This window comes from Salminus brasiliensis, chromosome 16, assembly GCF_030463535.1.
Source record: "Salminus brasiliensis chromosome 16, fSalBra1.hap2, whole genome shotgun sequence".
Lineage (NCBI taxonomy): Eukaryota > Metazoa > Chordata > Actinopteri > Characiformes > Bryconidae > Salminus > Salminus brasiliensis.
Window position 1 is genome coordinate 20,580,455 of NC_132893.1, and position 144,070 is coordinate 20,724,524.

The 144,070-nt window shown below is 40.0% G+C and overlaps 6 protein-coding genes across 13 annotated transcripts; all 6 read left to right on the forward strand.

The window, feature by feature from the left end:
* Window positions 1-21,245: 21,245 nt before the first annotated feature.
* On the forward strand, window positions 21,246-35,179 carry LOC140537130 (nectin-1). Of its 3 annotated transcripts, XM_072659336.1 has the most exons (10): window positions 21,246-21,282; window positions 21,522-21,584; window positions 22,080-22,433; window positions 23,636-23,754; window positions 24,122-24,269; window positions 24,353-24,468; window positions 27,057-27,213; window positions 30,986-31,447; window positions 34,369-34,471; window positions 34,568-35,179. In XM_072659336.1, the coding sequence occupies exons 2-10, from the start codon at window positions 21,524-21,526 to the stop codon at window positions 34,662-34,664; spliced, it is 1,617 nt and encodes a 538-aa protein (XP_072515437.1). In that variant the 5' UTR covers window positions 21,246-21,282; window positions 21,522-21,523; the 3' UTR covers window positions 34,665-35,179. The 3 variants fall into 3 exon arrangements, with proteins under 3 accessions (XP_072515437.1, XP_072515436.1, XP_072515438.1); XM_072659335.1 differs by lacking the exon at window positions 21,246-21,282 and having other exon boundaries at window positions 21,508-21,584; XM_072659337.1 differs by lacking the exons at window positions 21,246-21,282; window positions 34,369-34,471; window positions 34,568-35,179 and adding an exon at window positions 33,957-34,045 and having other exon boundaries at window positions 21,508-21,584.
* A 6,145-nt stretch (window positions 35,180-41,324) lies between these two features.
* Window positions 41,325-49,951, forward strand: LOC140536895 (uncharacterized). The gene is made up of 6 exons (XM_072658961.1): window positions 41,325-41,415; window positions 42,337-42,450; window positions 42,768-42,810; window positions 42,967-43,034; window positions 43,243-43,310; window positions 47,558-49,951. Exons 1-6 carry the CDS (start codon window positions 41,406-41,408, stop codon window positions 47,936-47,938), a joined length of 684 nt encoding a protein of 227 aa, XP_072515062.1. The 5' UTR covers window positions 41,325-41,405; the 3' UTR covers window positions 47,939-49,951.
* Window positions 49,952-51,844: 1,893 nt separating this feature from the next.
* Window positions 51,845-55,342, forward strand: timm10b (translocase of inner mitochondrial membrane 10 homolog B (yeast)). Its single transcript, XM_072658885.1, has 3 exons — window positions 51,845-52,018; window positions 52,142-52,237; window positions 54,279-55,342. The coding sequence occupies exons 1-3, from the start codon at window positions 51,992-51,994 to the stop codon at window positions 54,702-54,704; spliced, it is 549 nt and encodes a 182-aa protein (XP_072514986.1). The 5' UTR covers window positions 51,845-51,991; the 3' UTR covers window positions 54,705-55,342.
* Window positions 55,343-56,624: 1,282 nt separating this feature from the next.
* Window positions 56,625-75,910, forward strand: ilk (integrin-linked kinase). Its single transcript, XM_072659039.1, has 13 exons — window positions 56,625-56,724; window positions 58,003-58,229; window positions 68,376-68,541; window positions 69,032-69,127; window positions 69,759-69,855; window positions 69,949-70,032; window positions 70,176-70,261; window positions 70,359-70,468; window positions 71,193-71,320; window positions 71,501-71,622; window positions 73,202-73,301; window positions 73,981-74,111; window positions 74,227-75,910. The coding sequence occupies exons 2-13, from the start codon at window positions 58,141-58,143 to the stop codon at window positions 74,374-74,376; spliced, it is 1,359 nt and encodes a 452-aa protein (XP_072515140.1). The 5' UTR covers window positions 56,625-56,724; window positions 58,003-58,140; the 3' UTR covers window positions 74,377-75,910.
* Window positions 75,911-78,221: 2,311 nt separating this feature from the next.
* Window positions 78,222-83,186, forward strand: LOC140536630 (NHL repeat-containing protein 3-like). The gene is made up of 7 exons (XM_072658549.1): window positions 78,222-78,386; window positions 78,777-78,929; window positions 79,018-79,171; window positions 80,399-80,602; window positions 80,855-80,946; window positions 81,363-81,475; window positions 81,857-83,186. The coding sequence occupies exons 1-7, from the start codon at window positions 78,294-78,296 to the stop codon at window positions 82,095-82,097; spliced, it is 1,050 nt and encodes a 349-aa protein (XP_072514650.1). The 5' UTR covers window positions 78,222-78,293; the 3' UTR covers window positions 82,098-83,186.
* A 1,010-nt stretch (window positions 83,187-84,196) lies between these two features.
* Window positions 84,197-108,828, forward strand: emsy (EMSY transcriptional repressor, BRCA2 interacting). 6 transcript variants are annotated; one of them, XM_072658790.1, is made up of 22 exons: window positions 84,197-84,248; window positions 86,245-86,296; window positions 86,409-86,517; window positions 87,343-87,442; window positions 88,430-88,504; window positions 88,635-88,810; window positions 88,958-89,113; window positions 89,869-90,128; window positions 90,227-90,461; window positions 90,588-90,827; window positions 91,127-91,276; window positions 91,829-92,002; window positions 92,114-92,250; window positions 93,659-93,835; window positions 93,946-94,147; window positions 97,208-97,372; window positions 97,480-97,635; window positions 99,168-99,304; window positions 101,695-102,264; window positions 102,918-102,968; window positions 104,863-105,219; window positions 105,928-108,828. In XM_072658790.1, exons 3-22 carry the CDS (start codon window positions 86,412-86,414, stop codon window positions 106,123-106,125), a joined length of 3,822 nt encoding a protein of 1,273 aa, XP_072514891.1. In that variant the 5' UTR covers window positions 84,197-84,248; window positions 86,245-86,296; window positions 86,409-86,411; the 3' UTR covers window positions 106,126-108,828. The 6 variants fall into 6 exon arrangements, with proteins under 6 accessions (XP_072514891.1, XP_072514893.1, XP_072514894.1 ...); XM_072658792.1 differs by having other exon boundaries at window positions 101,698-102,264; XM_072658793.1 differs by having other exon boundaries at window positions 97,211-97,372.
* Window positions 108,829-144,070: the final 35,242 nt, after the last annotated feature.

Genomic DNA, 144,070 nt, shown 5'->3' on the forward strand with positions numbered 1-144,070 from the left:
TAATTTGTATTAAATGTATTATAATAATATATAATTTAAGCAAGACAATGTCATTCCTGCTTGATAAAGTTTGAAGTTCAGAGTGTGTGTAAAAATACTGGGGTTAAAAACTTCACTTCAAAATTGTTATGCCACCAGTTGCTACACTTCTTAGACTATTTGATAATCTAAATGAAATCTAACTCTAAAATAATTAAGACCCAAGACATAAATGAATGAAGTAGCGCATAATAATCAGAGGGGTTTAATTAGGCTGGAGTGCACAACAGCAGAGCACCGTTGCTGTGTGTAAAAGGCAAACTGAGCTAAGCCCTGCTACTGCAATTCCTGATACAATCTTCATGAAATCCATTGAACTATTCCGTGAGATAAACAGCACTGACTGATAACCTATAAACCAGGGGTCACCAGTCTTATCCACTAAGGGCTAGGGTGTCTGCAGGCTTTTGATTCAATCAAGCTGGAGCACACCAGCATGGACTCCACTGGTTTAAGCAGTCGCTCTAAATCTAGTTATATAGATTCAAAATCTGGTTCAAATAAAAACCTGCAGCCACAGGAGCCCTTTGTGAATAGGATTGGCGACCCCTGCTCATAAATAGTGACTCATTCATGTGCTCCCATCCTCAATCTTGTGTCCCCACAGGCCGCTCAAGTTCATTCATTTTTTTTTTTTCTTTTTTGCGCCACAGGCGGTGCTTCCTCTTCTTCTGGTTGAGTTTTTACAAACTTGCAGGTGAGGGCTAAACACTGTCTGCTGATGTTCTAACTAATTACATCATCTAAATCATCTTTATCGTCTAAATCATTGCAGTCTTTCAGTAGCCCAGATTATAATCTGTCCCAAAGTAAAAGCCCCTTATCCCAGAGGCATGTAGCAGAGTTTGGAAGGTGGAGAGACCTCAGAACATTGAAAGGCATGGAAAAGGGATGAGGATATTGATCTATTCCTGCTGGATAGGTGGGCATTTTTGCAGTTTCACAGAAATAGCTCAGTATTGTTTTGTCCTATTTGCAAATGTTTGTGATAGATAATCACAAGTGGTTTGCTTAGCAGCAGCAATGGGAGCAACAGTTTGCTAACCCACAACTAAGTAGGAGTTCTACTGCTATGATAAGCCATCTCCACTTTGCAAAGCTGATAGATCCCTACATAGTTGAGTCCAAAATGTCCAAAATACTACCACATTTTTAGATGGGAGTATTGTGGATGATCATTTTTAGCCATAGCTTGTTTGCTGGAGAAATCTGTATGTTTTTTTGCAGTGCAGTGCAGCCAACTTTGCAACGTATTTTCGTAATTGATGACATCGGTTATATTGACGAATCACCCCAGCCCTTCTGACTGGACGGCATTGACATTGTTTTTGGATGAATCTTAACCACCAGTCTCTTATAAACAGTCCAGAACTGGATGGCTGACCATTTACCTGCTTTATGTGTAAAATATTATAGTCTGCATTAAAAATATGGCATAAAACCTGACAACACCAGAAGTGTGGATTCAGGTGTAGGCCTTAATTTCTCCACACACGCAGGCCATTGCTTTAAAGATGTCTTTAAAGATGTTTTGGTTCCTGTGTATCTTGTGTGGTATAGGCCATGTGTTGTTGTTGTTGTTTTTGTGCCATGCATTTCTTTCTTTCTCTGTCTGACATGACTGAGATAGCAGCCGCTCTTCTGATTTTTACCTGTTGTTCAAGGTGAGTGAACGTTGAATTGTACTTACTCTTCCCAAGCTTTAATCAATCTGTTCGCGTTTTGCATTTGTGTATTGACTGAGAAATCAATGCCTTGTGTAATTAAAGTGGTGCGAGCTTTACTTACACTAACACTTTTTATCCCCTCAGGAATTTCTATTAATTCTCCATGAATGTATCTCTCCTTACGATCTCATCTATATTCTCTTATGAAGACGTAATGGTTGTTTTCAGGCATTGACAATGAGACTAAATTAGTTTACAATATGCTCAGAAAGCTCTGTGTGTGAAGAGGGTGAACATTATTGTCTGTGGTTTGTTGTGTTAAATTCAGATTCTGCACCTATTTCAGGTCAGATGCAAAAAAAAACAAAAACAAACATTATATATTATCAAACATGCTTTGTTCCAGCACAAGTGTTATACAAAATGTCATTGACATGCTTTTTGATACACTAGGTTTTTTTTTTTTTTTTTTTTTTGTATTGTTAATACAAACCGAGGGTTTTATTATTTATAGATTAGTCTGTGTAAGGAGACCAGGTGAGCCAAATAATTGTATCGCAAATATCTTTCCCACAAAGCAAGAGATGATTGTAAGAAGATCACAATGAGTTTTGAGGCAGCCATTTCTTTAGTTCCTAATGTAAAAAGACCTTCAGTAAGATATAGCAGACTAGTGCAGTGGTGCACTGTTCTACTGTGCGTGTATCAAAGGTGAAGGTACAGGTGCTGTACTATGTACAGTGAAATGTGTCCTCTGCATTTGACCCATCTGTGGTAGCGAACACACACACACACTAGTGAACTAAGGGCAGTACACACACACACACACACACACACACACACACACACACACACACACACAAAGTGGTGGGCAGCCAACTCCAGTGCCCAGGGAGCAGAGAGGGTGAAGGGCAGCTTGCTAAGCCTAGGTATTGAACCCACAACCCTGTCATCAATAGCCCAGAGCTCTAACTGCTGAGCCACCACTGCCCCATCATACCCCATCAAGAAGCTATGGCACAGTTTGTAACACATGGGCCTTAAATTGAGTCATTAAATACGTATTTAGTGCTTTTAGGTTTGTAATTAGTTATGAGTATAATCTCACTTTACAATATGAAATACTTGTTGATTAACTTCTTAACCCTCCGAGGCTTATAACACACTAAGGACTTCTGTACAAACTTTTGGGGCTAATCTTTGGTAATAGAAGTTTGTAAAAAAAAAACACTTTCGGCCCACTGGCGGTCCATAGGCTTTTTAAAGGGGTTAGCTCACTTAAAACAATATACCTGGCACTACCTAGAACCCACATTCTAGAAATCTGGATGACAATTCATGCACAATAATCTGCATAACTGTGTCTGCATATATGTTTATTGAACATTATTACTACAACTAATATATTAATTTGTGTTTCTTAAAATAAAGCATTTATTTATTTCATATAACAGCATTTTTTACCGCTATGAATAAGAACAAAAAAATGACCTCAAAACTATGTTTAAACACTGTCTCAGGCAGCAGACTACAAACTCATAGCCATTTGAACACTGCTGTTCTGTAATGCTGACATTAAACTTCAGGGGTTAATTTCCCGAACCAACTAATTAGGGACGCAAGGAAAGAAGGAGTCAGTTCTACGGGGGGTTTTCCAAAGGACTCTGCAAACCGAAACTGAACGAATGAACTCAAAAGAACATTTGTTGACTCTTCCCCAAAACGCACCGACCAGTCGAACCTTCAGAACATTCAGTCAAATTCACAGTATACCTTTATACCTTTATGTCTGCATAACTGCAAAATCCGATAACTGCAGAACATCAGATTTTGTCAGTAATCCGACCAACATGTTTAGATGCAGTTGAGTAACCTGTTGATGGGAAAAATCCAGGTCTGCATGGGTCAGGCAATCAGGGTAATCAGAGTTCTGCTTTGCAACCAGCCAATAATTTTACAGAATATGTTGTGGTGTAAACGTTATGTAAAACCCAAACGTTTTTAACACATCAGATCACAATATGAACAAATACATCATCTAGAAAATGATCTCAGTATCTCCGTCACCTCGAAAGTGTGTTGTCGCTTATTTCTGGTACCACGGTCTGTTTTTATTCATGCGCAGACAGAGAAATCTAAGAGAGCTCTGATATTAAAACTATACATGAGACATGAGTACATGAACATACATGAGAAATCTGATTACTGAGCTACAATACAACTAATTTCTTAGCATATTTCTTATTCTAGAACTTACTCCGATCTAAATAATCAGAGTATGCTGTTTGAATAATTTGAATAATCAGATAAGCACATGTATACGCACTCGGTGATGAGGCCCAGAACTCCAGCTGACTGCATGGCTCGGAGCATGGGCTGGATCAACGTCTAAAAGTCGTAAAGCTGAAGCGAGATTGCTGCTATTTATTTGAACGTCTGTCAGTCATTTCCCTGTTTCCAAACAAATCCCTATTCAACAAACACAGCTGCCCGGCTGGCTGCTTTGTTCAAGGTCATCAGCACCTGCATTCTCATTCTTACATAGACGTCCTTCATGTCTGGTCTCTAAAGCAACGGCTTTAGAAGAACCCCAGCTCAAATCTTTTTAGATAAGAATCTAGAACTAGGTCAGAGACTCCTGATGTAAGCTAAAGTCGAACTTAAAAAATGGCAGGCTCTTGATCTTCAATGTGAAAAAGCGCTAGATTTAAGCATTTGTTGTTTTATTAGAAATATGTGAACCAGCTTTCTTCCATGTCCATAGATATCCAAAAGTGGTCCTTTCCTGTGGACAAGATTCATCTGTCCCAAGTCCAGGTCATTGTTTAGGTGTTCTCTTGCCCTGCACATCAAGGCTATGCTCCTTGCACACCTCCCATTAAAATGCAAGTTGCAGTCACCTTCTGACGGTAGATGATGTACTTTGCCCATCAACTTTGGTAAGAGCTACCTGTAGGTCCCGTGATGAGATTTTAGGACTCATCCTGTGGCTTTCAGCTAAGTTCCAATTGTTCTGAGATCTTGGCAACCAGCCAATAATTTCACAGAATATGATGTGGTGTAAACATCATGTAAAACCCAAACATCATGCCACTGATTTTTTTTTAAACACATCAAACCACAATATGACCAAATACATCATCTAGAAAATGTAGAAAATTTAAATCCCTCAGTATCTCCATCACCCCGGGATTTTTAAATCCCTTCCCAGACTCGTAAACATCTACAAGATGTCTCCTCAGAGAGCTCTCTGGATCTCGCCATGGTGAGACCACTCGCGGTAACAAGCAAGAGCAAACCAAACTAAATGTCTGAAGTTTAAATAAGACAGGCTCCACTATAATCCTCTGCAGCTGATGTGCTGCACCTGATTCTAGTTTGATGCATTTGCCTTTTACATATTATTAAACATATAGACATTTATTCGGTTTTACTTGGTTAGTTATGTTACCGCCATCTATCAAACATTATATGTCCACATGTTTAAAAATGTTAAAGAGACTCCTGGCATGTATCTGTCTACACATCAAAACCGAGAACACCAGAGCAGTGCCTGTACCAATGAAACATGTCCATAGAAAACAGCCTTTATATTAACACCACTACTCCCTCTGCTGGAAACATCCCCACATTACGAGCAAACATCACCACTCCATGTCAGTCAAGAGCAACTCCACCACAAGCTCTCTGCACGCTTCAGCTGAGGAGAGCACACTGTCTGAGGGCTGCTGTCAGTGGAATGCTATATCCAGCCTCGGGTCCACCAGAGAAGATTTAAGTCATGCTCATCCAAAAGCTAGTACAACCATTTTCACGTCCACTTCTATAAGCAAGTCCATGTTAGGAAAAACATAAATATACACAAAATAAGAAATACCGAGTATATTTGCATTAACTTACACTATACATTCACTATAGATACATTATACATACTCTATACATTCACTATACTTACTCTACACATACACTATACATACACTAAACATTCACTATACTTACTCTATACATTCACTATACATACATTATACATACGCTATACATTCACTATACTTCCTCTATACATTCACTATACATACATTATACATACTCTATACATTCACTATACTTACTCTATACATACACTATACTTACTCTACACATACACCATACATTCACTTTACATACATTATACATACTCTATACATTCACTATACTTACTCTACACATACACTATACATACATTATACACACACACTATACTTACTATACATCCACTATACTTACTCTATACATACACTATACATTCACCATACATACATTATACACACACACTATACTTACTCTACTTACTCTTACTCTACATACACTTTACATACACTATATCCACTCTGTACACACAGTATACATACAATGTTTCAAATGTACAGGATCAATATATAATCTGTAAAATATTTACATTAGTTTTTACATATAAACATTAGATAGATATGAATTCAAGTGTGAGTGGGGAGAAGTGTTTGGTGGGTGCAGTGTGATTGAGCTGTAGGTCACAGTTCCAGTAAGTAAGTAAGTGTAGGGTGCAGAGTGTGCTTGTATGGGGTGGAGGTGTGATAAGATCTTGCGTGATGAGGCCGGTGAGTGACAGACTAGATACACTGTTCATTGGTGTGTCAGGGAGCTAACCTCCTCTTCATAAGCTGCTTTATCGTCCATGGAGATCAAGCCCATGATTGTCATGTCGTCAGTGAATTTAATGATGATGTTGAAGCACACAGCCCTGAGGGGCTTCGGTGTTGAGGATCAGCACGGAGGACGTGATGCTGCCCAGCCTTGCTGTTGGACTTTCAGGAAGTTCAGTGTATGCTACCAGTCGCTGTTATGGTGGAGTTAAGTGGAGTGAACTGCTAAAGAACTAATATTTGAAAGGGTACCAATACATTGTGTGGCATTCCTTAGCATTAGAGTGAGTAGTACTCAGTAATTAACGCTCAAGCTAACTGATCACAGCAGGGCAAATGAAACTGATTGGATTCACAACCAATAAAGTAAGCGTACATACAGTTCAGCTACCTCCCTTCCCACACACATCCCATGCCCATACACCCACTATAACCCCCACACCTTTTGACTTCAGTTGATTTGGAGGTGGGTGGAGAGTGTAAATAAATATACATATATTTATTTATTTATTTATTTATAAATGGCCAATCAGAGGCCCAGAATTACTCAAGGCCCCTGGCCTTAAGCTTTTGCATTTAATCTCTCATGGTGGCACAAAGAAACCATGCTGAGCAGGCCCATCTTTTTGGATGAGTTTGGATCAAGATGGCAAGAGGAAAAGATTTAAGTGACTTTGAAAGAGGGTTAATACTGGGGCACGGACAGCAGGAGCTGTAGTCACAACTGTTCAGTGTTTTAGCGGAGACAGTGACTGAAGTGTAGCAGTCCTCTGCTTTGGCCTATCCAACCACGTGTCTTTATGTAAATTACAAGGCCAAAGACAGCAGGAACAGAGAACAGAGGCTAGGTACATTGCTGGATATCAGGTGAGGATGCTTATTATTTCTAGTAGTGAAACAACAACATATCTTGCTAAAAAAAAATCATGGTCAAAGGTATGCATTACACTCACCAAACACTTCATTAGGGACACCTACTGATTTATGCATTAAACTAATCAACATTGAATGGCAACTGTTGTCACTATGAATTCATGGGTATGTAACTGCATCTCTGCATCTCCGAGTTAAATATCCTTGCTCTAAAGGGACAAATGCATCGAAACCATGCCCACAGCATAAGACCACCCACTAAAGGGGTCAATGATTCAAGCCTGTAGCATTCTCTCGTTGCTACAGGTGTTCTCTTCATTAAAGTCAGTACCCCTTTTTCTCCAGACATATCTTTGCTGGTTGCGGCAGTCTTACTACTATAGTTCTGTTTTCACTTCATCGATCCACAGGACTTCCAAACGTTTCCAAAATGCATCAGGTTTGTCCTGACGTTCCTTTGAAATCTTCTGATGCTAAATCCCATGATGAGGACACAGCAGAGGTTCTCATCTGATGATTCTTTCATGAAGGTTATATTTGTGCAGGTATTGCTTCATTGTAGAATAGTGCACCATCACTCCAGCGTCTGATAATATCTTCTAGAAGGTCCTCTGCAGTCAAACAAGGTCTTTGATTTGCTTTTCTAACAATATTCTCTCAGAAAGTGTTCTTGGTCCTCCAGATCTCAACATTCCTGTTAACTGCTTTTCCTTAATTCCATAATGAACTGAGGAAAGGGATGCCTAAAAACACAAAAAAAACTGCCTTCTTGTACTCTTTGCCTTCTTTGTGGGCATATTTTAATTTTGCTCGGCAGCTGGAACTGGTTCTTTACAAAGTTTAGCTTATAAGCCCTGCTCTAAAGCAACAAAAGCCATTAAAATGGGGTGGGGTGAGCTGTGGTTCGGTATCATTTTTAAAAACAGGCCCTCAAACCGGCCTTTCTGAATCTATGAGGGGTAAATCTTCTGAAAGATGGAAGCCAAAAATTGTTCTGTCTTTCCCGAGACTAGTTTTCCATGGTGAGATACCGAACAAATGATGAAAGGGACCCAGATGAGAGTTGTCGAGTGTCCATGAAAATCCTCGGAGATATGGACACCCAGGAACTTGAGCTGGAGAACATGCTTTACCTTAGACCTGTTGATTTGGACAGGAGAGTGTGTGCAGCTCAGTGTTGAGGGAGAGGCCGTTGGGGCTGCCGGGTGCTGGATCTCCTCCCTGTAGGCTGATTCATCATCTTTGCCTGCTTTGTGGGCATATTTTATTTTTCGAAATTGCTTGGCAGCTGGAACTGGATATGCAAAGTTTAGCTGAATAATCCTGCTGTAAATGCATAAATGCATCTAAATATGCCTGTAAAATTGGGTAGGGAGAGCTGTGGTTCATTTTCATTTAAAGGAATAGGCACTCAAACCAGTCCTTCTGAATAGGGTGCTGAAAAGGGTGCTGTTAGGGCTTAGTTTGTTTTGTTTTGGCCAAAGTATGTCACACACATTTCATTAAGACCCCATGAAATTGTATAATATGGAACAGGGATATAAAGCATAAGAACCCTCCTCTAAATGGGACAAGCGTTTAGGCCTGTAGCATTTTCTAGTTCTACACCACACATGCACTTGCACACTTATGGAAAAAATAAGAATCATCAGATTAAAACACTTTTCTCCACATCTTTCTAAACTCTAACATGTTTTATTAATGTATAAATAGACTATAGATTCAAAAGAACAGCAAAAAGTCAAAGGCAGATAAATGAATTTCAGTGATACTGATACTGAAATTCAATGTTTTTTTGTCTCAGAGCTCTGGATCTTAGCAAAGGTTTTGTCCCCAGGCAAGTTAAAAGATTTCAACCTGCTCCTTCAATCTTTTTCCTCACTACAGAGAAAGTTTGTCACTGGAAGGCCAGAATGGACGCGTGTCACTTGTCACAGCAGTGACCTGATCTGTCAACTCCTCTGGACATCCTTAAACCAACACCTACTCAGAGCAAATGTGCAACTGACCATGGATTGTGAGGGTCACACAGCATCTTACATTAATTTGCTTCACAATCATAGTGAATCAAACTATATGATCAGTAGAAGCTAAAATGTGGTTGGTTTAACCTGGAGAAGAAAAAAAAACACTGAATCGTATTTAAAACATACTGAGATTTGTTTAAGTATGCTGTAAATATACTAGCAAATGTAGGTACTTATTTAAAATATGTTACAAATACATTAATATTATGCCTTTTTATCAAATGCCTGCATGTAACCTTTGATTAAACGTAAAAAATATAGAATATAGTATTTCTTTATAAATTCATTACTATGAAGCATCATTTTAGTTAAAAAAATCATTTATGTTAAAACATCTACTACAGTAAATCACTTACAGGACATATGAAATGTAACATAAAATGATACTGTAAATATACTGTAATCCTAAACATTGTTTCTACCCACAAAAATAAAGTCTGTCGTATGTAACACTGGATCTATCCCACATATTACTCAACTGTTCTGATTTGGGTGAACATTTCTAATCATTTTACAGATCTTTGAGTTTAATCAACTTATAATAATGAGTTAATTCAGTTGTCATTGGTAAACGGAAAGTGATTGGTCCATGCAAGTTTAAAAACAGCATACAATAAACTGCATTTGTGTTGGATTTACTAATTTCTCCCATATTGAGGTTTCTCAACAAGTCCAGTAACTGGGTCAGCTGTGCTGGGACGGTTATGTACGGTGGGTGTGTGTGTGCAATACAACCTATTTGAGTAAAACTCTAATATCTATTTGTATTCATACATTTCTTTCCTTCTCCACTCACCATCAGTGTGAAGTCATTCCACCCAGGATACCCCCCTCCTATGTGTGCACTTATATGATGTAGCTGCCTTGCATTCATGTTGAAGGCTGTAAGGCTGTGAGGCAAGTTACCACTTGCCGCTGGTTGTTCTTAATGTTGTCTGAATGCTACTGTTACCACTAATGCAGAATTATGCCATCAGCATTATGCACCAGTCCAACGGAAGTCTTCAAATCCAGACACTGAATCCATTTTGCAGTCCTGGATTTTGTAATCCTTGGTAGGTGTGACTTTGTGACAAATGGCACGAATCTGATGATAACTTACATTACATCTGGATTAAGATAATATACAATTTAAACTGTGGCCCAGCTTTTTTATGTACATTATCATTATCTGCAGTTATTGTTTACAATATATTCTGCTCCCCCACAGGGAAATGTGTTGCTATCTGACAGCGCCACTTTTAGCCTGTGCTTAGCAAGCCCTGAACACGTTGGAATGTACCTTATTATGATTGTTCATGCAGAAAAAACCTTGTGCTCAACAGGATGCATGCAGGTGAGTGTGCAAAGTGTGGTAAACTGATGGCTGTTTACTGCCAGCTCTAGTTACTTCTGTTCACAATTTCCATCTTTAAAAAAAATCCCCTTTCACTAATCTCAGCTGCTTGACTCTCTACTATGTTCACGGTCATTGCCACCTACACAGAGAGACACATGCTATATGAAGCCTGCACTTCCTGTACTTTCTGCAACTGTAGTAGTGCACTCTTCTCCAGTGGCTTATGCTGTTCCTTACATACTTGCATTGCTATTCGCTAAATATAATGGCGCCCTAAAATGGAACACTGTTTTACTGTGGCATACTTGAATGACAGGTTCAGTACATGGAACTGACAGATTGTTAAACAGTGTTTGCTTTTTGCCGAATACCCCAAGTGTTATGTAACAGTCTGACTTGACTAAACCTCAAGATCTGCTCATTCCTAATATAATGCTCTTTTCTTTTGCCTTTGTTTTATCCAATATCCATCCTTGCAATGAGAATAATTTTAGAGTAGGTACAGTCAAATGATGGACAAGTTTTAGATTCCTCACAGAAGGCATTATGTTTTTCCTAAGATGTCCTAAAACTTCATTGAATCCATCTTGCTTTCCACACACTGCATGTTTCCGGTGCCAGAGGAAGCATAGCAGCCCTAGAGCATCACAGAGCCTCTGCATCCACATGGAAGATGTATAGTTGGGCAGTGGGAATACAACAATCCTCAAAAGACCATGCCTTTCTGAAGTAAGCTGTCCTTACTGGCAGCTCTCACTCAGATACTGAGTGGTAACCTTTGATAAGATCAGTCAATAATAGCTACAATAGCTACATGATTGGCTATAAAACATCTGTAGTAACCACAAAACCCTATAAAGGACTGGATAATCTTAAGGTCTGGAAACTGTTTCCATTAGATTACAGCACAGATCTTTTTCAGGATTCAAGGCTATGCCAGCTTCAGTGAGGCAGTGGTGGAAAAATAAGTTTTACCATCCTAGTAGCCTTGACATAGTGAGCAACTTGACCGTTTGCCCACAGTTGGGCAGAAGCTTTGGCCTCACTTGCTTGATGGGCGTCAGGTTGGCAACAATGAAAAATGCCTGCCAACCAGTGGACTATTCAGCAAGTGACGTCAAAGCCTCCACCCAACTCAGGAAGGGCGAAGCGAATTACAAACTTTATCCCAACTTGTATCACAAAGGATTTGGGCCCATATTTAGCAGAAACGTGTAATATGGTTCTCATATTAGTTGTGTTTCCAAAATAGGTCAGTTTAGTAGGACCTACCTTATTAACAGTGTGCCTCTTGACCAGGTCCCTTTTTTCCTTCCCTTTTCCTACTTCATAGAAATCAGAATACTTCCATAGACATTTTGAAAATCAATTTTGACATTTGGGAATTGATTGGAAATCCTCCACATCTGCATCGAGATCTAAGAATCTATCCACATCTGCATCTAAGAATCGATTTTTTCACCTCAACCCTAATTGTGACGCCAAACTGTTGCTCAGTCGCTCTCAGCCTAGCTGTGTGACAGTGACTAGAAGAGTTACTATCTGTGAGAATGGTGAAATTATCTCTAAGCTTGTATTCACAAGTTTTCTCCATCACAGCCCCATTGACTGGATGAAGCTCAAGCTTCATTGAACTGAAATCATACATATTGCATTCTGTTGGCCTTAATACTAGTAAAGGCAATAGGGCTCACTTTTCCTTCATGCTCTTGGTAGAGCACTGCTCCTAATCCATTATGCTGGCACCCATTTCCAGAATAAAAGGTTTTTGAAAATTGGTATGAGCCAAAACCTGGGCAGAGGTAAGCCATTACTTTAAATATTGAAACCTATGCTCACATACCTCATTCCATGGTACTAACAGGGAAGTCTTTCCCTTTTGACAAGGTCTAGCAAGCTTTCCCACCAGATGATGTAATGGTACTGCAAGCTTAGACAACCCACCCACCACACACCCACCCAAGGTAAAAGGCAAACAGCCCCTCTTAAGTAGCAGAAAACACAATCATTTCTTCATGATCATGAAGGGGGAAATACATGGGTAGTGTTGACACACTGGAGCATCAACCATCAATCATGAGCAGTTAGGGTAGTGCAAACCAAATCTCCTCTTCTGGCAAATATACTCAAAGAGTTTAGTTAATACTTGTTCTTTAGTCAACCCCTCCATGTCAGGAAAAGAAAGACCCTCAGCAACAGTGGTACATGGGGCCACCTGCAGTGTAGACTCATACGATCATTTGTGCGGTACCTACTATTTGACAAGGTGGGAGCCATGCATTAGTATTACTGGCATTAAAACAGGGGCATACAAAAGACCCTTCCAAACAATGACCAGAGTCGGAGACAGCAGCAAACCTTCAGAAAGCTGCAATCCTTTATAGCCCAAAAGCTCCAAAAGAAACTCTGTGGACATATGAACCCTAATATTCCTGGTGTCTTATGACTTTGAAAGATCAGATCAGATTATTTAGGTCTTTAAATATCAATATTCATTCACTTAGAATGCACTGTCCAAGAACCACCGTATCTATTTCCATAGCTTGTATAGGGTATCTAACCTATTCACCACCCTTTACAACCCCATTTATAATCCTTCTTTTGCAAATGAGAAAAATGTTTAAAAAAGAAAACTCACCATTGTACTTGTGACCATGAATCCAGTGTCAAGGGTCTATTGCAGTCCCCATTTCTATGCTAAGCACAGGGCAGCTCCCTACTTACTGACCATAAGAGGAAAAAGAAAAATGGACTGAGCCAAAACCTTGTGTGTGTGGCTCTGCCAATGGGGGAGTTTTCCGGCGGGCTAGTGGAGTTACTACAAGCTGCATGGACATTTGACATTTTGTTAGTGGGGACCATGCTCTGAGATGGAAGGGGAACGGTGGACTCAGAATTGGCTATGTGGGCTGGCCTATCACATCTAAGACAAATGGGTTGCCCATCACTAGTGCGCCTAACCCCTTAAATGACTCATGGCCTTGCGGCAGACCATACATTTTATTACACACTTCTATTACAGAGGAATAGCCCCACCAGTTTGCACAGAAGTCCTGTATGATAGGTCTTAGTGTGTAATAAGTGTTAGGGGTTAAAGTGGCTACTGCTACATGGAGGAGGAGCTTGGACATGACTAGTAAGAGGTTCCAAATGTTCTGAGGTTCCAAATATCCAGCATCTGTGTTTTTACCATCACCCTCCTACTATCACTGCATCATCATATTTTAACATTTCAACACATTAAATGGGATATTTCACAACAAAGTAATTTATCACAAAGTTTGAGCTGAATCTATTGGAATATAAGCAGCTATCTGCGCTCAAAAAGGATGAAGCATGCCAAGTATCTTGAATGTAGTTTCAATGGAAGGTGTAGTAGGCACAGTGGTCCTCATTTTCAGGGAACAATGATAAATAAACTCTCAAAAGCTCTTCTTTTGATGATGTTTTCACTATTTCTTTATTAGCTGATTTTACATCTTTGTTGACCAATGCTTATGGAGCTGTCTGTCCATTAAAATCAAGAAAATCAGAGCAGCACCACATTCAATGGCAACCACACCCCAGATCACGGATGGCCCAACTCTTAACAACAGCAAAGCCTAGCACTACTGTTACGACATCACAGCCAGGCCATATCAGCTGCATGTCTACTGCTCCCTCTAGTGGAAAGGTCATCGCATCACATGCAAAGGTGACCTGAGCACCTGCAGTTGAGAGCACTACACTAAAAGCCATCTTCACATGCACTTCCACAAGCTATTCCTCTTTAGTTTTTAAAGATAAAGTGATCATCATCATTGTTGCTCAACAGATCTATTAATATTTTCCACCCATCATGTTAAAAAACGATGACTGTTGAGATTTACTGAATGTAGCAGTGTGGTCACTGGTAAGATCACTGCAAGAGCATAAGCAGAGGAGATGAGAACAATCCCAAGGGTAAAAAAAAAGACATACAGAAGCAAAAGACCTACAGAAGACTTCAAGACCACCTGGATGTTCCACAATGCTTCTAGAAAAATGTCCTAGGGCCATTTATGGCCATATGACCAAGTAGAGGGGTTTTGGAATTTCATCAATCGCAGTAGCGGCAGGTAGATAGAAGACTGGGCCAAAATGGTTAGATTACTCAGCAAATAGTTCTTGCAGAAAAGTGTCCAGGCTGTGGCTATTTTTTATGTGTATATCCTTGGTTTGTTACACTGTGCTTTGCTACTGTGAAAACAGGCCATGTTAGCATGTATGAGAATTGTTATGAGTCAAAAAGTCATTACGTTGTAAATGTGTAGCTCCTAGCATGTCTGAAGGTTGCTAGTACTGACTAAAATGACTGATAAGCTGAGTGAAAACTGTAAATGCAGGACACAGACAGTGTTCCTGGGAAGCTTCGTTCCTGTACTGAGACAGAGTTGCTTAATTGGACATCTCATCACTCCGTGAGACATTGCCCCTCATCCTCAATTGCTGATCGGACTGTTTTTTCTTCCAGTCACTTGCATCCAGTATCACAAGGCTGTGAGTACTGTATGCTTTTGCTCTTGTTCTGAGTGAAGCAGCTATTAAAGTGTAGAGCCTCACTGCACCCGTGCGTCGAATCAGGCCTGCAACTTTTTATTTATTTTTTCTCAGCGCGGCCTGGTTGTGTGTGCGTGTGCCCTCCGTTAAGCAAGTACAGTGTTAAAGACTAGTATTAGAAAGTGTGTTCAGAACCCTTTGTTGTACAGCTAGTGAAAAGTTTTATTTCTTTTTAAATTATGATCTGGCCCATTTTCTCCCCAATTTGGACTGCCAATTACCCAACGAGTACATACTTTCCCTTCGACACTAGTGAGGGCGGACCAACACACTCCCGCTCTGACGCATGTGCAGTTCAGCCTCTCATTTTCCAAACTGCTGCCAATGCAACATCACGTGCCTGAAGAGAAGCGCCGCATACCCACCTTAGACACACCATCTCAGACACCAACGATGGCCAGCAGCACAGTGAAGCAATGTGGTACAAGAGCACTATCTACCCACCCTGGAGAGGGCAAAGCAAATTGTGCTCTTTCAGGGCCTCTCAAGGCTGCCGATGGCTAGCAGCATGACCAGAATTCGAACCAGCAATCCTCTGATCATTTTTTTATAAGACATTTTGTCTGTGCTTAATGACCATGTGGGTTGTAGGATAAAGTATTAGGAACGCATTGCAGTTTGTTTAAATTTCAGTTTATTAGCACCCAATAAGTCAATATTAATATTTTTCAAAGGACAAATAAAATATTTTTACATGGTCCATATTGTGGGCCCCCAGGTCCCTGCCTTTAATTCCTAGATGTTTAGGCAGGGTGTTGCACATATAAGCTGGAACCATTACTGGCGGAAGGGAACAGGTTAAAATATTTAGGTTGCAGGCAGGAGCGGGACAAGTGATGATGAATTTTTGGAGAGCATGGGGTCAGGTTCTGGACTGCAACTGTTACATTTGCCAGTGATGCTCAATTCAAATAGATCAGGTCTTTTCAAATATGTTGTTTTTTCATATGAGTGGCAGTTCATGCATTATTTGTAATTAGCTGCCATGTTTGAGTACTGAATAAAAATACCATTAAATCCAGGTTTGAATGAATGTTTCTTGCTGGGACCATTAAATCAGTTTTGAGAGTTGTGAAAGGCTCATGCAAATGAGGGAGAACAGTGGTAGAAGTGGTAGTGGTATGCATCATGCAAATGCTAAAATACACATGATACATGTTTTTTGCTTTTATTATCACTTTTTTGGATTCTGGCCCGTTGTGCAGTGCTTAGAGTGTGCAAATTAACAGACTAAATATATCAACCCTACACTGGTGCCGGAGGCAGAATTAACCCTTTGAGATTCCTGCCGAATGCAGCTACACAGCAAATGTGTCAGTGTTAAATCATTCCCCAACTGATTGACCAGCTTGGGGATGCTGCTCATGCTGGTCAACACAATGGTCGCACCTTGATAAATGTTTTACCATCAGTCAAGGTCACTGTCAGTCAGTTAATAAATGCATCTCTGAAATAAAAGTTAACTATTTAAATTCATGTACATCTCTGTCACGCCCGCGCCGCCGCGCCCGCCCCAGAGGCGGTCCCGGGCCGCGGCTCACAGGAAATAATGAACTATTTGTTAATGTACAATGTCATGTTTATTCATGGAAGAACTTTTATGTTGAAATGGACTTTCGGGTTGACACCCCTCGTCGCCATTGGTTTCTGGTTTTGTTTGTCATGTGACTGTTCATTGTCTGGTTAATGTGTTACACCTGTGGGCTGGTGTATTTAAGTAGGCCTAGGGCCAGCTGCTGGTGGCCGAGGATTACCCTTAGTCAAGTCAAGTCAAGTCAAATTTATTTGTATAGCGCTTTTTACAACTGTTGTCGTCACAAAGCAGCTTTACATAATTAGTACTTAATAAAGAACAAAGACAGAGAAGAAAGAAGGAATAACATGAAGCGTCAAAGACCCCCGTGAGCAAGCCAACGGCGACAGTGGCAAGGAAAAACTCCCTCAGAGCTGGAGGAAGAAACCTTGGGAGGAACCAAGGCTCACAAGGGGGACCCATCCTCCTCTGGCCAGACTTAGTGCACCACATGCACCCAGGTTATTCTAGTAAGTTCAATGCGCCTGACTAGCGCTACTCTATATATCCTAGTTCATAGCTTTCCCAGGCTCGGCTTGGAGGTTTATGTTTCTGAGTAACGGTATTGGCTCAGCCCCGGCAGCCAGCACTGCCCTAGTGCCTCACCAGCCCCAGGTGTGTTCCTTTTGTTTGTCCAGTATTGTTTGTCACGGTTTTGTTTAGTTCTTCCGTATCCCTTGTTATTGGTGCTGCATTTCTGTTTTGTTTATGGTTTATTGTTATCAATAAACTCCTGGCTTCGGTCCATCCCCTGCGAGTGTTCTCCCGTCATCGTCAGACCGAGTGGATCATGACAATCTCATGTAACATTACACGTTTGAAAGCAAGACTACTAAACGTGTCATGTAGCAGCACCAGAGGCCTAAATCATTTAGCTAATGAAGCAATTTTACCTTCTGACTTCAGAGCAATCTGTCTAATTCCGTTAGCATCAGCTGTTGATGTTCGTTAGTAAGTCTTTTTGCAGTGGGAGTATGCTGGGAGTATAAGATTGCGTTGAAGTTTGAGGATTAAAAGCTGTGCAAAGTTTGTGTTAATATCTAGAACCTGTTTCACATTACAGTGTAATTACAGTCACTTACATCGTTGTGGTATTTACCATCTTGTTACCCAAAAATAATTACCTAGTACTTTAGCGTGTGTACCTCTCACTTACCTGGTTAATACCTTATGGCATTGTAAAAGATAGGGTTCCCAAAAAATACTATAAAATAATGCAAAAAAGAGAAGGTGACCAAGGTAATGGATATTGTTCTGGGATTTAAAAAAACAGTTCCAACATTAGCCTGATGTATTTAATTACAGATTTACAAAAGAGTAAAAACAAGAGTTTTCTTTTTAATTACGTTGATTAAATTTGGCTCCTCAGGGCCCCCAGAGTAAATGTACAAAGTATGTCTTATGAATATCTTCCCAAAGTCTGATAAATTTCCGCTGTATTTCTCTCTGGGTGGTCTTAAATGGGTCAGGCTTACATCAACATAATCCTGACAAAATACTCACATGTCTGAGCAACCTGGAGAGCTAAAGTTGACTTAGGAAGCTTTAGTATATCTAGTACATCTGAGGTTCATTCACCCAGTTTTGCCAGAATTGCCCTGATGCCCATCCAACAGGAAAAGTAGATAAAGGCCTCACCTAAAGGCCTTCACCTTCCACCACAACAAAGCATTGTTTGAAGGGTGACTGAAGAACTTCTTCTATACAAATTCAAGCTGACAACAGTGTCAGCTTCCACTATCTGTTGCCAATTAATGAAAAAAGGGAAGCTATGGTGCAAGACATAGAACAGAAACACAAAAAAGCCAGAGAAAGCCCTAGTGGGACAGTTTGCCAGCAATGAGTCCGGATCTAAATCCTATAGAACACCAGTAAGAAGATCTGAAACCAGCAGTTGGGAGAAGGCACCCTTCAAATCTGAGACCCTGTTTACACCTGGTCATCAGTATCCTGATAAGAGTTTAGCCACATGCATTTACACTTTGTGCGTCTCTGCTTAGTCAGACTTAAATCTGACAGCTGTTTGGGATGGAACATGCAAAAAGTCAAGTGGCTTTTATTGTCATTTCAGCTCTGTACAAGTACACAGTGAAATTTTTCCAGAAAGGGTGCCACATGGAACAAAACGAGAACAAAAAACAATACAGTACAGACAAGAACAATACAATACAATATAGAGGTAATCAGTGTAAGGTGCATATATATTTAACATGTAGGTAGTGGTAATAAGGTGCATAGAATGTGCATAGACATTTAACAAAGGGGAGAAAGACCCCTATGATCTTTTCAGCTGTCCTCACTATTTGCTGTAGGGTTTTGCGGTCAGGAAATTGCAATTCCGAAACCAGGCAATGATGCAGCTGCTCAGGATGCTCTCCAAAGTCCCTCTGTAGAACATGGTGAGGATTTGAGAAGGAAGATGAGCTTTCCTCAGTCAGGGAGTAGAGGCACTGCTTGGCTTTCTTAGCTATGGAGCTTATGTTGAGGGACCACGTAAGGTTCTCTATGATGTGGACGCCGAGGAACTTTGTGCTCTGGATGATTTCTGCAACAGAGTTTTGGTTGTTGACCGTGTCTTGTAGAGACGGATGTGTTTACACTGCTATAATGTGGCTTAAATGTGTCAGACCACATTTGCACTCTCCACTTTAGCTCAGCCCACAGGTTTTCAATCGGGTTGAGGTCTGGGGACTGAGATGGCCATGGGAAGACCTTGATTTTGTGTCTGGTGAATCATTTTTGTGTAGACTTGGCCACATGTTTAGGGTCATTATCTTGCTGAAAGACCCAGTGATGACCCATCTTAAGCTTTTGGACAGAGGCCAGCAGATTGTGATTTAAAAGGTCCTGGTATTTCAAAGAGTTCATGATGCCATGCACCCTAACAAGGTTCCTGGGGCATCACCGACCCTCCCCTATACTTCACAGTGGGCATGAGTCATCTTTTGTGTTACGGCAGACCCCCTTTGCTCCAGAGAGTTTGTTGCTAAAAAAAACTCTATCTTGACCAAAGCACACAGCCCCAGTCTAAGTCCCAGTACCGCTTAGCGAACTCCAGACGGTTACGTTTATGCTCCTAAGTGAGAAACGGCTTTTTTTTAATGCATGCTTCCCAAACAGCTTGTTGGCATGTAGATAGCACCTGATTGGTTGTTATGGAGACTTTGTGATGGAGAAGTTGTTTTAAGCTTCTGTATAATTCCTCTGACTGCAGATATGGGCAAGTGTAGGCAAGTGGCTATTTGCTTGTAGCCATTATGACTTATGACCTGGATAAGAGAAATAGGTCTCTTCATAAGTTTCACATCATATTTATACCCCAGGGAAACAGGAAGTGATAAATTACTAATTAAAGGTTCCTATATACTCTGATCAACTTTATAAACTACAGTCGAAATGATAGAAATGCTTCACTTACATTTCTTTTCTAGGAATTGTTAGAGGTGTCAATAACTGTGGAACAGACATACCCTTTGTCAGTATAAAAGCAGCTCACATAGCTTAGCTTAACAATGGATCAAGTTTCGGTTTCAGCTGTGAAGAAAAGACTTGGAGCTGCCGCTTAGGTGGAGTGGAGTGCCGGTAAGAAACTATTGCTAAGCTAACAGAACATGAAAGGCAGGCTTGCAATGGACCAACTTTTGACTGGTTTACTTTTACATTTAATCGATTTAGCAGAGGCTTTTATCCGGAGCGACTTTTAAAAGTGCTTCACTGTTTACTCAGAAATAACCTTGGGTAGTTTGTATTGGCTAGGATTCAAAAGCTACCTCTAAGCTTATATGCTTTGAAATTCAGACGTCAGACTACAATACTCTGCACTACACTAGTAGTCCTCTTAAAGGTACAGTAGTTCACTCTTAAAGGATGGTGTGTCAAGCCGAGCTGTACTTGAAGCTTGAAGGGCTCCTGGTACAAGTACAGAGGGGGGACTTGATGACTTTCAGCTTTAGTTTAAAGGGTTTAACAAAAAAATATTTAGGAATTACAGCCATTTTTATATAGTCTGACTCAAAAGTAACTGGACAAAAAAATAAATTCTAAATAAATGATTATTCTTTAAAATCCTATTCGGACGGGATTTACATGGGAAGGTGGAGTAATGTAAGTTTACTACAGGACATAATGTAAAATTGGTGACAGAAAAAGTTTCAGCTTCGCCTGGATGAATGTATAAGTTTTTAAGTGGATAAAACTTCATCACGCCTAAGTCAACAATGGCAGTGGGCTTGGTGGTGATGGTCAAAGTGACAAAGGTATGGAAAAACTGAAGTGGCGTACGCTTTGGTGTGTTAACAGAATCCGTAGATTCAGTAGATCCAGTAGATCCAGATACCCTCCCAATAAAAAAAACACTTGTTAATGGCAAGTGTAAAAAGGCCCTTTGTCAGGGAGCCAAAGTCACTCCTACAACATAATGAGGTCATGATTGAGTGTGGGCTGCAGCTGTGCCTCAGAAAAAGCCTCGCCAGCTAAGCTAACAAAAAGAAGAGATTTAGGACCCAGGACTACTGGACTTTTTAACCTGGTAAATGCAGAACAGATATACATACAGTTGTCTTAGATTCAGTAACTCCTATAACTACTTGAAATTGATATGCATGCCTACATACTGTGATGTTAGTATCTGGTGTAATATCTGGTTGTTTCAGTTTTGCAGGTTTTAGAACTTGCAGACCTGTTCCTGTCTCTCGTGTGGTGTTAGCCACTTCCTGCGCTGCCTGTCATTTTCATTTCTTTCTGCAAAACGAACTATTGCTCTTACAGACATGGCCTCAGGCATGACCGAGATAGCTGCCACTCTTCTGATTTTTGCATGTGTTGTTCAAGGTGAGTGAAATTTGAATTTTACTTATTTAAGCTTCCCGGGCTTCAATCAATCTGTTCTGCACTTCTTTTCTATTGAGTGAGAAATCTATGCCTAGTGTGAATAATGTGACGAGTGGCCTGATTACATTAACTTTTTTTCTCTCAAACTTCGGTTAATTCTCCATGAACATATCTCATCAATATTCTGCTATGAATAGGTAATGATTGTTTGTCAGCCATTAGCTACAAAACTAAATTAGTTTGCAAAGCTAATTAGAACCCCCATGTGCTTCTTAAGTGGATGTTATCTACAAGTTCTGTAATTATCTCAAGTATGTAACTTACTGACGTGGTACAGAATATCAAAAAGGCTTTAACGTGCATGTCACTTACAGGCACCTGTAGCTGTAACTCTTTTCTTTAGCAGTTTTTCTTTTGATGTTCTATCTTTCAAACCTAAAGCACTGCAAGACTGTGCAGCATAAAGTGACTAATGCTCTCCAAACTGATCAACAGGAACCCAAAGTCTCCAAATAGAACACGAAGAATCACTAAATGCAACAGTAGGCCAGAACATCAGACTGCCCTGCATTGTGGCAGAGAAGCACGAAAAAATCATCAACCAGATTGAGTGGCATGCAGAGAGAGAAGGACTCAACAAAAAACTTGTGGTGTTTAATCCTCAGTTTTCCACTCATTATAATGTGCCTGTACAACTGCAGTTGGTGTACAGAACAAGCACAACAAAGATACAAGGCTCCATCTTGCATCTGTACAATGTGACCGAGGAGGACAGTGGAATTTATGTTTGTGAAATCTCCACCTTTCCTGATGGATCCTTCAAAGTCAGCACAAAAGTGCAATTTACGGGTAAATCCACAATAGATTTGGTTATTTTAATGCTCTGCAAAACAAAACATAAACTTAAGCCTCTTAAGCCTGTATGTATGTCCATATTTCAATTCTTCTATATATATATTTACTCTCATACTTAAAATTTATTTATTCACTGCAAACCTTACATTAGTTTCAAATATGTTACTGAAAAATGTATACAGTAGTTAGTACCAGTAGGTAAAAAAAATACATTTGAATGTAATTCAGTAGATATTTAAATCATACTAACACTTTACCGTAGTTGCACTATAAATTCTAGTAGTAAATGTAAATGTCTTAAATGTACATGTCTTACTACTTTCTGAAAATTCATGCTTAACTTCTACAAATTCATTGTGTTTACCAAACAGTTTGTAGTAGTAAGTAATTCATGGCAATGATTAAATAATTCATCATGGTTGATAATTTGTCAAATAATTCAGAATAGTTACTGAATATTTCATAGTTATTACAAAATTTGTTTATATAGTTTATAAATGTTACATTTTTACTGATTATCTAAATAGTTTGCAGTAGTTACTGCATATTAGTTCACAGTTGCTGTATAATCTATAGAAATTAATGAATAAAGCATAATATTTACTGATTAGTTCATGGTAGTTCCTAAATATTTTATTTGAGTTACTGACTACCTCATAGTAGTTACTGAATAATTCATAGTAGTTAATGAATATTTCATAGCATTTACTGATGAACATATGGTATTTACTGAACAGTACATCTGAGTTATTGATTACATCAAAGTAGTTACAGAAAATGTCATAGGTTTTACTGAATATTTAATCATAGTTACTGAATAATCTATAGAAATTAATTTAAAAAATGCATATTTACTGATTCATTTATGATAGTTCCTGAATATTTTATTTGAGTTACTGATTACCTTTTAGCAGTTACTATATAATTCATAGTAGTTCATTCTTAGCAGCTACTGAATATTTCATCATAATTACTGAGTAATCTACAGCAGTTAATAAATCATAGTAGTAAACAATTCATAGTAGTTACTAAATATTTCATAGAATTTACTGATGAACGTATAGAATTAACTGAACAGTACATTTAAGTTATTGATTACATCAAAGTAGTTACTGAATATTTTGTAGTAGTTATCTGCCAATACCAGTAAGCAAAGCAAATATCATATTGTTTTCTTCTTCTTTTTTTTGTCTCAGAGCCCTGGGTCTCAGTGAAGGTTGTATCCCCAGATAAGTCTCTGATAGAGGGGGATGAGGTGAACATCACATGTTTGAGCAATCCTCTAGCTGACAAATACAAGTTATTATCTTTACAGGTGAGCTACAAAGAACATCATTCAACGGGCATCAATTTAAACAAACAATCTTCACATTCACACATCTCATTTACATAAAGCGTTGATTAAAGAATCATCCACTGAAGGGTTATTTGAGGAACCAGTCTGGTTCTTCTATGGCCCAGGATTCCCAGTCCTGGTTCTGGAGTACACCTGTCCTGCATATTTTGGTGTTTACCCTGGCAGGGGTACTCCAGGACCAGTGCTGGGGACCACTGTTGTATAGCATCTCTCCAAAGAACCCTTTTTGGCAGCTTTTATATCTTTTAATAGTATACCACCAGGCATTATGTGTCCTCATGAGATCACATGAGCTCATTCAAACCGTTCTTATTCCTCCCTACAGAGCAATTGGTCACTGGAAAGCCAAAGCGGACAGTTCACAATACAAAATGTCACTCGTCACAGCAGGGACTTGATTTGTCGGCCCCTCTGGACCTCCTCAAACCAGCACTTACACAGCCTCAGAGAAAATGTGCAACTGACCGTGGACTGTGAGTGTCACACAGCCAGTGACTTCAATAACATCAGTCTACTCATGCTTCACAATCACAGCCTCTTCTTGTTTCTCCAACAGTTCTTGACAGCATTGACTGTAACTCCAGCAGCCAGATAGAGGTGGAGACTGGCACGAATCTGACAATAACTTGTGAGGCAAAGTCTTCGAGGTCCTTGCATTACATCTGGATGAAGGTATTACATATCTAAAGTGAAATATTATTATAAAAGCTAAACCATATTGCACATTTAGACAGATGCCTGAAACTGATAGAACATTAGTGATTTAAAACAATCTCACATAAAAAATTGTCCTATTTTATATGAAGTCTCCTTAATAGCTGTGTAGATACACATTAACAATCCTTACAACAGTGGTGATGTATTCACTGTTACAGGTGCATACTCTATATAAACAAAAGTATTGGGACACCTGCTCATTCATTGTTTCTTCTGAAATCCAGGGTATTAAAAAATAAGCTTATTCTACTTTTACCGGAGTAACTGTCTCAACTCAACTCACCCATCAAGTATTGGATGAGGCATCATCATTCCAGATAACAGTTCCACTGCTCCCAAGCTCAATGCTTGAAGGGGGGGTTGTTATACCCCTCTAGCCCATGCTTGACATTAGGGAAGGAGCCAAAAAGGTCATGTTCATTTACTCCAGAGAGTCCACAGGTGTCCACAGAGAGGGACACAGGTTACTTTTAAGATCAAATAGGTAAAACAGGGTCATCAGGGTAAATCTTCAGAGAGATTTTTGTTTAATATATAATACAGTCAAAATGTAAAGACGATGTTTCTGTGCATGTTGTGCTTAAACCTGTTTAACTCTATCAATATCAGTTACATGTTACCCTTAGTTTGTGCCCTCACATAACAAATATGGCTTAACTTGGTATCTTAAGGAATTTTCTTGTGGTTGTGTGTTTAGTCTTTGGTGGACAATGGATGATGGAGAGAGTCTAGATTTCTCTAGGTTTCAAAAATCAGACTGTACAGGGAAGAAGCTATTGTGGAACAGATGCTATAATCAGTGGTGAAACTAGAATATTATGGGCAAAAACAGTCTTATGCAAAAAAAAAACATTAATGTACCCCCCACAAAAAATGCACAATGCTCCAAAATTACTTTAAACTTTTTACATTCTTACATTCATACATTATTTACATTTATGTTGACTTTAATTGAAAGTTAAGAAGGTTGTTTCCTTCTCCTGAAAAGTTTTTCAGATTTTCAGTGCAATTATGCAACAAAAAAAAATGGATGAAGATATAACAAGTGTGGCTGATTACTTATCCCACTCCATTTACATATAAATACAGTTGAGCTGCTCACAGAGGCTGGTTTTGCACGGACTGTTCTCAGCCTCTTTAAACCAGGCATTCATTTCTGCAAGGGTTTCAAAAGACATGTCACTGAGAGACTCCCTTAACAAAGGCAGCAGACACAGCAGCTAGACTGACTGAGCACTGTTTAAACCCTCCAGCAGATGTACCAGTGCAAAAAGATGATGTGCAAAATATGCTGCGTTATTATTTCACAAAGACTCTTAGCCAGAGTGAAATTAAAATTTTGTACAGAATGCTCTGGTGATAAAGAACGGTGTCTCTTCACCTGTGAATTTTCAGTTCCTGTTTTGTCTCTACCTTGTTTATGGCTTTGCTGTTTAACCACATCCTTTAGGTCAAGTTAAGTGGTTTGGCCTTGTTATTCTTCAGTATGACTTGTATCTGTGGAAATGAAATGTTGACTACACAGACAACATTGAGTGTAGACAGATGACACAACCGTCTGTACAGAACAATAAACACTATCCAGGTAAGCAATCAGTAAGCTGATTTGTGGATGGACGATGTTAAAAAATCTGTGAACTGTGAACCTTTGGGCAAACAGCACCCCACAGCAGCATGAATGTTGAGAATTAAAGTGCAGTTGTGCAGTGGTGGTTAAGGGGTAATCAGGCTGGATAAACTATACAATAGGATAGGTGGACAATGGATGTTGGAGAGAGTCTAGATTTCTCTATGTGAATGTTGGAGGCAACAGTGTTCAAGAATCTGACTACTACAGGGAAGAAGCTGTTGCGGAACCTTGTGGCGGTGGAACAGATGATATAGTCAGTGGCGTAACTACGATCTCATGGGCCACAGTGTGAAAACATCACTAGGGCCAAGCAAGCACAGAGTATGACACAGTCAAGTACCTGTTGCTAAAATATAGCTTTTTGTTGTTGCAGGTCAAGGTTAGGACTAGGGCCAGGATGAGGGTTAGGACTAAGTTGTGGGTTGAGGTTAGGGTTAACATTACAGCCAGGTTAATAGTTAAAATTAGGTTTTGTGTTGAGGTTAGGGTTAAGATTAGGGCAAGATTAAGGTTAGGTTTTGGGTAAGGCTGGGTTAGGTTTTGCTTAATGAAAGCAAAATATCAACAGTAATTCTACTTAATGTAGATTAACGTAATTAAAGTAATTCATCAACAGAAGAGTGTATTCAGATGCTTCACTGATATGTTGCTGATGTGTTACTGATACACTGTTAATTCACTGGAACTACAAAGGACCACTCCAAATAGTGTTACCAGGCATACATATTTAAAAATGGCACAGTAGATGAATAAATAATTACCACATGATATTGGAAGTTGTGGAAGATCCGTTTAAAAAAACATAGATCCGGCCCCATGTATTGCCAGTCTCCTGGGTACCTGAGATGGTCAGTCAGTAGATCCTCTGCAATTTCTCAAATTGTTTAAACACTTCAATGTTTTGTTTCCACAGGGGAATGTTACTGTTGCGCAAAACGCCACTATCAGCTTGTGGTCAGTGAATCCTGACCACTCTGGGATGTACTCTGTGATCGTCTATGCAAGAAACCATAGCCGTCTCCAGAGGCAGAGGGATTTTCAAGTGACTGTGCTCAACAGGACGGATGCAGGTGAGTGTGAAAAGCTAAGTGCACTGGCAGAGTGAATCTCTGATAAGGCTATATCCGCTCTCCTATCAGTTCTTCCCTTTCGTTTCCAAAAAACAAAAATCCCCTTTATCAAACTTAACTGCTTGTCTGTCTGCTGCATCCTAGGTCAGCAGTGTCTGCAAGCTTGTCTGACCTCACTGTGGTCTGTTCTAAACTTGAAGCAGAGATGTACACTTCCTGCACACCCCGCCTCTGACGCTGAGGCAAGAGACCAAAAAACCTCAGCTCAGCTCAAATCTTTTAGAAGCCTCTTAAGTGAAGGGACAAACGGCTATACCGTGACACTCAATTTCTCAGGCTGACAACAGCTTTACCAAAGTAAACAGTTGTTTTAACATCTTGCCATGCCTGTGCTTACACTACATGGACAAAAGTATTGGGACTTCTGCTCCTTCATTGTTTCTTCAAGGGTATTAAATCAAGGGTATTAAAAAAAGAGCTTTTGTTGTCTCTACTGTCCAGGAAAGACTTTCTACTAGATTCTGAAGCACTACTGTGAGGATCTGATTGTATTCAGTGACAAGGGCCTTAGTGAGGTCAGGATGTTGAACGATCGCCACCCTACCTCATCCCCAACTCCCCAACTCATGTCAAAAGTATAGGATGGAACACAGTTCTACTGTTTCACAGCTCAGTGCTGGGGGGCTTTATACCTCTCTAGTCCACTTCAGGTGTGCCATTAGGCATGGTGTCAATAGGTTCATGTTTATCTGCTCCAGAGAGTCCCATTCTATTGGCAGTACTTCTCTACAGGCACTAGACAAGCTGTGCGTATGTGTGCATGTTCACATCTGTGTCAGCTATGGGTGCAAGTAGCTGAATGCATTCATTTGAAGGGGTGTCCATTAACATTTGGACATACAATAGTCACAAAAGACATATTTCAGAGCAGGTGTGCACTAATATCATGCATCTAGAGGGGCCAAAAGGTAGAAAGGTAGAAGGGAAGTAACAAAAGTACCTTAAGGGGGAGTTCCAGCACTTTTCTCTGTAACATAGTGGTTAAGTGGTTATTAAACCAAGTCATGGGGGAAGTGAATAAGGTGTGCATTTAAAAGTCATGTAAGGTCCATAATCAGACTTTAACCCTTTAAAACCTGAATCCTCAAATATTTGATAGACATTTCTGTCACGATTTTTTGGCGAGCCGTCAACCATGCATCGTGCAGCTTAATTTAGGGCGTGCCAGTGGGTCTTTGCTATCGTATCGACAGGAAAAGTACACCTTACACAGAGTGGTCCTTCTTGGATTTTACACACATCAGTGTGACTGCTGGGTTGAGCGCATGTCCTATACTTTTTAGTATTTTCTGCTCTAACACGCCCACTTCAACTCAGGAAAGTGTTGCTCATGTGCTAATTCGTGTTGGGAGCAGCGAAAACACTACAGGGCTATAGGTTAACACACTCTCAAATGCTCAGGGTTATTTATTATTCATGTGCTGTAAATGTCAATTACAATATGACATCAAAACAGGGGCATCACGCACGCCAAATTTTAGGTAGGGCACAATTAAAGCGGTGGGTCATGGGGGGGGGGTGTTCACTAGAAAATAAAATAAAATAATGACGCAGTTTTCTGCAATTTGACATTTGATGTCTGCTAACCAGAAATATTCAGCCCCTTTCACCTGAAAAGGCGTTAGGATTATATGCTTACAACAGGTGTTGTACAGTTTTGTGCTTTTCCTGCTCAAGTACTCCTGACCTGGTAATTGCCAGGTTTTATAGGGCTGTTAGAGCAGGAAAATCAGCAAACTGTGCTGGACTCCGGCCCTCGCTACCCACCCCTTTCATAGAAGTGAATAAAATATTTTCTAACATTAAGTCTTAATAAACAAAGAAAGACTAGTTATTAGTTTTATTTTGTTTGCAAATGCCCATGTGCTTTATTATTTAATCCGCAATCTCACAACGCACTTGTTGGAGCATCCTTTTGCCTCAGGAACCTCGTATAAGCAATTTCAGTAAGTGCTGACAAGCTTCTCACACCTCTCTCATGGAATATTTGGCCATTCTTTTCATGCAAAAGCTTTCAGCTTATGGTTTGGTGGCTTTCGTGCTACAACTGCTTTCCCACTGCAAATCCCACCAAAGACTTTCAATGGGTTCTAAATCCAGAAACTGGGAAGGCCACACAAGATTTACTCAATAAAAAAAAAAAATTACTAAGGTTCAAGTTGGCCACAGAATGGATAACATTCTTCCTTAAAATGGCTTGGTGCACTATATGGACAAAGGTATGATAAAGTACAATGATTCCTTTCAATTATCAATAGATTGTTCGACCACCAGAAAATAGTCGTTGGCAGTTGCAGCCTTACCCCATATAGGGCCCTCCTTTTATTTCTGAATTTTCTGAAAGTTGTTTTGAATGTTTACTTCTAAACGATTTCAGGGACAGTGGAACGGCTGATTTCTAAGTGTTCTGAGATCTTTTTAAATCCCTTCCCAGACTCCCAAATGCATCTACAACCGTCTTTCTGAAGGCCTCAGGGAGCTCTTGGAATCTTTCCATGGTAATACCACTCACTTCAACAATCAAGAGAAGTGAGTGGAATGGGTGTCCTAACTTTTCCCCTTACAATAAAATTTTCTCAAAGACTTTTGTTTCAGTGTTATTTGTTTGTTTTTATTACTTCCATCTCTATATCTCTATATCATCTCTATATATATATAACTGTTTGCACTTTTTATTCTCAAGTTTAAAAAATGGATTGATTACCAACAGAGCGCTGTGTGCTCATGCACCTCCTGTTGCAAACCAGTTTCATCCTTTAACATTTGGAAGACACTAGTAGCATAGAAGAAAAGGGTGTGTTCATCTGATCATATATAGGATACATATTTAGGAGAATATTTTTAAGACATCATATAAATTAGGGGATGTCCTGATCAGGTTATTTTGCCTTCTGATTTAATCTCTTAATATTGAGTATCAGCCGATACTGATCCAATCTGATCTTTGTGTTTGTATAAATAATACAGCCGCACAGTTTAGATCAGATGAGCTGCTGATTAATATTTACATTATTAATAAAATCACGTTATTTTTAGTAGCGGTTTCTATAATGAGAAATTCTGGACAGGCTGGTTTAGTTTAGTAGAGACTTTTCTAAAAATGACTGTTTATAGTGTGTTTAATATCTTATAATCCAGTGTGACTCTCCTCTCTGACCAATCAGCTCTATAGCATGTGTGTGTATAAGCATTAGTGTTAGCCTCCCCTTGGTTCTAAATGCGCTCATCATTACTGGTTTAAAAACCAAGAAAGGCATGCGGTTCTCCTGCTGGTAAAACAGAGGTTTTCAGTGATAGTTTTATGAAGTTCTAGATATTACTGCAGACTCTGAAGCCTTTTACTGCCAATAATGTCTGGTAATGGTGCCTTGAGGCCACCAGAAGGTGCTCTGAACACTGTGGTTAAAACAAACACTAGAAACTGAATTAGGAATAAAATAGCAGATACCAGTCCATTAAAATATGCCTGGCTTCCAAGCTATTGGAGAGATCCCTGATATAAAACGATCACAACTGCATATTCTAAAAATAATGGCAGTACAATAAAATACAAATATAAGAAATATAGATATCAAAAATCATGGGCCATGGGAGGCTTGAATGGGAAAGCCTTTTTTGATATCTGTGTTGATATGATATCAGTGTATGTTCTCTCTCATAAAATCTCATACGTCTGTATCTGTCTTTCCTTCAACACCTGTCCATCAAACAGAACAACACCTAAGCAGCACCATTACAGTGGAAACAACCTCTCAGATCACAGAGGGCACCACTCTCACAACAGCCGGACCAGGTACTACACCGACAGTGACGACACAAGCAGGCCGTGTCAGCAGCACTGCCTTCACCACCTCCACAGCGACGGGCCTGTATGGCAACACCACTACTCCCTCTGCTGGAAGCATCAGCACATCACAAGCAAACCTCACCACTGCACATGCGAATGTCACTTCAGCTCATCCTGTGGAGAGCAACTCAACCTCGAGCGCCTCTCTGTACGCTTCAGCTGAGAGAAGCACACTGTCTGAGGGCTGCTGTCTGTGGCAGAACATTACATCTAGCCCAGGGTCTACCAGAAAAAAGATCATCCATGCTCACACAAATGCCAGCACAACCATCTTCACCTCCACTTCCATAAGCAAGTCTACACTGACCACAGAAAAAAATGTGCAAGGTAAAGTGCTGTTTATCTACTCGACTTTCTTCTTTTTAGATGGTTACCATTTATTTAACCCTTTGAACCGCAAGAGCCTGGCCCTTGTGCTCACTTTCATAATGACAATATATATTGTTTGCATTAGAAACAGAATTATTCATAGTAGAAAAAGTTTTTAAAAGCATTAACATTTAGGTATTATGTTAGCTGCTGAGACCGGATTGCAGCACACAAATTGGGTAGAACACAGTAGCTCTAACATTTACGCCAACACATGAGGTAAATCAAGGTGTTGGGTAAATCAATGGAAACCACTGTCAAACCCATGCTGCTAACTGCTAACTTTGCCTTTTTTTTTTTACTTACAAAACACACTAAATGCAGGGTTCTGTGGTTTTAGGCAAGGCAAGTTTATTTGTATAGCACATTTCAAACACAGTAGCTTTAAATTGCTTTACAGAGACAAGGAAAAGTACAAAACATAAAAACAAGTAAAAGCAAGCAAAAAAGACAAATAAAACATAATAAAATGAATCATTAAAAAATTCATCAAAATAAAAGGGGACCTAAGGTATAAACCAGCGTTGTGATACTATATATGTTACTATGTTGCTATATGTTAATATATATGCTATGTGTGATACTATATATAATCAAACAAACAAACTTTAATCTAAAACAAACGTAGCACCAAAAGTAAGGAAATTTGTGTTTGGATAGATTATTTTTATTATTATTCATTTTTAGATTATCTTTGTTGTAACAATGCTTCTTGGCAATAAATCGTATACCGCTGAGAAGCCTGTTAATACTTCTTTTCAGTGCTGTCACATTTGTAAGGAACATGTATTTGTGGGATGAGCAGCAGAGCTAAGTATGTTGGTTGCGCCCACAAAAAATGTGCCAAATCCTCTCCGCCAATGCCAAACAGCTTATTCTGCCATTGACTCGTTTGGTGATTGGTGGACTGGATGATTAAAGTTTGAAGAAACAAGACATATTGGCAATTTAACAATTTATTCATTTAACAAACAGAAGCCTCAGTAGTGTGTGGAAGAACCATATACAGCCATATCATAAGTCATAAGTCAGCCAACATGCTTGTGTTGGTCACTCTGGCATGAACAGCACGCCCAAGCTGATCCCATAAGTGTTTGTTCAATTCCATCCTCTCCACTCCCAAATTCTGGAGGTAGTCTCTGATAAACTCGCTCTGTGGGGGCGAGCGTTGTCATCTTGGAGGATAGAGCTCGCTTACAGGGTGATGAAACGTCCTTCTTGGGGTGTCGCCTTCTTGGGACGCTCACTTTACGTCCTGTCTCTGACATTCCCCCGCTAAATGGAACTTAGAGATGGTACTAGGGATCACTGCCGCAACTTGGTTTTTCGGAACACCAGCTTGAAGTTGCCCTATCACATGGGATGCCCTATACAGATCAGCCAAACGTGGCATGCCGATTCTTGGAGCAAACACCTACCGAGCACTGTAGCAGGGCCCATGCTCACTGGTGCTGCCAATCAGGTGCCAATCAGGTCAAAACAAGTGTCAATAGCAACAGCAAAATATGTTCTTTACAAATGTGACACCATTTAAAAGGGAAATTAACTGGCTGGTTAATTGCATCAGCAATGGCCCCCAGGGGCCGGATAGCATAGCCTAGCAAGAACTGCAGTTAATTATCTTTGATAATAATTCCTGGGTTTTATCGGATAGTGTTGCTGTCCTCTTTGTGTCCTCTTGGTCAGCTAGTTAGAAGCTAGAAGAGATAATAGTAGGGTCTGGTAGAGTAAGCTTGTAGCCTAGCACCCAGCTAATACCCTCTTACTTCACTGGCTCTCCTCGTGGCCATATTGTGCGGCCATCTCTCATGGCATTGACAGCCCTTCTCTGGTGGGTAATGTGGATACCTACAGTGTTGGCACGGCAGTCAACGGCTTTGTCCAACATCACTGCCACTGTGTTTGTGCTGGCTAACAGCCTTGTCCAACATTGCTGCCTTGTTCAACGAAAGTTACCTAACATAGCATTTTGAATTCTGCATGAATTCACATAAAAAATCCACTTTGCTAGCAAACATCTTTTTAGATCTTTGTGGTCATAACATCCTGGTCATGGCCAGCAATTAGCTTTAGCTAGGTTTAGCGTTAGCAAACTGTTGCTACATTTGCTGCTGCTAAGCGAACCCTTTGTGATTTCCTCATCCTCTTCCATGTCTTCTGAGTTCTGAGGTCTCTCCACCGTCCGAATACCTTACCACACGTCTTCTCCCCTTGCCAGATCTAAGAACTTTCTATTCAGCTTTTGTTGATCAGATCTATTCCTTTATGGCTGTTTCTCAGCCATCTCTCCCTGACAAGGGCATGTAGTTCAACACATGGCTAGTTGGCAAGCGCCAGATACACATATATCTCCCCTGTCTCTCCCCTTCCCCCTTCCTGTGCAGGAGTTGGAACACCCATGTTGCTGATTGACTCGAATGGTACCTTGTGGCTTGACCTGGTCATTTTCTTTGTTTCCCATGTACAGAGTACAAACACTGGACTTTTCCCCAGCATGCAAACTGACCAGCGAGCTAGCGAACCATGAGGAAATATTTGATCATTTTTACAAAAAGGGTACTGAACTGAAATCATATATATCTTTTAATACAGACTTCTCTAATTCATCTATATTTACGCAGAACCACACTTTTAAAAAGCTGCCAAAAAGGGCTGAAACAGTCAGTGTGCTTTTTTTTTAAGAACCTCAGCTGAAGGCCACAAGTGGTTCCTCCACTGCATCGTTTCAAAGAACCCTTCATAGCAACTTTATTTTTGAAGTGTATGTGGTAACATGGTGTGAATGAACATTAAAGTGTGTTATGGGTGTTTCCTTTCTCCATCAGTAGCTCTTCAGGAGTCCTTTATTACTAACGCATCTAACTTTCTCTTTGCTGCAGAAAAAAGTGGCAGTAAGACACACGTGGTGCTCGTCATCATCCCTATCCTGCTGTTGCTGGTGCTGATTGGCTTTCTTTACAGGAGATACCGCATCCAAAAAAGGTGAGAGACATATGAAGGGCCTGTGCGTCATCTCTGTCACTCTCTTCCTTTGGTCTCTAAACCCTTTCCGTCTTTCTGTCTTTCTTTCTGTCTCAGAATGGATATGCCTCCCCCATTCAAGCCTCCTCCACCACCGGTGAAGTACACATCAGTGAGACGTCAGGATGTACCTATGACTGACATTTTAATATGACAACAAAACAGAGTAGCTGTATACAATGAGGATTTCTGAAGACGTTTTTCTTCCGTTAGCAAGCTGTTCATTTATATCCAGCTTTTATATGTGATTTTTCTATAAGCTCTATATGTTTCCGTTTGTATTGTGTGTAAAATGTCTGTTTCTGTTATAATAGAAATATGATTTTTTACATGAATATGATTAAACATGAACTGTGTCACACCCTGAAGACAGAGCACTCCCACACATTGTCTGGGTTTTAACATTTGGCCCAGCAGTATATAAAAGGTCAAATGGGCAACAGCATAGAACAAGGATTTCTAGTGGTTATAACTTTAGCACTTTAGCAGCTAATCCTCATGCCGTGCAGTACAATGGTGAACAGCAAACACCTTTTAACACTGAAGGACGAATAACATTTGTAACATTAGCTAGCTATAAGGCTTTCATGACAACTGACATAAACCCACATAAACTATTAAATTATTAATATATAAATTATTAAAGGCCAGTTTTGGGAGGATAGCTCTAAAAATGGACTCTATTACAGATTACTGTTTAATAATGTAATTGTAATGTAAACAATTTATAGTTTATTATATAATTATAAACTATATAATGTAATTTATTATATAATAAAGTAACATAATCGGATTACTGTCAGTGACTTTCTGTAGTGCTTGCTTTTTTAAGCTATATATTTGAATAAAAAATATGAACGCAGAAAATTCACATGAAACCACCCAGTGTTTACACCAAATCGGGGCCTAATACCAGGTGTAAACGGGGCCTAAGAGCTTACACCAGCATAACCTCCATGTTCATTTAAAGTGGTCTAACATGGTTCATACTGGTCTTGTTTGTTTTTCCAGCAGGGCAACATTAAGTGGCTGCTGGCTTGTGTATTAGATTATGTAGAAAACGAATAAAAACTCCAAATGGAGTATTTGAGGATATACACAATTAAGCTTACAGGTTACTAAACTACTAAACACAGATACACACATGCACACTCCTTTAGTGACAGAAAGAAAGATTTAGACAACAGCGTGTCCAGCAGTGCTAGCTCATCTACATGGATTCAATGGCTATTTTCTTACCTTTAAATGCTTCTTTAAATTCGAGCTGAGAGAATATTTAAGGCTGGAAGGCCATTTTTACACTGGACGGTGATATTCCTTTCCTTTTTGCTTTTAAAAATGAAGTTCTTTTGAAATTTCCATTGGTGAATACATTAAACAGAACATCAGTTACTTTTCCACAGGATTACAGGATTACAGCCATCTTTTTGTATTCTGATTACAACACTGTTCTCGAGCTACTTTGACTGATAAACACTTTTTAAGTTTGCTTCGCACAAGGAGGATATGCATATGTGAGCCATGCCTCGCCTAAAAAGAGTTTTCAGAAGATCTACGATCATAAATTGTTGATTTACATAAAGCTGAAAAGGGTTACAAAGTGATTTTAAAGACTTTAGACAATTTGGGACTGTGTCTACTCTGCCACAAAGTGGACACCCAGTCAAAATGACCCCAAGAGCACAACGGAGACTCATCAATGAGGTAAAGAAACAACCCCAAGTGACGGCCAAAGATTTAAAGATGTCATTGGCACAGGCCAACATCTATGTCTACAGTCCGTAAAACCTTAAACAAGCAAGATGTCTATGACAGGACACTGCTGCTTACTAGGACATTGATGCACACCTAAAGTTTGTGAAAGAGCACATTGACACTCACATTGGCACAAGAGCACATTGACACTTATAGAGGCAACATCATGATTTGGGCCTGCTTTGCTGCATCAGGAACTGTCTGGCTTACAATAATTGTGGGAAAGATTCCCAAAAAATTCCCAAGTGTATCAAAAAAAGTTCACAGGATAATGTAAGAGTGTCTGTACGTCAGCTGAAACTCTGTAGAAGTTGGGTGATGCAACAGGACAATGACCCCAAAAACGGAGCAAGCCCACAACAGTACGGCTTATAAAAAACAAAATCTGCCTTTTGGAGTGGCCAAGTCAGAGCCCAGATCTCAACTCTATAGAAATGCTATGGATTGACTTAAAGAGAGATGTACACATAAAGCTCCCAAGGAACTAAAGCAGCGATGTGCTGGTCTGATCCACAGCTACAGGAAGTGCCTGGTTGAGGTCATTGCTGCCAAGGGGGGACAACCAGCTATTCATTTCAAGGGTTCACTTAAGTTTTCCACTACCACATTGAATGTTGAGTGAGTGTGTTAAATTAAGACCTGCAAGATCATATATTTTTGTGTGTCAGTATTTTAGGCACACTATATTCGCCAATACGCTTGACTTGAGGATGAGGATCAGATCACATTTTATGACAAATTAATAAAGAACGGGTTCACACACTTTTTCTTGCCACTGTAACTACTAAGCTCCACAATTCTTCTGATAATGGGAATGAAGGAAACCTCTGCACCTAACAACTGGGGTTACACACAGGGCCCAGCCCATTCCCTTCTCCTTACTCTGCTCACCTGCTACATCCCAAGCACCAGGTATCCGGTCAGGTAGGCATTCACCCTTCCTAAGTTACTGTGGCCAACTTTCGTTATACATTAACTACACGAAACTGACAAGATTACCTACACCGAACAATGAAGGCTGCTGTGGCGGTCTATGATCTGATCAGCAACATTTTAACATTAAGTGAATTAATACATGAACAATAGAAGATCCTACACCCAACAATTAACATTGCTGTGTGAACATGAGATGATCACGCTATATGTTGTTAGCATGGTAACTGTATGCCCAGTGCATTGCTCAAACTTGCTTCTCCTAACCACACAACTATTACTTATACGACAGTCAGCCATAACATTAAAACCTCTAAAAGGTGAAGTGAATAATGATCTGGTTACAATGGCACTTGGCAAGTGCTGGAGTATACATATTGTTGGGCACTTTGAGTCACAAGGACCAATTTACCACCATACAGAATAATCAGGTAAATTTGACAATCATGGAAGGTGTCCCAAATTTTGGCCGTTTCTCCACAATTAGATTCCAAGATTATGCTTTGGTCACTGGCGTGAATTCTACTGTCTTTCCACCTCTAAGTAGTCTTCTCACAGTCCAGTCAGGGCTGCCCAGTTTAAATGGTAAGTACTGTATAAAACACTATGAATATTTACAACTCCTACAACATCCTGTAGTGTGGGAGGAACGGCGGTTCTCTTGTATAAAACACCATGTAGACATCATGAAGGACTGTCCAAGCTGAATTCTGTTTTTCCGCAGCCAACTAGCACAGTGCTCTGTGTCTTGCTGTCATCTGTCAAGTTTGTCTTGATGTATCATCCAGTTTCTTTAGGAGAAATTATGTCAAGTCTCAGGTTCTAATAGACAGGACCATGAGTCAGGACTTGGTGCTTGGTGACCATATTTTGAAAGCGTGTGGTGAGCAGTGTAAGAGCAGTGTAAGCTGGCACATGGATGACAACATCAAGCACATGTAGAAACCAGAACCTAGGCAACCAAACAACACCTGGGAGAAAGTCACTCTGCCTAACAAGCAAATATGTGTTTTAGGTTCAAATGAAACCCCCAGGAATGTTGTTGATGGTGTGTCCCTTTGTGGCAAGAAAGGGCATGTTTCCATGCATGAGGGGCTGAATGGTCAGGGTCTCTTCATTGCAAAGTTACATACTTCGTCATAGTGATGTAGTGAAGTGCACCGCCACTGGTAGCTTGGGAAGACACAAACCTCACTTACCTCAAAGGCAGTATGCGGTTGTATGGTTACAAGCACTCAAGGATTGGCTTCTCAGTCCTCTCACATAATTTATATCACAGCCAGAGAATCTGAATAAAAACAATAGTGTTTATGTAACAAGGTTGCTGCTAAAATCAGTATAACAATCACACATAGCTGCTGAGCCTGACACCAGACAAACTTGCACTACAAAATGGTCACTGTAAAAGATACAGTAAATACACTGTAGTGGTCTGTTGTAGTAGGTAAGGCGTTTTACTGTAATTTTACAGCAGCAGAATACGCAACAATAAACAAGTTCACAAAATGCACTACAGGGATCAGCCTTGCTATAATTAATATTTTATTATTATTTATATAATACATAACACACTGGGCTTTGCCTACAGTTTGGAAGTGCAATTTGCGCCTTGAGCCACCACTAAAGAACACGTTTTACCCGTGCATTTCTGGAGAAGCTCTGGAGAGAAGGGGGTTAATTAACACTACAGGATTTTACAAGAATATGACTCTGGTTACTCAATTTTACACAGTTCTTGCAAGCAGCGTAAGAACTGCGTCCTGCTGAGCTGTATGCAGAGGTCAGAGTTGCAATGATTGAGATGCTATTCTTTCTTTTACAAGTAAGTGGAGCATCACATCAATGTAACATAATGTTCTATTAAAACAGGTAAACATGTACATTTGACCAAAAGGTCTAGTCAACAAAGTTTTTGTTGTAATCAAGATGAGATTCTGGACTATGGTGTAAAAAAAGTCCCCAGTGTATAAATTAAATGTACACTTAATTTTTGTGTTGTATTATATGTGAACCCCAGATTCTATATCTCACTGTGGTTAAACATGACCAAGTGAGTTAATCCAGTCAGTTTCTATAGTTGTATGACCATTACACTGTTAAAAAACAACAGTTACAGTTACAGTTATTCAAAAACATATGAAATATTCTATATTCTATAAATACATTTTTAAATATTTTTTAAAAACCACATTGACCTTGTTTTTTGCCATTCACCCACATATCTGCATTAACAGAAATGTGCCAGAAAAAATATTGGATTTCAGCATTTGCCCAGAATTCCCAAACTGGTGTATCTCTACTGCTTGTAGCTCAGAATGCTGAATGCCCCATGTTAGCCAGAGCAAACATTTAACACAGAAAGGAAATCATTTAACACACAGTGGCAGGTCAATTCCGCCATCCCCCTGGATTGTCCAAGAACTCGTGGTATAGGAAGATACTGAGCAGGCCTGGGAACAGCAGAGGACTAAACTGGCTGAAAATAAACTGAATGAAGCACACCAGAAGCCCAGACTCGCTGCTAATGTCAGCCCTGAAACCTCAGGTCACACCTCAGATAGCAACGGCCGACGAAAAAAAAACACCCAAGCAAACCACATCAGATAGAGTGACCAACAGAGACAGCGAGCTTCCCTTCCGCGACAGGTCAGCTGAGCATCGTATAGGTTCACAGAATTTAACCAACAAAACAATGAAGAAGCCTTGCCCTGCCTGTCTGGTATTTCCCCATGCATGAATAGCAGCATCACTAGTAATAACACCCTGGTCATATGGCCACTTTCCCACAGATTGTACAATGGCGACAACGACAGAAGAGTCTTCCACAAATCTGCCATGAAAGCTTATTAAATGACCTAACGTAAGCAAGTGCTCTGGTGTATTCCTTCTATTGTGACATCACAGATATTTCTACTGTGACATCATAATCGCTCAAATAATAATAGAAAAACAAGAAAGTACCGCGATTGTAAGTAAATGATGCCTCATCACCATGACAACTCATTTATTTTTTTGACACAAAAACCAAACAAGCCAAATTTTTCTTGATTGGTTTCTGAGGTTAGGGTTAGGTTTTGCTGCCCAAAAAATGAAAACACGAACATGCAGACTTTGTAGTAACATTTATGAACTATTAACAGGTGTGTGTGTGTGTGTGTGTGTGCATATGTGTGTGTTTATTCATACATGAGACCAAGAGAGGCAAAAAGAAAGTGGATGTGCTAGTGCTTACACTAGCCTGTGTGTATTGTTAGAGAATGTGTGACAGTGTTTAGTGCTTTGTGGTTCAGTAACTAAAAGAGCAGATACAAGCTTACCCAGAAGGACGTTTCCTGCCCTCACCCCTGTGGTCGGAAATGGAAAATTCAAAAGTTAAAAAAAATAAAAAAAAGATTCTCTCAAGCTCCACATGGTGCATACATCCTGCGAACCCAACTAGGAAGGAATACATTATCAAAGCACTGGCGCATTTCTATGTGCTAGGGATATATGGAAATCCATACTAGGTTAGGGTTCATTGCACACAATAACACAACATAGAGGGCCATGTTCCAATTTGTGTTGCGAAGGGTGCGGCAGAATGGGGATATCTATATCGAACAACAACTTGACAAGAAGCATTCAGGCTTCCAGATGGAAGGCTGCATGGAGTGCAAGTGTAGGGCTAGGCCAAGCCTATGTCAAGTCAATAAACATGTATTTTTCTGAGGAAAATAAACATGACTGCTTCCTGCAGCCCCCAAAACACACCTGAACCGTCAATGTAAAAAGTGTATTCAAATCTACATTTAGTAAAAATACAGCGAATATAGCCGACTAAGCCTTCAGGGTTTTTTTTTGTATTTTAGTGTAAATCACAAGCAATTAAAGTCAAAAGAATATATTTTTTTAAATTGTTGATGCAATATCAGCAAAACACTGAGGTCTAGTATATTATTTCTTTTTTATTATTATTTTTCTATGTAAAATAAAGAAAGGTTGAAGTTTGAAACCTGTCAAACTGCAGCTCATTAGACTAAAAGAGTCTCATTGTGTCTTTAGGTGACGTGAACGTTTGCATTAGGTATCCGCCTGATTTCCTGTTTGTAACCGAAAAAGACACAAGACAGTAAAAATAGAAGCAGATATGGTGCACCTCGTGAAGAACATGCGTAGATGCTGCTTAGGCTTCTTTAAGAACGGACAGCTGAAATAAGGACAGTCAAAAATGAATGAAGGTACGTTGTGATTATTTTCATTAAAAACAGTTTTCTGTTAAGCTTTCTCTACTTGAAACTACTGATATTGAGTTTACAGAGTAAACAATGTATATCTCAATGTAGCATTGTACTCATTGTACGGAGATTTCTCTATGAGCATCTGTTCATTGTTCAAGAAATGGAATTAATAACAGTAAAACATTTTTATTAAAATCAATCAGATCAATAAGTGGAAATCAGATTAGAAGTGTAGCCTGGTGTAGCCTAGTGAGTGCCAAAGCAAGCCTGACCTGCTACGAAATTCTGTCAGTCTGTTTTGGTGAAAATAATACTTAATACTTAAGTTCGCGCAAACAACTTAGCTGTTTGTGCAGCATTTAATTTTTTACTTTTACTCTTATTATGGTATTAGTTATTTTTATAACGCAATGCCAGTAGTATTTAAAATAACTTCTAGGAAACTGTAAAATGAATTTTTTGATCATTAATATAAAATTGGCCCTGTGCATTACTGTGTTTTGTCATTAATACTGTATGACTTTTAACTGAGCCTTAAACACTTATAATTATTATATTACTTCCTGCCCAGTTGCACTTTACATTTAACAATGCAATTCTCTACATTGCACACCAACTGTTAATTATATTATGTTAATTATATTATGTTAATTATACAGTTATAGTATATTGTGTATATTTAGTGTTTATATGTTTATATATATATATATTTGCTCATATCTTTGTAACAATACTATAAAAATCTATATGTATATATGTTTCATCTTTATTTTATATATTATATTTATTCTATTTTTTGTTTCATGTGAGTGGGTAGTTATCAAAGCATTTCACTGCTGGTTGCACTGCATAAGACTATGTTTGGGACAAATAAACTTAAAAAAAAAAACTTTGTTTTGATAACTTTTCTATCTTTTTTAGCATCTTGCCAAGGAGCTTACGTAGGTCTGTCTCTGACATCCCTAGCATTGGTAATATCTGTATCTTTAAACATACTACTGTATTCATTGAGAAGAAAAGAAAGGCAGAACAGAGGTATGTTTTATACCAGTTTATAATTATGGATATGAATACAATGAACATTTAGTTATTAGAGATTTTAAAATAACTTACATAGTAAGATGATCAATGTTGAATAGAACTTCAGACATTTTCCGTGCTGTATATTGATAGCTATTATCTTACATTTTTGGGTACCAGGTGCTGCTGATTGCTTATACAAATGGTGATGCTGAGAAGAGTTTAATGAAAACACTTTTAACTAAAATGGAAATTTGTAACATGTTGGATTTTTTTTTAAATGCCAAACTATACACAAATCCATTTATTCAATATTTATATATTTCTTATAGATGTGGAGGAGCCACTGTATCGAGATTCTATTCCTGATGACAGGTAGAATTGCCTCATTTCTCTGTGAGATCATTTGGGAATTGGTGTGGCATGTGCTCTGGTGATGAATGACTGCAAATGGAATAGACAGCACCAGTTCTAATCCTAAAAATAATGAATATCACATAAAAAGTATAATATTATTTTCAACTATCACAGGTTTGAGGAAGACGGACAGCTCAATCAAGACAATCCTATTTATGGAAATATCTGCATGGATGGAGGAGGTAAATTTAGCTGTTTCTGAAATTCAAGTATTCTATTTTATATAGTACTGATCAAGAAAAACCTAACATTTTTTTTTAAAACTTCTTTATTTTTAAAACTGACATTTCACTATGTTAATGTTGTGTAATATAGTATTTTCTAACTAAATACATTTCTTAATACAAATACAATTTTACCATTTTTTCTACTACTGTTTTTTTGGTACAGGACATTTCAGGGAGACCGAATATGTGTGCGAACCTAAGACAAACCAAAACGCAAGGCAAGATGAACAGGTATGGTCTTCTCATTAATAATATGCAATTATGCTGATAACAGTCTCACACAACCATGAAAAGTATTTCTTTTCTAAACCATCCTGAAAATATCTGCCGAAAGAGATCAGATGTTTGAGGACATGATGTATTTTGAGACAGACTCTGAATCTGAACATTGTTGTACACAAAAGCAAATGGTTCAGTGTAAAGATAATTTCAAAATTATGTTGATATTGGTTGCTTGATTGATTTTTGCTTACAATATTTCAGATGATTAAATCTGACTGATATGGTCAAGTGATATTTTCTAATTTATTTATTTAACTCCAGAAAAGCAGAAGATTTATATTTAGCTACTGCACAAAGTTGTTTAAATTTCACCGCATTTGGAACTCTCCAGAATTAGTGCAAATTCAGGTCGATTTTATCTTTAAAAATATTATACATTTGCATGTATCGACATTAGAAGCTATGCACAAAATATACTGAATATTGGAATCGACCTAGATTCCCTATATCGTTACGTTCCTGGTTCAAAAGGTTAGACAGTCTTCAAAATGCTGCCCTGAGAACTCTTAACGTGAACATTGTTTTAGCTTTAAATAGTTTTTGGACTCTTACTATGTTTTTTTTTTTTTTTTTGGACTAGAAGTCAGGTAACTATTTTAAGCCATCCATCCCACGCATTTTAAATAAATCGGCCACACACAGAGAAATGCTGAGGCTCTTCGATTTCACACCGCTGCTGTGGTATTGTGCTCTTAGACCACCATGCAGCAACAACAAAAAAAAAGGCCTGAGGAAACAGACATAAGAGTAGCTCATAAAGCCATAATGTTTGGACATGTGTAATGCTAGTGTTGTGCTTTAGAGCTTTTTCACTTTTTTTTTACACCAGATTTTTATAGTTATTTAATGTTTTATTATGCTAAAGGTTCATGACCTTCAAAACCGTTTAAAATTTATTGGTATAAAATCTATTACTAATGGTATAAAATGCATTACCATATAATAATAAAATAAAAATCTGTAAAGTTTCACAAGTACATGTTTTCATGTGACAACAATTAATAAATAATGTAATTGTAATCAGTAATCAATATTTTCACTATATGAAAACTAATATGTATGAAATAGGAAGAACGTTAGGAGTTGGAAGTTAAAGTAAATTTAGGGAGAGTGGAAAACTAATTTGGGCGTAAATGCAACACAGGCTTTTAATGTAGTTAAACCGATTTAAGTAGAACATGCTTTTCTTCAGATGTTTGTTTGTTTTACACTAAAAACACCCCCTAGATCAGTTTATTCATCATACAGGTGCATTTAACATAGCATCTCTTTGAAGTGTATAAATAACTCTGTGAGAGCTAGCCAGACTAATGTACAGGCTCCATATGGTGGGTGAGTTTTACCACAGTGTTAAAACAAAGCCTCCCAAAGTAAACAGCCCATATTCCCCTCATATACATTCGAGGCAGTTTATTTATTTATTTTTTTATGGTTTTAAGCAGATATTTATCATGAACACACTACAGATAAACTACCCTTCTGAGACTAGCTGTTCCACTTTATGGTCAAAGATAAATTTGATACATCCATTTTTTACTAATCATATTTATTTTGATGCAGATATTTTACATGTTTAGGTAAGAAAGCTTGTCTGTTTACAATTTTGCATCAATGCACTAGACTTTTTAGTATGTGTTACAATAAGCCCCTCACTTTGTTGTTATTAAGCCCAGTTATCAAATGCTTAAAATTAAATCTATCACTTTAAAGTGTAAGTATAATTTAACAAGTACATGCTTTAAATAATTTAGATATAAAATATAATCAAGCTATCAGAACAAAAACATTTGGCTCTTAAGTCCTATTAAAGTTTTGGATTTAGGTTTTAAGTTTTTAGAATGGTTCTTTTTCTAGGACAGAATGAGTTACTAGTTATTAAATAATCAATTAATAACTAGTGTTGAGATTTATATATATATATATATATATATATATATATATATATATATATATATATATATCAACACTAGTTATTAATTGATTATTTCAGTGGTACTATAAGTTCCAAAATGTACTTTTATCTTGCCCAGGCCAAGGACTTGTAACTTCCTGTTAGTGATCATGATTGACTACAGCTGGTAGCTTCTCTGTGCTTACATAAAAAGGGTTTGGCCATTGCACAGTACAATGGGAAAAGTCCAAGTAGCTCAGTTCCAGGGAAGACAACCCAAAGGCAACTGTCCTCAACTAAGATGAAATTGCTATGAACTGGCATCTGCTGGAAAACTAATGTCACTCTTTACAGTAAAGAATTTTCCATTGCCATGGACTAACTGGCTGCCATTCACAAAATAAGCCATTGTTTTTGAAGCTTTATGGACAAAGAAAAAATTGTGTTATAAGATAAGACAAAGATGGAGTTGTTTGGTCACAGTGACCAACAGAGTAAGGTGGGGCATTCAAACACAAGAATGCTGTTAAACAAGGTGGTGGTAGCAAACTGTTGTTATGTCAGTGGGTGTAATGAAGAAAAAGGACTACTTTAGAATTCTTCAGCATAACCACAAACCTAACAGGGCAGATCAACAGAATAGATAAAGCACTTACAGTGAGCTTTTAAAATGACTTTCCCAAAGTCCTGACCACAACTCTATCAAAAATATGTGGGCTGTGCTTAAAGGTCTGGTCTTCTTAAAGGTTGATCTTTGAAAAAGAATAGTTAAATAAATCACTGAAAGCTCAATATTGCCATGACACTCATGTCCAAGATGAGTGCATGTAAACTTTCAAACAGAATTTTGACTGCTGTTCTTGCAAGATCAAAAACTTTTTCCAACTGCGTTCTAGAAACTTATCACAGCCAGATTAACAGTAAGCAATTTCAATTAGCGAGTGGGCTTAATGTGTCAGTGTCTCGTTTTGAGCTATTGAGCTATAAAGCCCCTGTCTAATGGTTTGAAATTTTTAATCATGTATTATAATACTAAATATTGTGCTATAGAATAAGCATTTACACAATGCTATAGAATAAGCATTTACATAATGTTATATTTAATATACATTTGTGTATGAACACAAAATTGCTAGCTGCAGCCCGTTCAGAACTATGATGGCTGTGTCAGATCACAGAATAACTGGCAGTGGTATCACTTATCTAAAATGCTAGTAAACCCTGTAATGGTCGGCCTAGAGTGAGATCTGTTGCCTAAAGTTTTTTAAAGAAATAAACAACATGGAAAGTTAAGCATGCAATTTTCTGGCAGCATGAAGCTGGTAGTGCTCCCTAATACAGCGCCGCACTTACATTCTGCTTCCTGTAAGTTCTAAACCATTTAGGCAGCCGTGTTTGTTTGGTGTTATAAATCACCATGTTCTGAGTTTAAAGGCAGAAATGTTCTTCTGAGGTTCTGTGATAAAATGGTTACATTTCCTGAAGCATGGCTGACAAAACAGAATATTTCCACTCTGTTTTAGCAAATATCTGAGATTAAACTAGCACACGGAGCTTAAACAAGCAACAGTGTGGCTGGTATGACTGGCAAAATGATGCTGAAAAACCAGGTGTTGGTGTTTTAGTTACATGCTGTTTGCTGGAGTATGCAGGTCAGATCAACTCGTGGAATTAAAGCTGACTGTTGCATGCCAATAACGGTGGATGTTCTTTTCTGTAAATATATTTTTCAGCTCTTTATTACCTTTAGTACTTCTTACTTTTTTAATTTATCCCCTACCCTATTTATTGTTTAGTGTCATTTTCCTTTAGTTTAAGACTGTGTTCTGTGTTTTTTGTTACTTGTCATACGTGTTGCTCTCACCAAGACAAATTCCTTGTATGTGTAACATACTTGGTGAAATAAAGAGATTCTGATTCTGATTCTGGTAGTGCCGCAGTACCAATTTAGAGTCGACATTACTGCGGACTTGCACTTCATGCAAGGAGAAACGACCTCAGCTTACCTAAGATTACATCTCCTCTCTGCAGCACACATACTTGTTAGCTTTGTAGTCTTCAGGCTGTCAGTACCATTAAATGTCTCTTCGAGGCAAACAAGAGGCAGCCTTGGTATATGCGCGTTGCAACAAGGTCAGTCAGTCAGTTAACCAGCCAGTACGTAAATGTAATTGGCTCTTCCAAAAATTTGTATCAAACTTGTACATTATGTACAGATTCTTTAAAAAACGTTAAACCGGTTAAAACATTTTCTAGAATTGTAATTTTACCTTTGCAAAAGGTAACCATTTTTTCCCCCGTCCAGGACGACTCAGCCGACATCTCCTATGCATCTCTGGACTTAAGTGTGGCTCAGAAGCGTAAGAAGAAAAGGAAGTACCAGCAGAAACAGAGCCATACGCATCAGGTCCAGACTCATCCTCAACCCATGGCCCAGCAAAGCTGCCCGGAGGCAGGCTCAGACTGCGAGGGGGCCCTGCCATCCCGCTCCAGCAGTCTTATGGTGTCCCGCAACAGCATCTACCTCAACAGCCATCAAGTAGCACTGGAGACAGAGGAGCTAGAAAGGGAACGGGAGAGGGAAAGAAAAAGCAATCGTGCAAGAGAGATTGAGATAAGGAATATGTATGGTGACTACAATCACGGCCTTGGACAATCAGAGCCAAGGCATGAGCAAGACGACTAGAGACCAAAGAAAATGTCAAACGTCTGAAAGTGCAAAGTAATTTCCTTGTGTTCAGAAGTCCTACCGTTCAAATGCTTGGAATCACTTTATGTTATTTGCTAATTTACTCACATTTTTACAGCTTCTTACTATTTATTCATAATTCTTCTCATTCAGAGTAGTCTTTAGACTAGCATTTTAAGAAGTAGAACCTTTTGCTGCAATAAGGCACTTCCACAGTTTGCACTTTCAGTCTGGTGGTGTAAGTTTTACTGGCATTCTAAATTGTCTGGGGGCAATTTTGCACACATTGGTTTCTGGCAGGTTGGCAAGTTAGTTGGTGAACTACAATTTTCAAATAGTGCAAATCTGTTGTTCACGTTGTTTGGAGGATGCTTGTGGATCACAGTTTTCAAATATTCTGATGATTTAGCCATTTTTGCCATTGACATCCACATTGAGGTTGTTCAACCACTCCTGTGGGACTACTGTGTTGAAGATGGAAACATGTTGTCTTACAGTATCTCCCTGTATTTTGCACCATCCCTTCTTCAATTTTAAGATGCTCAGTTCCTTACACCATGATGCTGCCACCCCCATGCTTCACTTTTAAGATGGTAGTTGTTCAGGAATGGGCAGTGTTAGGTTTGCAACGCACACAGTGTTTTGAATTTGGCCCAAAAGGTCCATTTTGGTCTCCTATGCCCATCTAACTTTCAGGAAGACTCCACACATGCTTTGATGCTTTAATTTCTTGCCATCCTCCCATACTTGTATGCAGAGCTGTTAATATCATTGACTACTGCATCTTCACTCCAGATATTGTGGGCCTCTTTGAGGTAGTCCCTGTCTTGTTCTGATGATCAGTTGCTCAGATATCCAACCCTTGGATATTATTAATCAGAATGCTCTTTGGTCATTGTCACATCTTTTTCTTCAGATTCACAGTCTGAACAATGGTACTCGAATGGTGCAAATCTGAAACAGCACAAATAGAGAGATAAGTCTCATTTGTAATCCAGGCAATGGCTTTTAAGGGGGTTGGTCACGTTTGCAAGGCACTGTCTCCCATATGTAACTAGATAAACGTGTAAAGTTGCACAGGACTACTGTATTGCAATCACTTCACAATTTAAATCACACATTTATCCACTCTATAATGGTTTTACATAATTGAATACGTTGATTCCAAACATTTGAACGATAATTGTAACAATGTAAACCCACTGTAATGGGTTTCTGCAATCCTTTTAATGCCTCTCCATTTAACTTTGAGTGATCTCTGTCATCAGCTTGCGCAATACTGCACAGCAAACGACAACTGGAGGATATTGTGCAAGGCCAAGATAGCAGTATTGTCTACTGACGTCACTTTGTGGAAATCACCTTTGTAAGTGTGTTTTTCAGAAACAAACTGATCACAGGTACAAAATGAATGTCAACAAAAAAATGAATTAATATAATCTGGAGGAAAATATTCCAGTCACTATAGTTTGTAGCTATTCGACTCTTATGATAAACAATCACTCAGGATAAACAAGTAAACTCTGCTTGTGTCAGTAGTGGTTCATCCATGGCTTTGCCCAAAGAACCTTCAGTAGCACCTTCATTCATATGCCTGTAGAGCAACCATCCATCACCCTGAACACTTAATGAGACCTTACCACTAAAGGGCTTTAGTGGAACAGAGCCCTGATCTCAGAAAACAATGAAAGGATTGATGCAACCCTACACCATCAATAATGACATATTAACAAGGTGTTTTGCCATCAGTCTTTGTGAGACGTTGGCCTGTGGAAAAATACTTTAAGCCTACACTGAAGATATGTATTTAAGAATATGCCATGCAATTATTCCTAGATGTTTCTTGAATGTGTTCCAAGTTTGTTAATAACCGTGTTTGCAAGTGTAGAATGAACGAGTCTACCTTTATGTTTAAATGTTTAATTTAATCAACATTTACGTTCCATTTACAAAGCATTTATATGTAAATTACTTGCATTGTTTACAAGCCTGTCATGCGTGTTAGCAATCGCTGTCTGTGTTTAGTTTATTTAATAACTGAATTAAACCTAAAAGTAACTTTTTATTGTGTTTTATTTCAGAGTATTGGTTTTTGATGCTGTTACTGCTCTTGAATATGAATCATTGCAATACCAGATCCATTACTAATTCTATATCATTAGCATATCAATGGTGAAAGGAGGTCAGCCTCATTAAAAATTAAAAATGAACAGTCTATGCTCGCAAGACTTTGTCACCTTTCAAATCGTTCATGATGACACTCATATTGGGACCTTCCTGTATAACCTACTTATAGCCTACAGTTAGACAAAAAAAGATGTGGTAAATGTCTTCGATGAAGGCCCCTAATCAACAGCCGGAATCAGTCAGCTCTACACTGAAGAAACAAAAGAATCTTGACTTCACAAAAGCTTTCCAGAGGTTGGCCTAAAAAAAGCCAGAGCAACAAGATGACTTAAGCTTCTTCAAGATATTTTTGTTGGACTATATCTAAACTATATCTATCATACCAAATTCTTCTGCCAACTTATCAAACCTTATCATAATGATACTGCATACGTTTATATTAATTTAATATATTAATATATTAATTTATATTAATATATTAAATTAATATTTAGAATTTATAATTATACATGTTTTACCACCAACAGGAATTCATTCAAATCAACTCCCTGTTCCTACACTCACTGTCCATTATATCAGCTCCACTTGACCATACAGGAGCACTTTGTAGTTCAGTACGTACAGACTGCAGTTCATCTGTTTCTCTGCATACTTTGTTAGTCTTCTTTCACCTTGTACTTTAATGGTCAGGACCCCACGTGACCACCACAGTGCAGGTCTTATTTAGGTGGTGGGTCATTCTCAGCACTGCAGCAACACTGTCATGATGGTGGAGTGTTAGTGGTGTGTGTTGCATTGGTGGTACGAGTGGATCAAACACAGCAGTGCTGCTTGAGTTTTTAAACACCTCAGCATCACTGCTGGACTGAGAATCAGAAATATCCAGCCATCAATGTCCTGTGGGCAGCGTCCTTTACTGATTACGTAAGGATGAAGGACCAGAGGATGACCAACACAAACTGTGCAGCAACAGATAAGCTTCACTCTATGACTTTACATGTACGAGGTGGACTAGCTAGGTAGAAGTGTCTACTAGAGTGGACAGTGAGTGGATACAGGGGACACAACTAAATAAGTCCTGCTCATATATATATATATATATATATATATATATATTAGTGCTGGGTAATACAATGTAATATCATATATATATATATATATATATATATATATATATATATATATATATATATATATATATATATAAGTGCTGGGTAATACAATGTAATATCATATATATATATATATATATATATATATATAGAGAGAGAGAGAGAGAGAGAGAGAGAGGATTCAAGGAGACATTATTGTCATTCGCATCACATGGGGTAGAACAAAATTGAGATCTCAAGGTCCCTGTTACACCCAAATAGCAGTAAATTGAATGACCAAAATAAAAAAAATAATAATAATAATAACAATAAATTTAGAATATAAGAAAGTTAGACATAAATAGGAAAGTGAGGAAGCAAAGAAATAAAAAGTAGCAGCAATCTAAGCACAATGGAATGTGGCAGCATGAATGAATAAGTAGTGGTAACATAAAGTGTCAAGTGTGGGTAAAGTGTCTCAGTGTCCTCAAAGTGTCAGTGCAGTGTGTTTGACTAGGTGGAGTTTATAGTCTTACAGCTTCTGGAATAAGAGAAGGGGGGTGGGGAGTAGAAACTTTTAATAAAGTATCAATATTCCTGTTAAAAAAAAAAATTAAAATAAACATAAACCCATTTCCAGTTATTTACGCTGACGCAACGTGACGTTGCCTGTCGCTTGGTCACGTGATGACAACATGGCTGCGCTCTTGTGAAAGTCATGCTACGGCTTGTCAGCTTTGTCCGGTGACCGTTTGTAAAGAAAGCGTTAAAACAGACGACTTTTATTACTACGCTTTATTTTCCATTTGTTTATATCACATCCTATACTGACATGGACCCTGACAGTCAACTCCGAAATGTAAGTGGGCTTCAGGCGCGTCGTTGCCGCGCGGCTGTAGCTCTGAATCGCAGACTGATTATCTGTGGCTGTGTTGTAGCGCTGCGTTTCTAACGCCGTCTTTTCCACATTTGTGTTTTCCAGCTTCGCGATTTTCTCCTTGTTTATAATCGAATGACGGAGATCTGTTTCCAGCGATGCACAGCTAATTTCAATTACAGGACTCTTACAATGGATGAAGTGAGTAAATGAGAACGTGACACGTCATACAGATATAATAGAATAGATCTCATATAGGAGAACTACAATCATCTGTTTTAGGCAGCATTATTAGAAACACCTGACTTGCTCTCAATGGCCAGTTTATGAGATACATCTACCTTACAGCTCCACTATTACAGGTGCACACTTCTACACAGTAGACCTCTGGCATACGATTTGTCAGCCATTGGTCAGTTTCTCACTGCTGTGGTGCTGTCCAGCTAGTTTTTGGGAGGTGGACCACTCTAAACACGGCCCTGGCGCTGGCTAGTTGAGTGCAGACCTCCAGCCAAGAATGGTTCTGGGGTCTAAAACTAACTATTGATGAAGGGCTGCTAACACAAAGTGTGGGCCAGCAGGCTAATAACTCTACCTGTACACCTGCACTTATTCACTCTTACAGATGTTTGGTATCGGTTATACATACAGTGATATGCAAAAGACAGGGGCACCCCTGGGCAACCACTGGACACATTCTCTAATATTTTAAGCAAGATTTGATTGATGATTGATGATGAAGCTTTTCTATCCTTTTCAAAGCAAAGGTTCAGGCGTACTGCATGGTCAGTACTTGTCAACATCCTCGTTTCCCTGCAAGTAGCGCAGCTTGTTAATGTCTTTTGAAGCAGTTGAGAATCTTTGTTTCATGTTTTGGGAGTGTTCATCCCTTCTTTTTTTCTTGTAAAAGGCTTCTAGTTCTAGGAGATTCTTTGCCGTCTTGTATGCGCTGCTCTTTTGAGGTCCATCCACAATGTTTTGATGATGTTTAGGTTGGGGTACTTTGAAGGCCATGGTAAAAGCTTCAGTTTGTGCCTCATGAAGAAGTCTTATGTGAATTTTGAAGTGTGTTTAGGATAATCATCATCATCCTGCTGTAGAGGATGTCCTTGTTTAGAGGTTCCCTTAAAGACTTTCTACTGAATTTTGTTAGGAGAGTGCAGAAAATGTTTTTCTTCTGAAGGCTTTGCTGCACAGTAGAACAGTGCACCATCACTTGGACAGGGGGTTTGATTAGCCTTTTTCAGCAATCTGGAAGTCTCTGGGAAAGTTGTTTTGTTCTTTCAGCTCTTAACTTGACTTCCACCATTCTTGTTATGTGCCGTTTCTTAATTACATTACTGAGGAACTGAGGAAACGACTACCTGAAAACGCTGTGCTATTGTCTTGTAGCCTTCTCTTATGTTGTAGGCAGCTAAATAGAGGAGACCATGGCTGCTGATTGTTGGGGCAAGATTTGAGAAACCTTCAAAGTTTTAGTATTTATAAAGATTTAGAATTGTCATCACCTGACCTTTCTTAATGATGACTGTAAACAAGCCAAGGAAAAACCTTGGGGCAGCGGTGGCTTAGCGGTTAGAGATATTTATGACAGGGTTGTGGGTTCGATACCCGGGAGCTCTGCAAGAGCTCACATCTCTTTGGGTGCCCAAGCTTTGGCATGCTGTTCCTTCCCTTTGCTTAGTGGTTAGAGCACTGGGTTATCAATGATCAAGTTCAATACTGAGATTCATCAAGCTGCTGCTGCTGTGCCTTGAAGCAAGTCCCTTAACCTTTTTTGCTCTCCAGCGAAGCAGCCCACCGCTCCAGACACATGTGCTCACTGCCCTCTTGTATATTTGCTCAGTAGTGTACAAGTCTAAGTTCCTTGAGAAACCTTTTGGGATTCTTCAGTGCTTCAAGCAACCTTTTTTTTCTAAAAACCTTTTCTTAAAGGTTCCTCAAACACCTTAGGAGGTTCCTTCACGGTTTTAAATTGAAGAACCTCCAAAAGTTTCTCATCTTTTAACAGTGTAGTGTGTTCACTGCATGAATAGCTTAAGCCCAGAAGTCAAATTCCATCTGTGTCCAACACAAGTGGTGATTGTGGTTGTCTTTTATCTTTGTCTTTATGATTTTTGGAAATCATCTGTCCACAGTAACATGTTTTAATTAGGCTTAATAACATCTGATTCACATTGACTTTGAATTGTCTGCATGTAATGTAACCCTGACCACTTACAAGTTGTGTTGCTACCTTCAGGAGCGCTGCGTAGACAGCTGTGCTGGCAAATTAATCCGCTCCAATCATCGCCTCATGGGGACGTACGTGAAGCTGATGCCGGTGATGGTGCAGCGACGAATGGAGGAGATGGAGAGCAAGGCTGCAGAAGCAGCAAAGGCGGCGGAGGCGGCACTGGCTGGAACACAGAGTCCAGCTTCACCCATAATTGCAACTGAACATGTGATGACTGCTGAATCACCTGCTGCATCGGTATCATTTCCTCCATCAGCTGCTGCGCCTACGTTAACTGATCTGTCGTCAGTCCCAGCGCCGGAGGTGCCGCTTACGTTGGTGGCAGTCCCACAAGCGGCTGGTGCTACCATTCCATCTGTAGGACTTCACACAACTTCAGCGGTCCCCGGGCTTCAATCTCCTGTGGGAACAAATCAAGACAGAACATCTTGATGTTAGTTCTTAAGCTGCAGGCTTTGAGATTCATTGCTCAAAGCTGTGTTCTGAAAGATTGAAAGGTTTGATGGGTCATCTTTTTCCGTATCATGGACTGCTGGGCAAGCTACTTACGGGTGCAGGTACAGAGTTGTCATCAGAGGCGGCGACCATGAAATCTTATTCTCATATTTTAGGGCTTCAAATGGTTCTTTGAGCGATGCCACAGAAGAACCACTTCTGCTTTCATAAAGAATGTTCATAATAGAGATGTGAATGTAAATTATCTATCAACGGTCAGAAGACCCTTCACACTTGCACATCTCTATTACCAACATGGTTCTTTATTGGAGCAAAGGTGGTTCTTCGGTGGCATCACTCAGTGAACCATTTGAAGCACCTTTTATTTTTCATGAGTGTAAGGCTTGTTAGCATAGCCAGCTGCGTGTATGTGACTGAAAAGTCAAGCCAAAAGTAAAATGAATGGCAGTGTTGTTGTAATCTTGCAAAATGCAGATTTTGAGAAGATCTGAACAGTGATAGCAGTCAGGTGTGATGCAGTAGAAGATGAAAAACTGCATTTTCCACGACCATTGTATAATGTCATTTAAACGGATAAATGCTGAACGTCAACAAAAAAATAAAACTTCTGAAAACAAACACTGAAAGCTTTTTTGGTGTATCTTTCAACCTCACTTGAGATCTATGAATAAATGATATGTTATTATATTGATGAATGTTTTTAAGTGATGTAAACTAAGCTGTTCTTGTGATCTTGTGGCTGCAACCCTTTCTCTCTTGTTAAAGGAAGAATTGCAACTTGATTTATCTTACTGTTTTTTTGTTTTTGTTTATTAATATCCTAACCACAACCAGACATCATGGAATTGCTGTGGCACAGGCCCTTTACTGTGTGGTTCTCAAAACCACTGCCAATCATTTAAACCACTGCTGACAGGATGGGTGAATTTCTATTTCTCAATACAATAACCAACACTCCAGTAAACATGCATGATGTGGACAAAAGTATTGGGACACATGCATATTCATTCGTTGTTTCTTCAAAATCAAGGGTGTTTAAAGAGAGTTCATCCTGCTTTTGGAGGAGTAACTGTCTCTATTGTCGAGGGAAGGCTTTGTACTGGATTTAGGAGCATTGCTGTGAGGATTTGATTGTGTTTACTGAGCACTCATGAGGTCAGAAAGATGGATGATCACTCTATGACAACTGTGTCAGCAATGGGTGCACATTAAAGTAGCTAAATGCATTCATTAGAAGGGGTGTCCAAAAATATTTGGACACACAGGGCCAGTTTCCCAGACATGGCTTAAGTCTAGTCCTGGGATTTTGCATTGGAAGAAAAATGTAGTCCACAACTAGGCTTAATCCCTGTCTGGGATATCATACCATCCTGTATTATTACTTTAAAAAATAAAATGAAATAACAGCTTATGTTAAACAGCTTTTCCAAAAACAGCTCTTGTAAAAGGCTAAACAGCACAACTAGCTACACAGTTTGCTAGTAGCTGGAGGCTCTTTTTGTGTGTTTTTTATTGCAGTAATATTTGTATATTTGAACCAAAAACACTAAAGAATAATAACTAACTAAAATGTAATGGAGTAACTGTAGATTTCTCACAAACATACTTTAAATCTATCACTACTTGCCAACCCACGTAAAGTACAAATGACCCTCAACTTTAGTCTAAGATAGCTAGTGGATGTAGCATTAGCTAGCTAGCTAACTACTTACTACACACCCCTGATAGCCTGAGGGCAATGTTGTCACATTACAGACAATATTAAGCCTTAAATATCCATTTCTCCCAGGCATTGTGAAAAATACGTGACCGGAGGGCAAGGTTTCAAGCTGGTTCCCAACAGAGGGCGATGAAGTTGTGATTTCTGAAGGCAGCTCTTCCCTCCACACAGAGAGGAGGACCCACAACCTCCGACTAGGGTGTGGACATTAGTGTCCGACAGACTGTCCTTACCATCTCCGTTGCTTCTCTCCGGCCAAAGTTGCAATTTCACCAGGTAATAACAGTGTTTTTATTTTATTTTATACAACCATCACACAATCAGTTTTCATTTATTTTCGTGTGGCGAGCTCTCCAGCCACAGTTGCCTGTCTACGGTGCTAGCTCGCTCGCTAGCTAACAACCTAGCGTAATAGGCTAGCTGGCGCTAGCTAGCTGACTGTCTGCTCGCTAGCTCAGTAAAAACGCTAGTTTTTAGTCTTCTAAAGTAAAGTAAGTGTAAAGTGTAAGTGTAAAGTGTTTTTGTGCTACGTTTAGCAGTGGGTAAATTCTAAATAGGAGCAAAGGGCTCATGTCTGCTGTCTTTCTCCTCTATTTAACCACTAGCTGCTGTCTGGCTTGTGAAAACGTCACCAGTCCTGAGTGAACACATACCTGACTGTCTGCACAGCTTTAGTCTAAGCCAGGGCGATGCTCTTATACTGTCTACTTTTAAATCCACACTTTTCTAAAAAGCATTGAGTGCTCCCTTTTTCTCCTCTCTTTCTAATGTGGTGTGTTTTCCTGCGCTGTAGTTATAGGGGGACTGTGTGTGAACGTGCCTTGCAGTTGGTGCGTTCATATAAAGGTATGTTTATGAGCACTGGCAGGTCTTTACACAGTCCTTGGCACAACAGGTAGTGCTGAGAGAGTAGGAGTTGTGCCAAGACGTGTGTGTGTGTGTGTGTGTGTGTGTGTGTGTGTGAATGTTAGAATGTGAGTTAGGCAAGGCAATGCAACATTTTGGACTCCTTAAGGAGTGTTTGGGAGAGGCTTGTGATAATTACTGTGGGAGTTGGGGTTCATTAAGGTAAAGGTAAAGGTGCACGTATTTGTCACTGTACAGTGTACAGCGAAATGTGTCCTCCGCATTTAACCCATCTGGTAGTGAACACACACTCACACACACACACACACACACACACACACACGTGTTAGGGGCAGTGAGTATACACACACACCCAGAGCGGTGGGCAGCCAACTCCAGCGCCCGGGGAGCAGAGAGGGTAAAGGGCCTTGCTCAAGGGCCCAACAGTGGCAGTTAGAGAGGAAGCTTCAGGAAACATGTTCTCTCAGCATGTATAAATACTTGTCCTTTTCTCCAAATTGTAGTTGAGTTTATATATTACCTAGTTTCTGTGTTAAAGCGCTTGCCAGCAGGTTTTCTTAACTCTTAATAAAGACCTAAGGGACAGTAACGTTTCACTCATTCAACTGATGACCTGCCTGAAGAGATTTCTTAGAGATTCCCTATGTGTGCTTTGTTCTCAAATGGGCTCCTCTTTTCTCCCTCTAGCCCACCTGCACCGCTACTGGATGTTCCTCTGCCCTTCACTTGTGGCATCCAAGTACCGCTGCATCACACCCCTCTCCCAGGGCGCTCCTGGTAGGGGACGAAGGATTCCACCAGTACGAGGAGCGAGGGGGCGCTGCAATGGATGACATCTTCACCCAGTGCAGAGAGGGCAACGCTGTAGCGGTCCGCCTCTGGCTGGACAACACAGAGAATGACCTGAACCAGGGGTGAGTGGTCTCCCGAACAGACTAATAATGAGTTAGGGTGCTGGAAGAAGTCTGCAAGAATCAACTGAAGCATTAGACTCGTTGACAGTTTCACAGGAACGGCAGTAACGTTTCACAGTTATCACAAAATATAGTCATTTCATATTGCTGAAGTGACTTGGGAGCTTATAGTAGCCTGCATGATCGCTACGTTCATCTGACGACGTTTCTGCTCTCAAGCCGAACCTTCTAGTTCTTCTGCGTACGTCCGACACTTATCTCCGTCCCCAATCTTCACAGTGAAGGCCGGTGCCTTTTGTTGAGTCAGATGCTTTTTTCGTCGTTGTTTAATCAGATTTAGAGGGTTTGGGGTTGGTCCTTGTTGTTTAACACAACAGATTAAGACAGCATTGCCTCATTTTGGGATTGTATAGTATGTTTTGTTATCAGGTGTGGTATTGTATTGGTTTGCTCCCAGGTGGGTTAAAGATAGTTTGGTGTGAATTGCGCTTGGGGAAATCTAAAAATCAAAAAATAATTATTGCCATGTTTTCTTGTTAAAACCATGAGATAGTATTGCTCATTGACACAGTAGCAGTCCATGAGCTCTATAATTAATGCTGTAGAGCTGCAGTTTTAAGATTGATAGGGAATGAAATATGTACATGTACGTATCCTTTCATACTGTTTAGCAAGCTGCTCTCGGTAAGATCGCATACCCAACATGGCGATGATCACCTCTGAAACATGGTCATTGTGTTAATTGTCAATCACTGATGATGTTCAGAATCAGAAATACTTTTGATTGATCCCAAAAGGTTTCCCAATTGCAGTTGTTACAGTCGCAACCGTTCATGTAAGAATAAACAAAGAGGAAATAAAAATGAAATATGTACATGTTTAGAAATTATATTAATACATTATATGAATTGGCAATAACCGATGATGCATATAGAACTGTATAAAGCAGTAATGTTTGATTACATTGTCCTGTTGTCCAGGCCTACTGTAAATTCTTGTAATTCTTTTCACATGACCCAGGATTTGAGTGATTATTGGAAACAGAATGCATGTCAAATCAAATCAATGATTTCATTTGATTTAATTTAGCATGCATTCTGTTTCCAGTAACGTATCAGATTCCAGATTTTCAGCATTATTGGCTACGCCATGTTAACCTTTCCAGGCAGGTCTGATAATGCATCATTGTGCAAGACTTCTGTTATGTTCCTGCTTTGTCTTTCAAGACAAAATGTACTGTGCTTTTTAGAATCAGATATATTTAAAATATTTTAAAATTCCAGCTGCACTGTAGGGATCAAGTTGTCATTAGCTATGTTTTTATTTAGCTTTGCTGATACTCACTGTACTGGGCTGATGTGCTCTCGAAAGGGGTACCTGGTTAGTGGTGTTAAAAGTCTTTACCCTGCTTCGCCCCATTAGGCGGTAGTTTGACACATAAGGTACATTTACATTTAAGGCATTTAGCAGACACTCTTATCCACTCTTATATAAGCAATTTACAAAACTTCTTCACTGTATCCTAGTTTGTATCGTCTAGGATCCAAAAGATACTTTTTAGCTTAGGCGTTACTAAATACAGAAGTTAGTATGGAGACTACATTGCTTGACATGAGATGTGTCTTCCGTTGGCGCTTTTTGTTCCACCATTTCGATGCCAGAACAGGAAAAAAGTCTGGATGCTGCCGTCTTCTGTGGATCTTGAAGGATGGCGGGTCAAGCCGAGCCGTACTTAAAGCTCAAAGGGTTCTTAGTACATATTGGCTTTTGACCATCGCCATTAAGTACGGAGGGGTCAGTCCATTCTTGGCTTGGTAGGCCAGGGTCAGGGTTTTGAATCTGATGCGGGCAGCAGCTACAGGAAGCCTGGACAAGGACCTGGTTTCAGCACTTTATTTAAGTGGTTTCTGCAGATGGTAGTGTTGTCCATATTGCCATCTAGCAGTTAGACAGCTGCTGCAACTCACAAAATGTTGATCATATGATCTGTCCAGCTCTCAGGATCAGCTAAATTACCGGTCGATTGCGGGTTGCATATTTGGGCTGAAAACCGACTGAGACTGATGCATAGCTTGATCGATCCTTCCACGTCTGTTTATGATGCCTGTGTTTTGCAAAGATGGCATGTAACCCTGTTAACTTGTAGTGGTTCTTTGCATTTGTTTGGGTGGAAACCAAACTGTAGCATTGTCTGTAAATTGCTACTACTGGGTATCAGCATTGGCCTGATATAAAACACAAATTATGGATTGGATACAAGAGGGGAAAACATTGATCCAATTCGCCAACAAAGCTAGAGCAGAATTGCTTGTGACATATGCATTTTGTAGTATAATTATTATATTAAAAAATCATGGCTGTGGCAAAAAAAAAATACATATATGTTTATGCTCACACACATTGGTAATGAAATTTACTGTCAGCACATCAATGAACCTCCCTGAATTCTTCAGACATGTTTCTGAGAGTGAAGTTATTGACCACTGGGAGAGCAGTATTGCTAGCCAATGGTGCAAGGAAGGGCACTTTCAGAAGGTGACATAATGGAAAAGGCTCTGCACGTGCTGGAGGAGAGAATTGAAAATATATCCCTATATGGTACAGAGAATACACAGCGTTGATCCATGACTCTGTCTTGAAATACCTCCCCCCCCCCCTGCCAAACTCTTGCTCATAGCAGCCTTGGCCTCCAGTCTTTTCTGCATTCTGGTAATGTTTTCCAGACAGCTGGTGCAGCAGAATGACTGTAGGTCCTTCCAAACAGGTAGATCAGTGGTTTTAGTCATGCTGATTCGTTCTATTCACAGTTTAGTTCACATTTAGTGACCATTTCATCAGAGATCCTTGAACCTTTCTTCTACTACCTGGGTCTGATGAGTCCAATTAAAGCCAGAAGCTCTTCAGAAGCTGAGTTGCACACATTTGTATTAATTTTGAACCCATCCCTCTGCTTTTAATTAGGCTCTTTACTGCAGGAATACAGTGTGGTGTGGTTAACACGCCCAGTGGGAAGTGTTAACACGCCAGAGCGCATTCACCCTGCGTTCAGCGGATCACAGGCATCGGCATGCTCGCAGCAGGCAGTGCTAACTGCCCCTCAGGGTAGGGGCACAGTCACGTGAGGAGGTTAGAGAATCGTCATGTCCGATGCAGATTTTTATCTTGGCATTTCCTGCACACTTCAAACCATAAAAGCCACCGAAGAGATGCTGAGTAGCCGGGCTGCTCCTGTTGCTTGACTCGAAAGGAGTCTGAGATGAAGAATCCCCTCTGGTCCAGACCAGGCCAAACTGTGTTCCTAGGAATCTGTCTGTATGTGTTTTACAGTGTGACTAATGTAAGGGATGTGTCGCGTTACGCGTAGCCTCTTGCGCTATACTGAGTCAGAGCAGGGAGGGGGAGGAGTAGCTGGACTGTGCAGGAATGGCAGGGACAAATAGTTTCCATACTATGAGCTCACTAACCAGAGCATGCTGACTTGAGCCTTAACAGTCCATTCTGACATTTTCTCTCTCGCGCGCACACTCCCTCTCGTGCCGTACTCTCTCTCCCATTCTCTCTCACTCTCCTCCTGTGTTTTCCTTTTCCCAAAATTGAAATCTGCAGCCAAGGGTTTTGGTTTCCATTGCTGTTCACTCGCTCAAGTGTAACGCTACCTCTAATTATGCTGCTTTGGACCTCTCTCCAGAGCCTGGCTCTCAGGACCTCATCTAACGCATAATGTGCAGTTCTCCTTCTATAGCTTGTTGTGCTGGAGCAGGCATCTAGATGTCATGACCCCAAGTTGTTGTGGGAGGGGACAGGAAATGGCAAATGCACAGTTGCCTCATTTATGACCATAGCAGGTTTCAGTTAGGGAAATGGACTTAACATACTGTATCTAAAACAGCTTATCTATAGGCTGGTCTTATCTGAGGAAATGCAGTGCTCAAAGGGTCTCTGAAAAAGCAAAAAAAAAAAAAAAAGAAAAAAAAGAAGGTAGGATTCGGCTCACTGGCGTCTGGTGGTCTGAAACCCTAATTTTAAGCTTGTTAAAGTGAAGCAGTAAAGTTCAGATTCATGTAATTGGTGCAGGGCTTTTCCCATACCTATTTGTCTCATAATGGGGTTTGTGCATCATGCCATTTGTGGTTCTTGGTTGAATTAGCAAAGCTCCCCGTCCGGATGTCTGAATACAACCTACATGCATTTGGCCTGTGACGGCATACTGAGCAACACTGGAGACCGACATGTAGACATGTATTGTAAATAACAGAATGGCTCCACCTGAAGTAGAGTCACTGTTTGCGTGATTTGGCAATGGCTAAGAATAGCATGGTCTCCTCTCACATCCTCTTTTATATTAGCTCTGAAGCACAAGGATGCTAGAAAGTACTGCTCTTCGTTGCTGTGGTTCATTTATTGCCAGACACAGAGTAGCTTTTGTGTTTCATTTTCACTTTCCTGCTTTATACTTTCTGCTATACATAGTTTAACATCAGCCCAGCTCATTTAGCTGGTTAGTGTTTGGAATATCTCATTAATGACTCATTTTTTTGTCTCATCTTTCAGAAATGACCCAATTTCTTTCTTTTTTATTAAATGAATTTGTAGATTTTGGAAGGCAAGGAATCATTAAAACTCTTCAGGGTAGAACGTCTCTGGAATTGTGGTTCAGAGGTTCTGCTCTAGTGTGCTCTAGAACGTAAACAAGCTCCACCCAGCACTTATTGAACGTTTAGATGTCATCAAGACCTCCCCAATACCCCCCCCCCCCATTCCCCCCCAACGTGGCTTTTATTTCCACAGTTTTTGTGTTCGTCACTGTAGTCAGTAGAAAACAGAAGTGGATAAGGATGTGACTACCATCACTGTCCCAAAAATAGTAGCTGCAATCAGAATTAAAGTCGCAAAGGAACTGTCCTACTAGGGCTTCACGATATGTGGGGGGAGGGGGTCTGACATTACATTCCAGTATTTTAAAATACAGGGATCTTTACCAAATTTCACCAGAAGTCAAAGATCCAACATGTCATGATGTTAATAATGCACTCTGTGTATCTGAGATTGGAGTGAAATAAGTAAGTAAACAACCTGCTTATGCTACTTCAAGGTTGTGCCTTAGTTTGGTTTTCCATTAAAAACTTGCATCTCAAACACGAGCAATCCACTTGTGAGTTTTTTTTTTTTTTTTTAAGCGGAGAAAGAGGGCAGGAAGTTCGTCACCATAGCACACTTCATGTTAGATGAACAGACTAGCAAGTGGTACAAGTGTGAATGTATTAAAAGATGAACAGTATTTCCCCTATCAAATTATGATGAGTAATGAGAGTTCAGGATACTAACCCCAACACTGGGGTCCGTAAAACCAAAATAGACTTGCGTATTAAATGAGACGATCCCAAAAACGTATTATTTTGTCTTATTATATTGAAGCTCTCAAAATGTTGATATCCAGCCCACAAGCAAAAGCCCCTACTTATTGGGAATACGGGTTGCTACGTGGAGCAGACCTCATGATTGTCGTGTCTTCAGAATGGGAGCCCAAACAAAGACAAATGCATGCTAAACTGGTCTACTGATCAAACTGGACAACTGCAGCTGACTTGAGAAAGCCAAACCCAGTGAATGAGTGCAAGGGGCAAGGCTTAAAGCTAACCAGCTACAATGTCTCCAGTTTATAGCAGAAGGGCAGCAGCACTATCTGGTAGAACTCTGGAAAAATGCTGTAGCATGCAGCAGCTTTGAGTTTTGCCAGTGCCATAAACCAGACAATCAAAGCAAAGCTCATCTTCTTCTTTTTATATATATCTTTCTTCCCACAAGCCCATTTCCATAAAAGGAAAATTAACATATTTCATGCAGACAAAATAACAGGCTTGTAAAATTGCATCTGAGCAGATTTCACCCCAACCCGAGTCACACACTTGCATGTATACATATATATGTTGTTTTAAATTTGCAAATGTGAGACCAATAGTACTGTTCTACACAGTAGAACTAGCAAACACCACTAACCACACAAAACAGCACAAACACTGCAGACCGCATTTAACCATCACAACAGTCAGAAAGCCAAAGAAGGCAGGTCGAAAGTGAGTGCGTTTGCTAGATAAGCAGCTCTTTCTGGTTGTGTTTCCACTCTGAACTGCACGGTGCAGTGGGAGTATGAGAATTTACGGGCTCTCTCAGCTAGTGCTCAGAGTTCGACAGCGTAATAAATGTGCTTTATTCCAAAACGAAAAGGATGTTTTATGTTGAGAGATGGTGCAGAATGTTACGGAAGCCCCGAACGATGACTGATGACCACATTTACCTGGGAAAACGGGCCTAGAAGCACTGATCAATTTATTTTAGTAAAATTATTCCATAGCTTTTTCCTTCTATTCAGTGAACTTATTGTCTATTAAGTCATTTGGATACTCAATTTCAGCATGGATCGGCATCAGTATCCATAATATAAAAAAAAGTGGGAAAATGATCATGTACCTTATGTTATAATTAAATCAAGAAATCTTACTGCAGTTGTGCATCTCTATTCTGCAGTGTGTTTCTGAAAGTATTTCTAAAACTAATATTTGTGTGTGTGTGTGTGTGTGTGTGTGCGCGCGCGCACTTCTACACTGTTGGTGTTAATGATGTAGGCCTTCAGACTCCACGTCCTTACAAGGACAAGAGAAACTGTCTGCGTACAGACCACAACGCCCACACACACTAAAAAGGCAAGGGGAGTGGGCAGGGGGTCGTGTGTGTATGGAGGGAGGGAGCGAGGGAGCGAGTATTATTTCCTGTCATTCCCGCTCTCGTTTCCCCAGACCATCCCTCGCTCTCATCGATAGTGTCAGTCTTCTCTCAGAGAGTCGCACAGCGACAACCAGACTCTAGAGCTTCATATTAGACGTACAGGAGGAAGACAGATAAAAGCTTTAAAAAAAAGCCCCTTTTTCTTTCTTCCCTTCCTCTGTTTTTTTTTTTTCTTTCACTTTTTTCAAGTCTTTTCAGCATAGGAGAGCGAGAAAACCTCCCTGTTGAAATTGTGTGGCCGAGCGTAGCTGTTTGGAAGGCCGTAAATAAATGACTTGCTGAAACTCCCACTGGGAAGATGAATATTCCTCTCATGTGTTTCCATCTTGTTTTTTTAAATATCCTGTTTATTTCTCTTCCTGACAAAGGGAGCTGTCTGAAATGCGACTTGGCTGCTCCTTCTTACATGGTAGCAGCGTATCTAGAGAACTCTAACCTCTCTGGCTGAAGCCAAACCTCAATTGTCCTGCTCTGCTTTTGTCTTGCTCTGCTCTTTTGGAACCTTCTTTTTACCTCTTCTTCTTTGCTGCTCTTCTCTTGCTCTGCTCTCCTCTTGCTCTGCTCTGCTCTTGCTTTGCTCTGCTCTGCTCTCCTCTTGCTCTGCTCTCCTCTTGCTCTGCTCTCCTCTTGCTCTGCTCTCCTCTTGCTCTCCTCTTGCTCTCCTCTTGCTCTGCTCTCGCTCTGCTCTGCTCTCCTCTTGCTCTGCTCTCCTCTTGCTCTCCTCTTGCTCTCCTCTTGCTCTGCTCTCCTCTTGCTCTGCTCTCCTCTTGCTCTGCTCTCCTCTTGCTCTGCTCTCGCTCTGCTCTGCTCTCCTCTTGCTTTGCTCTGCTCTTGCCGTGCTTTGCTCTTCTCTTGCTCTGCTCTTTTGTTCCCTTCTTCTTTTGCTCTTAGCTTTTCTTTTGCTTTGCTTTGCTTTTCTTTTGCTCTGCTCTTTTGTTACCTTCTCTTCCCTTATTTTGCTCTTCTCTTTTGACTCTCTTTAGCTCTCCTCTTTTCTTTTGCTCTTCTTTGCTGCTCTTCTGCTTTTTTGCTGCTCTTCTCTGTTCATCTGCTTTCTCTTCTCTTTTCTTCAATTTCTCACCTTCTGTTCTGTTTCTCTTCTCTACCCTTTTGCTCTTCTGCCCTGTTTCAGTTCCTTTGCTCTTCTCTTTTTCCTTTTCTCTCCATTCTCTCTCTCTCTGTGTGTGGTCTGGTCAGTTGTGGTCACATGTCAGTGCTGTTGCAGCTGTCTTAACGTTGGCCATGCTAGGTTAACAGTAGCTCAGGAGGCCAGTGTTTACATAATTACATCAAAATTACAGCAGTACGCCGTTATCACAGAATGACTGGACTAATAAAAATATAGAAGCGCTTTTTGCAATCTTCAGTAATTACTAGTCTGTAAAGTACAGGAGGTCAGTGTTCATTATTAGCAGTTAAAGTAATGGTACTGTAAGCATGACTGATGAGCGTTTGCTGCAGTGCTGTTAATCACACTACAGCTTCGGCCGGGGCGACAGTGTGTCTTTACTCTGACTGTAAAAAGGAAATGGATGGCCTGAGAAAGAATCCTGCACTCATATATAAATAAAGCCTGGTGCTGAGTGAGGGAGCACACACACACATATATGCACACAAATGGGGGAGGATGCGCAGTGGGCAGAAGGGCCCAGTTAACTACTGTTTATATTTAACCCGTCGGGGGAGCCTTAGAGACAGACAGCTGAGCCAGGGATCACCCTCTCTCTCGCTCTCTCTGTGTGTGTCCGTCTGCCTGTCCATCCGAAGGGAGTGGAAGGTAGAATTGTCCAGTTTGTCAGTAAACACTGCATACCACTGTTCATCATTTGGGATGACATTCCTGGAGTAATGGCAATATTTATAGAATTGAAATTGCATCTTATATTTACAACCAATAATGGCTATCCGGATGAATGGGTCTCTGCCTCGGGCCAATATCATCAGAGCAGGGGAAAATGATCCAATCCTGTAGTGTGATATGAGGCAGGAGGGTGGTGTAATAGTTTATTTTTTTAAATACATTTCATTGAAAGGTTTTTTAGCAAACTTTTTTGGCAGCTTTATTTTAAGAGTGTGTTAACAAGACTGTGGGTACAGACTAAGCACTGACTGAGACATAGCACAGTAGATAGCAGCACTGTCCCATACACATAAGAAGAGGGGTCTATACCCTGTCCAGGCAGAAGTGGCGCTGCTTTACCAATTTATATTTTTGTAACAATGTGATGTTGCATTTGCCACCTGTTGTTTCTGCTATTATGTTGTGCGGCAAAATGCTTCGTTACACCTGTATCAAGTGAACGCACACTGTCCAATCCCTAATCCAGCAAAGCAGCCCAAAAACAAAATGCCCCCTCCACATACTTCACAGTTGGGATGAGGTTCTGGTGTTGGTGTGGCGTTTTGAATTTCTTTGAGAACATCAGCATCCTTTTTTGGAACATCAGGTAGTCTTGGGTAAACTTGAGACCTACCAGAGTTGTAATTCATTTTTTGACAGCAGCAGCTTCATTCACGTTGTCCTTCCATGAACAGCATTCTTTGTAGTGGACAGATTAACAAAGGTCTTTGCAGTTTGTAGACTCTTCTGTAGGTATTTTGCTGTAACCCTTTAGGTTCTTTCTCGTCTCTTTCAGCAGTGCCCATTTTGAAGTGCCCCTCAAGTCTTAACAGAACGCCCACTCCTAGAGAGAGTAGCTGCAGCCCTGATATTTCTCATTTTGTAGACAGTGTGTGTACTCAAGGTTTGATGGACACCCATGTCTTTAGTAATGCGTTAGTGGCCTTTTCCAGCTTCATGCTTCCATTTTTTCACAGGTCCTCTGATGGTTGTTTCCACTGAGTCATGTTTATAATAACTGTTTCTTGAGAAGTACAGATTTGTCAATAACCGTACTTTCTGTGCCATTTATTATACTGGTGAAGTACCTGTGAAACCCTCAATTCCAGTCTCCTGTCCTTATTTAAACACTTGCATATTAGCTCATGTAGAAGTCAATGTAAATGTTCACTTGCTTTTTGTAGCGTACACTGTGGGATCTCAGTTTACTCAGTGTTCTCAATAAAACACATGAACAGTAAATTTATTTGTGTGTTATTAGTTTAGTTAGATTGTGCAGAAATCACGTACAAATAGCTGCAAGTGACTTAACCACTGTGATCTCTTTTGGAGACCTTTAACAAAGGAAGTTTAAAAAAAAAATGCATTAAGAGGTGTGTGTGTGTGTGTGTGTGTGTGTGTGTGTGTGTGTGTGTGTGTGTGAGTTTGAAATGTGTATTTTCTGTTACAACATCAAGTGACGACTGTGTTTTTGCTGATGCTATCTGACTCCGAGGTGTTGGTGTGTGTGTGTGTAATTTCAGAGATGATCACGGGTTCAGTCCGCTGCACTGGGCGTGTCGCGAGGGCCGCTCTGGGGTGGTGGACATGCTCATCATGAGAGGCGCTCGCATCAATGTGATGAATCGTGGAGACGACACACCATTGCACCTGGCTGCAAGCCACGGACACCGCGACATCCTGGGCAAGGTGTGAATAATGCACACATGCACACACCTCTCTGTCTAACAGTTTTTTGTTCAGACCTTGCCCAGAATAAAACAAAAGGCTACCAAACACACAGTCATGCACCTGTTGGCCAACCGCAGCATAGGTTCTAAGAAAGATGCGAACAGCCCTTTCCTTGACTGTTACACTGTCTCATCGACTGATGTGCACCTGCAAGCAGACGGTTAGATATTTCCACATTTTGGGCAGTGTGTAAACAGTATGATTTTTAAAACTGATCTTTTTCACTGCCTTTTTTTGTGGGTTGATTGATTGATGTCCCTCCAGAGATCAGTGAGGACCATCTGTCTATTAAATTTTATAAAGTGAAGATGAAAATAAAGAAGAAATGAATTAACTGAGATTTCTACCTGTCTTTTAAAATAGAATGTGACCTGTTTGACTTGTTTTTTGTTTGTTTGTTTGTTTGTTTGTTTGTTTATTTGTTTTTTTTGTTTTTTTCTTCATCCAGCTGATTCAGTGCAAGGCAGACACCAATGCAGCTAATGAGCATGGAAACACCCCTCTTCACTATGCCTGCTTCTGGGGCCATGACCTAGTGGCCGAGGTGAGTCTGCTGCCCCCTCTGTTGACCAAAATTTAGAACTGCAGTCATTGGGTACATGTGGATTATTGAAGGGGTGGTCACTTGAATGATGTTTAGGGATATCCTGATCCAGTCCAAGCATGTTATAAAGGATTAGGAACAGACTGTTCTTAATCTTAGTCCATTTCTTTCTTTGCCATAAACAAACATTATTTGCAGCCTGCAGGAGCGTGAGGAGTCTTCTCCTGAGGTTACAGAGCGGTTTAGATGTCCACAGTGTGGAACCGCTTTACATTAAACACGAAAACATCAATATCTGCAATGTTTTGACTGTGATTTCCTCCAGACACAGCAAAGTCATCTGGGAGGTCGGCCAAATTAAATTAGATGACATTAAACACGCTATAAAATAATATGTATAAAACAAAGAGCAGTCCACATTGTCACAGTATATAATTAATGCTGCTGCCTCAGTATTAATTGCCAGCATATCTTGCCTAAAGTATGTGACTGTAAGACAACCAGGTCGAGTCATCTTTAATAATGTTGTATTATTGGGAAAAAACAATCAAATTTATTCATATAACAAATGTTTTTGTCTGCATAAAATAACTTCCAGCATTCAGCATTTGTCTCCTTCCCTTCCCTCTAGGATCTGGTCAGTAATGGCGCTCAAGTGAGCATCTGCAACAAATACGGAGAAACTCCAATGGACAAAGCCAAGCCACACCTGCGTGACAATCTTAAAGGTAAGCTGTCAAAATATCCTTTTGTAAGAAATCTTCTGTAGCTCCATCTACTTGCTTTGCTAAAAAAGAAAATGTTTAAATATGTTAATGCAGAAATGGCTGAGAAGCAGGGACAGAGTCTGACCAAAGTCCCCTTTAAGGACACCTTTTGGAAGGGCACGACTCGAACACGACCACGTAAGCACTGCCATGACATTCTGTGTTTCCATACTTGTGGGAAGTTGGGGATTTTCTGTTTCGGTTCTTCCTTTTTATATATATATATACACACATCTGACTGTGCCTTCTGTAATGTTTCCTGTTTGGTTTTATGACCGTAGGCAACGGCACACTAAACAAACATGCTGGGATAGACTACAAGCAACTCTCGTTTATGGCCAAGATCAATGAGAACCACTCTGGAGAGGTGAGCTTAGTGCTCTTTCATCAGTGGGCCACTATGCAAACGTTGCATTCAGCATAAGAGTTGCTCTTAATACGTCTTATTCTCTCTGTGGTGGTAGTTATGGAAGGGACGTTGGCAAGGCACAGAGATTGTGGTGAAAGTGTTCCACATTCGGGATTGGACCACCAGAAAGAGTCGGGACTTTAATGAGGAGTATCCCAAGCTAAGGTACACACATGCACATGCACACCTTCAAGTGGATCTGTTTCAAGTAATAGCTGCCATTATGCCAAGTTACATAGCAGATAGCAGCAAAGAATGCATCTGAAAGTGACAATTAAAATAGTTTTTAATGTTTTTACATTTCCTAAATATAATCAGTTTTGAATTGTAACATAAAAAGCTTCATTTATTATTCTCAAATTTTAGAAAAGAGTTGCATCATAGTAAAATCACAGATTTGCATCCCTAAAGAAAAGTATTCATAAAGGATTAGACCTTCCATTGTGCTCTGTTGTACATTTCAGCCATTTGTCCCATCTGTACACTTTGATGTCTTGTGGCCTGGGCAAGTTTACCTTAAGCCTTTGTTATTTCATATTCACTAATCACATTAATCACCAACATGCTCAAGAGATCCTACTTGATGGCATGATTCACAAATAAATACATCACAGTATGTAAACCTGTACACTGTATAGTTTTCTGATGGGATTTGAGGCCTATTATTCTTTTGTGCCAAATTAGCAAACTAGATTAACAGATCAAAAGAAACAGTGCTGAAATGCACGCTGTGTCTCAGGCCCTGAATAGTTCTCAGAGTGAAGTGGGAAGAAGGCCATAAACTTTGAACTGCCCCTGTCTAAGAAACTTGCCATTAACTGTCTGTTGAACATTTGTCTTATTTCTATGTATCTGTGTTTGTGTGTGTGTTTGTGTCACCTTGCTGTAGAATCTTCTCTCACCCTAACGTGTTGCCCATGTTGGGGGCGTGTCAGGCACCCCCCGCTCCCCACCCCATCATCATCACACACTGGATGCCATATGGCTCCCTTTACAACGTGCTCCACGAGGGCACTAGTGAGTAATGCTGCGATGCACCCACACTCACACAGCCTAAACAACTCAGGACCATTCTGCATAAAATCTAGTTCCTGCGTTTCATCATTTGTTTGGTAACATGGATTCTGAAATGATGCCAATGTCTGTCACTGATAATTAAAGTAAACAGTAAACCTACTGTATTCTGTCTCTTTGTAGACTTTGTGGTGGATCAAATGCAGGCGGTGAAGTTTGCGCTTGATATTGCTTGTGGAATGGCCTTCCTGCACACACTGGAGCCCATGATCCCACGCCACTATTTAAACAGCAAGAGTGTCATGGTAAGAGGTGTTTGTTTTTGTTTTGTTTTTTGGTAGTTTATAGGGGTGTAACGGTACAAAAAAGTCACAGCTCGGTTCACATCGCGGTTTGGACCTTATACAAAATAAAGTTCAACATATAACATACAGCTGAAAGTTAGTTTGTTCCAACTCGAAGGTAGCTGCTGCAGCCTGTATTGAAAGTAAAATGTTAGTGATGACATGTTTGATTTGTCTCCACACATGCACCCTTTAGTCCTTGTGTGATCCACCATAATTTGTTGAAATGCTTATTTTCCATTGATAAAGACTAAAGGAAGAAAGCACATCCCATGTGATCTGTCTACGCAAGAGGGACAGAGAAGGAGAAGGGAGCGGAGGCTTGTGAATTTACTGTATTAATATAGAGCGTACTGTGTATTCTCTGTGCGACTGAGTGCACCTAATTACAATGTATACTGTACATGTATTTGATTTGGTGTAAAAACACTGATGTCTCAAAGTGATATACATGAGCTCACAACTAACCAAGTGTTTAAACGGACCACCAAATGTTTAGGTGTGCAAAAGTATAGAAACATTGAATCATTGCTGAATATCTGCCCTAGAAGTCTTTTTCAAACCGATGTATTTACCCTTTTTAACTTTAAGTTTAGTCTCCACTTGCGAAACCCAGGACTCAAACCAAGAATACACAGAGCTAGTAATTATTTAAACAATTGATCCAGCAGGGCACACCTGGGCAGCAAGAACCCCCAAGACGAGACAACCATATTCACCATTTGTGTTGGACACAGATGGAATTTGGCTTCCGCCTTTAACCCATCCCTTCAGTGAACACACACATGCACACAGTTCGCTGCGACGCCCATGGAGCAGAGAGGGTTATTGGTCTTGCTCAAGGGCCCAACAGTGACAGCTTGTCGAACCCATGTATAGAACCCACAACCCTGCCATCAGTGGCCCGGTGGCTCTGCTGAGCTACCACTGCCCCATTTTTAATGATCTTAACAGGAGTACATATTTGACTGCTGTTGTCGGTAAAAATCTCAACGCAGAAAATCGCTGACGCATACTGTCAACACTTCTAATGTTTACATTTACATTTACGGCATTTAGCAGACGCTCTTATCCAGAGCTACTTACAAAAGTGCTTTGATATTTACCCAAGAAAAACCTTAGCTAGTTAGAATAGACTAATAGTTCAAAGATCCTCTAAGCTCAGACATTACTAAACACAAGACAATAAGGTGACCATAGTATTCTATTCATCCAAGTACTCTTAGAAGAGGTGGGTCTTCAGTCTGCGTTTGAAGACAGCGAGCGACTCTGCCGTTCGGACACCCAGGGGAAGCTCGTTCCACCACCTCGGTGCCAGGACAGAAAAAAGCCTGGACATTTGTATTCCGCGGATTTTGACTCGAAGCTCGAAGGGCTCTTGGTGCGGATCGGCTTTTGACCATTGCTATCAAGTACAGAGGGACTGGTCCGTTCTTGGCTTTGTAGGCCAGCGTCAGGGTTTTGTTGTTCTAGCTCACTTGTAAAGCATCTTTTGACACACAATTGCCGCTTTTCAATTTCCTGTTTGCACTTGAAACAGATTGATGAGGACATGACGGCCAGGATAAGCATGGCGGACGTTAAGTTCTCCTTCCAGTGTCCCGGGAGGATGTATTCTCCAGCATGGATGGCCCCTGAAGGTACCACCTATTCACTTATTCCTTAATCTTGTTCCCTGTAGAGTTCAGTATCCTCACTTCAGTATCCCCTCTGTTTTGCACTATTTTGAACTTTGCATGAGACTGGTAATTACTTAACCATGTGACTTGTGGTATCGAAAAAAAGTATTGGTACTAGTATTGATTCTTAAGTATTCTACAGTGTGTGCATGTGTGTTAGGAAGCTAGGGACATTCCAAAACTCCCACTGGGAAGCACAGTGTTCCTCTCTTGTGTGTTTTGCTATTTATTGATAGTATCCTGTTTACTTGGACCTGTTTACTGTTGACTGTGCTGTTTGCCACTATTTCATATATGCTCAGACAATTACAACCAAGTGAGCCATGTTCTGATTGCTGATAATATGGTGCTATTCAGCATGCACAGTATTTTTAGTGTGGACCGTTTAAAGGACAGTCAGTTTATTTCAATGTAACAAGTTACAGTTTTACCAGGTATTTTTAGATGCACAGAGAATATTAAGAGAATGTTGTAACACTCTACTCCCCATAGCTTTATTTGATGTTTGTACAGCTGTCTTGTATTGGCACCCCTCCGCTCACACATTCTTGCTCACTCATTTTCTTGTCTTTTCCTTTTGTAACTAATATCTCTTTCTGTTTTTCTCTCCCGCTCTCCCGCGTTCATTCTCGCTCTGCAGCCCTGCAAAAGAAACCGGAGGAGATAAACAGGCGCTCTGCGGACATGTGGAGCTTTGCCGTGTTGCTCTGGGAGCTTGTCACCAGAGAGGTCCCGTTCGCCGACCTCTCCAACATGGAGATTGGCATGAAGGTAGGAGGAGTTTCAGCCTGTTTGTGTACGAGTGTGATTGCGGTTATCTCGTTTATAAAATGCTTATGCTTACCATGGTATTTGGGTTCACGGTTTCATTTTCTGACTCCACTAGGTGGCACTAGAGGGTCTCCGTCCAACAATCCCACCTGGCATCTCTCCCCACATCTGTAAACTCATGAGGATCTGCATGAATGAGGATCCAGCCAAGAGGCCCAAATTCGACATGATCGTGCCCATCCTGGAGAAGATGCAAGACAAATGAACGGCCCTGCCTGAGAAACCACACACCTCCCCTGCTCATCTAACCCCCCACTCTCCTCAAATACTGAGCTCACCAGTATTGCCTTAAACTTGCCATGCACCAAAGTGCTCTGTGCAACTGTAACCTTTAAGCAAAGAAAATGCGCTTACACTTTTGCGCAGCATTGGACCGTTTAAGCGTTATCCTCCTGACCTCTCTGGCAATGTGCTTTGATATGCAATCAGTGGAATGACGTGCGTGTGTCTGTTGGTCTCTGTGTCTGTCTGTTCTCTCTCTGTAAAGGGGATTATGGAGCTAGCCCCAGTTATTTTAATGCCTCTCCACAGCCATCATTAATCAGTGTGTGCTGGTGATGATAAATCCGTGACACAGTGAATGTACTGTTGTAGCATCCAAAATTGGACAAACCTAACCACTAGTCCCTCCATTTCATCACTCGTCGTCATCACACTCCTTCCAGGGGGCCATGTTTCATCAGTGTTGCCTGCACATGCGTAGCCTTTAGCTCTAAATCATGCTTTAAATTATGACTCTTGTATGTTTCCTAACCTTAAGCCGCAAAGGGACTTGTACGCAAAGTAGTCACTGATCAAAGCCATCACAACGGCCTTATTCCTTACTTTCAGCAGCTGTCCAGGATTTGAATGCTTGTTAGTGTGTATGTATAGGAAAAGGTTTATCCTGCCAGAAGTGCTTTGTTTTTAGTTTTTTTTTTTATCTTAAGTTAACTTTCACATATGCTGAAAGACAGATTGGCAGAAGGCAATAGTTATATAAGCCTTATCATGCAGTGAGTTGACAGTGAAGTGCCAGCTGCATCGTGGTAGCATTCGTTACTGTATGCTTTCTTTTTTTTTTATGGTGGGATTTCCTGTCATTTCAAGCCTTTGCCCCCAGGCAGGGAGGAAAGGAGCTTTTTCCTGCTGCAAAGAAACAAAACTCAGCGCTCGGAATCTCTATCAGCTATAGTCCTGCATGATCTGCCCTGATGTTACACAGCCACGCTCCTGCCACCTAATCCACACTGTCCAACGTGACGTGCTGAAATGTAATGTCTCCTATTTTATACTGTACACACATATATTGTTTGTTTTTTAGCATGGAAGAAAAGACTGGAGAACCCATGCCTTTATATCTTTCTGCCGACACTACATCTATGAACTATCTACTCCTTTTTCTGCTTTTACCGTCGTCCACTACCAGCTTGTCGGTATGCTTTTGAGAGCCAGAGAGAAGAAAAGATGAGAAATGTGCCACATAAAAGTTTGAAATGCATATATTAGAAGAATAATGAGGTTTTTACTTGTACTCTCTAGCTTCAAAAGGAACGGCTGTTATGAGAAAAAAGACTTTTTAGCTTGTAACTCCAAGCTCACTTGTTCTCTCCCCTCCCCCTCCTCCTGCCCTCTCTGATATCTTGATTTTAACATTGTGTGGCCTTTTGGTTCTTATTTTGGAGATTTGGGCTGTTTATATTTTATTCATGTTAACAAAAGTTTACTAAAGGAAGAACAAATAAAGTGTTTTGGCCTTGCTTAGTCTGATGTGTTTGGTTAATTAAGGGTGTTAACTACAGGCGTGAAAACCGTAATTCAGATATCAGATAATCAGTTTTCCAGTTTTCACACATGTTAAAAAATCAAGCACACCATAATGCCTCACAAGGTCTTTTTTTATGTGCAGTTTAACATTAAGCAGTGGCAGAGGTGGCATCTGTTCATAGCTGTAGTAATTATCTGGACGATATATCAGATTAACTGCGATGTCATGGCTAAAGAAGATGACATCCGATCACATTCTTGCCACAAACAAGCTGATTTTGTTCGCTTGGGACTGAACCAGTGCGGGGCGGAGTGCAAATAATGTATTCAGACCTGCCCAAATGAATCGCACCAATGGAGAAATTTAACCGAATTAAAAAGTACAGGTGTGAAAACACACGTTCTAAATTCTCTAATTTTTTATATATATATATATATATATATATATATATATATATATATATTTCCCATGTAGTACTGATATATGGTCAGATGAAGGTCTTAATAAAAAATATTATAGGGTTAGGGTTTGCCTTATGATTAGACACAATCTTTTTTCCCGCTTTTGTACAATAAGAGATTTGTGTAGTATCTAAACATTGTCCATCTATAACATGCTCCCCAGGTCCTACAGTCTGTACACCAACCAGCCTACATTAGAACCACTGATGTGAATAACACTGGTTCTCTGATTGCAATGGTACAAGTCACGGGGTAGGATTATACATATAAGGCAGCAAGCGAGGCCAGTTCTCGACATTGATGCCTTGAAAGTAGGAAAAATGTTGGATGGATTTTGACGATATGGGCCAGAGCATCTCCAAAATGGCAGGTCTTATGATGTGTTCCTGGTGTACTAACACTGGTTAGTACTTTCTAAAGGTCGTACAAGGAAGGCGAACCGATGAATAGGGATAGGGGACATGTCCCATTAGTCGCACCTGTACCCTCGCACCACCTTATTTGCGCAAGGCTGTAAGGTGTCCCATTTCTTTCAACTGCAGTATTTCACTACACACTATCTAGGCAGTGTCATACACAACTCTCCGGCCTGCTGTGCTCTCACGCCACTTTTAGCTGCCCTTTGACGACTTAATAAAAGTGAGTGACTTAGGGACGTGCTTGCGAAGTGCAGACTGTAGCCTATTTGGCCCAATCTCTCAGAAACAGGTTGTGGATAAGAAGGGCTCATGTTAGTTGGGGAAGGACAGCATATGACCGTGCAGGTGTGGCATGGTGGGAAAATACAGGCTGTGTCTACATTTATATTTGCTGCATTTAGCAGACGCTCTTATCCAGAGCGACTTACGAAAGTGCTTCGCTATTTACTCAAGAATAACCTCAGCTAGTTTGAATAGACTAATAATTCAAAGATACCTCTAAGTTTAGATACTACTAAACACAATAATCTGCCCTACACTTCGCTTTCTCAGAGGAGGTGGCTCTCCCGTTTGGACACTCAGGGAAAGTTTGTTCCACCACTTTGGTGACAAGACAGAAAAAAAGCCTAGACGCTTGTCTTCTGTGGATCTTAAGGGGTAGCGGGTCGAGCCAAGTTGTACTGGAAGCTCGAAGGGCTCTAGGTGTGGATCGGCTTTTGACCATTGCCATCAAGTATGGAGGACCTGGTCCATTCTTGGCTTTGTAGGCCAGGGTCAGGGGTTTGAATCTGATGCGGGAAGCTACAGGATGCAACAAAGGAGTGAGCATAAAGGGAGACCAGCCAGAAGAGAGTTGCAGTAGTCAAGTCTGGAAGTGACGAGGGACTGAACAAGCACCTGGGCGGCCTCTCTAGAGAGGAAGGGTCGAATTCTCCGGATGTTGTAAAGGAGAAATCTGCATGACCGATGTTAGAACTGCAACATGACTTGAGAACGATAACTGATCATCCATGTCTACAGCAATGCTTCGAGCTTCTGTAGATGGAGTGACCAGTGAGTTCTCAAAGGAGAACTACAGGCTAGGCTGTAGGGAGGGAGGGAGGGAGGCCAATGTGGTTCTACGGTTGAGTAAATGATGGGTCTGCAAAGTGAGCTTGGGGGTGGTAGGTCTGGAATGGCAGACCTTCCCAGATGTGTCATGGGCTTAATTTAAAAACACCGACCAAGGAAGGTGCCGACCTGACGACCCTAGTGAACATCTGGGAAGGCAGCTGGCATCTAGGGATATTAGAGAACAAGGGAGTGGAGTTTTCCAGTATAACTGAATTTGATACTGCTCAATATTTGGAAAATATCACGATATTGACTTGCATCAGTACCGTCCAGCCCTGGTCCGCACTTCTGCTCAGTCATGTGACGCGAGAGAGAGAGAGGCAGGCTCACAGGTTCAGCTCTGGAACATCACTTTTCTGCTGACGGCGCTTCATCTTTCTATATGAAAAGAAAGAGTAACTTGTGTTTCATAACTATAACAATGGCTATAATCTCCCTCGTAACGTTGGTTATGTATAGCACCATTATTTTCCACGTAAGTCTCATTTTCTCCCTTTTACGAAGGCGAGCTCGAGTGCCCTCAGTCCTCGAGAGTCCTCAGTGTTAGCCAGGTTAGCTAGCTAGCCAGCTAACCCAGCTCAGAGACATAGCATAGCTAGATTAATTGACTTCAGACAATTTGAAGGTATATTGAATAATATAAAATATGAATAATAATTAAAGTTCGCTTCGTGCTGGTTTACACTTGTGGACTGACACGCCGTCCATCTGACAGTAGCTAGTGCTAGCTAGCTACCTCTACACGAACTGAGGGAACTGGGTTAGCTAGCTAGCTAGCTAGCACTAGCGAAGCTGGCTATAGCTAAGTCGCCCTGAAAGCAACCTATGCTCATGTTTTCCTCTTTTTTGTCCTGTTTTGGAACAGAATGCAGCGTCAGGGAGTAAAAAGGACTTCCAGGTCGTGGGGAGACCCCTCTTCAAGCTGGACGTCTCCTGGCCCAGGTTTCCAGAGTACTTCACCGGGGAGGTTTTCGGGGTGGCGGTCAGTCAGGTCGCCGGTGTGGTGTACGTGGCTCAGGTGATGTCTAAGCCTGTTTACATGTTTACAAGCCTGTTTCTGTTAGCAGTGATGGCTGAGGATGTTTAAGTGCTCCGTGTTTGTGCAGAGAGGCGAGAACGTCCCCAAAGTGCTGGTGTTTAGCACGGATGGAGAGTTTCTGCAAGCCTGGAACAGCAGCACTCTGGAAATGCCGCACGGCATCTTCGTGGCCAACGCCTCCTCCAGCGAGCCGTCAGTGTGGATTACTGATGTGGGCAATGGTGAGAAAGGTCGTCTAGCTTTTGGGATTTGGGTTGTGTACTGCGCTAACATCATGCCAAGCCTTTCAAGAAAGGAGTGTAATGGAAGGACTTTGATACTTGGTCCTGTCCAAGTTTAAAGTCCACCTGGAATCAAGCTGGGGGCTTTTTAACCTGGTCAGTGCCCCCAATGCCCGTGATCATATTAAGCACAACTTATTGTTATATAATTCAGAAAAGACACGTTTCATTCCTTGTATTCTTTTATCAAAGTGTAGAGACTTTCATCATCCTCAGAGGCAGTTTATAAAGAGTCTGGTCTGTTCATTTCTGCCCCATTATACAAAAAAAAAAATGACCTGCACATGCTAGAGGGCCCAAGGACGTCCTCACTGAGTGGGGTGAAGTGTTTTTCTACTCTATTACTAAGGCAAATAGATTCATGTATTATGGGAAACAATAACTGAAAAACATCAGCGTTCTGTGGATCATAGGTAATGTGGATCATCGGGAAAACCCCTGCATGTATTTCCATTTTTGTCCGTTTTTAGTTTTCCCCATAGTTTGAACCTTGTAGCTGCTCTGTACACTGTGTGGATAATTCTGAATGAATTAACCAATTGAAATGCTCTAAATTACTTGGAATAAACTTTTATTTTACATTGACTTCCATTCCAAGTTAAATATATTTTTGCTGGACAGCAAGAGTATTTCTCTGTGGGGCAGTGGTGGCTCAGTTTTTGGAGTACCAGGCTATTGATGACAGGGTTGTGGGTTCGATACCTAGGTTCGGCAAACTCCCGTGCCACAGGACACTGCTCCTGGCGTGTGTGTGTGTGTGTGTTTTGGATTACTTGTGTGTATGTGTGTGTTCACTGCAAGGATGGGTTAAAGGCAGAGGCCCAATTCCATCTGTGTCCAACACTAATGGTGAATGTGGTTGTCTTGCCTTGTTCTCTGTTCTTATACATTTGGCTAATGCATTCATGACCTTAACAAAGAAAAACATAGACACTTGCCTGACCTAGAATATCTGCAAAGGTGTGTAGTAGTGCAAAACTACTTTTATTCATTAATGGTCCCACTGGCATACAGCAGTACAGTTCTGCGCCCAGGCAGTCCTCTGTGTATCACTGACACTAATAATGTAATAATTCAGGCTCTCTGCATGGTCTCCAGTGCAGTCTGTTCACAATATGTGTTTGTTTGTTGTCTGTAAGGAGTGGTGTTGTGTTTCTGTGTCTGCAGGGCCATATGGTCACACCATAAAGCAGTACTCTCCCTCAGGGAAGCTACTGCAGGTGCTGGGAACAGCAGGACAAGCAGGCTCTTCCCTCACTCCGCTACAGTTTGACCAGCCGGCTGAGATTTTCGTCCACGATGCCACTGGAGAGATATATATTGTGGATGGGGATGGAGGAATGAACAATCGGCTGATCAAACTGTCCAAAGGTGTGTTTATGATCCTTCTTTCGCAGAATGAGGGACTTCTACGAATAGTTAAATGTGTGGTATTTATCGGTGGGCTTTCACTGTTGGTTATATTAGGTCAGCTTATCTACTATTTATTTCTTTTTAATCAACCTTAATCTAAAAATTAGCTCATTAAGAGCCCTAATGTATTTTTTTTTCTAAAAGTAAACTGCAAAAGCAAGTGATTGTATTGAGATTCACATTGGATGTGTTTTTTGCTGTGTTTTGTAGATCTGCAGGTGCTGTGGATGCATGGGGAGAAAGGGCAGGGCCTGGCACAGTTTTACATTCCCCACAGTGTAGCTGTAGATAACTCCCAGAGGGTATGTCTAGAAAAGTACCACCACACAGTGTTTCCTCTGCCATTTTCTTTCTTTTATCTGTTTGTCCATCTGAAAATGGTGTCTTGTGTTCTCTGCAAAGACCTACTCTGTTACTTAGAGAACTACTTATGTGAATTAAATAAATGTGGAAATATGAAACCAAAAATATACTGGTAAAAATAAATGTTTTGTAATGACTTTATTTGGTATTGGTGTGTGATGCAGGGACTAATCAGCAGCAACTATGCTTTGCACTCACAGTTTTGGGCAGTTTCATTTGTACTGTTTAAATAAAACTGACATTTTGAAATTGTTGTAATTGAGTAAAATTGCAAGATAGATGTTAAAGAACATTACTGAAGTTCAAGTACGGTCCCAGCTACAGCATATCTGTGTTTTTGTGTGTTGCGGATCAGGTGTGGGTTGCAGACAGAGGGAATAAGCGCATCCAGGTATTTAACTCTGTAACCGGTGACTGGTTGGGGTCATGGGGAAGCTGCTTTACAGAGGACGCACCCTATTCTGTCAGGTAAGATAGGAGAACCACACAACACAAAAACAGGCTTATGACAAAGTTTTGAACATCTGCTTCAATATGCCTTATTTGAACAGATGTTCTGTATGCCACTAGTGGTAGAGCTACTTTTTGAGAAAAGAAATTGGCAACTGGGGTCTGTTGAATAAAAGCAATAGAACACTTGAGGTCATGTTTTAAGGACAACAACATTGACGGTGATGCTGTAACACACTCCACATTGTTTTAATGCTAATAGACTACACTTTTAGACAGTATATGTTTTTGTTGAACTTGGAATATTACAATCATAAAGGTATTAGGTACAGTAAAATTCTCACCGCATCCAACTATGGTGTGCAATAGAAAAATTAAGCTATTCTTTTCACCCAACAGACTCACTCCTGACCAGAAGTACATGGTAGTTGTACAGTTAAACACTAACCAGGTCTCTCTGCTGGAAGCTCCTCCTGTGGGCATCATCGGGCAGTGCCGGGTGGTCAGTTCCATTCAGCTGGCTGACGACGTCAAGCCACACCTGGTGGACCTAGATCAGAAGAGTGGAGAGCTTTACGTGGCAGAAATTGGAGCCCAGCAGGCCCAGAGGTTCATACCCTTCACGCTGGGGAAGTTTTAAAATCTAGAAGCTCATTATTTTGTGCTTTTCAAGATGAGACGAGTGAAACTTTCAAAGTTCAGCTTTTTAAAGCAGCATAAACTCATAACTCGTTTTTTGGGCTGAATAAGAATCTGGCGTACTTGAGTAATAACATTTCTAATGCCATTTCCAGATCCCATTTAATGTGAAAAGGCCAAAACAGTGCACTTTATTTTAATATTGAACTATAATCAGAGTACTATGTTCTCAGTGGTGTATCTGCAATATAAGCTATCTATGCGGGTGGATGTTTTGGCTGGAAGATTCAACATACAGTATAAGTGGATGAGAAGCCAGAGGCTACGTTTATGCACTTAAATTGAATATTCAGAAGTGTATGTTCTACACTGACTGTTCTTGTGGGGGTTGAAGATGAAAGTAGTTTTGAATGTTCCTGTGATTGTATTTTCTGCTTCTTATATATTGAACAATGTATTGATTTACCTGTGTGTTGTAAGAAATGAATGTTAATGTTCCATTTACTGTTTTTTATATATTTTAAGTGGATGTATGTTGATGCCTTCTCTGTGTTTTGTAAAATTCAACCTCAGTGTGCATGCCAATTTTGGCCTGTCTGAAAGTTAGTATGGTGATGAGACATTCTTTCACTCTTTACAGGAGATTATAAAAGATGTAAACTGTGGACTGCAGTCATTGCGTAAGATTGGCTGTGTTTCCTGTACTGGTTGGTTGTTTTAAGGTTATTGGTTTTTGGTTCATTTTATTTTAGATTAAAATATATATATATACAATATTATATTGTACGCACATCTGCATTACAGCCGTAAATTGCTTTGCAGGTGGGATAAGATGCCCCCTATCTGTTACTTTAAGTATTTCAATCATTTTCCTCATTGCACCACACATTGTATTTTCTAATTGTCTGCATTTTAATATTGGGAATTTGCCTTTTTGCAGCTCTTGTATTGTAAAACAATAACAAATAATTGTAATGATCAAAACAGCTGAATTTCCACACTTACAATGAATTCTGTCAGTCGACCAGCCTGAGTTGGAAATTCACAGTATTTTGTAACATGTAAATAAAACATTGTTCTTAGTGGTCTATGTTCTTGGTCTGATTTGATAGCAGGTTGCCCAACAGTACAAGAGTAAAGCTGTTAACACAGAAAAATAATTGAACAATTCAGCTTTTATTAGTGAGAATTATATTTGAATGTGTATCATTTCAGTTTCAGTTCATTTTAATTAGTTTTTTTCTGGGTATGAATTTACTTTTGCCTTAAAAGATGTGTATTTTGACATTCTGATTGCATGTTACAAATGACAATTAAATTAGCAATTTTAAAAAGAAACTACTTCATACACACTTCATACTAGAAATCAATTCTAACCAAAAATAAGTTTATTATAAGCCATCTTCTGTAACTTTTCACTGTAGTATTGAATATTTATCTTATTATAATTGTTTTAATATTAACTGTATAATTTGATCAGTTTTCATTTCTGATATGATGATAAAATAATATCGTCCCCCAGGGTGTTTTCTCCAAACCTCAGTATTCCCTGTTCTGACACTTACTATTAATTTATTTAATGGCACAGCATACAGCAGTGAAGCATACAGAAAGAACTCTTATCTCATCATATCATATAATATATAATATCTCTCTCTCTCTCTCTTTACTGTAAACAAAGCTGCTCGTTATAAATCACTACCCTCTACCTAAACTACTAATGCCATGTATGCTGGCCAGCTCGTTCCTGCTAACTTAAACGAAGCAATGTCGAAATCGCAGATCAACAATAAAACTTCTCATTAATTCACATTTTTATTATTGTTTTTTTTAATCCTTCACAACAATGCAGCGCATCCTTCTTTCGCAGGGTCCTGATTGGGCTACAGACGAATCTGCCTGTTTTGAGAGCCAGCGCTCGATCAGCATCCGTACCGTCTAACACCAGTCTAACATCATCAATACGGACTATGAATAGAATATTTTATGTAAACAATAAGAAAATTTCCAACAAGTTTCTACATTATTTTAACGACATTAGTATCAACCCGATCAGGGACTTTTACTCGGGCAGCTGAGAGCGCGCCCCGACTGTTTTGGAGTTGATAGTCATGGCGGAGTGGAAGGACTGGAGGGAATGGAGCTAGAAGAGGTTAGAGCTGGACTCTTAGCTATATTTTATCACTGGCAAAGTCTCATCTAAACCGAGCTCACTGTTCATTTTATGGTGCGGTGTCGTTGAGAGGCAAGGTTGAGGTCGCTGGATGTTGCATGAGGTTTTCGTGCTTTGGAGAATGCAGCAGTGTCGAGCTCAGCTAGCTGTGAAATAAAGGCTAGCGAGGTTAGCTAGCTAGCTGGATCAGAATGGCCGCTTTCTATTTCCTAGTTTTAGCTATATCACATTACAGCGCACAGTCCTGTCTGCAGTAACCAGCTTTCATAGGGCCGAGGCCGCAGTTTGTGTCAATTTCTTTATTATTAGAGTCGAGGATGCTGTGGAAAAAGGCTAGCTAGCTGGCTTGCTGCTTGCTTGGGTCTTTCTGCAGCTGACATGAACAACATTAACCCACAGTCCACACGCAGGTGGCATCGCCGGTTTTCCTTTTGCTCGTAGCGCAGAGGGTGAAGCTGTAGGTTTTCTGTAATACACATTGTCTTTAGGCAGGGTAAGATAGCACCCGATTTTAATGTATAAAGAAGTCTTTGCTACCTATGACTTTTGGAGTAACGCCCATTTGTGACCGTCGCTAGTTTTCATTCCCCGTTGTGCAGATTAAAAATGCAAAGACACCCTTTTTTAATGTCAGATGCTCTGTTTTCAGTTCCACACTCTGAAACGCGTTAATGTCCTTTTTTCCATGTAGTTTTAAATTAGTTGGGGAGGGAAATTCAGGCTAAGGCTGAATCTCAAATTGCCCCCTGTGCACCCTATTCCCTATATAGTGCGCTAGCTGCAGTGCCTAGGACACCAAAACGGGGCCCTACACGTTCAACAAACAGCCAGCCAGTGAGTCTGAATGACTTTCTGTTGCGACGAAGTGTATTATTTCAGGGCAGATTCTAATAGTTTAGGACTTGGTGCACTTGGGGGTAGTGAGACCTTTGAGATTTAGGCTAAGCCAATCTAGGCAAATTCAGTACCATGGTTGGCTACTTTCTGAGTGTATCGCAGTAGAACAGTTTCAGGCGATGTTTAATTTTGGGTTAATGAATTCAACAAACCCTTGGAAAACAATCTGATACATGTTAGTGTTTCTTTTGAATTTGAAACTTATAAAATAAAATAAAAAATATATAATAAAATATAAAAAAAACTCCTCAGGTCTTGCTATCATGAATAAACACACTACTTGGCATCAGGGAGACTGCTGAGCTGTACCACATGTATTAGCTACCTTCTGGGTGTAAGTATAAGGGTGTGTCCATCAGTAATATCATCCTCTGAATTATAATGTCATTAAGCAGTATAAAATCTTGACACTGGGGCAAAATGTACCTGGATTTGTGTAATATTATTATTATTATTATTATTATTATTAATAATAATAATAAATTATAATTAAACTGAATAAAATGCAGATATTTTAGGGCACCTACTCATTTTGTTGTTTATGGAGTATAATAAATTTATCTTGGATATTGGTGTGAAATATTGATCATCTGTCAGGTCCTGATATTTTATTTTATAGTAATTATCCACCTATTCTGATGAATCTGATGTTACTGTGTATCTCTACTAAAGCTAAATCTCCTGTGCATTAAGTTGGTGTTGAAGTCTGTTACCTTCACTGTTACCTAACAGTTACCGAAAACTGCCAGACCAACACCAGTATTTTATGGATATCATTAGTGCCTAAAGAACACTGATTAACTGCATATTTCATTACATTTTTAACTGTAATAACATATTTAACTGACTGGAAATACAATTAATTTGTCCCAGTTTAGGAATGACACCCATGACAAAGCTGTAGAGGCCGGTTGCTTTTATAGGAAAGACATTTAAAACCATTAAATGTCTAACCAAAACTCTTATAATGTGCTGTCATATCATATATCACAGCATCTCAGAGTGCTGTCTTTACTCACAGTTTCAGTTTTGTCTCCAGAGGATGAATGCTAACATGCTGTTTATTGTTCTCTTAAAGGGCACCAACCAATAAATAGCAAGCATTTCCAGAAGAGGTCACTTTCTCAGAGGTGAGTGCTTATAGCATTTGGGCTTATAACTGTGACGTTACCTCACTCCTGCACTCAGCGATTACTTTTAGAAGCACCCAGAGTTTGATTGTTAGTCCCTGTCTTTCTGAAGTGGATGATTCAGCAGGAGAAGCCACAGCTGGCTGGCACCATGCCGGTGGTGTGGCCTACACTCCTCGACCTCAGCAGGGACGAGTGTAAAAGGATCCTGCGCAAGCTCGGTGAGTGGCTTTTATTCAGTGCAGTCTCTTTTTTTTTTTTATTGTCTTTAGCTCTGATCAAAGCCTCGATCACGATTTACTGAAGGTGGCATCTCCCCTTTTTCTGCATTCATTAACAATCAAAACGTTCCAACTACCTGGAAATGTCATGAGGAATAGAGTGACAGAAAAGCTCCTAAGTTACTTGTAAATCTAAATATTTTATGCAAACTAAGGTTAGAAGTTAAAAATTATGTATTTATTTATTTGTTTATTCATTGGACTGCTTATGATGTCAGTGCTTTTCAGTTCAGTGGTTCAGATTCAGTAAACTCAAACATACACCTGGAACAATGGTTGACCAAAAAATGGCTCATAGATATTTGGGATTAGGTGATATTTATTGTTCAGAATTGTTGATGAATGGAGATGATTTATACTTGGAAAAAAGAGACTCTTATTAATCAGATTAATTTAAATGCTTTAAAAGTCATAATATTACAATTTGGCCACAAGGTGGCACTGAATACTTTACTGACCTGTTGAAGGATTTGTTCATGAAAACGCAAGTTTAGTGTGTGAACTTTGCTACTTTAGCGATGTTAATAGGCTACAGTTGCTCAAATATAATGCTAATGCACCTGTCATCAAATCTGATGAAATCTGTTTCGGTGACAGACTTCATCTATCCAGCGTTTTTCATGTACTTATCTGCCGACACCCCTCCATCTGAAACGCTCCAGTTTGTACTCCAGACTCCTCAAATGCTCTAGTAATGGTTGTGGAGTGGGTTGGTGTCCTTTACTGAAGTTGTGTTGTTTTTTTTTCTTCTGTTGTTGCTTGTAGAGCTGGAGGCGTACGCAGGAGTGATCAGCGCCCTCCGCGCTCAGGGGGATCTAACCAAGGACAAGAAAGATCTGCTGGGGGAGCTTACCAAAGTCCTAAGGTAGAGGTCTAACTGATTTCCTAGAAAAGACACTGAAGTATTCAGACATTTTCAGATAGCACATTTACTTTAGCCCTTAACTATCTGTACACAATTAGAGAGGAGTTGAGAACGATTCAGCTGGACAAACCTGAACTTAAAATGAAATTTCTCCTTCATTTATTTAAAGACTTCTTTAAAGAAGTTAGAGTAACGGTAGCATAACAACATAGGAATAGGAAGTTACCACTAGGAGTAGGTGTAGTAGTTACTAACCATCTCCAGACGCTGTCTTTGTTTACAGTCATGCAAATAAAAATTGGGATGATCAATGGGACCATATTTTTAACATATTTAAAGCAACATTATGTAGCATTACCTTCAAATAACAGCTTCATAGTCATACTGATGGTCCCCTGACATGTAATTAGGAGAGCACTATTTAACTTCAAACCTGGGTCATATTCTTGTAAAATCCTGTAATATTAATCTACCACATCAGTCCACATGCTTCTTTCACTTTTATATGACGATTCTACAATCTACAAGCTTACATAATGGGGAGCTCCAAATGTAATTGGTCTTCACTGCAGTAAATTACACTCTCCACCAGGAGGGGGAGTCCACGAGCAAAAAAAGATCCATTTTTGCCTAATGCTGCTTTAAACATATGGATGTTTGAGAAATGTAATAATATATATTTGATAATATAACTAAACTTATGGATATTTGAGAAAATTGAGAGGTAACCCCTCAAACATCACACATCTTAAAGAACAATAAAACACTTTTTATTATACTAGTTGATGCCAGAGGCAGGTAGACAGTTTTAGGAAGCATCTAATTGAGGTAGTTCCAGACAAAATATTGACTATTTTACCTTAATCTCTAAATTCAGTATATTGATCAAATGAAAATCAATTGTCCATATGTTTCATGAACTGGCCCTTTTTCACATGATTGTACACTGTTAACTAAAGACCTTGTGATGTTTCTCATTGTCCACAGTATTTCCACCGAGCGTCATCGAGCAGAGGTGCGCAGGGCTGTGAATGATGAGCGTCTCACCACCATCGCGTATCAGTAAGACAGCAAGCTCTAGCGTAGCTTCTTGCATTTCCTTTCCACAGCAGAATTATTATTCAGCTTATTATTTTCTTTTCTTACTGTAATTCTTTTTCCTGTTTGTTTGTTTTTGTTTTTTAAAATAAAGCATGTCTGGGCCGAACAGCTCCTCAGAGTGGTCTATTGAAGGGCGCAGGCTGGTCCCTCTGATGCCTAGGCTGGTGCCTCAAACGGCTTTCACTGTGACGGCCAACGCAGTCGCCAATGCCACGGCGCATCAGAATGCTTCAATGCTTCTCCCTGCAGAGACCGGCAACAAAGAAGGTCAGTAGTTGGTCACAGAGGAAGAGGTCAGGAACTACTGGTAGTTTCAAGGTTAATCTTGAATGTCGTCTCTTTTTGCTTTGGTGGCATTTTATTGGTGATGTTTTTCATGGGTGCTGCTGTGTGATGATGAATGTTCTTTTGCAGTGGTGGTGTGTTACTCATACACCAGCACTACTGCCACGCCCCCCAGCGCCTCTGCCCCCAGCGGCAGCACAGCAGCTGCAGTCAAATCCCCTCGGCCTGCTAGCCCTGCCTCCAACGTGGTAGTCCTACCCAGTGGGAGTACAGTCTATGTGAAGAGTGAGTCACATAAAACATACAATGCTTAGATGAGGTTGATCTTCTCTGTTTGTTTTGTGTTTGTGACTGCAGTTAAATGAAAATCCAGGTATATTAATTAAAAAAAAGTTTTTTTTCTGCTGTGACACTGAGAATTTCCCCACTGTGGGACTAATAAAGGATGATCTTATCTATCTTATCTTATCATGTTATTCAAACACCATTACACATGTTATTACATAATTATACTTGCATATATTGCAATCTTCATTCTAGTTCATCCCAAAAATGTTTGATGGTCTTGAGGTTATGTCTTTATGGATCTCGCTTTGTGCACTGGGGCACAGCCATGCTGGAACAGGAAAGACCCTTCCCACGACCCCAAAAGGCCCTTTGTTTCCACAAAGTTGGAAGCATACAGTTGTCCAAAATATCTTTTTGGTGCGCTGAAGCATTAAAATTTTCCTTCACTGGAGCTAGGGGGGTCTGGGCCAACCCCTGAAAAACCCCATAGCCTAACTACATACCCACAACACAGTTAATTTGCCCTATGTGACATTGCACATCCTGCAATGTGACCATTGCGCATGTGCAAATTGCAGTGTCTATGCCAAAACGATATATTGTGCAGCTCTAATAATAATAACAACAATAATAATAATAACTTAATTTAGTCTATTAAAATAAACAATTTTCCTTTATTACTAGGTCCAAGTCCAAGAAACCAAGGGTCATAAGTTGCGCCAAAATGTATTCAACAGTGTTTCTTCTTTTAGGTGTGAGTTGCTCTGATGAGGATGAAAAGCCTCGTAAGCGCAGACGCACCAACTCCTCTGGCTCCTCCCCCGTGCTCCTGAAGGAGGTGCCTAAAGTGGCCCCTCCCATCTCCAAGACCATCACAGTGCCGGTCAGTGGCAGCCCCAAGATGAGCAACCTGATGCAGAGCATTGCCAACTCTCTGCCCCCTCACATGTCCCCAGTGAAGATCACCTTCACCAAGCCCACCACCCAGACAACCAACACCACCACACAAAAGGTCTGTAACACCCTCCCCTCCCTTCCTCTATTTCTCTTCATGGCAGAAGCCTTGCACAGTTAGAGCTCAATTGATATTCTTTCCTTTCTTTTTCACAGGTGATTATCGTCACTACGTCGCCTAGCTCCAACTTTGTGCCCAACATCCTCTCCAAGTCGCATAACTACGCAGCCATGTCTAAGCTGGTCTCCAGCTCTATGCTGACGGCAACCAATCAGAAGCAGACTATGGTGATCTCAGCAGGCACCAGCGCTGCCCCAGCACCCAGCCCTGTTGCTGTGACAACTGTGGTGTCCTCCACCCCTACAGTAGTGATGTCCACCACGGCTCAATGTAAGTAAGATTATACATAAATCTGATCGTGAGATCTTCCATGAGTGGGCCTACAGGAATATGCAGTGCAGTATAAATACCTTAATTGTCTAATTTAATCGAATGGTATCTCATTCCCTCACTCAGCTGGGACTTCAGCAGCAGTAAAGGTAGCCACAGCGAGACTGCCCTCTCCTAAAGCTCTGGTGAGCTCACCCTCTCAGATCCTCCAGTTCCCTAAACAGCAGCAGCCGCAGCAACAGCAGCAGCCGCATCCGTCCCAATCACCCAAAGGGCTGCAGGGAACAACCCTCTCCACCTCCTCACCTCAAAGCACCAGCACACCAGCAGGGGCCAAACCCACCATACAGATCAAACAGGAATCAGGTCAGAACCCAACTCTCCTGTGGGTGGATCAAGAGCCAGAACGCATTTACACTTGTTTATTAAGTCGATTCTCTTACCTAGAGCAGTGTGAAAAATGTGGAGGTCAACCCAGTGCCCAGTTCAACTGCTTCCAGCTCTGGCTAAATAAATACAAATTAACTTGTGGACACATTAAGTGTAATCTTTATGAAGACTCTATGTAGACTTTATGAAGCTCTTCTTATTTGTTTAATACAGTATGTTGCGTCTGTTATTTAACCTAAGAGTGTGTGTGTGTGTGTGTGTGTGTGTGTGCGTAGGTGTAAAGATCATCACACAGCAGATGCAGCCCAGTAAGATCTTGCCGAAGCCCTCCAGTGCTACCATGCCCAGTAGCAGCTCTGCTCCTATTATGGTGGTCAGCAGCAATGGGGCCATCATGACCACAAAACTGGTCTCCACGCCTACAGGTACCCCATAGCCTAACTGATATTTTAAAAAAAAATCAACCTTTTAAATAATAAAAATATTATTCATGCAAGTTGTGGAGGTTTAGTGTATTTAATAAAAGTTACTATGTCAAAATGATCGTTGTTGGCAACCAAGACAAGCAGTTTCCATTTAGTTTTCTCTGAAATTGATGACCGCTTTACTCTGGACTGCTAAAAATACAATAAGAGCTTTGCCTCAGTCTACAATTTGTGTTGCCAGTGGCAATCATCTGGACCCAAGCACTTTGCCCCATTATAGAGTCAGTAGAAGACAAATGATGGGCAAGGATTTTAGAATGATAGATAGCATTATCTCTAATTTTGTACAGATTGACCTATTGGACTTGGTGTGGTGCCTTAACATTTCTTGGAAACATTTACACAGCCATTGAACTGCTTAATTAAACAGTTCCACAACTTTTAGCCCTAGAGTACAACAAAGTTTTATGTCAAAATTATGCTGCCAGACCCTGCTTTGTTTTCGTTGTCATAATTTGTCGCGTATCAACACTGTGTGCGCTGTGTATACAGGGACGCAAGCCACCTACACCCGGCCATCGGTCAGCCCCACTATCGGAGCCCGAATGGCCACCTCACCAGCTGGAGCCACCTATGTGAAGACCACCAGCGGCAGCATCATTACAGTGGTGCCCAAGTCTTTGGCCACGCTTGGGGGAAAGATCATCAGCACCAATATGGTGTCGGGTAAGAGGAGCGGGTAAAGAGAATAGAAAGCATAAATACTTTTAAAAAACTGTTTGAAATAAATAACTGATCTGTGTGGTTTCTTATTATCTCTGCACTTGTAAATGATAGGCACCACCACAAAGATCACCACCATTCCCATGACCTCCAAACCCAATGTCATCGTGGTGCAGAAGACCACAGGGAAAGGCACGACCATTCAGGGCTTGCCTGGGAAGAATGTGGTCACCACGCTTTTAAATGCTGGGGTAAGATCATTTTCCGAAGCTGTGAACTGAATTTCTTCTCATAAACCTTCAATGTTTGCTTTGATGTGGGCTGGACTGTCAAAACGAGTTCAAATACTGATTATGCCACAGCTGTCTGTGACTGGGAGAAATTTGGCCCAGCTGTCTGGGTGGGGTAGCTGTTTACTAGGTTTACTATGACTAGGCTTAGTGTTTCTTCTACCAAGTAGAAGTTTTAGCAAACACTACTATGTACGTTGATGAGCCGAAACATGAAGACCACCTGCCTAGTATGCTGACCCCAAAAAAGCTCACTTCATAAGGCCTCTAATGGTGCCCTGCAGAATCTGCCACCAAGACGTTACATTGTGTAACGGTCACTTTAAGTGCCTTGGGTTAGGAGCATGTGCACCAGAGTGTAGAGAGAGAATTGAGACGTGTATGTGGATAGCTCTGATGTTCTACCCTACTCTAGCTATCCTGGATTGTGATAAGTGAAGCGTGGGTGCCCCCCTGTCCAATAAATGGTCTCTAATTAGGCCACACTGGCTGCCTCCTGCGTGTTTTTTTTTCTACAAAGAATGGGGGCAAGTAGCTACCCACTGCTCACATCTCTCTGCCCCCATCGCCCCATTGTTTGCCCATCGCCCCAGCCATTACACCTGTTTCAAGGTCCAGTGGATAGGTGTTAGCATGGGCACTCTGACTTGTCTTTAAATACTCAGCAGGGTGTGCCGTGCTGTGTGTTTTGAAGCATTCCTCCCAAAACCATTATCAAAAATTTCTGAGACGTGCCACAGTTGTCTTTTGGTTTGTTGGTTCCTCCCAGATTGAACAGCCTTTGTTGCCTTATACATAAATGAGTCAAATATGGACATTTAGATCTGCTATTACTAGTAGCATTAGATTGACTCTTACAAAAAAATCCCACAGGTATGCTACCTGAAAAAGAGCATTGACTTCAGCTTTTATTTGGATAAAAAGGTCTTTAATAAAGTAGAAGATATGCTGATGGACATCTGCGTACCATCAAAACAGCTCACTCTACAAGACCTCTGTAGGTGTTATGTGGTATCTGGCACCGAGGTGTTGCAGCAGATTCTTTAGCTTCTGTCAGTTGAAAGGTGGATGCGTACCAGGCCATTTAAGTGTTGTAAGGAAAAACAGGACCAGACAACCTTCTTTCATTGCTCCTAAGTCCAGATGGTTGTGATCTGTTAGTTGGCATGTTTGATGGTGGACAGAGGTTAGCATGTGATGCATTGCCTGTGATGAGGTATTCCTACCATAACCTGCATTAGAAATGTCCAAGACTTGTTCCACGGTAGCATTTCTGTCAGTTTCACCTAGGGGCTCCCCATAAACCTTAACCTATACACTTAACATGTGTGATCCCTAAAAAGTCATGTATAATGTCTGTGTGTTTCAGGGGGAGAAGGCTCTGCAGGCGGTGCCAGGAGCAAAGCCTGCCATCATCACAGCGTCTCGGCCGATCACGAAGATGATTGTGACCCAGCCGAAGAGTCTGGGCTCAGCCGTGCAGCCCTCCAGCACCACCAAGATCATCCCCACCAAGATCGTCTATGGCCAGCAGGGCAAGACCCAGGTCTGCAACAGACTCCTTCGTTTAGCCACTTCAGTTGGAATTAGCCACATTCAGCCACAATCAGCCTTCCAGCAGACATAGAGTTTCACCCCTAATGCCTCTCTGTGCAGGTGCTGATCAAGCCAAAGCCCATGGCATTCCAGACAGCTGTGGTGAGCGAGCAGACGAGACAGCTGGTCAGCGAGACGCTACAGCAGGTATCCCGTGGGGCAGAGGCAAGTGTAGTACCAGGCTCCAGCCAGGAGGGGGCGTTAAAGGACGATTCTCCATCTTACATGGAAAGCAGCCCAGCATCCTCAGACAGTACGCATGGTAAGTGGCTGTGTGTTTTTGTGGGGGTTTTCCCCCCTACGGATGGTATTGTGCCAGTAAGAGTTCCATTTCCTTCATTACTCATTTGGTTTTTTTTAACAACTTTTAATATATTTTTAAAACATTTAATATTAACAATAAAACAATAAAATCTAAAAATTTGATGTCAATATTATAAAATGTCAATTTCAGAGTTGTTGGATTGATACTTTCTAATTATTCATATTATTTAGTATAAGTTGTACATGAGAAACTTTCAGTAACACCATTTTAAGGACATTTAGGGCTTTATTAAGGATTTTTAACAACCAGAGGCAGGTGAATTGAGCTCTTATTTCAACACATATTGATATAATCAAGGTTTTGTTTGTGCAACCAAAGTTACACAAATAGTTACTGAATTTAGGATGCAAATTAACTCATTAAGGTCATAAATAAAAAGTGGTTATTAAACTGTTACTTTTGCCACTATCTAGAACCCACATGATTCAAAGCGCCACCAGTTACAATCACACACTAATTACATGTACATTTAGGTAATAATTAAGGTGCATTTGCAGAACAGGGTGATTGTGTTTAACTATTGCTTTGTTAGCTGTAATAATGCATATTAGTGTCTTTCATGCAACAGTCATCAGTGTGCTAATTAAGATTATAATAAACATGTGTAATGCATAGTAAATACATGTTTATAAATGTCACATTTAGGCTTTATTGAACAAAGAACAGAATCTTAATAAACCTGAATAAAATAAACCTTAACTTTGAAAAGTGTGACCAAACTTTTAAACAATTATTTGTCTTTCTATTAAATGTAATGGCAAATGTCACAAATGGCAAAAAGTGATAAACCAGCTAGCATCCTTTAAAAAAATACATTAAGCTGTTGAATAAAAAAAAAAAGAATGTAAATATAAAAAATATATATAAAAAGGTCAGACATTAATATAATCGGAGAGCCGTTCAGTAAGCATTTAAAATCAGATTAAGTTACATTTAAATTGGATATGAATTAAATGGTTATTATTTTTTTAATCTCTGCAAGCTCTGAAAGAGAGCTTAAGACCTTACATGATTATCTTTTGGTATAATTAGTGTATGTAGTAGTAGTTTGTCTGTGCAGCTTCACTTATAGTGGGGCCAAAAAGTATTTATTCAGCCACTGATTGTGCAAGTGCTCCTACTTAGAAAGATGAGAGAGGTCTATATTTTCCATCATAAGTACACTTCAACTATGACAGACAAAATGAGAAAAAAATCCAGGAAATCATTGTAGGATTTTTTAATATTTTGTTTTGTAAATTATGGTGGAAAATAAGTGTTTGGGCACCCACAAACAAGCAAGATTTCTGGCTCTCACGGACCTGTAACTTCTTCTTTAAGAAGCTGTTCTGTCCTCCACTCGTTACCTGTATTAATGGCATCTGTCTGACCTTGTTATCTGTATAAAAGACCCTTGTCCACAGCCTAAACAGTCAGACTCCAAACTTAACCATGGCCAAGACCAAAGAGCTGTCGAAGGACACCAGGAAGAAAATTGTAGACCTGCACCGGGCTGGGAAGAGTGAATCTACAATAGACAAGCAGGTTGGTGTGAATAAATCAACTGTGGGAGCAATTGTAAGAAATTGGAAGAAATACTAGATCATTGATAATCTCTGTCGATCTGGGGCCCCACGCAAGATCTTTTCCCGTGGAGTCAAAATCATGAACGGTGAACAAAAATCCCAGAACTACACGGAGGGACCTGATGATTGACCTGCAGAGAGCTGGGACCAAAGTAACAAAGGCTACCATCAGTAACACACTACGCAGTGCCAGGCGTGTCCCCCTGCTTACGCCAGTACATGTCCAGACCTGTCTGAAGTTTGCCGGAGAGCATATAAATGATCCAGAAGAGGATTAGGAGAATATCATGTGGTCAGATGAAATCAAAATAGAACTTTTTGGTAAAAACTCAACTTGTTGTGTTTGGAGAAAGAAGAATGCATCCCAAGAACACCATACCTACTGTGAAGCATGGGAGTGGAAACATCATGCTTTGGGGCTGTTTTTCTGCAAAGGACAGGATGACTGATCCGTGTTAAAGGAAGAATGAACGGGGCCATGTATCATGAAATTTTAAGCCAAAACCTCCTTCCATCAGTGAGAGCATTGAAGATGGAACGTGGCTGGGTCTTCCAGCATGACAATGATCCCAAACACACAGCTCGGGAAACGAAGGAGTGGCTCTGTAAAAAGCATTTCAAGGTCCTGGAGTGGCCTAGCCAGTCTCCAGACCTTAACCCCATAGAAAATTTGTGGAAGAAGTTGAAAGTCTGTGTTGCCCAGCGACAGCCCCCAAACATCACTGCTCTGCTCTGGAGATCTGCATGGAGGAATGGGCCAAAATACCAGCTACAGTGTGTGCAAACCTGATGAAGACTTGTTTGACCTCTGTCATTGCCAACAAAGGTTATGTTACAAAGTATTGAGTTGAACTTTTGTTATTGACCAAATACTTATTTTCCACCATCATTTACAAATAAATTCTTAAAAAATCCTACAATGTGATTTCCAGGATTTTTTTTTCCTCATTTTGTGTCTCATATTTGAAGTGTACCTATAATGGAAATTGCAGACCTCTCTCATCTTTCTAAGTAGGAGAACTCCTCAGTGGCTCAGTGGCTCAGAACACAATCAGTGGCTGACTAAATAAGTTTTTGCCCCACTGTATGTGAGAGAGACTAAACAACAATAAAAATAAAAACAAACAGTTTATGGATTAGGAATAAAAAAAGGAAACCCCAGTAGCCAGCTCCTGTATTAATGCAGACCATGATATTAGCTCATTACACTCCTTGGGCTATGAAATGGTGACTTAAACACACAGGGGTGGAGATTGTAGGAATTTCTTCTTGCCTCCTGAAGATGTCCCTATAACAGTCCCGTATACCTTATCTGCAGTTGCTCCTTCTGTAGTGGGGAAACTACTTCTAATGGGGGAAACAGAGAAACCTGGGTAGCAACGTTTTGTTGAGTTCAAAGGTTTCTAAGCTACAGCCTGTCCCTGTTCTCCAGAAGCCCAGCCGGTGGTGCACGTCATCACCTCAAGGGGCCAGGAGTGGGCAGAGCAGGAGGTTTCTGTGGAAGCGAGTCCCACTATCATTTACCAGGACATGAGCGGAGAGGCTCAGTCGGCCACGTCCACCATCAAAGCCCTGCTGGAGCTGCAGCAGACCACAGGTGTGTGTGCTCGCGCAAGTGTCTCCTACCTAGAGCTGCCCCACTTGTGACTGTCCCTGGTTTAGAGCAAGTAATAACGTGCAGTTGTGGTGTTTGGTGTGTCTCAGCAAAGGAGAAGGCTGAAGCCAAGCCCAGACAACACACCATTGATCTGAGTCAGATGGCAGTGCCCATCCAGATGGCCCCGGAGAGGAGGCAGTCTCCCGAGCCGTCGGGCCAGGCTGCAGGCGAGCCTGAAACCCCAGCAGAGTGCAGCACTATAGGTACCTTACGGATAGCCAGTGGTGTAAATATGCAGGCAGGAAGAGAACACTGGGACATGTAGTGGGGCGGGGCAGTGAAATGGCTGGACCTATTATTTTGCGTGGCTCATAAGTTGTTACTAGGGGTGTATCAATTCACAAAATTACTATACTAAACTTACTATAATAAAGGACAACACAGTATACAGTTTAGTACAGTATGAGATAATACAGCATCCCTGTTGGCATGCATATATATATATATATATATATATATATATATATATATATATATATATATATATATATATGTGTGTGTGTGTGTGTGTGTGTGTGTGTGTGTGTGTGTGTGTGTATGTCTGTATGTATGTATGTGTATGTGTATATATATATATATATATATATATATATATATATATATATATATATATATATGTATATATGTATAATGATGGCATAAATATGGTATTACAATAAGACACATCTTCTGTAATATGAAGGAGGCATATGTAATGAAATATTGACTATAAAGTATGAATGATTTCAACATTTCAACATTTCACACAATGCAGTGCGCTATTATGGGACTAATTATACCCTGTTTTCAGGGGCACCATATGGGAGGGGAAAGTTAGGACAATTCCAAGGGCCTGTGACTGACAGGAGCCCAGGAATAATGTATTAATTTATTATGTTAAAATATTATTGTGGCCGAGTTGTGGGCCCAGTGTAATATCTTTTCATGGGACCCAAAATCCCTGACAGCGCCCCTGCCTGTTTGTGTCCATGGTATGTTGAATAGCATGGTTTTATTTTTTTTAATTAATCATGATTACAATAACCATGGTCACATATTTTGTCCTTTTTTTGGCTTTATTTTAACAATGTAACAGTGTGTTTTATTTGTATCACGTTAAACAACATTTGTTATTATTAATATTAAAATGAAAGTAATCAAAAATAACGTTAAAAAAGGTTGGGTTGACTAAATATTATACATTTAAAATATTTTTTCAAATAACGTTAATGAAACCTACACTGTATAGACAAAAGTATTGGGACACCTTCTCGTTCATTGTTTCTTTTGAAATCAAGGTTATTATTAAATGAGATTCCGCTCTTTTGTTGGAGTAACTGTCTATGCTGTCTAGGGAAGCCTTTCTCTTTGGAGCATTGCTGTCAGGATTTAATTGCATTTAGCAACAAAAGCAGTGGTGAGGTCAGGATGTTGGATGATCACCACCCCACCTCATCCCCAACTCATCCCAAAAGTATTGAATGGAGCTCAATCATTTCAGACAACACAGATATAAAGTAGATATACTTCCCCAGCACTGAGCTATTGGCAGAATTTAATTGGCCGGAAAATTCAAAGGCCCGGAGAGTTTTTAAGGGGTTAACCCATGGCTAAAATTTAAGTTAATAATAATAAAAAAAAATAATAATAATTTAATAATCTTTTTCCCCCTAACAGTGCATTGCGGTCTGTGTACAATGTGTGTTGTGCAGTACAGGAGTGTGTGTGACAGACAGTTTTCTATTTGTGTGTGCAGGCAAACCAGTGAAGTCTGCAGCAGGCTGTGAAGTATCTGCATCCGGTCATCCGGTCAGCCAGTCACCAGCTCTCTCCTCCACAGTGAAAAGCTCCAGTGCTGCACCTTCTACCAGCACCACCGCACTCAGCGCTCAGGTACTACACTGACACCGCTGCTGGGTTTCTAACATTCAGTCGTTTCAAGAGAACTTTCAAGAGAAGTGTATGTAGCTACAGTTGTGTGTAAATTCCTTTGGCTTACGTGAAGCTTTACAGTGGAAGTCTGAACCTTTATCATGCCTCAGTAGAGCGGTTCTGACGGCCCTCTGTACGTGGCCAAAGCACTAAGATTGTACAAAGACCAGATGGAGCGTGCAGTGGCCTATTTAATGGGGGGGTGGAGTTACTGTCCCACTTCACAGCAGAAGAAGGTCCTGATACGATGTAGTCCAGGGACTTTTTTTTCCTCCCACTACATCATCACACATTCAGAACATTGGTTTCCATTTTTTAATAAACAACTTCAGATGTAAAACGTCTTGCTTTCCCATCCCATTTCTAAGACCTATATTATTGAATTTCTTGCATTTCCACCTTAAGACATATTTTTTAATTTCTTGTTTTCCCATTAAATTTTAAAAATGTAATTTTCTTGCTTTCTTTTTTAAGACACACATTTAAATAAATTGCTTTCCCATTTCATTTCAAGACCTTTATTATTACATTTCTTGCTTTTCCATCTTTTTTCAGGTATATTTTAAAATTTCTTGCTTTCCCGTTTTCCCATTTCTCATTTTAAGACATAAAATTTTCTTCCTTTTCCATGTTTTCAGATTTCTTGCTTTTATAGCCATGTTTTTTAAAACACTACTAACATCTGTCATTCACATTGTTCACTAATACGAGCATTTTGGTTATGTAAGAGACTGAAGTGACTAAACCAAAATCTACACTTTTACAGTTTTCATCTTAATACAAATGTAGTTGATCAGGCAAGCAAGGACTCTCACGAACATGTGGTGCTACTAACAGAAGACTGAGAAAGGGTAGTACTCGTTTGGTGGTACGTGGTTTAGAACACAGCCATAGTCTCAGTCTCAGACACAAGTTAGACTGCCACAACTATCAGGATGATTGCCTCTCCACATATCTGTGTCAGTCTAGTGGGTTTTAGAAAGGTGTACATCCTTACTTTAGAGACGCTTTGCACATTAGCTGCTAGATTCATATTAGTTTTGAGTCAGGCAGCGCTGCTGGATGTTCCAAGCATTTTATTGTAGTACATTTATTTCTGATTTCCTGAATATTCTTGAGTTTATTTTAAAGGCGTTCCAATGGCAGAGTAAATGTTCCAACAGTGAGCCCTTTGTTTTTGTAGCCAATTCTTCTTACATCATTTTTAAATAAACCATTAAAAAAATACTGTTTTAATAAAAAGACTTGAAACAGGCTGTTTTTTAATCTTTCTTTTTCACAAGAATTAAATATTTAATTAAAGGCATTTTAAAATAATTTAACAAATAACAAATCTTGAAACATTTCTACATTAAACATATTACTTTATTATTATTTTCATTGAGAAACTCACCACTGCAAAATAAAGCATTTAGTCCACAATGTTTAAAAAAGAATTGAGGAAGTTTGAGGTGGTTTATTTAGCATGCAGTTTGTACAACAACTCTACAATGTAATGTATCTTGGCTTTCATGCAGAAACATTATTTTGTATCTCGTTCTTTTTACTTTTTGACATAATTGGCATCTGTTATTCTTTGCATTGTGTTAAAACGTCTTGATGAATGGACCAATAGAAATGCTCTGAAATGGCTTGGAAAAAAAATCCTTTTACTTTGGTTTGTAAGTTAAGAAGGGCTTTTTCCTTCTCCTGTAAAGTTGCTTTTGTGACATTGAGGATTACATTTGTTTCCATTAGTTTGTTAGCCATGTTGGCCTTGTATCTCCCTTGCAACGCTAAAGAAGCAGATTTTGCCAAGAATATTGGCTTGGTTGTCTACAGTGTTACCAGTTTATTTGTCATCCTAAAATATTAGTGAAAGACCAGTTTTATATGCAATTTTTGATGACAATAAAATACTGGGAGATTCCAAGACAAATGGGTGTATTTTGGGTGCGACTTTATCATAAATGAACTATTTACTGTTTGTATTGACAGTAACATTATTAGTAGCTTTTAGAGGCATTACACTCTTTAGACAACAGGTTCCTATCACAACCACTCTAAACACTTCTGTATATTTCTCGAGTGGAGCTTTTCACAATAAACTACTTAAATTACTTTACCTTACCTCTTATAGACTGAATTATGCAGAAATTTAAAAAAGCTGGTGGAAATCCCCTTAATCTACGTCCTTCAGAAACAAGCACGCCTGTGACTGAGTAAGAGAGAAAGAGGCTAAGTAGACGAATTGTGTGATGATTTTGTGTCTTTAGATACTACATTAGGGGTGTGTGTGTGTGTGTGTGTGTGTGTGTGTGTGTGTGTGTGTGTGTGTGTGTGTGTGTGTGTGTGTGTGTGTGTGTGTGTAGCAGGTTGCCGCTTCCCCAGCGCAGGGCAGGCCTGTGGAGGAGCAGACTGTAGTGGAGGAGGGCGAGTTGGAGGGCGACACGCTTGACCCTCAGACTGGACTTTTCTACAGATCTGCTCAGCCCCCGCCTCCTCCCCTGCAGCAGCACCGCACTCCACCTCTTGCCCTCACCAAGCCCACTGCTACCCCACCCACACCCACCAAAGCTGCCCCAAGTCCAGCCGAAGCGGTTCCAGCCACCAAGAGACCAGAGCTGGCCACCCCCAGACCCAGCGCTCCGACGGCCTCTGTGAAGCCCTCCATCCCTCCCACGCCTTCTTCCTCTGCCTCCCCTGCAGCTGCCGCCCCACCTGCCCTGCACGCACTCCCCACCAAACCCCCACACACTCCACAACTGCCCAAATTGCAGCAGGCCCCGAGCTCACACCATCGCCCCAACATGCACACACAACTGTCCCAGCCACCACCGCTGCAGGCCCACCACCCAGTGGGCTCGGACAAGGCAGCCAGCAGCACCAGCAGCAGCAGCAGCAGCAGCAGCAGTAGTAGCAGCAGCAGCAGCAGCAGTCAGGTTAGTAAACACAAACACGCAATAAAACTCACACATTTACCAAATCCGAGGCCTTCTTATATATAAAATATTCATATACCTTAATTTAATTTAAATGGAGAACACTGCTAAAGTCACTGCATCATCACATAAGACTGATTGTTCTGCTTAGGTGTATTAATATAGAAAGCAGAAATAGAAATAATGTATGAAGTAATGACGGCAGCAGTTTGCTAGAACGAGAGGGCGGACTCTTTTGGCTTGGCGTCAGGGTCGGTTTTCCTGTGGTCTACGCATGAAGCTGGACCTTTTTGTCTGTTTTTCTGCAATCTCTCCTTGACAATGCATGTAGTTCAACACGTAGCTAGCTAGCAAGTGCCAGGTACACCGTCTCCCCTGTGTGTGTAATGTGTAAGTTAATGTGTTAGTTCAGTAGTGTGTGTGTTCACTTCCACAAATGGGTAAAAAAAGGGTACCTTTACCTTTAAATATTCTGTATTTCTATTTTATTATTATTATTCATTTATTTATATTTTTAAAGCATACATGCGCCAAAGAGCATGACCCCAAATCTTTACTACTAAGTTTTTTACCTTGATCAACATTACATACAAAAACTAACTTTCGCTGGTCAGTTTGGATGGTACATGAGTATCTCTGTATTTGTGTTTTAGACGCCAAGACCCTTAGTTCCTGTCACCACCACTGTGAAGAAATCAGAGTCGGTAAGTGTCTCTACAGTGCATTACATCTCATCTTTTGACAAATTGGTGGAGTTTATATGAAAATCCACATTTCGGTTATGTATAAAACACATTTCTAAACAGTTCCAAACAGCCTATAGTGGCAGTGTCATTGTGCTTACAGGCATTAAGTATTGGGACACCTGCTCATTTATTGTTTCTTCTGAAATCAAGGGCATTAAAAATAGTTTAGTTTGTTGAAGTTACTGTCTCCGCTGTCCAGGGTAGGATTTTTACTAGATTTTGGAGTGCTGCTGTGAGAATTCGAGTTTATTGAGCGACGAGCGCTAGTGAGGTCAGGATGTCAAAAATCCCCACCCCAAAGTCCCCAACTCATCCCAGACGTACTGGATGTAGCACCATCACTCCAGAGAACCCAGTTCCATTGCTCCTCAGAGTGTCGTGATTTTAAGCTTAGATAAATTAATACATTGAGTGCCAAAACTCACCCAGGCATGTGTTGATTCCAAATAGGACTGTCAAAACAGAAATAGAAATTCAAATATTCATTCAATTCAATAAAGAAATGCACATTCAAATGAGGAAAATGTGTATTCAAATGTTTAAATCTACATTTGCAGCCTTTCCTAGATTCAAGATTCAGCCCAGTTAGTCACAGCATGCAATCTCTGAATATTAATAAAGGAAAGCCACTGTCTATGTTGGCTTGAATTAAACCCTTGAATGTATACAAATACTTCTGACAGATCTTTAGCAGTTCAGCCCTCTCTGAGCAAAGAATTTGAACGGTATATTGTTTTGTACTAGTGCCTCTCTACTCCACCACTCAGCAGGTTTAAAAAACGAATTAATTAATGAAACTGTCCCTCCCCAAACCTACAAACATAATTGGACAAACTAACATTATCATAAATGAGGAGCATTCTATCTTGAGATGCTTTGCCAGATTTTTACTGCAGCTGCCGACAGTTGCTGCTTGGAATCCCATGAAATCAACTCCAGACTTTTTATATCCTTAATTTGTCATGAAATAATGAGGGCACAGGTCACAACTGACCACGAAACTGCTCATCTATTGAGGTGATGTGCAGCGGCAAACAAAAATGGTGTCACTGTCCAAATACTAAACATGTCTGTATAAGCTACTTGTATGGATAGTTTAGAAAAGCTTGTCCTCTTAGCATGTTTGGCTAAAATTGCTAATTAGGGAATGTAGCTAGTTTCTTTCACCACTCAACTTAAATGCACACAGCCATTCGCTGTTTCATGCCTGGAGTGCGATACAATAGCCCTGGGGGATTTAATAGAGAAGTCTCTGAAAAACATGGGGAAATGAGCCTATGTACTTTTTTTGCATACTTGTCTTCTGCCTCCAGACTAAGAACAGCTGGTTTATAACACTTTTGGGGATGCTTTATATTTATGCACGCCCACTTATGAACTTAGGGAAAATGCTGTGTGCTGCAGTTCTGTTATGCTCTTGAAAAATAATGTGTTTAATGTTAATGTTTTAATGTTCCTTAGTCACATTACGAAGTATGTTAGGTTCAACTGTGTTTCTGGATCCTCATTTAGCAACCTTTGAGCTTTTTCCCCAAATTAACTATTCAGGAAGTGGATTTGCAAGTAAACCAGGTTGACTCGCCCAGTTAGGGTAATTCTAGGCATGAACTAACAAGCGTTACAGAACAGTCACTGTAATACAACAGAGCTAGTATATAAACATGGTTACAGTTCTAAATAAAACATGGGGAAATATGTCCATTCCTTTAATTACAGCCTCATATTCAAGTGAAATAGAATGTTTATAGCTGTGTATCTATATAGATAGCTATAGCTATTCAATGCTATGATCTTCAGTGAGGCAAAGTGTATGGGGAATTGATCTCTCTCTTTCTTTCTCTTGCTCTCCCAGGTGCAGCAACCAATCATCACGCAGGGCGCTGCGGTCACCAAGATCACTTTCGGCAGTCACCAGTGTCCTCCCGTGTCCAGCAGCGGCGAGGCGGCAGCTAAGCTGCAGGCCGAGTCCAGCTCGGGACTCGGCACATCTGAGAAATCTGGTGTCTCCGACATCCTGAAGATTTCCATGATGGAGGCGGAGATTGACCCGAGTACGGAGTCCATGGTGGTGGACTCGTCCAGCGACTGCAGCCCCTTCACCAAAGCCGCGTCCACCTCTCCTCTCATCAGCAGCTCCAAACACACGCACTCGCACGCCCACGGTGCCTTCGGTCGCATTCAGAAGAGCAAAGACATAGACGTGATACAGGTGGGCAAGCCCATGTGGTTTGATTTGTAAGCACAACCCGTATAGTCTTGCATGTTTGCGTTAGACTGACTTGGTAAAACTTAAGCCTGTTACTCCTTTAACATGTCCTTCATCGTGGTCAGCATGCTGTCCTCAACGTCTTGCAGGCATCATTGCAGCCCTTATTAAAAAGCCTCATTACTTAAAGGGATTAGAGTTCAGTGAGTCGGTAAACTGGGAGTGTTATCCTAGTAGCCGGAACAACAATGAAAATGTCTGTATTTATTAGTGTTTGCTGCTATTTGCTCTGTGCTCTGGAAATAGAGGGTATGCACAGTGGCATGCAGAAGTTTGGGCACCCCGATCCAAATTTCAGTTACTGTGAGTTGGAAAAGCTAAAGCATTCCAAGAAACATTGACTGTATTTTTTTTTGTTATTGTTTCTTAAAGTGAGTGGTGGCACCATGCAAAAGTTTGGGGACCCCAGAATTTAAGATCTCTGCTAACTGCTCAAGAGTCTCACAGAAGCCCTTTTTCAAGAAAGAATGGCTAAGAATCCACCAAACAAGAATTAAACAATTCTGGCTGCAGAAATCATTTACTAGCCAAATAGGGTGGCCATGCAGGGTGACCAAACTTTTGCTTACGGCTTTTTCATTTTTGTTATCTTAAAACTGTTCTGAAGGTTATGGATAGTATGGATATAAATGGATATTCCCCGTCCTGCAGGTAATCCCCCAGTACTCCATTATGCCGGACTCGAGTCAGTCGAACGTGGTTGTGGAACCCAGCGGCTTCCTGGAGATCACCGACTACACTAGCCAGCGCCTGGACGAGGAGGCCGCCATGGACCAGGAAGTGGACAGCAGCAATGACGAGGGGGCAGCAGCCAGCCCAATGGAGGCCTGTGCCGACCAATCACAGTGAGCGTAGGGGTATGTTTAACATAGCCCTGAACTCAACCCAGAATGAGCAGCATGGAAGAGATCGTGCCCTTGGTGTTCTTAAAGAGAACGGAAGTAATCAGCCTGAGGAGAACACAAGGAGGACATGGCACGCTTCAGAGTCAGGACGAGAGGATGAGGTTTCACAGTGACATAAGGAAAAAACCCTTCAGTATCTCACATTAGGCCTGAACAGCGAGGGACTGTTCTCAGCTTTCTCTCCACAACACATTTCGCTTGATTGTTTTTTATAGCAAGATAATATCCTGAACTGGAACTGCTTTGTGAAATTCCTAAAGAAATTATGGAAATTGTTTTTGTTGTTTACGTATCGTCCCGCAGGACCTCGAGGGCCAGGAGTGTGCTTATTGGATTTCTGGGGACGACATCTGTGGCGAAAGAGCACCAGCTCTTGCTTCATATGGTCTTGGTTACGTTAAGTTGTTAAAGGGGAAATCCACCATTTTTCAAAGCTTCTCCACAGTCAGGTCGGTTGGATGTGAAATTCACTGTTTTAGAAAAACGTGCCAAGTAGGAATTGTTCACAGCTTGTCTAGTCCATGTAGAGACATATTGCCAGCATGAACCTTTTGACACCATGCCTAATGCCAGGTGTGGGCTAGAGGGGCATAACGCCTTCCCAGCATATTGTGCTGTGGAGCAGTGGAACTGTGTTCTCCGGAATGATGGTTGGTGCTCCATCCAAAATGTTGGAGATGAGGTCGGGTGGAGATCACCCAACATCCTGACCTCACTAACGTTCTTGTCGCAGAATACAATCATGTCTTCACACCTGTGTTTCAGAATGCAGTGGAATACCTTCTCTGTACAGTAGTTTATTTTTTTATTTCTTCGGAGAAGGTGACCCAATACTTTTGTCCATATAGTGTATATGTTGGACCATCCTAGACCATCTAGCTGGCCAACTTTAAAAAGACAGTGTCACTGACTGACTACCATTGTAGGAATGCACGTCACCCAGTGACCAGTACGTCACCCAGACAAACAGTAGGTGGAGTTATACACCTGATTCCATGAACGCACCTCGCCCTCCTTATCCACTTATGTAGGGAAAACATATTCTGAATAATATCAGAAAGTGTCATGGGTCAGCAAAAGCTGTAGTAACACAGCAGTGAGTGCTGTGCTGATTATTTGAGCTCAGGCTGTGTTTGACCTCAGTGAGAAAGTCAGCTCTGCAGTAAAAGCAGTTTTATTATTAAGCACAGTTTTACTCTTTCATGTGAGGGTATAGTCATCAGTGCCAGTATATGACCGGTTGGTGTACTACAATGTGAACTGAAACTGTGTCTTGATGTGTTGCTTGGTATTTTTAGAATGACCACTATGGAAGAAACTAGTTCTGACGCTTTACATTATAAGCCCATATGGTAGCTGGAGAAGAAATGGGATTTTGCTCTTTTTTTTTTTCACTCGAGAGACAGTTGTACATTTGCTTGACTCTGCACACTATTCTTGGGAACTTTAGAGATGTGTGTGGTTGTATGTACATGTAGAAATCATCTAAAGGCTGGTAAACTACAAATGCTACTGAAGCTCTATAGCTCCTGATCCATTATGTATGCACTGTGCGCTATACTACTCATGAAATAGCAGCTTCTGCATCTAAATGTAGTGCATTATGTGGCATTTCTACTTTTTAATACATCATTTGGGTGTAGATACCATAGTTTCATGACTTACACAAGCATATTTTTACTTGTAACGATAGTGAAACTCTTTTTGGTGCTATATAGAACATCTTCACAAGGTTTTCCACCAATCCAAATAATTGTCAACCAGGCAAAGACATTAAGCAGTCATTCTATGTAGAACAATTGCCTACACTGATGAACCTGTGAAGACCCCCTTTTTAAGAGTGTATGTAGTTGACTATATAGGGAGTAAGGAGCTTCTGCTCCTCTCAAAAGGGCAATTGATGACATTGTGCTGGCTACTTTTTGGAAAAGTATGAACAAAGGCTTGGATTCAGAAGATTCTTGGCTGTCTGTAACTCAGCCCGAGCTGCTTTTCAGGTGAATCCGGAACCAGACGCGTTAAAAGCAGTCCAGCAAAGTTAGGCGTGTCTACTTTGTTGTGATTCATGTGTTCAGGTTGCTGAAAGCTAAGACGGAACCCAAAGAAAAACTTTTGTAACATTACCAACATTACATATTAAACCCAGAAGTCAAGTAAACTCACTGAATGTTTGGATAAGCAGTAAAATCTCTAGATTTACACTGTAGATGTCCTCTTGATCCCCTTCACGACCACTGGACTATTTTCTTTTACAAGGCTCCATCCCACATCACATCACATCACTTTGAATGACTGTATTCACATCTCAGTGACTAAAATGTGCAGGAATTTCTGAAAATTTGGTGGAATTTCCCCTTGTAAATCATAGGATTTTAAAAAGTGGTTGTAATCTTCATCTCTTCCTGCCACTTCTGTCGGAATTGTAAATAAGGTTTACCATGGTCATGCTGGTAGATTTAAAAGACTCTCATCCTGATGAGGCACTTGTAAATTGAGAGATTTTTTTGGTTTGTTTTTTTTGCAGTTTGCTAAAGCAAAAACTCCCCCTGCTCATCTGATGACGTGTTTTGATTTCTGTTTACCCTTGATGTAAAATTTAGTATTTTAACTGTATTTCAAAAAACTTTAATACAAGATGCACACTGAAGCCTTTTGTCTGCTCTCGTTTTTACAGCAGGTCAAGTGTTAAAAGGTTTGCATATTAAATAATATACAAATAAAAAATCGCAAAAATAATTGCTTAATCCACACAGTGTATAGAGGGGTCCAGACCAGGGACAAAACTAATAATGGAGATACATGTTTTTCATTGGACAGGAGTGATATATGTAATATGTGTACAGTACTGGGCAGATGTTGTAGGCATCTAAGCATGTTCTTTAAAACTGTTCATCTTTGCAATAAGAGTGTTTTGCTTGTAAAAACTCCAGATCTCATTAGAACAGATGCAGGAAAACATAAATACGGAATAGAATAACAAGAATTTCTCATTCTCAAGATTTCTCCTGAGTGCAAACACCTCTAGATGTGTTAAATTTAACATCATTAAGCACCGATTTACCAAACCAGGCGTTGGACGATAACTGCACACAATATTAGGCTTCCATATAGAGAGCTTTGGAGATGGTTTAATGGACAAGGAGTTGTTAAATTACTAATTTTATATGAATGTTGTTTGAGTTTATTGTAATTAGTGTTTTACTGCGCAAATAGACGCTTCCTTTTACAGGTACAGGTAAGTGTCTCAGGTAAAAGAGGTCAATGTTACATGACCTATTCAAATGCGGAAAGTACAGGTTTTCCTTTTTGACGGCATGGTAATTAAGATAATAAAAGAGGTAATGAGCAGGTGTAAGGGAGTGATGAAGCAGATTATCTGGGGCCAGTGCTTCTCGGTGGATTCCAGACACTGTAATGGTTACATGAGAAAGGAAGCTCTGGGGTTTAGCGCCTTTATTTATGATATGTGAGCTGCATTAAGCAGAGATGACAGATGGTCATTGTGAAAACCCGGAGAGCGTCACTAAAAAACCCTTTGAACCCTTATTTACACACAAACACACACACGTACACACACATACACACCCTGATCGGCCATTTCTCTCTTTCTGTTTCGGTCTCTCTCCATGCCCTCACTGCTGTATTTCAATTCATTTCCCTGCTTTTATCAACAGCTGGGACTTTCCCGTCATCCTGACACAATTTCCTGATGTCCACTGGGATCTTGAATGTTCTCCTCTGCGAAGACTTGGGCCTTGAGGCACCGCACTAAGCCCACAGGGACTTCTCCCTGACTTCCTCGGAGTCAAAATCCCTCTAGCTGCTGAAGATTATGGCCTGAGCTTCCAGCTTACCCTGCTAATATGGAGTCACTGCGAATAACGAAAGCATTGAATGAAATGTAGCTCCTTGTAGCTGTGTTTACTTTGGGATACAATTTGCATGTTTTAAGGGGCCCATTACATTGGCTTTCCCTCACCTTTCTAGAATGTTTTTTTTGGGAGGTCACACAAACACCTCATTTACATACATCCCATACATGCATATACCCACTCATGATGAAGTTTTAAGAAAGGTTTTAGCCTGAACTTGGGTGTTTTAAATGAAGAGCCTGCTCACTGGTTGTAATATGAATGGGAGTTCTTGTAAAGCTCAATACGGCGTCAGTTTACGGATAAAGTCCCACCTCAGCTTGCTGGTTTTGCCGTAAGCGGAGGAAACCCCTCCTTGATGTGGAGATCTGTGCAAGTGCACTAGTCAAAGCAAGCTAAAATATTGTTTTTGTGCATTACTGAGCCAAACCAACAAAAACACACAAAAAAAAAAGTTTTGTCAGATTTTATCAGTGGTTTCAGATTTTCAGGTTTTGAAATGATAATCTGACCTCTAGTATCCAGTATATTGGTCTCTCCCTATTCATAGATATAGAAGCCTGGTCTCATATGACTGGAAATAACTGCCCGATGGTGTTACATAGATGGATGCTGAATGAACAGACTTGCTTATGAGGACTTTGACAAGGCAAAGGTCAGGACAGCCAGTCACAACGGATGTTATATATATATATATATATATATATATATATATATATATATATATATATATATATATATATATATATATATATATTTGTATATTGTATATGTTATGAATATGAAACCACAAACACAAGGACTTCAGGCACATGTAGGCTATGGCCCCTGTAAACTGTCCTACGTTATTCAAATCTGGCAGTTGTTAATTAAATTCTGTCCAAACTCTATAATGAACAGTCCCAAAGACATGCCCTCAAAAGACTTGGAATAACATCTTTTTACATTGACTTTCACTGAAAGTTGAGAAGGGTATTATTTGAAAAACATAAACTTTTTCTACTTGTATTGGACACAGTTGGAATTTGACCTCCACCTTTAACCCATTTGAGCAGTGAAAACACATGTGCCCAGAGTAGTGGGCAGCCATCGCTGCAGCACCCAGTGTGCAGGGTGAGCTAAGGGCTTTGCTCAAGGCACCAACAGTGGCAGCTTGATGAGCTTAGGCATCAAACTCACAACCATGTCATTAGCAGCCTGGAGCTTTAACCGCTGTACCACCACGGTTCATTGATTGAGATCTTTTTGAAGGCTTTAAGTCAAACATTATTGTTTGGTCTTTTTTAAACTCTCTAAATCTATAATAATAGAACAAGAGTTTATTCCTAGTACTTTTGGGTTTTTTCCATTATGAAGTTTTTCAGTTATTGAGTAGTGTGGAAAAAATATTTTCAGCTGAAAGGTTATGAAGTTGTCAAAAGAGATGATGACAATGACTCTTGTGGAGTTAAATACTTTAGAAATGAATTTGAGATAGCTCTGGCCCAGAGCCCAGCAACCTCAGCAGTGTAAACAAATCCTCAGGTTCTCTTCATTGGAACTCCCCTGCAAATGAGCAATTGTCCCCATTCGTGCTAATATTTGCCTACTGATGGGCAGGTGTAGCGAGGGTATAATCCATGAGTCTTATATTGTTCTGCTGTGTCAGCTGGGGGTAGAAAGGGTAATACTCGCCTGAGACAGTCAGCTGGTGTGCAGTTACACTTTCAGTTTCAGTTACCTCATAGAAATCTGCGGCGGGTGTCTCCCACACCTATTGCTTCACTTTAACTCTAAGCCTATATATCGTCTTTGATGTATTGCTAGATAACCTTTAATCATAACCTTTTCAGAATGTGTGCGTCATCCGTTTCCACCAGCCGTACTAGCCGTAGAGACAGATTTGTACAATAAGTAAGTGTCACTTTTAACCCATTACTGTCTCTCTTTAAAATTCTCCTTTACATTTATTTACATTTACAATTATGGCATTTAGCTGACGCTCTTATCCAGAGTGACTTACAAGGTAACTCATATTACAGAGGCCAGTGTAGTGTTAGGAGTCTTGCCCAAGGACTCTTATTGGTGTAGCACAGCATAGTCACCCAGACTGGGAATCGAACCCCAGTCTCCCACATGGTATGGTAGTTCACTGGCAGGTAGTGGTGTTATCTGTTGCGCCACACCAACCACTGGTCTGTACGGTTTTCTGAGCACACGCAGCTTAAAAAGTGAGATTTGTCATTTAGCTGATCAGATTAAATTGAGTAATTTGGTCACACAAGGCTACTGATCCTTAACAGAACAATAGAAATTTTGATTTTACATGACAATGACATGTAGAGAATACAGTTCAATATGTACTGATCAGTCATAAAATTAATACCACCTGCCTAATTTTGAGTAGATCGCCATAGGGATTCATTGGATTGACTTTACAAGACCTCTAGCATTAGCAGCAGATCCTGTAAGTTGTGAGGTGGGGACTTCATCACACCATTGAGCTTTGGGTGCCCATGGCCCTGTTGCTGGTTCACCGGTTGTCCTTCTTGAACCACTTTTGGTAGGTACTGACTACTCCATACCAGAAAAAAACAAAAAACATTGGACTTGCCTGATCTTTTTTGGAGATTTTCTGACTCTGCCCTGATCATTTGACCCTTGCTGAAGCGGCTCAGATCAGTTTTTGGCTTTTGGCACATCACCTACAAAAACTGACTTGCTGCCTAATATAAATCCCAGTGCTTAACAGATACCACTGTAGATGAAGATAAGATCAGTGTTTTCACTTTACCTGTCAGTAGTGCTAATGTTATGACATCACTATTTCTACTTTAGACTGGATTCAACCTGCCTTCGGATCAATGTGTCCATTCTGTCATACTAAATATGAAGCTTAATGATTAATGCAAAACAGACCCTGTAAACCACCTGTAGGCGGCTACGGCTAGTGGTTGGTTGTCTGAAAGACTGAAACTAGATTCTTCCACTGGACGCTGTATGACTTGTGCATGATTGATATCCACATGTTTTGCTTCTTCTGAACCAAGTGGGAGTTTCTAGACAGTGTAAAGATGAAGTTGATGGAACAGGAAATGGCCCTATACTCTTTCAGTAAAGTTCCAAGTGTATAAATGTGTAAAATGTCTTTGCCTGTTAAATATAAACATTACCTTTCCCTGGAACTAAAGGTCTGAGCCAAAACCCCGACAACAGCCCCAGATCATTATCACGTCCAGTGGTTATAGTCAACTTTTAGACCTAGGCCTTCAGTTCAGGCCGCAATTGTCAAAACAGAGGATAAGCCCTCCAGTATCATCCAGCGCTAATTTCTGCCCACCCTAGTATGGGATTCTGCTAGTATGTTAGCGCAAAGCCAACAACAATGCACTTCAGCATTTTTGGGTGCTGTAGATTAAACTTGAACATTAAAAGCTTGATCTGAAGCTTGTAACAGATATTATCACATACGTCTTGTCTTTTAGAGTCTAATAGTATCTCTTTACACTCATGAAACAGCCGCTGCAGTTCTCCATTTCTAACAACTGCCTGTATCCTGGATAGACTGCATCTCATATTTATAGACGGTGACGCACGTAGGATTTCCAGGCCCAGAGTGATGTTTTTCCAACGAAGCTGGTCCCACCCATTGGAAATCAGAATGTAAGTGGTCGTTTCCTTTGTCAGTTCCTAATTATGTTGTTGGTAAATCTAAAGCATTAGGCCTTCATGTCTGCTCGTGAAGTCAACAATGGCAGAGGTCATTTATATGTATCGATTCAGATACCACTCAGGAAAAATTCTAATTAGACAATTTTCCACATGCAAGACTAAACGGAGAGTTTTTTTTTGTTCCCTCTAAATATTAGGCCTTCTCTGAGCTCCTCACTGAGCTCCTCAGTACAATAATTGTACTGCCAGGGGGCCTCATTTATCAAGCATCTCAGAGTAAAAGTACTGATCTAGGATCTCCTTTCATCTACTGGCTAATTAAATTAATTGAACCATAACTGATCCCAGGTCAGCATTTTTACTCTAAGAAGTTAATAATACAGGCCAGTGTTTGTCTGTGGAGATTGCACGGCTATGTTCTTGTCTGAAACACCTTCAGAGAAATCTATCTTGGTGGTATCTATGTAGATACCACCAAGTGAGCTCTGTTATTGGTTAGGACTTCAGGAACTGGGCTTATGCATTGATCTGAAGCATGACTAAAGTAGCAAAATGTCTTTTACAAGCTTAAAATGTCTGGTTCTAATCTAGAACCGGAAAAAATGCCAGCATTAGCTTAAATGTTGGTCACCAGCATTAGCTTAAATGTTATTACAAGTGTGATTGGTGTAACGTTGCACACAAGGATTCAATTCCTTGGCCAGGCAAGTACACCATGCTATACCAGTAAAAGTCCTACTACTGCAACATTTCCGGTTGCTCCAAGGAGAAGAGTTTCAGCCAACATGCAGTAAATGTAAAAAGTATCCAATATACATAAAAGCACCATTGGGATTGAATGTGCAATGATTGTTGGCATCTATGCACTAATCTGAAGGGCTAGCTCTAATAGTTTCAGTTCACCACTCATTATAAGACATACATTTAGCATGGAATAGCTGCATCTGATGCTGTTAATTTGATTTATTAAATCAATAAAACACAGTTTTCAGTCTCTGAGATGTCAATTAGTATTTTCTCAATGGAGAATCTCTTTTCAGAATGCTGTAAAGTCCAATACTAGGCTTAATCCTTAAAGTCTGGGAAACCTAGATGTTCTGTCTTCAAGCATAAGATCCAGTCCACTGACATATGCACCAAAATCAAATTTAGCACCTTTATAAACACTTGAATCCTTCAAGACCTTAAAACCTCCCCTGGGCCCAACATGTAGTAAATGTCTTGAAGTAAAATAATTAAAAAAAAAAAGTTGAAGTTGTGCTTCTTCTATTTCCTCTACGGACAGGAAAAGTCTCACCTGATTTTGCATGTTATCACTTTGAGAGTATGAGTTACGGAAGTATTCGAGGTCTGTGGTATATAAATGATGTCAGCCATGGGCTTACTGGGGGCCTCCCTTGGCTGTTCTGTGTGGCTGTCGCTGACTTTTGACTGCGGGATGTCTCAAATGGATTCTACTAATCCAGGTTCCAACAATGCTACTTAGAGAAGACTGCTGAGGAACAGGGTTTTCAAAAAACACAATGAAGCTAAGTAACAGTTGGATATCATAATAGGCATTCATAATATTCCAAAGCACGGTTTGGGATATAAACATTCTCAAATACAAGAGACACATGCAATATAAAACAAAATGACACAATCACACAATTATTTACAAATAAGTCATCAGTCAAGTTTGCAGAGAGGTACTTCTGTCATCAGTGCATCCTATAAAACATTTAGGTGTGCTAAGCATTGGTAAAAAATTTTTTACAGGGCCTCAGCCCTTGGTTAGCAAAATCAGGCCTGAGGCTTGTTGCCAATTGCAATTAAGAACTGTGAGCTAAATCAAATTTCCAATATTTACTAAAAGCAGCATTAGCTATTATTACAAGTGTGCTTGGTGCAGTGTAGCGGGTAGTAACACCACTAATCCTTTGGCAGACAAGGATTCAATTCCCTGGCCAGGCACGGACACCATGCTACAACAGTAAAAGTCCTTGGTGCAGGACTCCTAATGTAACAGAAGTGAAAAGTGTCAGCCAATATGCAGTAAATGTAAAAAAGTACCATTGTGACTGAATGCACAATGATTGTTGGCATCTATGCACTAATCTGAAGGCTTAGCTCTAATAGTTTTAGTTCACCACTCATTATAAGATATAAGTTTAGCATGGAATAGCTGCATTTGATGCTGTTATCTTGATTAGGTGTGCTAAGCATCACAAAGGTCCTTTTTTTGCAAGGCCTTAGCTCTTGATTAGCAAAAGCAGGCCTGAGGCATGTCGACAATTGCAATTAAGAACTGTGAAATGACTCAAATTTCTAAGATCTATCATTCCTCTGAGTCTTCAAACCTTGTACTAAAACGTATCAAACATGGGCTCCTCTGTGCAACTGTGTACAGATCTGAAAACTAAAGTAATCAGTGCCTACATGGCAGGGGGAGGCTGCAAGAAAATAGCCAAGCATTTGTAGCTTGCTTAAGGTTTCCAAAGTGCAAGCTGTTATTACGAAGTGGCTGTTCAGGGGAACTTCAGTATAACAGAGAACTGCTCATATGCTGGTAAGACAGGCAAGTCAAAACCCAAATGACTGCCAAGAACCTGCATGAATGTTTAGCTGAGTTGGGAGGTAGTGTCCCGTTACACTGTACACGACATTGCTTCCACATAACATAACATAATTTTTTTTTTATGGAGTGAGTCATTCATTTCATTATCGTATTAAAATGAGGTCAATTCACTACAATTGAACTACAAGTGTGTCGAAATCAGACAGAACAGAAAACACAGATCCTTTTTATTGTAGGTATTCTAGGAAGTTGATGGAGAGCATTTACATCTTATCTGTGTCTAATATTGACTTTAATAAGACTATAATAAGGTTTACTGTGTGCCAACTTTTCCAAATAGGCATATTTTTAAATCAAGTTGACAAATGTTACTACTCTAAACAATCATGATGAACAGACGGTCTTTTTTCACCTAAAGGTGTAAAGGAGCAAAGATAAAATGTACATAGAATCATAAGACAGAAATCTTTTTGGTTGCCGTCACAATCAGCAATAGTATATTTGGATAAAAGTACTACATTTCACGAACAAAAAAACAGACAAATATGAAGCATGGGGTAAATCTTGGGATGGATTGTGCATTGGGCTTGTGTTGCTGCCAGTGGCATTTGTGGAGGGAAGAATGGATTCCACAAAATATGAACAAATCCTGGATGCAAATGTCAAACAATCTGTAAAAAAGCTGAAGCTGAAGAAAAAAAGCTGAACAGGAAATGAATCAATACACCTCAAAATCCCCCATGGACTACTAGAAGAGACACAAACTGAAGCTTGTGGAGTCCCCTGTCATAAATAGCACAAAATGTGGCTAGACCTTAAAAAGCTCAGAACTAGAGGCCTTTTGCCAAAAAGGGTGGGGAAAATTGAACTGAACTGATGAATAAAATAAAAATGTCTGCAAGCTGTTATTTCTATTTTACTCAGATATGGATTTCTTTAAATACTGAAACTGAACTATTTTCACTTTTTTTAATTGTAATGTAATGTAATGTTGGATGAGCTACAGATGCTGTGTTCTACATTAAACATCTACATAATAAAAATGACAAAATGTGTAATTTGGCCAAACTTTTCCACAAGACTATATAAGCTTCCCCTACAGTCATGAGTTAGAATTCATGTGTTGAGCCACAATTAAAAGATGTGCTTTACACGTGTATTTTACAAGCTAGAAGATACAGAACTGACATCTCAAAGTGAAAGAAGCATGTGGACTGTTGAGGTAGAGCAATATTATAGGATTTTATACAAATTTGACTCGGGTTACACTGCTTTACGCAGTTTGTGTAAGTGTTCCTACTTCACCAAAGTTCCCTAGTACAGACCCTACTGTCCCGCTGTTTTCTAGCTTATATGTGAAGGAAAAAATGCTACATAATGCTGCTTAAACCTACAATAAAAAGAATCCAAATTTTCTGTTCTGTTTAATTTCGGTACTTGTAGTTCAGTTGTAGTGAATTGACCTCATTTTAATACAAATGGAATCAATGACTCACAAAATTTTTTTACAGAAACTTTACACAATTGATTAAAATATTTTAGACCTATGGCCTACCAGACCTCATTGTGGGAGAACATGTAAACAGCAGGGAACAGCAGGGAATTAGATAGGGAATGTGTGAGTAGGCCTCTGTCTACGACTGTGAGATCAAGCTATTCAGACAGACTCACTATACATGTGGCTTTGGTTAGCAGAGTCCTGAGCTCTTGTGCAATCTTTGAGCCAGGATTTATGGACCTGGGTCTCTTCTGTGGCACTCGTTCCTCTCTCCTCTCGGTCAAGTGTCTGCACACTCCTAAGGGAGCCCTGCTGGCCTCGCGTCAGCTCGGTGAACACAACCCCCACAATGCCTTTAAAAACAAAGTCTGGTATCAATCTTGAAAGCTTCTTAAAGCTGCCTTTATGTGATTTAGGGCCCATCCAAGGATTCTGTTTTTCTAGCTGAAGAATGTGCCATGCTCAGCAAACATGGAGAGCATATACACATAAAGTATGTTCCTATAGCTAGTACAGTGGCAGCTGGACTTCATAACAGTGGAATGTAAATAATATTTTCAATAAGTGGGATTACTGCGAGTGTGAGAAGCATGAAGGCTAACTCCACTGAATAGAGTCGTCAGAGGTTCCTTGGTAATCCCAGGAGGCGGTTCATTTTCAGCTTTTCATCAGCTTCTTTCACCCACTTCTTGCTCTGCTCACTGCAGTTTCACCGGGGAGTCCCCTACGACCCACCTACTGTACATACAGATGAGTTTTGTCTGATCTGCGGGGGCCGGAGCTGATATTTTAACTTTGTTGTTGTTATGTCTGCTCTGTTTTGTGCATGTTAAACCTGATCTGATCCACTGCCGTCAAAAGTGCTAAAAAAAAAAAAAAAGTTCCCTTCTCACTAGTCACAGTCTGAGCGAAAGACCTTTTTGGAGTCCTAAGCAACATCTTCTATCCATCACTGTGTCTGTTGTTAGAGTCTTGTGCATTTAGAAGCTTAACCCCTTACGCAGAAAGGCTTATTACACACGAAGGTGTATTACACAGAAACTACAGGGACTTGTGTACAAACTACTGGGGCTGCTCTTTAGTAATAGAAGGGGTCACAACTGCCTTCTTTGGCAGAAAAGGGACATTAGACCTACATGCTAACCAATCACAGATTTTTTCTCATGCGACAGACAGGGGAAGGTGATTTTTACCCTTCAAAACAGGGCTACTTAAAATAACAGACCTAGTAAACAAATTGTTTTGCTTGTGGGCAAATAAATAAGGATTGTTTCATTTTTCTGATTACTTTCTCAAAAATCTCCTAACTCAGTGGCTATAGTGGTCTCTATATCTGTCTAAAAATGGCTCGTTATTACCATGGTGTGCAGAGCAACTGCTAGCAAAAGCATGTTTCCCAGTGTAAAAACTCTTGCTACAACCACGGTAAAAGTCCTTTGCATTAAATTAATGTTAAATGAAAGTCTTATAGGTAGGTTTTTATACACTCCCATTACAAAACACCAGCCAGGGGCATGACTAGGCCAGTTTTTATGTAGTTCTGTAGGTCTTTTTTCACTGTTCATGACAAATCAACTATTTTATAAAAACTATTTTGGTGTGAAACTGTTCAGGTTATTAACAGCTCTTATCAGTTGTATTATGATGAAGTCTGTGTATTTGCATAAGCTTAAGAAAGCATTGCTTTTACCTTTGGTTGATCTGTGTCTGTTGGAAGTTGATGGAGAGCATTTACATCTTATCTGTGTCTAAAATACTGACTATGATAAGACACGTTTACTGTGTGTCAACTTTTCCAAATAGGCATATTTTAAAATCAAGATTATGTATGTTACTACTCTGAACAATCATGATGAATAGACATTGTCTTTTCATTTTTTTCCCTTTAAGAACTTTTACAAATAAAAACAACCCTGCTCATCTGGTATTAGATCTGGGGCACTGGAGGTAAAGGAGCAAAGATAAAATGTAGAAAAGCATGTCCACACTCAAATCTGTGCTAAGACCATTTTTATCTGCAAGCTTTTGGTCAGAGACCTTCTTACCTATGCCTAAAAGATTTTTTTTTTGTTGTAAAAGTTTGAATAATATTTTTAAGGATTAAATAAACGTCACTTGATGTAAATGTAAAGGTTCTTCACGTGCACACTTTGCATCTTTTTTACGGAAGTTCTTTTTAGAACTAAAAGGTTCTTCCATGGGATGGTGCAAATAAACACTTTGTAGCTTCTTTGTTTTTAAGAGTGCACATCCTCCAAGTAAAGGCTTAGTTCTCCTACTCATAAATGCTGAGTGACGTCCCTCTAAATGTACTCCTTATAACTTAGATTCAGTGATATTCTGGAATAGGTACAAACATTTAAGACAAAACCTTTAAGTTCTTTGTATTCCGGTAGACAATTTAAAATGGTTTTTGCAATTTATTTCCACCCATTTAATCATTTTATGATTATTCATGTCACTGTCTGCAAAGACAACATGTACAAGACGAGATACTGTTCCTGAGATGGGAAAAACACATTTTTATTTAATTGGTTAAATGCATGACTATGATTAAATGTTGGACTGAATTGTATCTTGAGTGAACAATAATGAAGTTTCAAAACTATTTCAAACATCACCTTTATACATTAAAAAAAGTTACGTAATAACCAAAGTTTGAGAGGAGGACCTCCTCCTTCCATTTAAACTTCCTATAAATTTCCCTCTCACCTTTTTTGTGTCTTGTGACAAAGTGTTTGTACTCCTCCCCATCTTCTCCCTGTTCCTCAGTACTTTCTCAGTTCTACCTCCGTACATCAAGGGGGAATCCAGTTCTTTACTTCAAAGCAGAAGCCGGCCAGAACTTCAGCCCAGGTTCTCAAAGTTCTGTCCCCTCCAACAGTCAGACAGTCTGTTCTCATGCTACAACCAGATATGCAAAAAGTAGAGAACCTGCACTGAAAAACTGAAATAATTGGTACTGTGCCAATTGTAAAGTTTTATTTAAGTAAAAGTGGAAGTATGGAGCCAAACATATACTTGAGGGGAAATTAAAAAGTACCAACATTTAAATACAACTTAAGTAAACATTTTAACAAATAGATTTAAAGGGCACAATTTTTGATTGTGTGTGATGTGGTAGGTGCCTGATATTCATATGCATTCATGTTCAGGCAAAAAACCCCCAAAAAAACCCATTAAGTCAAGTGATTTATTTTTTAGCATACAGAAAAAACATATATTAACCATGTATTTAATAAAAAATGAAAGTGAAGCAACGAATCAACGAATAAACATAACATTTCACTCTTTCACAAAATATTTTCTACACCTCCAAAGTTCATTCTTACTACCAGGACCATTTTTTTATTCTTATGATCCACGTAATCTCAGACACATTCAATGATGTTGAAGTCTGGACTCTGGGGTGGTCGCTCTACTGTTCTGAGAACACCAGCAGCTTTAACAATTTGGAGAAACCTCGAGATTGTAAAAGTGTTGTTGATGGGAACCAGACATCTGAAGAGTAATGCTTCGCAGACAGCTGCTGAAAAATGTATATTGTGCCTTTTTAAATACACTTGTGGTGAGTAAGGCAACATGGTCCTCAAAGAAAACATATTTTTTATCAGATTTATCAGTATTTTACCAGCACCGATATAAAACACATGAGATATGTAGTTTACTGGTGGCTTTGCATAGTAAATAAAAGGGCTATATTTGTGATGTTCTGTATATTTGGGGTTCTGACCCCTGGTTTCTGTCACTACTAGTGCTAGGCTCTCTGCAATGTACCATTTGACTTTGTTTACATCTCAACTATTCAATTATGCTGAAATTTGGAATTGGTGGACTTCCCCTTTAATAGCCATGGACTGGAAATGTTACTGTACATTTCCCTCTGATTTCAACACAGCAATATAATGGGTAATATAAATTGGACTTCATTTACCAAAATCTTCATAAAATGCCTCAGATTCCTGCGTGTGTTTTAAACTGCATTTTCTCACAGAGCTGCTCTTATAATAATGGATGAACAATGGTGAATGTCAGAAATCTTGTGAAAAAATGTGTAGCTAGGTTTTTTGGAAGAAATGTCATCTTAAGAGCAGTTAGACTATACTTCTTTTTGTGTTATGTATTTCACCCAAAATATGGAAGCTTATTTCCAGTTTGATAGTGCAGTGGGTCCGGTCAGTCCCTGCAAATCAGCACTCCATGACATTCAATCAAGAAGCAGGTAGGCCATTATTTCATGATTTTCTAATAAAACAATTGAGTCTGAAATGATCAAAGTCAGTGCAGTAGGCCTGTGGTCCCCTCTGAAACAAAAGAAACAAGTGACTCATCAGACATTACTCCAGTTTCCTCTGCTTCTCAGGCCAGCTCAAGACATTTGTCTGAGCTTTAGCCTCGCAGGAAACTGGCTCATTCTGAAAGGAAAACATCAGATGCTCTTTCAGTAACGTCGACCTCGTCTGGGATGTTGCGTAATGCCCCTTAAAGCTCACTGCGAGGGCGAGGGAGTTTCACTAATGTAATGATGTTATGTCTGGCTCAAATGATTTAAAGGGGCTTAAAGACTCCTTAGACTGCAACACAGTCAAATGCTCAAGATTAGACTTCCATAGAAGCTTTGTCACAAACAGCTTATAAAACAGCTGACTGCCATGCTGAAGCCAAGCAGTTTCCCCATTCTAATTAAACATTGTTTGAGGGCAGCTTGAACTTCGCATGGTAAGACATTGAATCTTCCTGAAAATTCAGGCATATATTTTAATTTATTTCATTTTTATGAAAGCAGTTGTATAGAATATCTATATCTTCTCTGATTTATGCAAACCCAGCCACCATTTCTTTTCGAACTGCTGCCAGTGCGGCATTGCCATGCAGCCGACGCGCTCATAGGAAAGCATTGGGTCCCCAACTCCACCACACCAGCTAACAGAGGCCATTAAGTATGATTAGGGGAGAGAGCATGGCCAATTGTGCTCTCTCTGACTCTGGCGTCTGATGTCAAAGCAGCATGGTCAAATTGATTCGATTTTGCAAACCCATAGTGGCAGTGCATAAGACTGCTGAGCCAATTAGACCCCCAATAGTATCTTAATTATTTGTCAAACCTGCTATTGTGTTATTGCAGTGAATCTCCCATTCAGTTTAAAAAAAAAACAATACAATGTTAAAAACCTTGTTTTTACAGATAAAAGAATCTTTCCATATTTGAAATGTACTTGCGAAACTCTGGAATGGATCATAAACACTGAGGAGACATTGTGAAATAACAAGGGTCGAATGTTGACCTCAAAGGATGACCTGGAAATTATGTCTGTGTCTTGTTTTCAGTCATCCAGGTCACTGAATTGTCTAGAAGATCATGACTGTATCATATCTAGACAGTGACATAGGGTACTGGGTTTGTTTTTCTGTTGGATAATTAAACAGAAACCTGTTTCTGTCTAGAAGTGTAGTTTTAATGATCACAATGCTTTCTAAGAATTTAGCCAAATAAATAGGTTAAGTCTATCATTAAGTCTATCATTAAAAAAAGGTTTTTACTCTGACAAGAATTATAGATGTATGCTACGGACATCTGAGAAGATGTTGTGGAATGTCCTTGTTCCTTTCCTGTTTATCAGTAAAAATGTGCACCAGGAAGTCTCATGTGAGCATCACATAATATTTGGTGAGCACTAAATTAAAGGTTAGCCACTAGCTATTAGGTGAGCACTAAACAGTATTAGTAAATTAGTAAAAACTGTATACAGTTGAAATCAAAATAATAAATTACCCATAGCAAATTAGCTTTATTCACAAAACTGTTTGCAATAAACCAATCAAAGACCAATTTAAATATCTCAACACAACTAATAGAACAAGTGCCTTCTTATAATGACACAAAATGACACTTATAATGACGACTACAGTCTCAGAACTACTCAACCCCTGTGATGACCACCCCAGAATCTTCTGGGACTTCTTCTGAAACCAAAGTTTGGTGGACTTTGAGGTATGCTTGGGATAATTGTTCTGTTGGAAAGTCCAATTAATCTCAACCTTCAGCTTCCTGACAGAAGGCTTGACGTTTTCTCCTAGGATTTCCTGATACTTGATTGAATCCATGTTGCCATACCACACGCTGCAGGTTTCCAGCGCTAGAGGAAGCAAAGCAGCCGCAAAGCAGCACGAGCCACCGCCAAGCTTCACTGTAAGCAGGGTGGTCCTTTCAGCGTATGCTTTATCCTTCCTCCTGCAGACATACCCACTGATCCAAACATACCTAAAAAGTTCTGGGAGTTTTTGGATTCTGTTCTGTAGAGATGTATGTGCAACATTCTTTCAAAGACTCCATAGTATTATTTGTATAATAGACAGCAAATAGATGTATATAAGTTGCACCAATTGCTGACAGAGATGTGCAAACACACACATACACTATCTAGTCCCTGTAGAGACGTATTGCCAGTATAATATGACTGGAGTAGATACGCATGGACTAGAGGGGTATAAATCCCCCTAGCACTGAGCTATGGAGCAGTGGAACTGTGTTCTCTGGAATTATGTTGCTCCATACAATACTTTTGGGATGCATTGGGGAGTTGAGGATGAGGTGGGGTGGTGATCATCCTGACCTCATTGATGCTTTTGCCACTAAATACAATCTAGTGGAAAGACTTTCCTGGACAGTAGAGGCAGTTATGCCAACAAAAGCAGGATAATAACCTTGATTTTAAAGAAACAATGCATGAGAAGGTGTCCCAATACTTTTGTCCAAACAGTGTAAGTGTTCTTTTCTAAATCTATAGTGGGACAAATAAGTTACTGTGTAGTAAGGTTGCTCAGCATAGTGGATGACACCACTGCCCTGCTCTGACTGGGTTTAACTCTCTGCATGGTCAAGAACCCCAGTCTATTCTAAGAACACTTAGAAACTACATTTGCTTTCCCCTGTAAAATGAGTAAACTACAAGTTGCTCTGGATAAGAAGATCTTCTGATCACCAGACTGTAAGTAATGTGTGCATATGTACAAGGGTAGATCTAACATTATACTTTACACATTGTAGGAATTCTGGAACAGTCTATTAGTCACATGTGTACATATTCTTCTTGAGACCATGCTGTAGAAGAACCATTTTGTAAAAATGATGTTGGTGTGTGATAAACCTTTTAAAGGTTTGATGATGTGAATAACAAGGTTCTTCACCAATTTAAATCTCTTTTACAAACATAGTTCTTTATGGTCTCTTTGTAGGACCTGATTATGACCTTAGATATTCAACCAGGTTAATATTGGTGGGTCCCGGTTCATGGCAGTGAACTTATTGAGAATGTCTCATGGGATGGTGTTTGTTTTCTCCTTCTGACTAGGACAAAAGAGAAGAAATGAAAAAGGGCAGGGCATTACTGATCGCTTGCATGTGTTCAGTGTTTGTATAAATAAATGCATTCCTTTGTGCTGTGTAATGCTATGAGTCTTTGGGCTGCTGGAGGTTTAATAGTCCTTCTCTTCTCCAGCCACACCTGCACATCTGGACCTAATTAGGGACACTGATTGCCTGAAATATTTGTATGTGTGTGTGTCTGTATGTGAGGATTTTGGCATCTAACATGACAAGGCTTTGCTTGACCTCTGAGTGATCATGACTGGTTCTTTTGGTCATCTGTTTCATGTTGTCTATAAGGTTGACTGTGGTCTTAGCCATGCATGTTTCCATGCTTTCCTTTTAACTTGTGCTCCAGAGGTCACATGACTCATAGGTGATGCACATAGTAACTATGCGTCAGATATACACACTATATGGATAAAGTATTGGAACACTTACTCATTCATTGCTTTTTCTAAAATCAAGAGTTTGTCCGGATGAGTTTGTTTGATTTTGTTGGAGTAACTGTCTCTACTGTCCAAGGATGGCCTTCTACAAGATTATGTAGGAGCATTGCTGTGAGGATTTGATTGCATTCAGCGCCAAGAGCATTAGGCGGAACAGGGGGTTGGAAGATCACCACCCCACCTCATCCCCAACTTAACCCAAAAGTATTGTATGGAGCATCATCTTTCCACAGAACACAGTTCCACATCTCCACAGCTCAATGCTGGAGGGCGTTATTCCCCTCTAGCCAGGATGAGAGTTAGGATTAGGTTTTGGGTTTAGGTTAAAATTAGGGTTAGGGCCAGAATGAGGGTTAGGATTAGTTTTTGGGTTGAGTTAAAGTTAGGGTTAGGGTCAGGATGAGGGATAGGAATAGGTTTTGGGTTGAGGTTAGGATTGGGGCCAGGATGAGGGATAGGAATAGGTTTTGGGTTGAGGTTAGGATTGGGGACAGGATGAGGGATAGGAATAGGTTTTGGGTTGAAATTGGAGTTAGGGATGGGGTTGAGGGTAAGGTTAAGGCTAAGATTAGGACCAAGGTCAAGGTAAGGTTTTGGGCAAGGCTGGGTAAGGTTTTGCTTAATGGAAGTAACATATCAACAGTAAATCACTACTGCTACTCCACTGATATGTTGTTGATGTATTACTGATTCTTGATTACTGAAAAACTGGTCTAAATTGACATTTAAAGCAAAATTATTAAGAGCAGCTTTTTTTTACAGTAACTTACATTATAATTTTTGTTTTCCTTCTTCTGTAAAGTTACTATTTTATGTTTTGTTTAAATAGTGATGATACAAAATACCTTTTACCTCCATCAAAGGAATATTAAAAACATTATCCAAGTATGTCTGTATAATTAACTATTTTACTGTTATTAACATAACATCTAAAAACAAATGGCACCTGTAGATTCAATGGCTGTGTTTGTGTTGTAGACCTCTGGTTCTTGTCACCACCACTGTAAATGACATTTCTTTACAATCAAGCATTTCAGATGAAACCACTCTGAATGACTTTGTTTACATGTCAAACACAGGTGGAATTCCCCTTTTGTTGAGACAAGTAAAACGGTGTGCTGGAACACTGTGATGATTTCATTTTGTAAAATGACTGAAAAGAAGTGAAATGTTGATTATGTTGAATAATTATATGTTATTCCTAAAACTAACTCATACATAGATAGATTTGCTTGGTGTCCTTTTATTTGCCGAAAGATGATGTAATATCTTTGATTTATTTGAAAATAACATACACATATTCAGTACATTACCTTTGTCAATGTAGGTCGAAAATATTACTCCTACTCCTACTGTCAGGTCACACTCATTTGCAATGCACTCGCACTGCATATCTGCACACTCAGTCTGAGACACAGCATTGCCGCATTGGGACTGTTGCACTGGAAATCTTAAAGCCCTGGAGAAGTACATCCAACGCAGGCAGAGCTCCTGCTTGGGCAGTCCAGAGTGCTGTTAAAGCCACGGTTCAGTGTAGGAAGTCACCCTGTTTATTGCAGTAGTCTTCAACCCTCCTCCTGGAGAGCTGCCTTCCTGCAGGTTTCAACTCCAACCCAGATCTCACAGTCCTAGTCCAGCCAATCACGGACTTCTGAAGGCAGTTGGGTTTGATTCAAAGACCACTGACTCATTGCTATGTGAAATTCTTTTACCTGTTTTTTTTTTTAAATAATAGTGTGTCTTAAAATGTCAGGACCCTTTTATCAGAAACTTACTTTGCAGCAAAAAGATCACATAAATTCACAAAAAAAAAAACCTGACTGAAATTCTGCAATTCTGAATTTCCACATCAATAATAGTATCCTAAGCATGTTCTGCATTTGTTACTTAAGTCCCTTTCAGACATGCACAGTAACCCAAAGCTTTTCTGGATATTACCCGCAGGAGCTGTATGTGTGAACACAAACATCTGGCACCACTGACCCAGACTTTATCCTGCCAACTCCTAGTACAATGTCCAGGTAATGTCTGAGTGAGCCTGTGTGTGAAAAGAGCAGGTAGTTTCCCAGAGAATTCCTAGTGGGCGTGTTGATGACATAAATTATGGATGAGTCTGTATCCTCGTTCGCCATATTCAATGTGCTGTAAACTAACACTAACACTGCTATTTCCACACTGTACTTTTGCATCCTGCTGGGCCCCTTACATGCATTACACAGGCCCCGCCCCTTGCCTAAACCACATGGAACATTTCCTGAATTGAGAATGCGTCTGACATGGAAAATCTCCGGCTGTACGCTACACGTGTAAAAGGGTAACTCCAGATATTGTCCGGACATTTTCGAAAATTCATATGTGAAAACTCAAAGAAACCCTCAGCTTTTTTACTGAGAAGATTGAATTTTTTACTGAGGACCATTAGAAATAGTCAGAAATGACCAGAATTGTAATAAAGTCCTGCTACATTAACTTCCAACAGTTCCAACAGTGACAGTATAAATGACCTTACTGCACTGACAGATACTATGTACTTCCTTTAGGGGACTTCCACCATTATTCCTAAATTTCTGCATAATTAAATCATTAGGATAAACTTCTGCATTCTAGGTCCACTCTGCTCAAAAGAAATCATCTTCCAGGCTTGAATAGATTTGATTGAATTTACTGATCAAATAAGCTTCACGTGGTGGCCTTAATTGAGGAGACCAATATCAAGTGACTATGATCTCATCTGAAACCACTGAAGCCCACAACAGAATGAGATTTAGATCACGTCATGTGCTAGCCAGCTCTCTCAAAAAGAAGTTTGTTTGTGAGGAAAATAAATAAGTGCATCTGGAACATTGGGTCAGAACCTTGAATGTTCTCCAGATCCTGTGCTTTATAGGAGACTGTCTGGAATGTCTGTGTTCTGTTTGCATTTCTGAGTCATTACTAACGCTATAAAAGAAACGACTGCACTAAAAGCTACAATATGCCAACAAAGATGTAATACAACTCTGTAAAGCCCTCAATGGGCAAACAACTCAAATAAAGATGCTTCTTCTACCCAAGGGTATGGGTCCCATGTGTTGATCAGCTCTCCTGTCCAACTGACCAACCCACTCAGCTGAAAAAAAGCCTATAGAAAGCATTTAGCATTCCTGTGGTTTCCTGGTGGTTTCATAATGTGTCTAATGGCCCGAAGAGGTATTTGTGTTTTTTCCTAATGGGCTGATATCACAATGCGTTATAATAGATATGAGTTATAATACATTTGATGGGTTTCTTATGGTTCTACAATAGTACTCTTTAAGCCTAACTTTACCTAGGAATGAAATCCATGAAGTGTTGTTAAATTTTCAGCAGTGCAAAAAAATATTCTAGCATTTTGTCAAAACACTTACAGTTAGAATGTGTTATTAATATTCATCTAAGCATTATTTATTTTGAATGCATGTCACATTCATTATAAAATGAACTGTACTTGCTACACCAACACAGTGCAATTTAGTAGTGCACCATTTATGAACTCAACTCTAAACATACCCTGCCGAAAAAATTCAGCTCAAGGCCAGCTTTTGCTGGTAGCTGGTTTTGGATGGTCTAAGATGGTCAAGGAGGGTGAATAGCTTGTCATCCAGGCATAAACATAGCCTATGCAACAAGGTGTATGTGGCATTTGATTTTGGTCATGCTTGGTCAATACTGGTTGTATTCCTGATGAAATTTGCAGATGATGTTGCTACGAGAACTGCATGCTTTGCTTGGCCCTGTTAGGTTGGAGGCCAGGAGAAGCAAAATGTAAATGGTCCCACAGTAGACTGGACCACAGCAATATATGACTATACTGACTTTAATCACCCATACATCACACCAGGCATCTTCACAGAGTGTTAGTGGGTGGTATTAACTTCCTCAATAAGGCTTGAGTCATGGATGTTGAGCAATGTTGCTCATCTCAACCGGGTTCACAATGCAAAGCATTTAAAGCCATGCTTGTGACTAGTGTGGTTGAGCATATAGTGAGTAATCAGTGGACAGTGGGCCTGGTTTTGGTTATATTATATAAACAAACAGACAGGGACTATACACAGTCACGTCATTTAAGCTAATACAGCCTGTCAGAGATGAGAATCATAAAAAAATCTCCTCCTCCTCATAACAGTCATACAGCTTTGGAATTTGGTTCCTAGAGTCCAGGAACTGGCCCATCAAGTGTAGTTTCCCCAAGTTCTGAGTAGGCCTAATGTGCAATGAAACATGTTGACTTCTCAAGCATTTCTGCACCGCACAGTTCAGACACAGAGGCTCTGTGAATATTCCCTTGTTTGGGAAAGTTTCTCTTCAAGTGTAGAAATAAGACATAAGACACAGTGATGTGAAAGCGTCTTGTGTAATCTGCTCTGAAGTTATTGACTTTATGATGTTAGCAAAGTTACGAGAAGTACACAGACAAGCTAACCATAGTGTGGCTAACCATTAAAAATCTGCTGTGTTGGAGCACTAATGGCATAGCATCTAAACAATTACCATGTTGATATCATCTCCAACCTGACCACAAAATAGCCAACAGGCATGTATTTTTTGGCAACATTGAGTGGTTGTGATGTAAAGAAAGTCATTCAGAGTAGGTTTGGTGTGAAATGTTTGCTGTAGAGAAACTTTCTTTGCAGTTTTTCTTACTTTCTTTTTGGCACACTATTCAGTTTATTTGCTGAATTTAACATATTTGGGGAAAAGTGTAAAATATGGCATGTACAAAAGACACATTTTCTATGGTGTGTGTTATTTTTCTCTGATATAGGAAATTCAGGAACTAAAAAGATTCTTTGTAGAGGAACTAATTTAGGAAAATTTAAGAATTACATGTAAATTGAGGGTGCTAAATTTTTTTAGACTGTGTACACTGACAGGTAAAGTGAATAACAATAAGTGATTATCTGGTTATAATGGCCCCGTCAAAGGATAGTATATACATATTAGATAGCAAGTGAACACTCTTGACAAGGGCTATAATGCAATAATAATACAATGGCAGGTCTTATTATCAGTGAGGAAAATCTTTCATCAGACTCTTCTTCCTCCGCATTGTGTAAAGTTTTGTAAAGTTTTTGTAAAGTTTTCCTCCGCATTGTGTAAAGTTAAGTTTGCAGCGATTTTAAATTAATTCTGGAGGTGATGTAAAATGTTTTATTGTATTAATGTTTAAGTGATAAGAAGTGATAAGAAGTGTCTTCTGGTGGATGACTGCTTTTTAAACAATATAGGGCAGCCAATCAGAACAGACGTCCTTTACATATGTAGAAAAACAACAAGTCTAAGGGCTAAGAACAAGTCTAAAGGCTTCAGGGCCATAAAAAAAAGATTAATGTATCAATTAATACTAGCTGGTTTTGGTACAGAACACTCACACAAATGTTGGAAGTAGACTCCAGGGATGGAAATACACAAAAAATATATGGCCAGTTTTAAAGCTACAAGGTTCCATGTCAGAATAGCTGAAAATAAAAGATAAAAAAACTCTAAAAAAAAAACTGTCTCAGGCTAAAAAAGATAAAAGACCCACTTATACCCACTCCAAAAAACCCTAGAATCCCAAAAGGATAAAAACAAATCTATTCCTGAAGCAGACTGATTGGATCAAGTCTTTTGTATCCATAATGGAAAAAAGATTCCTGCACCAAGAGAAGTCCAGTCTCTTCTGACTCACCGCTGTGTCATAAAGAATGAAAGTGATTGAAATGTGCTTACAGTTTACAGGCCACCCTTATCAAGCACCATCTGCGAACCAACATCACAAGATGCAGGAAATCAGTCAGAGCGTTTTTGCCAGGCACATCTGACTTTTATTGAGACGCAGGAAAGCTCATTTTATGAAGTTCTCTCTGTGAAGCCGAAAGAGCAGCACTTCCTCCGCTCATAATTAAAAATAATTGTTGTTGCGAAATTCAGCTCTCCTCAGTAAACATGTCTGGTTTGAGCACTTTCTGAGGGGTACTTCTAAACCTGGGTTGCTGCTTAACTGTATGGCCTGTAAGTTTTACAAAGTCTCGAATTGATCTTTGGAGTTCAACCTCTTATATTTTGTTGAATAATGTTTCACTCAGGGATTACTGAAACCATCATTCTTCCATCCAAAGTGTGGATTCTAAACCTTCAGTTGATTTTGCCTTAATGAGGCAGGCAGAACTCCAAAAAATAGCAAAACAACAATAATGACTAAAGGGTTTGGTGGAGATCAGTAATGTAAATTTACCAGTGGGAAATTCCATGTAAAATCACATGTTCTCAGAGGTGTTCTTAGAATAAGATAAAACAGGGTACTGCCAAAGACATCACTTGCGTTTGTAGCACAGGAAGAAAGTAATGACTGTAGAACTGAGGAGAACAGATGATGTAGTCAAGGTTAGACTTGGATATGAGTTGGGAGGAGGGAGGAGGACTGACATGGTCTGAGAGATGTGAAACACTTTCCCTGTAATGCGAGCAGCACTCGTCCTGACTCAAACCGCAAGCCACCACGATGCAAAGAGAGTTTCACATATGCAGGAGGCCACATACAGTAGGGGTATCACACGTGGGTCTACTTTCAAGTGTACACACTTTGATTCTCAGTATTTTACTGCACTATTTTTCTTTTCCAGGAGGGAAGTACTTAAGTAATTATGCAGAATTACGTTTTACTCAATTAGGAAACAGAAAACCTGTCTTTTGTTTGTTTAATCAAATTCAGTTTATTACTTCTTCTTCTTCTTCTTCTTCTTCTTCTTCTCTGTAGCTGCGTTCCAAAGCCTGGTCTGCATTACTCGGCCACTGCATCACAGAAGGCTGTTCCAAAGTGAAGGACCCTTTGTATACAGCCTACAAATGCAGCCCACATTTGGTGCGAATTGTAGGACACTAGTGATGCGCACATACAACGAAAAAATTGCAGAAAACAAAGCAATTTAGTATAAAAATGCTAGTTTTTATAATTGTAATTCATTTCTGTGAAGAAATTGTCAAGTCCAAGACGCGGGACCTTTCCACACTGCCTTGTTAGACTTCATAGGACAGTCCTGCCCAGGACCCGCTCCACCTCAACTGCAGCCTAGGCTTTGGCACGCAGCTTGAATCTTCCAGTAAAGGTCCAGAGAGACTGCACTGCAACAATTTTGGACTCTGCAGTCCAAAGGGACCGTGCTTAAGTGATCTTGGGTTGTGGGAACTATTTTGGTTGGCAGACCTACACAGACGCTCTGATAGTTTTTCCAGCAAATGACCTTTTAAAAGAGTTGCACATGCAGTCTAATGTTGGTTTGTTGGTTTTTTATTTATTTACTAACCCATTAAGGTTCATACAAAGAGAGAGCAAGCAAGTTACTGGACGATTTAGAATACAGATGTAAAGAAAACTCTCAATGACAAATGCTCCTGAATAGGTTTTGGCTCGGTCATGTTAGGTAAAACCTTTAACTGACAAAGAACCTAAGCATTATGGAGGTGCACAGAACCTTTATATTAGGTAGAGTTATTAGATAAAGCTGTGAAGCAAAGTGAAAATCATTGATTATCTTTATCTACAGTGACATCTGTCAAGAAGTGGGATATATATATATATATATATATATATATATATATATATATATATATATATATATATTAGAGTCAGTTCTTGTAAGTGAAAAATGGGCAAGCTTAAGACACTTTGAGACACTTTGATAAGGGCCATATTTTGATGGCTAGACAACTGGGTCAGAGCATCTACAAAACATTAGGCAGGTCTTGTGAGGTTTTCCTGGTATGCAGTGGTCAGTACTTACTAAAAGTGGTCAAAGAAAGGACAAACGGTGAAGCGGCAACAGGGTCATGGACACTTAAGGCTTAATAGACGCAAACCATGGAGGCCCCACATCACAACTTACAGAGCTTAAGGGATCTACTACTAAACCACGAACGCCTTTAAAATCCATGCAGTGAATGGTCAGATCTGTTGTGGCAGCACAAGGAATACCAACTCAACGTTAGACTAATATTATGGCTGATCATGTGTATATGGTAGTTCTGGTTAAAACTATTTGCCCCTTGCTGTTAAGAGTGAATCAACTAAAGCATAAATGTGCAGTTACTACTAAGGTAGTTTAGAGCTATTTTGTCAGTCAGCTGTGATACTGTTTCCAAATTCCTGCCTCAGACTGCGATGAAAGATCTGCTCTGGATCATGCCAACATTCTGAGCTCTTTCAGTGGGACTTGGGAATATCCCTCTTCACAGAGCTAAAATTGAGTACTGAATTAAAATGGAGATTGACTGAGTGTTAAGCACTGGATCTCACAGTAGGCCACCTGTCTAAACAGACGTGGTCTGACTGAACAAGCGCTCAAGAAAGGCTCCAGTATTGTCCACATGTCTGGCTGCTGCTCCACCGAGGGCATGTCACAGAAGAAAAACAAACGAATTCCGATAGAATGGTATCCTAATTGATACCAGTTGTGCTTGTAAACTTGCTCAGCGTGAGGAAAAGGCATGGGGAGAGGGAGTCCTACAGGATCTCAATATATCACCTCATCGGCAAACAGAAAAGTGTTTGGCCTTTCTGACAGCACACCACATGGCCACTTCAAGTAGCATCATAGTTTTCACAGGGACAGGGCAATACGCCCCCACCACTGTTTTTGTACCCTCACTTTCCAAGTTAACAAGATGTTGCAAGAGAAATTGGCAAATAGGTTCACTCTTGCTGCCCAACTGAAAGACCAGATGATAGAAAAATAAATCCAGCATGCATTAATTTATTAAAAGTTTGTCTAAAGTGGACTACTTCACTGAGAAGTGGCTACTGCTATTTGCATGGTTACACAGTTTCAATAGTGATGGTTCTTGGTGAAGACATGCAGTTCTCAGACAATGTTTAATTGGTACAGAACCATTGCATTAGTTGTATTAGGTCCACAGTTCATTCAGTTCTTCACTATCATAACTACACTACTTCAATTTCCACAGTTTTACAGGTCCTAAAATAGAGCCCTGTTGAACTCTTAGAAATAATTTATTCATTAGGATAATAAATCAACTGCATAATTGACCTAATTTAAATAATTTACCTAGGGTTTAAGGCAGAGGAGTCCAGTCGAGGAAATGTCCTCAAGTCAAGGTCCAGAACATCATGATGTCTAATTTACGTTATGATTCAGTGCCATATCCTGTATATTGAACTAACTATAAAGTGTTATATTATAAATTAGAATTATAAATAACTCTAATAAATGTTTTTTTTCTCTTTTTAAGTAAACATTAAAATAATACAGAATTCCTTTGAAAAAAACATGCATCTTCTCATAGTGAAGCCTAACATTAATGCTTTTAATAATTGTGACAGGCTCGGAATATATGAGACATGCGGGTTTAGGCTTGCCTGTGGGAAGAATAAACATGTACCAGCCTAATTAAAAGCTTGGCTTTCATGCTCCAACATGTCTCTTTTTAGAACCACCATGTGAATTAACTTTCCTCTGACTTGTTTTCTTCTCTAACCACAGTTCTACTCTAGTCGCCTGGTTCATCAAAATGCACAGATCTGAGTAGTGTCACTTGCAACATTTACAACACATATGATTGAGGCAGAAAAAGCTTTACCCCTTAAACCAGAGTTCACTAATAGATAGACCAGACCTAGATGCTGGAAAGACCTGGACCTATAACAAAAAAATAGTGAGAACTATTGGATAGACAAATAGTGAGAACTATTTTATTTGTGATGGGGTGTTTACTTTGACAGCCTGAATCACATTCCAGGTCAAGTCAAGCCTCATCTAGGTCCGGACCACAGTCCACCTTTTAGCAACCTTTTGAAATGTTTCTTCACAATTACACAACATTTACAGTAATGGTTCTTTAGAAAGCTCAATGTGCTTGTGTGCTGCATGTTGCTTTTATAGAATTTGAGACTGTAAATCTCCCACTCAAGCACATCTGTTAAATGGCTTTAAAAGCCTTTCTTTCCTTAAGTAGTCTAAACTGGACAAAGCTCGTGGGAGACCTATGCATAAATCAACAAGCAGCAAGGTAACAAAAGCAACAGCAAAGTGAAGTTCCTTCGAGCCTCCCCTGTAACAAGAAATCACCAGTTAAAGAAACGAGACAAAGAGGCCACAATCACGGAGGAGTGTGAACCAGTGACTGCATGTATGATGTATATGACCATGACAGTACAACTGTTTGGAACATCAGCGATAGGAGGGCGGACAGCTAGAGAGACCAAATCTTTCTTCCACTCAGCTGAACAGCTTATTTTACATGAAGTTCCAAAGTACAAGAACCCAATGGGCGCTCTTACACTCTTAAAACTAAAGGTGCTTTAAATCTTTCTTTGAGCGATGCCATAGAAGAACCACTTTGGGTTCTATAAAGAACCATGTCTATAGCAGTGATGTCACACACACACATCTCTTTTACAAAAGATTTTTGTAAAACAATGATTCTTTATAGAAAGCCGAAGTGACAAAGAACCAATAGAAGCACCAATATTTTTAAGATTATGGTGAAAACACATGCAGTTATGAAAGTCATGCCGTTCTAGTTCTGCTATTGGCTTTAATGTCTTAGTATCAATGAAAATGTAAAAATTTGATCATTATTCTGGTTTTAAAAAATAAACGGTTTCCAATAAAGGGAGGGACAGTTTCACCAGAAGCCATTGTGGCCTTTCCTTTAATGCCCACGGTGCTGTTCACATGAAAAAAGGGGTGTTTACTGGCGTCATGGTTCATTGTGAGGCGTACTGAGATCTGTCGTGTCTTCTCGCAGAAACTCAGAATGAGAGTCTTCTGCAGACTATTCGGATCCACCACAAGAACCTGGGGGTGCAAATGAGGTGGGGGAAGAACGATCAACGCATTAAAACAGTCAATAAAATTGAAATTAAAGCGTGCTGAGTAATACAGCGTTTCTGTGTTTCACTTCTTTGACTTGCTGCCAGTCGCATGGCTTATGAGATCAGATGATAACGTAGTCTAAATTGTATCTACTGTAGTGACATCGTATGAACACACAGGCTCTTTTCAAAGGTACAGGCTGCCACAAGCCATCAGTTCTCATTATTATGAACCTCTCCTTACACTGTCATTGTGTAATGCTAAAACGTTTTCTATGAACCCGCTTTGAGTTTAGCTTCATCATTACACGTTTCATCAGTCAGTACATGTTTTACCAGTCATCTGAGGGATTTCACTAATTACTTTAATAGTTCATCAAATATTTGTAACCATCCTATAGCCCTTTTTACTGCTACTGGAGGTAGGAGGTATACCAGTATTGAAGTAAATACATGTATGCAGTTGTTTTATGATATAGATTTAGCCATTCAATAGATACTGTGGCCAAGCACTGTGCCCTGCAACAGAAAACAACCATACTTTTTCACTCAGTGTGGTACTATTGTTTATTTATTTGTTGGTTTGTTTTTGTAAATCAAGATTTGATACTGATATAAATAACTGACCAGCACAGTGATGTATCAGTCTACTCAGGCTTTAGTAGAGCTCAGTAATACTGAGATAAATAACTGACCAGCACAGTGATTTATCAGTCTGCTCAGGCTTTAGTAGAGCTCAGTAACACTGAGATAAATAACTGATCAGCACAGTGATTTATCAGTCTACTCAGGCTTTAGTAGAGCTCAGTAACACTGAGATAAATAACTGATCAGCACAGTAGTGTATCAGTCTACTCAGGCTTTAGTAGAGCTCAGTAACACTGAGATAAATAACTGTTCAGCACACTGATGGCAAGTATTCTCTTTGAAAATAACTGTAAATGTAATGTGTCTTCTGAATAGTGTTTAATTAAAATTAAACATTGACTCAATATAGACATGTCATTTCTGCATTCGGAATACATATTCCCAGTACTTATTTACCCAGCCCCGTATAGTATGTCATTCTTGCTGTAACAAGACCTTCCACAATGGAAGGGGAGGAATGCTCTTAACCTTTATGTTGGTCCATTTGTCATGAAGTGTTGTTTAATTTAAAATGTACTTTAAATTTATGTCCATCTGGCCCTCCCATACTGGACATTCATAGTCTTATTTATTGCAAGTATGTAAAAGGCTGTAAAATCATGATGTGGTTTTCTTTTGTTCTGTATTATTTTTCCTTTCCTTAGTTGTGGCTTGGGGCCTGTGGTCCAATGCTATTCTGTGAATGGAGCATTGGAATGTATTTACTCCTCCCAAATGGGATTCAGCACTTAGCAGTTACTTTATGACACACACAACATTGCTGAAGATGAGAGAGTTTTTAAGTAAAGCAAATGAGCCAAAAACCCAAAACTATTCACACACTCCAGTCATAGACCAGAAACTAGCAGTCTGGGGGAGAGTGCACTGTACCACTCATTTGTTTAAATAAACGGCTTGGTTTGATCATTCCACAGAGCTGCTAGACTGTGACTCTTTCATATACAAACAGGATTTATAAGGAGCTGCAGCTGTTAGTAATATTCCTCTCACCTACTCAGACTGGAAAGTTCAGATTTATCTTGTTCTACCTAGTAAGGTGTAAAGCAGTTTGGCCATTTGAGCTGGAATTCATTCAGTCTTGGCCTACATAGAATATTACACACTTTGGTCTTTTGTGGTTCAACGGTCTGAGACTATAAATGGTAATTCACCAACAAGCCAAAACATTATGACCACTCACATATGGAGTCTTTGGTATATTAGCAAGTGACTGAACAGTCGGTTCTTGTAATCACTGTGTTGAATGGTGAGAAATTATCAATTATGAAGATCTGAGCAACTTTCACAATGGTCAAATTATTATGGTCAGATTTGGTTTGATTATTTCCAAAAAGCAAGATTTGTTGGGGTGCTTCCCTCAGCAAAGGTGAGTCCCTGCCAAAAGTAATCCAATTAGGGACACACCATGAACTGGCAACTGGGTATTGGGTGCCCTAGGCTCATTAATGTGAGAAGACAATGAAGGCTATCCAGTATAGCCCAAACCAAAAAGCTACTGGGCTCAAATCACAGAATTCTTTTATGAAGGTTTCAGGGTTACAGGAGAAATGTGTCAAAACACACTGTGCATTATACACTGCTGAGTATGTGGCTGCAGTCTGGTCAGTGGGCCCATGCTAACCCCTGTCCACAATTGAAAGCACCTACAAAACCCCTATTCTTAAGTGTCTAGTTAGTAGGAGTCACTGATTTTGAATACATGTCTAGCTAGAAATGTGAGAATGGAATTTTTGAAATATTGTCATGAAATTCAGAATTTTCCAGTATTTGGTGCATCATATTTTTTTTGCAAGTTAAGGTCCTTATAAGTTAAAGTCTTTGGCATAGACCCCATCGTCAGCTCAGGTTATATCTGGACCCTGTAACATCAGATTCTGCCACACAAAAAGGCACGGGCGGAGCCAACCCCGATCAACCAGGTGGGACCAAACTGATGTCACCATCTGAAAGCAGTGAAATAGGCATGTAGGTAAAGATGGTGATTGTTTGAGGTAAAGGTGATTAGTAGCATTAGAGTATTCTAGTAGCTCTTTAGTTAAGTTTTCATTCCTCTGAACACAAGCCTCAATTTTGTTTAAAAAAAACAAAAGACTAAAAGAAATTTTACGAAAAGGTAACAAAGGTCACTTTTTTGTATCTGGTTTGGGACAACCCTCCTCCTTGCAACATTTTAATATGCTGGCATGAAAAAGCGAACAGAAAGTTGAGGGTGCCGGTGGCAGCCACTGCCTCAATTCTGTTGCTATGGCAGTCCAATCTGTTGCTGTTTTTGCTGCGAGCCTCCACACTTTTCCAAAGAAAAACTGATGAAATTGTGAAAGCTCTAAGGAAGGAGATGATTAGCTCTCAGGAAGCACTAATCCAACGTGCGGATTCAGTGTCACCTCATGTCACCAGGCAAGGTTGTGCGTGCTGGCAGTCTACTTAACTATTTAACTGCAGAACTATGTTAAGGCATTAGATTCATCTGGAATACTGAAGAATGGATGGATGGTGCAAAATACATGGAGATACTTCAAGACAAACTGCTTCAGCCTCAGTCTGATAAAATCTAAGCTTTGGAGAAACTTTGTCTTTTAGTAGGACAATGATCTCAAGTCCAAACCTTTGGAACGATTTGAAGATTGCTGTCCCCAAGCATTTTCCAACCAACCTGGAGCAAACCTACCAGACAAAATGAGCAAAACCCACTCCCAAACGCTGTGCAAAGCTGGAAGAAAATTACACCAACAGACTTAAAGCTGTTATTACTGACAAAAAGCAATTCTACCAATTACTAGTTTACTTGTGCAAACAGCATTTTTCATTTTAACAAATAATAATTTTGACTTTAAAGTGTACCATGAGAGCATATTGTGTTGCAATCGATATGCTGACTTCAAACATCTGTGTGTTATCTGTAATCCAGATCTAATGAAAACATGCTCATGTGAGGTCTGTATGGTTAGCCCAACTAGGAAAGTTATATTAAAGCCCAACTGGGAAAGTTTTGTCCATGGTTTTTTTTTTGTTAAACCTGGGTCCCATCTCGATTGTGCACTGCACATGCGGCCTAGATGGGACATGGGAGATTAGGGTGGAGCCGACTTGGGAAACCCAACTGGAGCCCAATAACAACACATGTACAAACCCACCATGCTTACCTGGAATTCACCTCGCAAGCCCCACATGAGCCACACTGTACCTCAACTTTATTTTTTTTATGTTTTGATATATATACATTTTATTTTGCTCATAAAATTATTACTGTATGCATGACAATCAATGCAAAAATTCACCCAATTTAAATATTTTACTTACAAACACAAATGTGGCATCAACTGAATGACGGGAATTCCTCTGTTAGTTTCAATGAGCAATGAGTGTAAAATAATTTAGCAGAGTCACCAACACAAAACGGCCTCTTTTTCTTTAATTACATTACATACAGGTATCCTTACAGTATAAGCTATCCCCTATCTTCTGTAAAATTACAGGCATCTACAGGCAGTTGAGTAACTTTAGCAATGTATACGTGGGAGTATCTTAGGGGGTTGCGGCCCTGCATGGCCTACCTTACATTCTTTACTTGGTCCCACACGGGATTATTGAATTACAAGAACCAGTCAAGTGACTTAGCAAGTCAGTGGGAAACAAGTTTGCTACATTGAGCTTGCAAAAAAAAAAAAAAAAAAAAAGATAAACAGCCAGTGGCCTCTTCTGTTCTTTGTAAGCTCTTTCAGTGTCGCTTTTGTGAAGATTTACAGAATTTGAGTTTCAGGGCCTTGGGACAGGGGAGAGACCAAATGAATAGTCAGGCCTGTTGCCATGAAATGCATATTGATGTGTTTATGGATGCAGCAGGTTCTTTTGGCCTGTGGGACGTAGCCATGAGAAGTGCCTATGAAAGGCTTGTCTTCCCTTTCATTCTTTTCATTCTCCACCATCATCCATTAAATTATCTGGCTCGAATGTCACAGCTTCTGTCTGGAGGCCTCTTAGCGGAGCTCATGAGGAAGTCGAGTTCTGATGTATTCAGCGCGTGAAAGGTTCTCTGAGGATGTGAGACACTGCGGTGGATGTGAGACTAAACTTTTAGCTTCTGACTGGTTGATCTCTTATCCTGTGAGTCCCGGCCGACTTACACACAAAGCCTCTTTCTCATTCACATGACATTCAGCAGGTTACACATGGTCTCAACAAGAGCAGCCTGCAATCTGAAAGTGGTTGTTAGTATGGTGGCTTTCACACCTGGCATTAAAATTTTCTCCTGAGTGACCTTAAGTGGACAGCGCATGTGTTTTACACATATTACCACTGCTGATCTCATGTTATCGTCTTGTAAAACAACTCATTGCCACGTTAAGCGAAAACAAGACCTCTAGCGGTGAAGAAAACACTACAGGTGACTCCTTTTATAGTCAATGCACAATAGAGAATCGATTCCCAACTGAGAGTCAACTCGTTAAACTCAATGTTACTCTAACCAAGCAAAAACTACAAAGATTTCAAATGTAATTTGATCACTTTAATGTACACCTGAACCTAATCTTAACCTAATCTTAACCTACACCTAAATCTAACCTGAAACCTTATTCTAAACCTAACCTTAACCACAGTGAAATGGGGAATCCTTGCTGTTTCTCCATTCATTTTTTTTTTTAAAAGCTCCAACAAGTTCATAGACAGCAGGATATTATTCAATATTATCTCACAGCGCTGCTTTTTTAATTCTTCTTCGAGGGGGTCAAACAAATTGGTCATTTTTATACCCTAAAGGTCATATTTTTCAGTGGAACAGTCAACCTATATGGACATTTCTATGAGAAACTATCGAAAAATGAGCCTAAACCCATTGCTCACTTATTCATTTTAGAAAATGATGTCTATACATCTAGGTTACCAGCAGTGGAATGTTCTGGTAAGGTTTTTTTTTTACTCCTTATTTGCTTCATAATTGAGAATATCTGCTTATAATAGTTGGATAAATGCACACAAAATGTGTCAGATTTGTAATCTTTTCTAAAGGGATTTTCAAAAATGAAGAGAAAAGGCTCAGAGCGAGAACTCCCTATTTAGACATGCAGCCAACTGCAAAATGACAACACATCCTCAGTGATCTATTGACCGCATGCTGAGGTTGTGATGTGACGCAAAGCAATCACTAATTCTGTAATGCCAATAAAGACTGAGTCACGCTCCAAATCAGCTATGACATGAAACCGCTTCAGGCAGAACTGGAAGCTCTTATTTTCTCCCTTTGTTTGTATAGTTTTATATGAGTGTAAAACCTGACAGCACAAACAGCATAATCAGAGGTTTTTCCACTGTTAGTGCCAGAGAAGAGTAACCTTTACAGTGCAATGCAGGAGCAGCTCTGCAACTACTAGATCACAGGTTTTTTAGTAGACTTTGATTTTAGTAGGGGTGTATGATTTGACAGGTCCTCCAGTTTAGGCTTCAATCATCTACACAAATAAAAAGAAAATAAATCATGAAGCTTTTGGGAGGGAATTTGTTTGGGTTAGTCATTTCCAGTAGGTACCCATCCAATGTCACACAGTGCTACCAGTCTGTGTCTGTTTGTTTGTTTTCAAACTGCTGCTAATGCAACATCATTGGACCACTTAACACACTGACCCCTTCTGTTACATCCACCAACAGACATCTGCGCTGGCTATCATCATGCTGATAGGGAGGGCCAAACCATTCAGAGAGTGAGCGAGGCCAATTATGCTGTCATAGATTTCCAGCCATGGATAGCTATGGCCTCACCAAGGATCAAACATGTGCTCCACCATTGATAGAGCTAATGTTTGCAAGTCTGCACCACCCAGGAGCATATAATAAGGGTTTTCTGAAGTAGTTACTGCAAAGACGTTTATGCAGCTTGGCTTGGGTTGAAAGTGGAAAGGCCACACGACGCAATGATATCTGGGGAAGTTCTTTTGCTGAAGTCGACACTGGACCCCTCCAAAGGCTAATAAAATAATGGAATGGAATCAATAACACCCTTAAAGAGATGCTGTTAACCCTTTTGCAAGTACGGTCCCACCGGTGCTCCGAACAGGATACATTAATCAGCTTTAATTATACTGGTTGATCATGTCCATTCACTGAGCGGTCTTCCCACAACATACACTTAAGTACCTCAGCAATATGATCAGTGCATCTTGAAAAGTTATTTGGATGCATATCTGTTCTGAACGGAGCTTCATAAACACATCCGGTGTTCTGTGAACCGGCCTTTAGCTGGTCAGCGTTTGATTGTTGGCCAAAGCTCTGCTCTGAAACTCTGCGTTTTAGATTGCTTGTAAGTATAATTTAGTGTTCCCCTTCTGAGGAATAAGATAACGCACAAGATGATGATTTGTGTGTGTGGGTGGGGGAGAGGGGGGGTGTTTTGAGTGGGTGGGATGGAGAAGCAGACAGTAGAGGGAATGGGGAATGGTGCTGTGGGTGGGGGAACACCAGTCTCCTACATTTCCGATGCACAAACAAATGGAGGGAGGAGGCACAAGCAGTTTAGATCCTCAGATTACTGCTGTCTGGATCTTCCAGTCTGTCTTTTTTTCTCTCATTTGTCAGACTCTTAGGGGTGGAGAGTTGTTGGCCGAGCAAATTTCAACTACTTTCTTTCTCCTGCGCCGTGACAGTTACACAATGGCCTGCATATTTCTGTATGTGGTAATGCTCGGCACAACACGAAGACAGCATTTAAAAATCACTCACAACAGCTGAAACCACCTCAGCTCTGAGAAGCAAGTTTCATCACAACGAAAATCAAAGCATGTTCACATGATCACTTCAAACAAGCTGTTGGAAGTGATTTCAAGCAGCACATGGTGGACAGAAAATGAAAACAGGCAGCACACACACACAGTTCCCTGTGTGAACAAGTACCATGTTGGCAGAAAACTCATTAAGTGATGAGATATAGCTAGGTTTTAATTTCTGTTCGCCCACAACAACTACCTTCTATCACGTTTTGTCAAATGAGTTTCTAATCGTTCTGAGGTCTTTCTAAATCCTTGC

Bases quoted from the DNA above. Each gene is read 5' to 3' on its own strand.
- ilk (XM_072659039.1), top strand. From the start codon at position 58,141: ATGGATGACATCTTCACCCAGTGCAGAGAGGGCAACGCTGTAGCGGTC. The intron at 70,469-71,192 runs GTACACACATGC...ACCTTGCTGTAG, and splicing joins GAGGAGTATCCCAAGCTAAG to AATCTTCTCTCACCCTAACG. The intron at 71,321-71,500 runs GTGAGTAATGCT...GTCTCTTTGTAG, and splicing joins CGTGCTCCACGAGGGCACTA to ACTTTGTGGTGGATCAAATG.
- LOC140536630 (XM_072658549.1), top strand. From the start codon at position 78,294: ATGAAAAGAAAGAGTAACTTGTGTTTCATAACTATAACAATGGCTATA. The intron at 78,930-79,017 runs GTGATGTCTAAG...GTGTTTGTGCAG, and splicing joins GTGTGGTGTACGTGGCTCAG to AGAGGCGAGAACGTCCCCAA. The intron at 81,476-81,856 runs GTAAGATAGGAG...TTCACCCAACAG, and splicing joins GACGCACCCTATTCTGTCAG to ACTCACTCCTGACCAGAAGT.
- LOC140537130 (XM_072659336.1), top strand. From the start codon at position 21,524: ATGGCCTCAGGCATGACCGAGATAGCTGCCACTCTTCTGATTTTTGCA. The intron at 23,755-24,121 runs GTGAGCTACAAA...TCCTCCCTACAG, and splicing joins ACAAGTTATTATCTTTACAG to AGCAATTGGTCACTGGAAAG. The intron at 24,270-24,352 runs GTGAGTGTCACA...TTTCTCCAACAG, and splicing joins TGTGCAACTGACCGTGGACT to TTCTTGACAGCATTGACTGT.
- LOC140536895 (XM_072658961.1), top strand. The intron at 42,811-42,966 runs GTAGAATTGCCT...CAACTATCACAG, and splicing joins GATTCTATTCCTGATGACAG to GTTTGAGGAAGACGGACAGC. The intron at 43,311-47,557 runs GTATGGTCTTCT...TCCCCCGTCCAG, and splicing joins ACGCAAGGCAAGATGAACAG to GACGACTCAGCCGACATCTC.
- emsy (XM_072658790.1), top strand. From the start codon at position 86,412: ATGATTCAGCAGGAGAAGCCACAGCTGGCTGGCACCATGCCGGTGGTG. The intron at 89,114-89,868 runs GTGAGTCACATA...TTCTTCTTTTAG, and splicing joins GAGTACAGTCTATGTGAAGA to GTGTGAGTTGCTCTGATGAG. The intron at 90,462-90,587 runs GTAAGTAAGATT...TCCCTCACTCAG, and splicing joins GATGTCCACCACGGCTCAAT to CTGGGACTTCAGCAGCAGTA.
- timm10b (XM_072658885.1), top strand. From the start codon at position 51,992: ATGGACCCTGACAGTCAACTCCGAAAT. The intron at 52,019-52,141 runs GTAAGTGGGCTT...TGTGTTTTCCAG, and splicing joins CTGACAGTCAACTCCGAAAT to CTTCGCGATTTTCTCCTTGT. The intron at 52,238-54,278 runs GTGAGTAAATGA...TGCTACCTTCAG, and splicing joins GGACTCTTACAATGGATGAA to GAGCGCTGCGTAGACAGCTG.